The sequence below is a fragment of the Trifolium pratense genome, linkage group LG4 (assembly GCF_020283565.1).
Source record: "Trifolium pratense cultivar HEN17-A07 linkage group LG4, ARS_RC_1.1, whole genome shotgun sequence".
Lineage (NCBI taxonomy): Eukaryota > Viridiplantae > Streptophyta > Magnoliopsida > Fabales > Fabaceae > Trifolium > Trifolium pratense.
In genome coordinates this window covers 29711908-29828824 of record NC_060062.1, presented here as the reverse complement: position 1 = coordinate 29828824, position 116917 = coordinate 29711908, and the positions used below count along the sequence as shown (strand labels likewise).

General features: G+C 34.5%; 8 protein-coding genes, 2 long non-coding RNA genes and 1 pseudogene across 11 annotated transcripts; 5 read left to right on the top strand and 6 right to left on the bottom strand.

The window, feature by feature from the left end:
• The first annotated feature begins 25040 nt into the window (after nt 1-25040).
• On the top strand, nt 25041-26000 carry LOC123922443 (annotated as a pseudogene).
• Nucleotides 26001-28082: 2082 nt separating this feature from the next.
• On the top strand, nt 28083-28740 carry LOC123881809. The gene is made up of 2 exons (XR_006799611.1): nt 28083-28242; nt 28348-28740. It is a non-coding gene; the product is annotated as an uncharacterized LOC123881809 (long non-coding RNA).
• Nucleotides 28741-29695: 955 nt separating this feature from the next.
• On the bottom strand, nt 29696-33728 carry LOC123881808. Its single transcript, XM_045930550.1, has 3 exons — nt 33513-33728; nt 33262-33335; nt 29696-30062 (listed from the first exon to the last, which is right to left on the bottom strand). Exons 1-3 carry the CDS (start codon nt 33726-33728, stop codon nt 29972-29974), a joined length of 381 nt encoding a protein of 126 aa, XP_045786506.1. The 3' UTR covers nt 29696-29971.
• A 9264-nt stretch (nt 33729-42992) lies between these two features.
• On the top strand, nt 42993-45254 carry LOC123881807 (non-specific lipid transfer protein GPI-anchored 11-like). The gene is made up of 3 exons (XM_045930549.1): nt 42993-43421; nt 44444-44479; nt 44844-45254. The coding sequence occupies exons 1-3, from the start codon at nt 43076-43078 to the stop codon at nt 45035-45037; spliced, it is 576 nt and encodes a 191-aa protein (XP_045786505.1). The 5' UTR covers nt 42993-43075; the 3' UTR covers nt 45038-45254.
• A 1093-nt stretch (nt 45255-46347) lies between these two features.
• On the bottom strand, nt 46348-50331 carry LOC123881805 (inositol 3-kinase). The gene is made up of 2 exons (XM_045930548.1): nt 49302-50331; nt 46348-46874 (listed from the first exon to the last, which is right to left on the bottom strand). Exons 1-2 carry the CDS (start codon nt 50148-50150, stop codon nt 46611-46613), a joined length of 1113 nt encoding a protein of 370 aa, XP_045786504.1. The 5' UTR covers nt 50151-50331; the 3' UTR covers nt 46348-46610.
• An 8856-nt stretch (nt 50332-59187) lies between these two features.
• Nucleotides 59188-65355, top strand: LOC123881804 (vacuolar cation/proton exchanger 3-like). The gene is made up of 11 exons (XM_045930547.1): nt 59188-59617; nt 61499-61566; nt 61691-61719; nt 62566-62762; nt 62876-63091; nt 63706-63822; nt 63970-64086; nt 64214-64267; nt 64465-64581; nt 64683-64776; nt 65026-65355. The coding sequence occupies exons 1-11, from the start codon at nt 59342-59344 to the stop codon at nt 65049-65051; spliced, it is 1311 nt and encodes a 436-aa protein (XP_045786503.1). The 5' UTR covers nt 59188-59341; the 3' UTR covers nt 65052-65355.
• Nucleotides 65356-65430: 75 nt separating this feature from the next.
• LOC123881803 (ABC transporter G family member 31-like) lies at nt 65431-79093 on the bottom strand. 2 transcript variants are annotated; one of them, XM_045930546.1, is made up of 24 exons: nt 78448-79093; nt 78229-78349; nt 78007-78095; nt 76231-76315; nt 73312-73474; nt 73120-73196; nt 72883-73027; nt 72125-72426; nt 71765-72046; nt 71277-71593; nt 71039-71199; nt 70857-70960; nt 70356-70512; nt 70115-70180; nt 69849-69985; nt 69394-69726; nt 69019-69309; nt 68839-68922; nt 67831-67964; nt 67384-67611; nt 67058-67229; nt 66883-66970; nt 66617-66783; nt 65431-66137 (listed from the first exon to the last, which is right to left on the bottom strand). In XM_045930546.1, exons 1-24 carry the CDS (start codon nt 78783-78785, stop codon nt 65856-65858), a joined length of 4323 nt encoding a protein of 1440 aa, XP_045786502.1. In that variant the 5' UTR covers nt 78786-79093; the 3' UTR covers nt 65431-65855. The 2 variants fall into 2 exon arrangements, with proteins under 2 accessions (XP_045786502.1, XP_045786501.1); XM_045930545.1 differs by lacking the exons at nt 76231-76315; nt 78007-78095; nt 78229-78349; nt 78448-79093 and adding an exon at nt 73595-73830.
• Nucleotides 79094-84500: 5407 nt separating this feature from the next.
• LOC123881802 (protein DAMAGED DNA-BINDING 2) lies at nt 84501-89864 on the bottom strand. Its single transcript, XM_045930543.1, has 11 exons — nt 89179-89864; nt 88966-89056; nt 87406-87533; nt 86851-86973; nt 86666-86754; nt 86441-86561; nt 86243-86334; nt 85848-85977; nt 85494-85742; nt 85209-85405; nt 84501-84867 (listed from the first exon to the last, which is right to left on the bottom strand). Exons 1-11 carry the CDS (start codon nt 89416-89418, stop codon nt 84645-84647), a joined length of 1683 nt encoding a protein of 560 aa, XP_045786499.1. The 5' UTR covers nt 89419-89864; the 3' UTR covers nt 84501-84644.
• A 6929-nt stretch (nt 89865-96793) lies between these two features.
• Nucleotides 96794-97398, bottom strand: LOC123922442. The gene is made up of 2 exons (XM_045975157.1): nt 97139-97398; nt 96794-97054 (listed from the first exon to the last, which is right to left on the bottom strand). The coding sequence occupies exons 1-2, from the start codon at nt 97396-97398 to the stop codon at nt 96805-96807; spliced, it is 510 nt and encodes a 169-aa protein (XP_045831113.1). The 3' UTR covers nt 96794-96804.
• Nucleotides 97399-101321: 3923 nt separating this feature from the next.
• On the top strand, nt 101322-103496 carry LOC123881801. The gene is made up of 2 exons (XR_006799610.1): nt 101322-101457; nt 103312-103496. It is a non-coding gene; the product is annotated as an uncharacterized LOC123881801 (long non-coding RNA).
• A 7497-nt stretch (nt 103497-110993) lies between these two features.
• Nucleotides 110994-114355, bottom strand: LOC123881800 (dehydrodolichyl diphosphate synthase 2-like). Its single transcript, XM_045930542.1, has 3 exons — nt 113841-114355; nt 113484-113551; nt 110994-111699 (listed from the first exon to the last, which is right to left on the bottom strand). Exons 1-3 carry the CDS (start codon nt 114300-114302, stop codon nt 111237-111239), a joined length of 993 nt encoding a protein of 330 aa, XP_045786498.1. The 5' UTR covers nt 114303-114355; the 3' UTR covers nt 110994-111236.
• Between the last annotated feature and the right edge of the window lie 2562 nt (nt 114356-116917).

The window sequence follows — 116917 nt, the reverse complement described above, 5'->3', positions numbered from 1 at the left end:
AAATAATTACTTTTTTGATGACATATAATTTCTGATTAATAATTACTTAATTATATATATATATATATATACAGTGGCGGAACCAGGAAAAATATTGTGGGTGGGCCGTAAAATAGCCAATTTATTTTTAAATTGAATATTTTTGTCCCTCTATTTTCATATGTTACAATTTTGGTACCAACAATTGATATTTTTACTCTAAAAATTGTGATTTTGGGCCATAAAGGTGATTTATTGTCTCCAACATTGAATCTAAAGATGAAATATCAAATTTGAGACCAAAATTCACTTTTTTTTTCATTAAAATTTGCTATTTTTACGGCAAAAAAGAAGAAAAAAACATTGAGATAGGACTATAATTGCAACAAATGTGAAAATATGGGACTTAAAAAATTAAATATTAATTAAACATATTTTTTTATTTTATTTCATATTTATATATGCTAGTTCAATTGCTAATTTTATCTAATACTATAAATTCAATTAATTATGAACTAATATTTACACTAATACTTGAACTAATATGTGTACCGAATTACTTATAATCATCAATAATAATCTCTAAATTAATATTTACATTAATATTTGTACAAATATGTATACTGAGTGACTTAAAATCATTAATAATACATTTAAATTAATACTCTATATATAAAAAAAATTATTTTTTTGGGGTGGGGGTGGGCCGTGGCCCACCTCAGCCCACCCCTAGGTCCGTTGCTGTATATATATATATATATAGGAGAATGTTAACTTGTGCCCTTAAGGCACATGTTAAGGAAGCAAAAATAGATATTATTAAATGCTAATTTGTGCATTTTGACTTTTGAAGCATTAAATTTCTTGTATCATTAAATGATGAATTTCTATTTTGGTATATCTTAACATGTGCCCTAAGGGCACATGTTAACAAGACCCATATATATATATATATATATATATTATACCTTATTAACATTAGATCCTTCATCTACATCAATAATATCATAATCAACAGCCACCTGCAACCACATTGCTTAATATTTAACTCAAGAAATGATGATATTTTATGGGATACCAATAGCACAAAAAGTAATTATCGGATAATTATGTGGACCTAAAGATTATGTTTAGATATAAATTGTTTAATGGTATCAACATCATCTGAAGCCCTCTTGACGGTGTAATTCCGCCATTTATTATGAGCATTGCCGTCCGAAACTTCGACCTTAAAAAGCATTTGCTTATCAACAAACATGTCCAAATCTTTTGGATATTCGCCAACATTCTCTGACTAAATATATTGAAGAAAAAAAGTGTCTAGGTTATAATCTAAATATATAATCATCAATGGATAAAAATTAGTTAATGAATTTAAAAAATTAAATAAATTAACAATACTATGTTCCTTAAAAATTACCTCATTATTTCCATCAAGATAATCTTTAACATTCCTTCCTACAAATTGAGAAACAATACGATCGAACAACACAAACAAATTATACAAAATAATGTAAGACAAATCATTTAAATATTTATAATTGGTTATGATCTTAACTGTTGATCAGAACAGGTAGGAGGCCAGCTGGAAGTCCGTTGAGCAGGTGGTAGGTAGCAATCCGAGCAGATGATCCACGGAGGGGGGGGTTGTACCTGCAGGTGCTCCGATGCCAAAGTCAGACAAGGAATATAGAGAGCAAAGAGGTACTTAGAGAGAGGTTAGAGAGAGAGAGTAATTGCAATAATGAATAGTGTCTACCTTGCTCTCCCAAGAGGGAGAGTATTTATAGCCCCCAGCTCTGGGCCAAAGGTCCTCTTAGTGGGTTGGACTGGCCAAGGCCCATTAAGAGGGACTGCCAAGATATCACCCTTAGATGGTGGGTAGAGTAGTAATTTTACCCTATCTTGGTGGAGAGGTTGTGCCATGCTGACATGGAGATGATTGGGCAAGCCATGTGGACTTTGTGAGGGTCTAGGTGGACTAGCATTAGTCTAGTCCAGAACAGGAGCCCCCCAAGTCGTTGCTCCTAGGCATAGGAGTGATGACTTTAGATGTGTGCCCAAGTGTAGAAGGAAATCTCCTTGCAACCTCTCTTGAACAAAAGTGGACGAGGAAGTTGCTCGTCAAAGCCTTGCTCGTAGCAAGTATCTGCAATGTTTTGCTCGAATCGATTTTTCGAGGGTGTTTAATACCCTGCTCGTGATTATGGTTACGAGGAAGTATGTGTTGCTCGTATCTCCTGCGAGGAGATATTGCACAAGATGGAACAGTTGCTCGTTGCTATCGCGAAGAGATACCAACGAGAAGTTTTGTTGCTCGCAATGATGACGAGGAGATGATTTTTCAAGAAAGCATTGTTGCTCGTTGCTATGACGAGGAAGCATTGTTGCTCGTTGCTATGACGAGGAAGTTATCAACGAGGGGTTTTATTGCTCGTTACTATGACGAGGAGGTTAGTAACGAGGAGGTTTTGTTACTGGGAATGCGAAAGGGCGCATTTACTGCTTTGATTTTTACGAGGGAGTGTAAGGACCATTGGATCAAAGCGTCTCTTCACTCCCCTGGCTTGATCTATATAACAGAGGAGAGTGAACTTCATTTTTACTTTTCACTCTCTCTCTTCAATTGTGAATCTCTCTGAAGTTTCAACCTACTAGTCAAATCGTTCTTCAGATCTTCTTCATATTCAAGGTAATTCTTTCAAATTTTGCTCTTTAGATCCATTTCTTGTTGTTCCTGCCCAGTTTTGGGCGTTTTTACATGAAGATTCCATGAATTTATGAACATTAGGATGAATGTGCCGGGCACCATATGAATTTAGTGCCGGGGAGCCTATCTCCCCGTTTCAAACTTTAGGTTAGATGACTAGCGACGGGGAGCCTATCTCCCCGTTTAAACTTTAGATAGTTTATTTGAGTGACGGGGAGCCTATCTCCCCGTTTAAACTTTAGATAGTTTATTTGAGTGACGGGGAGCCTAGCTCCCCCCTTTTTAACTTAGAAAATTTTGCATGAAATTTGTTGTTTAAATTTCATGCCGGGGAGCTTATCTCCCCGTCTTTCACCTGGGCTACCCTCCTCGGTTTGATTTTAATTGCCATTTGAAAAGGGCTTTGGTCGGGGACAGCGTCCTCGTCCTATCCTGCGCCCTTTCACTTGAATTGCGGTGAAAGGGTGGATTTGATCATCGAATTCACTTTGTTTTTGCTGCATTTCAGGTTGTAAAATGTCAGAGTCCGAGGAGGTTGTGGAAAGCCAGGGTGTGGAGAAGTATACATTGGTCGACTGCATAACCGACCCTGCGCTGGACTGGGTTGCTCCAGAACCCCGGGGAATAGCCTCGGCGCTTAGTTTCCAGGATCCAAGATTACATATGATCGTCGAGCAGCAGAGAGCAGACGGGCTTCAGAATTGGTCGACCCGTATACCCGGGGAGGGTGAACGGGTGTGCTCGTCCTTTGCCGGGCACGACTTTGCTATGTACGAGTTTGTTTTTAAGGAGATGGGGCTCAGGCTGCCGTTCAGCCCCTTTGCGGCCAGCGTGCTTAAAGCCTTGCAGGTGGCTCCGTCGCAGCTGCATCCGAACTCATGGTCTTTTATCATGGGGTTCGAGCACCTCTGCACGTATAGGAATGTTCGTCCCACTCTTCCTCTTTTCTTTAGAATTTTCAAGATTCAACGTAAGCCGACGAGGGAAGGTGGGCGAGCACCTCGTCAGAATTGGGTCTCATTGAAGCATCACGAGGATGTTAAGCTCTTCAAGATGTTCGTAGATTCCGTTAAGGATTTCAAGGAGAGGTACTTCATCGTCCGGCCAGAGTCTCCATCTGCCCGGGAGAGTTTACTCGAGCTGGAGGAAGATAGGGACGAGCAAGGTGTTGCTCGTAAGGATGCCAGCGGGCAAGTTATATTCCGGGCAGTCCCTAAGTTCCCGTTAAGCTGGTCGTACACCCATTTCCAGAAGGAGCCCAAGGAATATACAACCGGGGACGCAGACTTGTCTCCCGAGGAGATGGCTGCCTTTGAAAATTTGAAGGCCTTTGTGGCCGGTTTTACTCCGGGCATCTGGACGACTCGTAAGGGAGTCACACTAAGGGACGAGCATGGGAAGGCGAAGGTCTCTCCCCGCTTTATAAATACTAGGAACCTCCTCAAGTGTAAGAATGCCGGGGAGGTTAGGCTGTGCTTGGGTATTGCTTCTTTTCTATTTTTAACTTAGAAAAATTTCTGCTATTGTTGTGTGTATTCCTCGTGCTTTACTAACGTGTTCGTCATTTATTTGCAGACGAAATGGAAACCATTGCCGAGCGCATGCTGAAGGCCAAGCAGGATGAGAAGGCGAGCAGGTCTGGCCGAGGAAAAAAGAAGATTGTTACCAGAGCTTCCCAAGAAGTGAGGCCGGGGACCCCTTCCGTGCAGGTGATTGGGACCTCGGGTGTTGGTTCGGGCACCCCTACCTCAGCTCCCCGGCCTCCTCCAGCGAAGAGGACAAGAGAAGAAGATTCCCCGGTTGAAGATGCAGGCATGGGAGGATGCAGAAATTTTCCAGTTCCCCGGTGCTTTACCGTGGATAGATTTTTTGAGAAGTATCCTCCGGAGGTCTTTGAAACTGAACGGGCTGCTATTCTTGACCAGGAACCAGAGGTTCGCCGGCAGCAGCATGCTCGTGATATGGCTGCTATGGTGCGAATGGTCTCGAGCAGCCTTGTCCTTGGTGACGAGCGGGAAACGTTAGTCAAGCAGCTGGACACTGCTCGGACTAAGCACGAGCGAGCCAAAGGTCGTATCAATCAGCTCGAACTTGTTGTGGATGACCTCAGGGAGAAGCAAAAACATTGGGGTGACCAGCTGGACGAGCACCGTAAAAGGGGAGAGGATTTGGATGCTGCTCGGGCTGAAATTGAAAGGCTTAATGCTGTCATGGCTCCGGGCGAGAACGAGCATAAGGCTGCCGAGGGGTTGACCACCCGAGCAGACTTGGTCAAGGCGATTGCTCAGCTGTCCCATGACTTTGTAGAGGGTACTGAGTACGCCTTCGAGAATGCCGTGCAGCAAATCAAGTGTCTCAATCCTGATGTGGAGCTGGTGACCCGAGGAATGCATGTGAACGGGCAGGTCCAGGATGGCCAGATTGTTATCCCTGCTGGCCTGGCCGACTCTGACGAAGAGGAGGATGATGCTGAAGCGGTGTTCGAGGAGGGTCATGAAGACGGGCAGGATGACGTGAATGAGCAGGAAGATAGGTGCGAGGAGTAGATGTCCCCGGCCTTTGTAATTTATTTTTGTCTCTTTGATTTTTGGGGCCTTTGAGCCATGGTTTGTAATTCTTGAACAAGTGGGCTTTTGTCCCCGTATGATTTTTATGACAATTCCGGGCAGGTGCCCGTTTATCTATTTATGCTTGTTTATAACTGCTCGTCTATATCTGCTCGCATGTATGTTTATATTTTTCTGCTCGCATGTATGTTTCCTCCTTTTTTAACTTAGAAAATTTTTCATGAAATTTTGTTGTTAAAAATTTCAACCGGGGAGCCTCCCCGTCTCATAACTTAGAAAATTTTTCGTGAAATTTGTTGTTAAAAATTTCAACCGGGGAGCCTCCCCATCTTTTTAACTTAGAAATTTTTTGGAGAAATTTCGTTGTTTAATCTTGAGCCGGGGAGGTTCTCCTCCCCGTTTCTAACTTGGATACAATTTCGCCTGAGATTTGAGCCGGGCAGTTTTATTCCCCATTTTTAACTTAGCGAAATTTTATGCTAATTTGTCTGCCAACGTTGGGCCGGGGAGGTTTTCTTCCCCGTTATTGGCATGATTGAAATTTCGTTGTTCGAACTGGAACCGGGGAGTATCCCCTCCCTGTTTTGATCGTTCGAGCACGTCATGTGTTCGTTTGAGCTGGTTGATGTGTTCGTACGAGCACGTCGGTGTGCTCGTCCGAGCAAGTTAGTGTGTTCGTCCGGGCACGTTAGTGTCCCCGTCCGAGCAAGTTGGTGTGCTAAGTTTTGCCTGTTTATTTTTATGCCAATTTTGTATACTTGTCATATTTTTGCATGTATGAATGCTGCGCTCGTTGTTATTTCGCCGGGGAGGTCTCCCCTGCTTGATACTGAGCATGTTTTATTGAGGGTAGTCTCCTCTGTTTTGACTTAAACAGTTTAGGGAACTGTATAAGCACTTAGAGTTGTTTCTAAGTTACGCGAATACAAGCACGCTAGTGTACCCTTCTTCGCAACCTGAACCTCCCATCGCGAGCTGGGTGCTAGGTCGTGGCACGGGGACGATGGGCTCGTTTCAAGAGTTATCCTCGTCTAGCAAGAGTTCCATTTCCCTTATGGTGAATTAGTTCCCCTGCTATGGTTTTAGATGAGCACGTGTGCCATGGTGCCCTCCGTTGTTTAAGGTGCTCGATTCGTTGTGTTCTGAAGTGCGAGCAGCCTTTTTTGGTGTGGCAATAACTTAGCTGTAATATTGTTTCAATTTCTGGGCATTCCAAGGTCGAGGAAGTTTCTTTCCTCGAAGGTCCTCGAGATAGTATGCACCATTTTCTGTTTTGTCAATGACGCGGTATGGTCCTTCCCAATTGGGTGCAAGTTTGCCCTCCTGGGAGTCTGCATTGCGTCTTAGGACGAGGCTGCCCACCTCGAACTCTCTTTTGATGACTTTGGTGTCATGACGGGCAGCTATTTTCTGTTTCAAGGTGGCTTCTTTTAAAGAAGCACCTGTTCGAATTTCTTCGACGAGGTCGAGCTCCTCTCGAAGTGCTTCGTCATTTTGCTCCTCGTCAAGAGGTTGCTCAGTCCGACGAGATGGTTCCCCAATCTCTACGGGGATAACTGCCTCCGTTCCGTATACCATTCGGAAGGGGGTCTCTCCAGTTGTGGAGTGTGGGGTTGTTCGATAGGCCCAGAGTACATTGTCAAGCTCTTCGACCCATTTCTTTTTGTTTTGGTCAAGCCTTCTGCGTAACCCTCTCAGGATTACTCTGTTGGCTGCTTCAGCTTGCCCGTTGGTTTGGGGGTGCTCGACAGATGTGAAGTGCTGCTTGGTGCCCAGGGCAACAAGGAATGCTTGAAAATCTTTGTCTGTAAATTGTGTTCCGTTGTCTGTGACTACCACCTGTGGTATTCCGAATCTAGCTAGCACGTTTCTTTTGAAGAAGCGCAGGACTCTGAGTGATGTGATGTCGGAGAGGGGTTCGGCTTCCACCCACTTTGTGAAGTAGTCCACTGCTACTAATAGGTAGCGATTTTGATAAAGTCCTTTGGTAAAAGGCCCAAGTAAGTCCATGCCCCACCAGGCGAAGGGCCAGGGGGAAGACAAAGATTTTAGTTCTCGAGGGGGAGCTAAGTGCATGTCCCCATGCCTTTGGCATTTGTCACATTTTTTTACGTGGTCTTTGGCGTCCTGTTGCATAGTAGGCCAATAGTACCCTGCTCGTAGAGCTTTCCTGGCAAGTGACCTTCCTCCCAGGTGTTGGGCGTTAATGCCCTCATGGACTTCGCGCAGGATGTAATCTGCTGTGTCCTCGTCCACACATTTTAGGAGAGGAATGGAAAATCCTCTCCTGTATAATTTTCCATCAAGGATAACATAGGAGCAGGCTCTTCGTCTGACTATAGCTGCTTGTTTCTGGTCGCCAGGGAGAATTCCGTGCTCGAGGAAGTTGTATACTGGAGTCATCCAGCAGTCTTTGTCGCCAATGACGTTTATGTCCACAACCTTGCTTGGTTTTTCTATGCTTGGACGAGGGAGTATCTCTTGGATGACAGATTTGTTTCCGCCTTTCCTTTTTGTGCTTGCCAGCTTGGACAGGATATCTGCCCTTTTGTTGTGTTCGCGGGGAACATGTAATATTTCAACAGAGTTGAACTTTGTGATCTTTTCCTTTACTAGCACCAGGTATTCAGAGAGGTTATCATTCTTGGTCTGATACTCTCCTAGCACCTGTGAGGCGACCAGTTGCGAATCTGTGTATATTTTTATCTCCTTGGCTTGCAAGTCCTCGGCCAAACGTAGTCCAGCGAGGAATGCTTCATACTCTGCTTGGTTGTTTGAAGTCGGGAAGGATAATGTTAGGGAGACCTCGATTAGTAAGCCATTCTCATTTTCAAGAATGATGCCTGCACCTGCTCCTGTAGCGCTTGATGCTCCGTCTACAAAGATTGTCCATTTATCTGCTCCGTCCACTGTAGGGGAGGAGCTCGTCATCTCTGCAACGAAGTCAGCTAGGACTTGGGCTTTTAGAGCTTTTCTGCTCTCGTAACGAATGTCGAATTCTGAGAGTTCGAGGGACCATTTGAGCATCCTGCCCGCCATATCTGGTCGGCCAAGCAAAGATTTGACTGGCTGGTCTGTTCGGACCACAATTGTATGGGCCAAGAAATAATGTCTTAGTCTCCTCGCAGCATAAACTAGTGCCAGGGCTATTTTTTCAATTTGTTGGTATCTTAGTTCAGGACCCTGCAAGGCTTTGCTTGTAAAGTATACTGGTTTCTGCCCTTCGTTTGTCTCACGAATAAGAGCTGCACTTACGGCCTCTGAGGCGACTGAAAGGTACAGGTATAATACCTCCTCGTCACTTGGTCGTGAGAGGACAGGTGGCTCTGATAAGGCCTTTTTCAGATGTTGGAGAGCTTGCTCGCATTCATCTGTCCATTCGAAGACTGCTTCTTTCTTTAGTAGTTTGAAAAAGGGGAGTGCGTGTTGTGCTGATTTGGATACAAATCTGGAAAGCGATGTTAGCATTCCATTAAGAGTTTGTATGGACTTCTTATCGCTCGGAGTGGGGAGCTCGGCAAAAGCTCTGCACTTGTCAGGGTTGGCTTCAATTCCTCGCTCGGTTAAGTAAAATCCCAGGAATTTTCCTGCTCGGACCCCGAAGGTGCACTTCTCTGGATTGAATCTCATGTTGTATTTCCTGGCCTGCTCGAACACCTTTCGAAGGTGCACGACATGGTCGAGTTCCTCGGGGGATTTTACGATCATGTCGTCCATGTATACCTCGAGCATGTCTCCTATTTGTCCTCGGAAGACTTTGTTCATCATTCGCTGGTATGTAGCTCCTGCATTTTTGAGACCGAAGGGCATTACGTTGTAGTAATAGTTGCCCGACTCGGTCATGAAGGCTGTTTTTTCTCTATCTGCTACTGCCATTGGAATTTGGTTATAACCTGAATAAGCATCCATAAAAGACAATAATTTAAAGCCAGAAGAATTATCAACAAGTCTATCAATGCAAGGTAAGGGATAAGAGTCTTTAGGGCAAGCCCTGTTAAGATCGGTATAGTCGCAACACATCCTCCACTTTCCATTAGATTTTTTGACGAGTACAACGTTGGACAGCCAGGTTGTATACCTGGCCTCCGAAATAAAATTTGCCTCTAGGAGGTCTTTTACACATTTTTCTGCAGCCTCCGATTTCTCAGGAGACTGCCTACGCCTACGTTGTACAACGGGAAGTGCAGTGGGATCAATAGTCAGCTGGTGACATGCTATGTTGGGGTCCAAGCCGGGCATCTCGGAGGCGTGCCAGGCGAACAGATCAGCATTTTCCTTCAAGCAGGCTTCAAGTTGCTTCCTAGCAAGCTCGGGGAGCCCGGTCCCAATCTTCACTGCCCTGCTCGGGTCTTCTCCGAAGGGCATCAGCTCGAACTCGCCGTCTGGCACTGGACGACGGTGCTCTTGGCTTGCCTCGTCGTCTTCCTTCTTCTCCTTGCGGAGCTTCTTCTCATCTTTGTTTTCCTGCTTGGAAAAACGGCTGTCGAGGTCAATGGAGCTGATTTCTGGCAAGGGCAGGGAAGTTGTTGCCTTGGACTTCTTTGGTTCGGGGAGCTTCCCGATGTACTCGTTTCCCTTGGAGGAGGCATTGAAGACTCTCCTTGCTGCTTCAATGTCTCCATGTAAGGTTGCAACTTGGCCTTTATGCGTGTAGTACTTCATTTTGAGATGGGCGGTTGATGGGACAGCCATTAAGTCAGCAATGGCTGTCCGGCCCAGGATGCACTGGTAGAGAGATGGGCAGTCCACTACCAGGAATTTCACCTTGATTGTTTTTGCAGTTTCTTCGGAGCCAACGGTGACTAGCAAGTCTACGTAGCCCCATGGCTTGGTTGTTGCCCCATTGAATCCAGAAAGATCGGATCCAAAATAGGGAGTGAGGTAGGTTTCATCCAATTGCAGAGTTTTAAAGAGTTGGGAATACATGATGTCGCAGGAGCTTCCCTGGTCGACCAGTACCCTGCGGACGTCCATGTTTGCCATGTCCGCTCTGATGAGCAGGGGTATCTGGGAGTTTGCAGCTCCTCCGGGCAGCTCTTCCATATAGAAAGATATGGGCCTTGACTGCCCTTTTGGTTTGTCTAAGGTTGCACTCATGTTAGAGGAGCCATCCAGTAATTCTTCAAATTTCCTTTTGATTGATCCCACAGTCTGTTTGTCAAAACCTCCACAAGAGATAACCATAGCTTGGGCAAGTGCGTCCCATTTGTTCAGAGTAGGAGCAATATAGGTGTCGTCCAAGTAGTCAGGGACAAAGAAGTCTTCAGCTCTGGAGATGGCAAGGGCAACTGGCTTGTGCCCGGATCGTTCTGGTGCAGCTTCTTCAGTGTTGCTGGTCTCAGCAGCTTCTGCCCGGGGAGCATTGCTCCTCTTCACGTATAGTTTCATTTGCCCATTTCTAATCAGAATTTCAATGGCGTCTTTAAGTTGTATGCAATCGTCAGTCAGATGGCCGTAACCTTTGTGATACTTGCAGTACCTGCTCTTGTCTTGGCCAGGTTTTGTGGGTTGTTGTCTTGGAAATTTAATTCCTGCTTTGGTGAACTCAGCTGAGTTGCACTCCTTCCAAATTTCTTCCTGGGTTCTTGTTGGATATTTGAATTGGCTTAATTTTGCTAAAACAAATATACTAACAAGATGTTGGATAACATGTTACAACATCATATTTATTCAAGGAAATCTCGCGCATTTATGAGAGCATCTGCTATTTATGGAAATCCACTTAAAGAGCACGCTCAATGGAGATTTGATCTGATCAGGTATTTTAAGGGTAAGATAAGACTTAATGGTACAACGGTATGATCACAATTATCCTATAAAGTCCTTAAACACTTTTGGAAAGTTTCTATACACTCTTGATGAAGATCAAATGAGAATCAGATCACCTTTTATGAGCTACAAGGAGCGTCCTATCAGTAATGAAGAAAGTGGAGCGTGCTAGATCATTATATATACGAAGACCAAGCTCAAGACTAGGCATCTCATTGAAAAATATTAGTTACACATATTGAGTCTTTAGTGAGTCTTTGTTGAGTGTTTTATTGTTTGATTGTAATTCTTGCTTGTGGATTCTATAACACGAGTTAAGAAGTAAGTTTGTTATTTTAAGGTTACTCCTAAGCTTTGAAGTACGGAGTTTACCATGTGTGATTCACTTGAAGCTTTTAAGCAAAAGTGAAGTGTTGTCTTGACAAGTTGTCACCACATCTTTCCAAACATTGTATAATCAACACAGGTTGTGTTGTGTGAGTGGAAGTGAGATGGGATCTCATGTCTAGGAGTTCCTAGGCAGAAGTTGCATGAGTAGTGTCGAGGTTATAAGGCGTAAACCAGGGTTTGCTGGAGGTCTTAGTGTAAGGCGTAAATCCTAGGGTTTGCTGGAGGTCTTAGTAACTAGAGCTATTAGTGGATTTCCTTCCTGGATTGGTATCCCCCAGAGTAGGCAGTTGGCTGAACTGGGTTAACAATTACTTGTGTCATTTATTTATTTTCTGTCAACTTTTTATATGTTATATAAGATGTGCCAACAATAGAAAACAACATTATACACAAAGTAGTTGTTGGGACATCTTAGGCAACATCATTCTAGTGATACCAGAATTTCAATTGGCATCAGAGCAGGCACCCTGTTCTGTTATTTTGGGTGAGCTCCAGGGAGAGTACTTTCTGGTACAATGGATAAAGAAGGAGGGTCAGTGTCTAAACCCCCCTTACTGACAGGTCCTGAGAACTATGATTATTGGAAAGCTAAAATGGAGGCTTTCATAAAATCAATTGACAGCAGGACATGGAAGGCTGTGTTACGCGGATGGGAACCACCAATGGTTCTTGACAAAGATGGCAATAAAACTGATGTCAAGAAGCCAAATGATGAATGGACTAAAGATGAGGATGATCTGGCACTTGGCAACTCCAAAGCCTTGTATGCAATTTTTAATGGTGTGGATGCAAATATGTTCAGGCTTGTTAAGAGATGTGTTACTGCTAAGCATGCCTGGGAAATTCTGAGAAAAGCTCATGAAGGAACATCAAAAGTTAAGCTATCTAAACTTCAGATGCTCAAAACAAATTTTGAAAATCTCAGAATGAAGGAGGAAGAAACCATTCATGACTTTCAGATGAATGTGCTTGACTTTGCAAATTCGTTTGATGCACTTGGAAAACCTATCTCAGATGAGGAGCTAGTTGGAAAAATACTCAGATCTTTGCCTAAAAGATTTGATATGAAAGTAACAGCTATTGAGGAGGCTCATGACCTTTCAAGTCTAAATTTAGATGAACTCATAGGATCACTTCAGACCTATGAAATTGGTCTAAACAGGAGAAATGAAAAGAAAGATAAGAATCTAGCCTTTGCTTCGAAAAGTGCTGCTGATGATTTACAAATTGAATCTGAAGGTGAAGAAAGCTTAGCTGAGTCTATGGCTATGCTTGGAAGACAGTTCAACAAGTTGATGAAGAAAGTGGATCAAAGGCACAAGCCAAATGGTCGACTCAACAACAACAAACAGTCCAGCTTTCAGAAAAAGACAAATGAAGATGAAAGAGGAGTGAAATGCCACGAATGTGAAGGTTTTGGCCATATCAGACCTGAATGTCCAACCTTTCTAAAAAGGCAAAAGAAAAGTCTTGTTGTTTCATGGTCTGATACAGATTCAGAGGAGGAAGAATCTGCCAAATATGTTAATGCTTTAACAGGAGTCTGTGAATCTGATTCAGAGTCATGTGATGAGGAGGTAACCTATGAGGAACTAGCTGCTACTTATAAAGATCTTCATACTAGAAGTATAGAAGTTTGCAAAGCATTAGAGAAACAAAAGAAGATCAATGGTAAACTACAAGCTGAGAAAAATGACTTACTCATAAACATTGATAATCTCAATGCTAAGGTTGAAGATCAGAGTAGTCAAATTCAACAGCTGGAAATGGAGAAGTCTAACCTCCTGTGTAAAGTTGCTGAACAGAATGTAGAAGTAACCAAATTAAATGCTGATTTAGATCAAGTCACAAAAGTGGCTAAAATGATGACCAAAGGTACTGATGCTTTTGAGGAAATGTTACAAAGACAAAACTATGGGAAACCTAAGCCCATTGGTTTTGAACATGAAAGAGTAAAGCAGCAGATGAAGTTCAACAATGCTACTATACATACTCCAATCAGTAGCACGTTTGTGTCAGGAGGATTGTCGCAACATCTGATGGGACATTCTATGCCCAGGTTCTACAACTGGACATGTCATCATTGTGGCAGGAAAGGACACATTAGGCCTTTCTGCTATAGGCTGCACGGATATCCAAGGAGAGTTCATCAAGAATTCTATACTCCTGTCTTTCCTAATGTTACAACAAGACAAGAATGGAGAGAAAAGAAGAAGATCACAGGTCTAATAGCTCATACATCCTTAAGAGCTTCTTCAAGAGAAACCTGGTACTTTGATAGTGGCTGTTCTAGACACATGACAGGTGTTGAACACTATCTTGAAGACTTGAAGTCATATGCTACCAGCTTTGTGACTTTTGGAGATGGAGCCAAAGGAGAGATCAAGGGAGTTGGTAAACTTGCAAACCATGGCTTACCAAAGCTAGATAATGTGCTGCTTGTAAAAGGGCTTAAAGCAAATCTAATCAGCATAAGCCAACTTTGTGATCAAGGCATGAAAGTTAACTTCACGAAAGCTGAATGTCTAGTTACAAATGAGCAAGGAGAGCTGTTAATGAAAGGAGTAAGGTCAAGAGACAACTGCTATCTCTGGATCCCTAAAGAAGAAGATGTACCAACATGTCTTATTAGCAAAGAAGATGAGGTAAAGTTGTGGCACCAAAAACTTGGCCATCTGCACCTTAAAGGCATGAAGAAGGCAATAGCTAAAGAGGCTATCAGAGGACTTCCAAAGCTCAAAATAGAGGAAGGAAATATATGTGGAGAATGTCAAATAGGGAAGCAGACAAAGATGTCGCATCCAAAGTTGCAACATCTCACCACAACCAGGGTTCTAGAATTACTGCACATAGACTTGATGGGGCCAATGCAAGTGGAGAGCCTTGGAGGAAAAAGGTACGCGTTTGTCATGGTAGATGACTTTTCAAGGTTCACATGGATTGAATTTCTAAAAGACAAATCTGAAAGTTTTGATGCATTCAAAGAACTTTGTCTTCAACTCCAAAGAGAAAAGAACACTGCTATTGTTAGGATACGAAGTGATCATGGTAAAGAGTTTGAGAATGCAAGCTTTCTTGAATTCTGCATCTCTGAAGGAATCAAGCATGAATTCTCAGCTCCAATCACACCTCAACAAAATGGTGTTGTTGAGAGGAAGAACAGGACAATACAAGAGTCAGCCAGAGTGATGTTGCATGCAAAACATCTCCCATATCAATTCTGGGCTGAGGCTATGCATACTGCTTGTTATATTCACAATCGTGTCACACTCAGAACTGGAACTTCTACTACACTATATGAACTGTGGAAAGGCAGAAAACCAACTGTCAAACACTTTCATGTGTTTGGAAGTAAGTGCTATATCCTATCTGATAGAGAGCACAGAAGAAAAATGGATCCTAAAAGTGAAGAAGGATTGTTTCTTGGATACTCAACAAACAGCAGGGCCTACAGAGTTTACAACCAGAGAACTAAGGTAATAGTAGAATCTATCAATGTTGTGATAGATGATTTGACATCTGCTAAAACATCTGATACTGAAGATGATGTTGCAACAACTTTACCAACATCTGAAGAAGCTGTAGCAGAAAAGGAATCAGATTCAGATGATGAATCAACCATTCCTACACCTCGCCCTGTGAGCAAAGTTCCTTCAATAAGAATACAGAAGAACCATCCCAAGGATCTCATCATAGGAAATCCTAACCAGGGAATTGCTACAAGAAGGACAAATGAAGTGGTTACTAATTCATGTTTTGTCTCAAAGGTTGAGCCTAAAAATGTAAAAGAGGCTCTCACTGATGAGTTCTGGATAGAAGCCATGCAAGATGAATTAACTCAGTTTAGGAGAAGTGATGTGTGGGATCTTGTTCCTAGACCCAATGGTGTTAATGTCATAGGCACAAAATGGGTGTTCAAGAACAAGTCAGATGAAAATGGTGTTGTAACAAGAAACAAGGCAAGGTTAGTGGCTCAAGGGTACACTCAGGTTGAAGGACTTGACTTCGATGAAACATTTGCGCCAGTTGCAAGACTGGAATCTATTAGGCTACTTCTTGGTATAGCATGCATCTTCAAATTTAAGCTGTACCAAATGGATGTCAAGAGTGCCTTCCTAAATGGGTACTTACATGAAGAAGTTTATGTGGAGCAGCCAAAAGGTTTTGTAGATCCTGCTAATCCTGATCATGTGTACAAGCTAAAGAAGGCTCTTTATGGACTGAAACAGGCTCCAAGGGCCTGGTATGAAAGGCTGACAAATTTTCTTGTTAGTCAAGGATACAGAAAAGGAGGCCATGACAAAACCCTGTTTGTTAAAGAACAAGAAGAGAAGCTGATGATTGCCCAGATTTATGTTGATGATATAGTATTTGGTGGAATGTCTGAAAAGATGGTGCAACATTTTGTACAACAAATGCAATCAGAATTTGAAATGAGTTTGGTAGGTGAGCTGACATATTTCCTTGGTCTGCAAGTAAAACAAATGGAAGACACCATATTTGTCTCTCAAAGCAAATATGCGAAGAACATGATCAAAAAGTTTGGAATGGACACTGCAGCACACAAGAGAACACCAGCTGCTACTCATCTAAAGCTAACCAAAGATGAAAATGGCATTGATGTTGATCAAAGCCTATACAGGAGCATGATTGGCAGTCTATTGTATCTTACAGCTAGTAGACCAGACATCACCTTTGCTGTGGGTGTTTGTGCAAGATATCAAGCAAAGCCAAAGATGAGCCATCTTGTACAAGTCAAAAGGATTCTGAAATATATAAAGGGCACCAGTGATTATGGGATTCTGTATTCCCAGACCAAGAACTCAACTTTGATAGGGTATTGTGATGCAGATTGGGCTGGAAGTGCTGATGATAGAAAGAGCACTTCAGGAGGATGCTTCTTTTTGGGTGATAATTTGATCTCATGGTTCAGCAAGAAGCAGAATTGTGTGTCTCTGTCAACTGCAGAGGCTGAATACATAGCTGCAGGAAGCAGTTGTTCCCAGCTGATGTGGATGAAACAGATGCTGAAAGAATATAATGTCGACCAAGATGTCATGACATTATATTGTGACAACTTGAGTGCGATCAATATATCCAAGAATCCAGTTCAACACTCAAGAACCAAACACATAGACATCAGACATCATTTTATCAGAGACCTTGTTGAAGAAAATTGTGTGGAACTCAAGCACATTGGTACAAGTGAACAGCTAGCTGACATTTTTACAAAGGCGCTTGATGCTAATCAGTTTGAATTTTTAAGGGGCAAATTGGGAATTTGCCTGCATGAAGAAGCATAGCAGTTACAGCAGTTGAGGCGTGCAAAAGGAAACCGTTTTCTCTCCCATCATTCAATGCACGCTAATTTAGGGAAATCATTACAAACTTCCCTTAAATATGTCTGTACACGCAATCAATGCACTTTCATTAAAATCCTAATTTTCTACCGTGAACCCTATTCTTCCACTTCCAACCTCAACTTTCATCCATTCAACTTCCTAAACCTCAAAAATCATCATCCAAACATGTCTGAATCTTCCCAAACTACAAAGTCCGGCCGTTCTACTCGATCAAAGGCACTAATCATCAAGGATGCTGTACCTGTTACAACTGTTCGTGCTTCCAAATCTAAAGCTCAAACAAATGTCGCTGAGAAGAAAGGGAAAGGAAAAACTGCTGAAAAGAAAGAAACTCCAAAAGTAAGTGATGATATCTCTCCTTCGACGGTGAAATCTAGTAAAGGAACTTCTAAAAGGAAGAGAAGGGATTATAAATCTAAGTTTGCTCTGTCTATGTCCGATTTGGTTTTTGAATCGAATGTTAACACATCCGAGAAAGCAACCAAAGTAGAATCTCAGAACCCTAAATCTGTCTCCGAAGTTGTTGAAACACTTATTTCAATTGCTGGAAACCCTAATCAAGATAATTTGGGATCTGATGCTGAGAAGAGAGATCTGAATAATGTGCCTGTTGATACTGAGATGGAAGACACTCCTACAGAGGTTGAGCCTAATATTGCTGAGAAATCACCAACAATTGCTGAGATGGTGGCTGAAAAATCAATCCCTGTTGTTACTGAAGAAGTTGTAATGAAGGATGTTGAAACATCCTTGAATGAGAATGAAGAAGTAGAAACTGCAACTGCTGAGGAAGAACCTGTGAAGGAAACTGTTGCTGAAAAGGATGTTGAGACAACTGCCACAACATCTGAGTCTACAGATGAAGAAACTGGGACTGCTGATGAGGGTACTTCTGATCATGAAGGGGACACTCAATCTGAAGAGAGTAACCAGTCCATCCCTACAGATGAGCAAGAAGTTGAAGCTGACAAGCCTGCAGAACCTGAGAAAGAAAAAGAGAAAGATGTTGTTGATGTTGATGATTATGTCACCACCAAGACTGCTGTAAAACCAACTGGTGGTATAACAAAGAGGTTGAGAAGCTGTACAGGGAAGGCTGTGGCCACTGCAAGCAAGACTCCTGCACCAAGAGTGAAAACAAAAGGTGTTGGACCAGTCAAAGGTTGGAGCAAGGTTCTCTCCCCTCCTGCCAAGAAGAAGGAAACATTGAAGAGAAAGAAGGAGTCATCTAGTGACTCAGACTATGATGTTGCTGAAGATGCTGTTAACATCTCCTCTGCCAATCCTAAGAAGACTACTGTGAAGAAGGCTCCACAAGGTGTTGAAGAAGCCCCATGTGATAACATCTCCTTCCATCGTGCTGCCTTTGCACTGAGATGGGACTACATTTACCAAAGGAGATTGGCTGTTGAAAGGGAACTGTCCAAAGATGCTCTCAAATGTCAAGACATCTTTGAATACATCAAGGAAGCTGGCCTGATGAAGACAGTCTGTGATTTCAGTCCATGTTATGAGCTGCTTGTGAAAGAATTTCTGGTGAACATCCCTGAAGAATGTGATAACCCACTGAGCAAGGACTACCACAAAGTTTTTGTCAGAGGTAAATGTATCAATTTTTCTCCTGTTGTGATAAATAACTACCTAGGTAGATCTGTAGAACCTAAGGCTGAATTAGAAGTTGCTAATGATGTTGTGAGTGCTGAGATAACTGGTGGTAAGGTTAAGGTCTGGCCTACAAAGAAGCTGATACCCACGAGCAAATTAAATGTCAAATATGCCATCCTCAATAGGATAGGGTCAACAAATTGGGTGCCAACCAAGCATGCAACCAATGTTGCTACAAACCTGGGTAGATTTATATATGCTGTAGGAACCAAGTTTGACTATGACTATGGGTCCTTTATTTTTGATCAAACCATTAAGCATATTAGATCAACAGCTGTGAAGATGCCAATAGCTTTTCCATCTTTGCTGTGTGGAATTATCTTGGCCCAATACCCAGACATCAAGGCTGTGACTGACACACCTAAGAAGAGGGAATCAGGTTTTACTTTTCATCATAAACTTTTTGGTAATCACAATGTTACTGAACATGTTGGGACATCTGCTGGTGGAGCTGCTGTTATGACCAAAAAGGAGATTATTGCTGGTTTAAAGGCTCAATGTCAGGATATTGATAAACAACAGGCTGAGCTTGAGGAGAGGAAGAATGTGTTCTTGAAAATGATTGAAGGATTGGAAACTGATGAGATACCTGTCAAAGCTAGTGCAAATGTGGCTGCTACAGGTGATCAAAACAATGCAGATGAGGAAGAAGGTTATGCTACTGCTACAGATGAGGATGAAGCCTCTGACAGTAGTGATGATGAATGATTTTGTAATCTGTCTTAATATTTTACTGAACTTTGTTATTTGTTTTTGTGGGTGGTTTGTATTTTAGCACCTTCTGAGTGCATGGTCTGTACCTTTAATTCTGCACTTTGGATACTTAACCTTCCTGTTTTGGCACATTTTGTGGCTAAAAAGGGGGAGTAGTACTTTGCTTTGGTTTGTTTGTTTCTGCTACATGTTGTTGTGTCTTTTGTTGTGACATGTTTTTAAGTAGCAGTAAGCAAGTATTCAGGGGGAGTAAAAATTTTACCCTGAGATGATGCACAAGCTGATGAAGTCAGGGGGAGTTTGCTACTGAATAGATGCTGCCCTGATTGGACGAACATGTGCTAGAAGATGTGCTCCCATATGTCACAACAACTTTGATGACATATGACATATGATATATGTTTTGCTCTGATACCACGTTTTTATTTTGCTCGAGGCTAATTGATGATAACTCCGCTGCTGCTGCCTCTGATGCATATACTTTTCACCTATGTGAAATTTTGTTTAAATGATGCTCTAACATTCCTTCTTTTGTGTGACCATGGTGATTTGAAGGATTGCGCTTTTTATATCTCTCAAAGGTAATGGCCTGAAATTGTTTTAGCCAAAAATTGCCAAAGGGGGAGATTGTTGGATATTTGAATTGGCTTAATTTTGCTAAAACAAATATACTAACAAGATGTTGGATAACATGTTACAACATCATATTTATTCAAGGAAATCTCGCGCATTTATGAGAGCATCTGCTATTTATGGAAATCCACTTAAAGAGCACGCTCAATGGAGATTTGATCTGATCAGGTATTTTAAGGGTAAGATAAGACTTAATGGTACAACGGTATGATCACAATTATCCTATAAAGTCCTTAAACACTTTTGGAAAGTTTCTATACACTCTTGATGAAGATCAAATGAGAATCAGATCACCTTTTATGAGCTACAAGGAGCGTCCTATCAGTAATGAAGAAAGTGGAGCGTGCTAGATCATTATATATACGAAGACCAAGCTCAAGACTAGGCATCTCATTGAAAAATATTAGTTACACATATTGAGTCTTTAGTGAGTCTTTGTTGAGTGTTTTATTGTTTGATTGTAATTCTTGCTTGTGGATTCTATAACACGAGTTAAGAAGTAAGTTTGTTATTTTAAGGTTACTCCTAAGCTTTGAAGTACGGAGTTTACCATGTGTGATTCACTTGAAGCTTTTAAGCAAAAGTGAAGTGTTGTCTTGACAAGTTGTCACCACATCTTTCCAAACATTGTATAATCAACACAGGTTGTGTTGTGTGAGTGGAAGTGAGATGGGATCTCATGTCTAGGAGTTCCTAGGCAGAAGTTGCATGAGTAGTGTCGAGGTTATAAGGCGTAAACCAGGGTTTGCTGGAGGTCTTAGTGTAAGGCGTAAATCCTAGGGTTTGCTGGAGGTCTTAGTAACTAGAGCTATTAGTGGATTTCCTTCCTGGATTGGTATCCCCCAGAGTAGGCAGTTGGCTGAACTGGGTTAACAATTACTTGTGTCATTTATTTATTTTCTGTCAACTTTTTATATGTTATATAAGATGTGCCAACAATAGAAAACAACATTATACACAAAGTAGTTGTTGGGACATCTTAGGCAACATCATTCTAGTGATACCAGAATTTCAGTTCTGTTAAGGGGAGTATAGTTGCTGAACGTGCTAGGAGGTCCACGGGGTTCCCTAGGCCTTTCGCCTCTTCGTCTTCCTCCTCCCCGGCTGGGCTGTTCAGCATTTGAGCGAGGAGCAGGTTGACTGTTTCCTGCTCGCCCATAGCGGGCAGCATCTGCAGCTTGTTGCTCTTCATATTGGATGTATGGTTGAGATTTGAGGAGGAGGTCGCTAAAGGTGCGTGGTTTTTCGATTCCAACGGCTTTTGCAAAGTCAGTATTCGGTCTGAGGCCCCTTTGGAGCAGGTATTTCTTCATATCATCAGTTGTTTCTACCTGGACGGCCTCTTTGTTGAACCTCTCTATAAAACTACGGAGAGATTCATTATCACCTTGGAAGATGGCGTCCAGGACTGCCTCGGTCTTTGGCTGCTTGCGGGAAGCAGTGAAGTGTCTGCGGAACTGGTCGGAGAGGTCCATCCATGAGACAATGGAACGAGGAGGTAGGCTGTGATACCAGGCCATAGCTCCCTTCCTGAGGGTAGTTGGGAAAATTCTGCATCTTATAGCTCCGCTGACCCTTAAGAAGTTCAGGGTAGCGTTGATTGAAGCAATGTGTTCATCTGGGTCTGTGAGTCCATCGTAGGCTGGGAGAGCAGGTGGTCGCTCGAATCCCTTTGGCACAGGTGCTTGGAGAATGTCATGAGATAAGGGGCAGCGAGGATCCTCTTCGTCACTCTCATGTGAGTTCAGGGGAGGTGAGTCCTCACGATCAGGAGTTGGGCTCCTGGAGAATTGGCTGCGAGGAGGTGTTCGGTCCACCGTTTTTCCTTTCTTCACAATAGGAGAAGATATACCCTCGCGGGGAGGGGAGACATGGTCTCTTTTCTTGCTAGGCTGCTCAATCCTCTCAAGTGCAGGTCGTCGTTGTCTGACAACCTCTTGACGAGGAGGGGATTGAGAAGCAGGAGTTCTCCTCGGAGGAGAGTTGTTCCTTGAAAATCGCTGCTTCCTTTCCAAGCGATCAAGTCTTGCGTTCTGCTCGTCCATGCGGCGATTCTGGCCTTGGAGAGCTTCAGTGGTTTGCTTCAGGGCAGCTATGAGCGAAGCAAGCTCAGCGTTGGTAACTGAGGCAGCGGACAAGTCGGTCTCTGCCGATTTGCCCTGCTCGGACTGGGGGCGCTTCCCAGCCTGTTTCTCAGTCAGGACGACCAGGTCGCCGTCCTCAGAAGTCCAGGAAATTTCCTGCCCGTCTCTTGGGTCAGACTCGGGGAGGGCCTGGTGGTCAGGGATGAGAGCAGGAGATAGGCGGGGAGAAGCGGGAGGAGCAGCGTCCTCAATGTCATTGTTGAAATGAGATGAACTGGCCATGATAGAAATGTGAATGATTGGTTTTGTTCTTTGGTTTACTTGCTCGAAACAAAGAAGGGGAGAACTCAGATCCCCACAGTCGGCGCCACTGATCTTAACTGTTGATCAGAACAGGTAGGAGGCCAGCTGGAAGTCCGTTGAGCAGGTGGTAGGTAGCAATCCGAGCAGATGATCCACGGAGGGGGGGGTTGTACCTGCAGGTGCTCCGATGCCAAAGTCAGACAAGGAATATAGAGAGCAAAGAGGTACTTAGAGAGAGGTTAGAGAGAGAGAGTAATTGCAATAATGAATAGTGTCTACCTTGCTCTCCCAAGAGGGAGAGTATTTATAGCCCCCAGCTCTGGGCCAAAGGTCCTCTTAGTGGGTTGGACTGGCCAAGGCCCATTAAGAGGGACTGCCAAGATATCACCCTTAGATGGTGGGTAGAGTAGTAATTTTACCCTATCTTGGTGGAGAGGTTGTGCCATGCTGACATGGAGATGATTGGGCAAGCCATGTGGACTTTGTGAGGGTCTAGGTGGACTAGCATTAGTCTAGTCCAGAACAGGTTAGCTAATAAATTATTTCATGTAAGTACTTTGGAACAGCGCTTTTAGCCTTGCTGCATTTCTTCCGACATGTCAGAATCCCCTTCTCAATCGTCACCGTCGAAGCACACTGAGTACATGATCGAAAATACCAACCATCTCCTGCATCTATTTCACAAATTCTAGCGATCACTGTGCCATGACACGGCTACACATATCGAAACCAATGATAAGAAAAAATTGGTAAGTTAGAGTTAAAAGAATTATCTATATATTAAAAAATGTTACGGAATATGTAAACAATTAGGTTAGGAATTTGAAATATAAATGTAACGCATTGGCTTCAATCAAATTCTCAATTGTCATCATATTTGTATTCAGCAGTGTGACACCAGGGCCTTCCGCACGGCAAATTGTATTTTGTCACCCTTGACAACAAAAATTAGAAAGAACAAATATGTTATTTTTAATATATGTACATATATGAAAATAAGCTAAATAAAAAAAAAAACAAATATACATAAACGAATTACCTGATCATCAACCAAAAGAAGATTCATGAAAATTACTTCATTAGGACTATACTTATTAGTAACGCTCCACATATTTGCCACACGAATTTGCACCTCCAAATCCTTTTTTCCAGGATAGAGAACAACCAATGGAGTTGGAGTTGTTGATTTTCCAGCCATGAGTGATAAAGGATTGTAGTCAACCAAAAATTAACAAAGACGAAAGCAATTAGGCTGTGCTCATTTTTTTTTAGCTAAATATGCGGTGCTCAATTTGATACATAAGAGTTGTTATTTATATTGAAAAACATAATATTGATTTTCAATTAGGGTTTCGTATATTTCATGTCTTTTTATTTATTTCTGCTTACTAATTTTACGCATAAACATTAAAAACCAAAAAAGAGACCAAAAAATACTCGATAAAATAAAATCGTATTAATTATAGGCGTATTAATTAACTTCTAAAATTAAACGACATTAAATGTATTAATTAATTGCTTGATATTTAACATCTTTACATTTTTTTTTTAACACAATTTATGTAACCATATTAAGGAAATACCGTAAAAAAATACTCGATAAATATATAGAATAAAAAAGGACAACCAATATATATATATATATATATATATATATATATATATATATATATATATATATATATATATATATATATATATATATATATATAGAATACATTTAATCACTAAACAATATTTGAATCCTAAATTGCTTCAAAAAAAAAAAATTGAATCCTAAATACTTTGCAAACACGTAAAAAAAAACAATATTTAGATCTACAAAAGGACAACCAATATATATATAGAATATATTTAATCACTAAACAATATTTGAATCCTAAATACTTGCAAACACGTAAAAAAAAAAGGAATGTTAATAAATATAAAGGAAATTATTGATGGTGTTTATCAATTATTACACATAATTTTAATCACAATTTGTATACTTGGCATAGTGGTTGAGAATATTGTCTTGCACTGAAGGGTTGTGAGTTTAAATCTTAGTCAAGACAAAATTGTCTTATTTTTTATTAAAAATTGCAAGATAAAATGGAGGGAAACGGGAAAAGCAAATTAGGGTTTAGAATTTGCTTGTGTATACAAGCTTATAATATAAAAGATTGTTTAAACAATTGTTTAGCAAAATATGATGATTTAATGACTATTTTATTTCCTTTTGATTAGATATATTCAATCATTATAGTGACTATTTGCTTCCATTAGTCCATACTTTGTTTTTATATATATAAACATATAATCGAGAACCCAAAAATCGACTATAAACCCAGTTTTCAGCCGATTTTAGGGTTTATAGTCGAATTTTGGGTTTTCGGTCAAATTTTCGTTTTTCGGTCAATTTTAGGGTTTATAGTCGTTTTTTGGGTTTTTGGCCGATTTTTTTGGGTTTAAGGTCGATTTTTGGTTTTTGGCCAATTTTTTGGGTTTTCGGCCGATTTTAGAGTTTTTGTCGATTTTTGGTTTTTCGGCCGATTTTTTGTTTATGGACAATTTTAGGTTTTGGGCCGATTTTTTTGGTTTTCGGCCGATTTTTGGGGTTTCAGGTCGATTTTCTGAATGTGAAATGCCAAAATCTATAGATGATGATACATTGTTTGCCCTGGTAAAAATGGGATCCAATGAGCAGGAGGTTTTAATAGCCATAGAAATATTAGGTCTAGACGCCTCGCTTGATGACCTGGTCGATTACAATGGTGTTGCTCAACTGGCGAAAGCCGAAGATGCCATTCTGCCTCTTGAAGATAAACCACAAAGCAGCGGACATTCAAAGTTAAAGAAGTGGAGTCTCTATTAATATGAAGTAATGGGAAAGAATAGACCAAAGGTAATTGAGAAGAGAGCCCTGTGTGAGGAGGATGATGAGGCTCATGCACTTAATCTGCCTAATCCGATGATGGGGTTTGGGATTCCCACCGAACCGAGCTCTGTAGTTACAATCGAAGATTGCTTGAAAACAGTACACTGCAGTGCAAAACTCACAGATAGGATCCGAGAACCAAGCTTAATTGTCTTTAAACAGTATACTGTAGTGTAAAACTCACAGATAGGATCAGGAAAGCGGTTGAAAAATGTGAACAGTTGGAAGAACCAACCGAGATTGTCAAAAAGTTTGTTTTGGATTAGTGTCGGAAGTGGAATTTGGTATGGGAGGGCAAGAATAAAGTTTCCCCCTCTAGAGCCCGACGAAGTGGAAATGTTGTTGGGATTACACAAGGGGGTGGTATAAGTTGGACGGACAAATTCAAATCACTTGGAAATTCTTTCCAGGTTGACACAGTGGCATATCATCTATCTGTTCTTAAGGAAATGTATCCTGATGGGGTTAATCTTCCGTCTCTCACTTTTCTGGAATTGGCGGTGCAGAGGTAGCTCTCCATCGACTTGGCATCCCTCTGAAGAATGTGGTGTCAGTTGAAAAATCATAAGTCAATAAGAACATTTGTCAAAAGTTTGTGGGAGCAGACAAATCATAAGGGGACTTTGTATGATATGGATGATGTGCAACAACTTGATTCTGATCATTTGGAGCAACTGATGAGCGCAAACGATTTTGGGTTATATATTATCAAGTTATCACTGCTGTTCAAAAAAATAAAAAATAAAAGAAATTATCAAGTTATCACTTGAGTTTGGTCTAGATTATAGAATTTAAATAAAATATGATGATTTAGTGACAATTGTTTAAACAATTGTTTAGCAAAATATGATGATTTAATGACTATTTTATTTCCTTTTGATTAGATATATTCAATCATTATATTGACTATTTGCTTCCATTAGTCCATACGTTTTTTTTCTTATATAAACATATAATCGGGCAGTTTTTTTTATAGTGACGATTTGCTTCCATTAGTCCATATTAATGTACCATTACACATATAAATGTAGGTATATGCAAAGTTGATCAATATGACAATAATGTAAGGAGAAATGATGTGACATTGTAAGTGGATGACATGGCTAAATGAAGAAATTTCATTGGTTTAAGTGGATTAGGGTTTAGAGAACTAATAGGATAACTATCTAGGATTTATATATATAGATTTATAAATCAATCGAAATACTAAAATGTAAATAAACAAATATTGTAATATCTTATTTTGTTTAGCTATTTTCTATAATTAGTTTATGTTTTACTTAATATTTTGGAGTATTTTTTTGTCACGTAGCCTAATAGCTAGAAAATTCACCTTAAAGAGGGTTCGAACGATGGCTCCTGCACATATAATGCGATATTTCTACCAACTGAGTTAAACTCACATAAACTATTTTGGACTATCTTTACTACTTTTTATTTTTTTTGAAGACTTACTACCTTTTGTTTATTTTCAAATATTGGGTGGATTATGTACATTATCCAAATCCAAAATGAATAAAATAATCATTTAAGTGAGAGCATTTTTAGAAATAAAAATTTCAAGTTGTTTGTGGGATACGCAAAGAGAAATTATGTTGTCACTTATCACTCGTTTTATTTTTGGGTATTTTCAAGTGTCGATATTTGGCTTATTTTTAATTTTTTTTATTACTACTAATGGTGCTTATAAATAAATATCATTTTCATATCTGTCTTTAGATTGAGTTGTTGAATCTTCAATTATTTTTGAATAAAAAAATGTGTCATAAGATACGCATTCATTTTTTTATTAAAAATAAACAACATTCATTTATTCAAATTGACAGATCATCGATGCAATAAAAATTCAAAATCATTAAAAATAGGAGGCATAAATTTGCGAACAAACTCAAAGCATCTATGTTAATTAACATAAAAACGACAAATTACATAAGCCTACAAATATAACTATATTAAAATGTCCGGAATATCTCTGCCTCTGAATTTATAGCTTTGATGACATCAAAGTCGACATTGATTGGATTTGCACTAGATCAGAATTAATCCTTCAACCTGAAACAAATGAACACAACACAAAGACAAAAAACAAAATACACCGCACAAACACGATACAACAAAATACATTGGACGAATACGAGAAAACAAACAAATATGTGAAAATCGCACTTATTTATTATAAGAAGAAAGGGAAAAAAATTACGAGTGTTGATTCCAAGATAAAATTGACCTTAAATCACCCTTCTTTAACAGACTAAGAGGAGAAAAAAAAATTGTGACGCATAGAGTTACACATTTTGTTTTTTTGAAAACAACATCCATTGTTTTTTTTTTTTTTTTCTCATATCCATTGTTTTAAAATAATAGAAAATGTGTATATTTCAAGAGAAAACACTGGTTTACATTTAATAACAAATTATTGTGTAAATCAATATGAATTATATAATTGATTTGAATGGTAATGCAGAACAAATCATGAAATTACAAAATTAAATTAAAAATCAACGTGGCACAAGTGGTAAATACAGTTCCTTAACCATTTGGTCCTGAGGTCGATTCCTGATCGTTGCGTATGAAGAAACATTTGTTGGGAGAGATCAATTCCTTAAATGAATCTCAATTACCTCGAGGGTGTTAGTCTCTGCAGTTGCGTGCGGCGGATATCTTTAATTTATAAAAAATTACAAAATTAAATACGCATTATTTTTTATTAAATGATTTTATCAATTAGAATTAACCTTATAATAATACATTTTACTTGTGCATAAACATGTTCGCATCCTAATTGTGCATTACTCCAACGAATAACTTTACCATGGTTCAGATAGAAAACAACTGTCGTGAAACATTAAAAAAGTAATGAAAAACTAGGAGTGATGAAAAGATAAAAAAGAAAATAAATCTTTTACCATCACGAAAGGTTAATAATTGTTATAGTTTTATAAAGGGTTTTATAATTTCACGAATTCGAAAAAATATTATATTATTTTTAGGAGAGCACGAACTCTCTACCCTATAAAAAAGATTAATTCATATTCTATTTCTTACATGCAAAGAGAAAAAGATATGGCTGAAACTCTCAAATTTGTTTATAGTTATACTATGATTCTATTTCTTTTCTTATTTTTTGTCGCAACGGAATCCGGTACAGGTAAGCCATTTGTTCATCTTTTCAATTTTCCTTCTTTATTTTGTACTTCTTACATAATCTCTTATCATTTTAATAACATTATTTTATTTTATTTTTTTATTACAGAACTTATAGAATGTGAAAAAGATAGTGATTGTCCAATATCTTGGCACGAGTTTTTTTGGTTTAGGTGCTATCGTAATAAATGTAAATGGGTTCATAGGTTTCCCTGATTCTGAATTTCATATCCAGGAGAATAAGACTGTGTGCTATCAAAATAAATGTGTAGTATATGTTATGATAGAATATTTCATTAGTTGTCATTTATTTATTGTAATGCCATCCAATAAAGTTTTTCTTTCCCTAATTTCATGTACCATGTATGTATATTGTGTGTAAAAAAATAAATAAAGAACCTTGTGTATAATTTTGTATTCTAAGATGATGGTATGGTTGCATAAAAATACAAGTGATGGTAAGGCAACAAAGAGTGTTATTTAAATTATATTCTTCTCTTTTGATTTTGGTGTAACTAGAATTAGGGCATACTATTCTTTTTCATTTGTTTACCATTTGTATGCCCTAATTCTAGTTACACCAAAAGAGTGTTCTTTTTCATTTGTTTACCATTTTAATTGTATGTTTAATTCTTTTGTTAAAAAAAAATTGTATGTTTAATTCTCAAAGTTGTGGTAAACATGACTCGTTATGCAATATATTTATGTTACATAAATATTTTTCTAAGGTGTTGATTTATCTTATGTTACATAAATGTCTTTTAAAAATGGAAAAATGATTTTATCCTCTTTTTTTTTGACGAATAAAATGACTTTATCCTTGTTTTAGTGAAATCGTGTATAGTGTATCTTAGTGTTTAAATTATCGACACACTATAATTGCCACAAAAATTGAAACAGAAGATTTATATATGTCAATTTAAACGAGAATTTGGACTCGTTATATTTTTCTAAGTTGAGGAATGAAAAATTTGTTGGAAAATAATTAATTCAAGAGTCGGAGAAAAATCGTTGTTGAAAAAACTATTTTAGGCACTAGGTTTACAGTAAAATTCATCCGCGAAACAAATGCGTCATCAAGAGGAAGCTTGGGGTGAAAGTCATGAGCTCATGACATTTTGTGATGTGCAGTGATGTGTTTAAGAGAGATGATTTGATGGGCAATGATGAATTTAAAAGATATTAGTAAAGATTTAGTTGAACTTCGGTGTAAGTTAGCATGTTATACAGATGAAATTAGCAAATTCCTCATTGAAAAACTTTTGTACCAAATAGTATTATCATCCCAAAAAGACTACTTTTATGTAACTAAACAATAATGGTTAGTAAAAGTACAGCAAACACTGGTTAAGTGAACTCGGATCACAACCCTATATGGCCTAAAATTAACAAGCTTCGGCACGAAGTTTAGCAGTCAGAAGCTAGTTAACAGGAAAAACTAATGACCTCTGTGTATCTTCAAAAGAACAAATTTGTGAGCTTTTTTATAAAGTTGGTAACGCGTTAAAAGCTGCTACTATTCAATGGAAGCAAAATACCATCTCCAAAAATTCTGATACATTTATCTTTTAATGCTAAAAACTTACAAACCAACAATCGGATAGCTTAAGGAAGTAGAACATTACTACCAAACAACCTATCCCATCAAATGGCTAACAATCAAAAGCAAGATCTAAATTATGGGTGGCTCTACCCGCCAGCTAACATCTAGCGCTTCATCACAAACAGATTAATCAGTTTATGCCATTCTGTCCACCATTATTTTCCTGGTTTGGTTTCCCACTGCAACAGTAGAAATGTGGAAGCCTGACGCGACCACAACCCCTGCAGAAGAAGTGAAGTTATTAATCACATATGAAGTTATGAACCAGAAAAATACATGAATTTTATTTGTCAATCTTATAGCAACAGCATATAATAGACTCACAGTCTCATACAATACTTAGTAAACTAATAAATGTATGTCATGTAAACAATGGACGTGCTTTTGAATTTGTCTGTGCAACCAAGTAATAAACCATTCCCAGGAAGGTGGTTGAACCCATGATACTCTACAGTTTTAACCGTCTAACGAGCTAGGAAGAAAAAGAAAGATTGAATTTTAACCCATATCCCGTTGTCTTCCTAGAATTATGTACATACACGTCGCTCATAGAATCTAATAGATAAACCATTTTCAGTCCCAACACAATATGACTATGAATAGATGTACAGTTAAGCTTTCACAATTTCAGAACAAGGCCCAGTTAAGACAAAAGACACAAATAGGACAACAAAATTTGTTAAAGAGAAAGGGAAAACAATAAAAAAAATGTGTTATGTTGTGAAGAAAACCAAAACTGACTTATGCATAAGCTACGATGAATATGTGCTAATGGACCGAGTCCAACAAATGTGCATTTTTTATAATAAAAATGAGCAAAACCATTAAAATGTCATAAATCCTACACACACATATATAACGTTTTTCTTTTGATGGCCCGTCAAACACATGTAGAAACATGAACTGATTTGCATTGTTCTCTTATGGCATCTATTTTGCTTAAAATCAACTTTAAAGCTATTTTGATCCAACAAAAAAACTTTCAAAATTCTACATCATATAATATTTTGAACAAGTTTTTTATTATAGTGCTTACTGTCCTACACGGGCTACAACAACTGAAAAATTAATTATAGCTAAATATTAACACAGGTATTGACTGTTTTGTAATTGGGATTTTGTCTTTGCTTAGTCAAGGGTTTACTCTTATTTTTGTATCAAATAGGCATATGTTATGCCATTCATTTATAATAATAATTCTTTCGGCTTTTGCAGAAAACAATCAACACATAGGTATGTAACTGCTTTAAGACCACTTATTATGTCTAATTATTCAACTACTTGTTAAACAAATGTTGCCCACTTTAATCTATGCATCAATACGAAGATGACTTCCCTACATACAGCAAGTGATAAACTAAATGTAGTAAAATATTAACACTTAGGGTTTTTTTTTTAATCAATAAAAGATTTTATTAAGAAAAGCAAGTGGAAACTAGCACAAGAAGTGCACGGCGACTAAAAATGTGACCAAAAAATAAAAACCAGGATAATCAACAACAGAATAGCATAGAACAAACAAGAACAGAACAACACCTAACTAAAAGGCCAAAGCTTCACCTCTCCAAACAAACTAAAGGTTCCATTCTCCACTCATACAAAAGACACAGAGCTCCCGTCCCTTGCCCCAACCACCACTTCCAAGACAGAACCTTTATCTCGTCTACCGCAGATGATACGTTAACGATGCCGTTGTCAAAAATCACCGCGTTCCGCATACGCCATAACACCCAGACCACTGCCGTCCAAATTTCGCAAGAATTTTTCTTCTTCGACTGACCCCCCAGAAAATTCAGAACAGAAAAGAGATTATGCTTGAAAGAAAAGTCAAAACCCAGCCAACCAAAAATCTCCCACCAAACCTGCGAAGCCACCTCACAATATAAGAAGGAATGCACAGAAGCTTCTGCCTCAATACCACAGTAAACACAATTCTGCTCTCCCTCTGCTAGAGGAATTTGTCTTCTCGGAAGATTTTGATGTGTCGGAATACGAACATGCAGCAGTTTCCATCCAAAAGCAATAGCTTTTGAAGGATTCTGACACTTCCAAAGAGAAACGGAAGCTTCTGATTCAGCCTCGGATATAGTCAAGAATGGCAACAGCCACTTAACCACAATCATATAATTAGACTTGACCGTAAAAACTCCTCCCTCATCCGGTATCCACCTCCACTTATCAGTCACGGCCGAAAAAACAACTGGTCCGATAGACTCCAGCAACTGCTCCACCAGATTTTCTTCCCACGCGAATAACCTTCAACCCCACCTGAAATCCCAACGCACCTCACCCCCGGCTATGGAACACATCGCTGCCACAGAACTCTCCTTCTGAATCGAGATAGCAAAAAGTCTTGGGAACCTAGGTACCTAACACACAAAGGAACATAGTCCAGCTAAGGATCGTTCCAAAAACTAGTAAGCCCGACATTACCTATGCATTTTCTCAGTCCTTGCTCGAACCAATTTGAATTAAGATTAGTTCCCACTACACAAATATCTTTCCACACACCGATGAAAACCAAGGCTTAAACTCCTCTCCCAAATCCACTCTACCAAGCATTGACTCTCCATACTTACCTTTTATTACTTCCTTCCACATCACATGTCTAATAATGTAGGTATGTAATCGGCTTTAAAACCACTTCTCATGTCTAATAATTCAACTAATTTTAGAGAAATATTGTCCCATTCAATCAATGTCTCAATACGAAGATGAAATAGAAAAATATTGTCAGAAACTTCATAACTTTTCTGAAAAGTTTGAGTACCACTAAAAACTAGAAACAGTTTATGACAAATAGCTCCATACCGTTATGAAGTGGCAACATAATGTACATGTATCCCAGATATTTGAGGATGACAGCGAATAACTAATCAAGAAACCAACAGCAATTGTTTGGGGATATGCATTGTAGGTAACTCATTTGGCCTCCTCTGAGCTTTATTCTCTGCATATTACTATACATAAAGTTTATCCTTTTCTTAACTGTTATTTGTGGGGGTTTGTTTGACTAAGTGGGATGGTAATAACAATAAGCAATGAAGCAATACTTGGTTAAATTTAATAGAGAACAATCAGTTTTAATTGCATTCCAAACTTCGGCTTAGTTTAGAGATTTAGCAGAAGCGTCGAGAGAAGCATGCGTATTTTCACCCTAGTCCCTAAGAATAAAGAAACTCCACCTGTCCCAGACGACTTGCTTTTTTATCGAAAATATCTATAACTATAATGGTTGCTTAAATAAATAATATAAAAATGATATAGAACAATGAAATTATTTTATAATGAAAGAATTTCGCTCAAATATCTTATGTTCAAGGACTCTACTACTTTATAACAAAAAGAAATCACCACATATTTGCAGAACATAGCAAAAAACTGCAACCATTAACAGTAAACAAACACACTATAGCTTACTTGCACAGGACAAGCACAGGAACAGGTTTCAGAGCTTTTGGCCCATTTCTTATTCCTCTTTTATGGGGAGAAGTCTACATGAAAAACAAAACCATCACAAAAGTTATAAAATGCAAAATTGAAAAACTAATCATTTGCATTCACATAATTTCTCCTTAAAACATCCATCAACAAAAATTCAACATTTGTCTATAGTGTCTAGCAAAAAACAGGAAATTTAAAATGACAGAGAAGTTATGAAGATACCTTACCTTACGTTTTGGGACAGCCATGAGCTCCATAGAGCCACCAAAAGAGAAACTTGGGGAACTAAATTCAGGCAAAACAGGTTGCACTGACTGAATCCCATGGTCAATGCTCCCAGCTAAAGGAGGAGATTGAGGAACAGAATGAATCAACCTATTGAACCCTAAAATGCTACCCAAGTTCCTTCTAGCATCCCTTAGAATTGCGACTCGCATTGTCATTTCTGCGGTTAAACAACAAGTTCAGGTTGCCATTGAAGATAGTGAGAGAGAGAGACAGAGAGACGAGGCAGATTTTACACAAAGAGATGCATGATAAGAATAAACAACCAATGAACCACACGTCAGCATTTTTGTTTACCAAGAATTGAAGCCCATCTTTCATTTATTGTTATAGGAAGAACATCTCAATTGAAATATGGAATTACATTCTAAAAATTCACTATATGTAATCTAATTAAATAAATAAAAGACTAAAGGCAAAGCCAAGCACACTGAATTGATTGTAAGTTCAACAATAATGAACTTTTCTACATAATTCAAATCCTGCAGTTTCTAGGGTTCAAAGACATTATGGGCCTATTATAAACAGCTTATAGCAGAAGCACTTATCATGATAAGTGCTTCACTAAGCAAATGAATGTTAGAAGACTACACATTGCTCATGTCAAGAGTCACTTCCTACTTGTTAAATGGAATGTGTCTAAGATAAAAGGTCAAAGAAATTAGCAAGACAATCAATACAATATGTTATCAATAAATAGTTGCAAACCAATAAGTGCTCATGTTCATACAAATATTTACCAAACTTCAAATGTGAAAACATAGTTATCAAGTTAGTCATTTTTCTGCATATGTTCAAAATAGAGGTAGAAATCAATAAATTTCACATTCAAATCAATAAAAACAACACATTCAACAACAATTTCAGAAATCGTCAACAACAACATATTCAACAACACGATGAGAGTGTTGACAGAGAGAAATAGAAATCAGAAGAGGGAGAGAACCTGTGTGTGAGAGAGAGAGAGAGAGGTCCGTGTCGGAGAGAAGAGGGGTTTTGGTTTTGGGCGGTGGAAAGAAGAGGGTTTTAACTTTTTATGCGTCGCGTGAGAAGAGACACGGAGAGAAGGGCGACTGCGACAGTGAGAGATCAGAAGAAGAAAGGGAATATGGGTATTTTTGTAATTACGTTTTTTTAATAAGGGTATAAACGTAAAAAAATAATTTAAAGCATTAAAATACTAGTTTTAAATTTTGAATTTTTTTATGAAGCAACATTTTATTTTATTTTAATTTTTTTGTTTTCACCACCAGTTTTAATCTGATTCGGGGGTTAGTTCTGGCATCAGCCTCCTCCCAATCGTAGTTGCGGGGGATAGAATCGCGGTCCTCCTTACCAAGTTCAGCACCAATCACCACTGGACCAAGTAACGTAACGATTGGTAGCAACATTATATATTCGAATGGACTTAAAATAAATCATATATCATATACATTATATAGATTATTTTCATCATTTTCTTGTATAATACTCCCTCCGTCCCAATTTGATTGACATAATTGACTGTATCACGCATGCCGATGCATAACTTTGACGATTAATATTTTTAATTGTGTAATAGTAAAAATTATAAAAATTGGATATTTTGACAATAATCAAACAACATCTTATATGAAAATATTTATTTTTGTTTATTAGTAGAAAAATAAGGTCAAAACAATATGTGTGAATAGTGCACAACAGTCAATTGTGTCAATCAAATTGGGACGGAGGGAGTAAGAAAATAAAATAAAAAGTAAAAAAAGAAGTTGTTTTGTCGTATATCTTTCGTGAAGATAATACTTGTGCGGATAAGTCTGCAGGTATAGAGCACAATTTACATGGTTAATGAAAATATTCTTTCGTAAGGAACACACACAAAATCATTTGAGAAGTTCCATACGAGAAGCTCTCCCTCTCTTAGCTTTGGAACCCTAGTTTTCTCCCTCACAAAGAAGTACGTCGTCTCCTTCTCACCGAACCAACACTGTCTCTCCCTCTAAAACCCTAAGTCTTTTTCTCTTTCAGTGAAACACACATTGTTTTCCTCTCAACTGCGACGTTCTCCCATCTTTGTGACGAAATCGGTTGCGGTGTATATCGGAATTATGTCACTGGATGTATATCATAACTATGTCTCTAAATGTTGGTCACTGAATGTTATTTGTTGTCGGAACGAGTCCAATGTATATTAAAATTAAGGGCTTGTTTGAAACAATTTTGGTTTTTAATTTTTAAACTGTGTTTTATTACTTTATAAAAGTGTTTTAGAAAATTGTTTTTAAGAAGATAACATTTTTATAAAATTGAATTACCGATCAAGTTTTTAAATTTTTAAAAACTAAAAAACTGCTTCTGAGAAGGAAATTAAACAGGCCCTAAATCACTGAATGTTATTGTCATCGAAGTGTATTCTATAAATTTTAGCTATAAATTTATCTTGTATTGGAGGAAGAAGAGACAATAAGAAATTCAATTCCGGTGAGTCACCAATGTTGTTTATCATGATAGACACTGCATTTGGATCATGTATTCTAAGACACACAAAAAATTAAAACTTATTTTGGATCTTGCGTTCCGAACCTTTTAACGTTTGGATTATGCTTTTCCAAACTATCCTAGGTAGGGATGGCAACGGGCGTCCATGGGTGCGAGTTTGACACTTACCAAACTCACACCCGAAATCATCACCCAAACCCAAAGGTTGTTCGGGTGGCAAAACAACACTCACGCCCACACCCATTAGGTTCGGGTTTTTTCCACCCAAACCTGCAGCACATTTGAAAATAATTTACAAATTTAAGAAATTAAATTCCAACATAGACTTTGAATTAAATTACAACTAAAATTAATATCTTCCAAGGAAATTCAAACATAGACTTTCAAGAAATTACAACATAGACTTTCAAGAAATTAAATTACAACTAAAATTTAAGGTCTTCCAAGAAAATTGAGAGAGACTATGGGGGTAATTAGATAATTATAAAATATTTCGGGTGAGTGTATGGGTTTCGGGTGTGGGTTTGACTGATACCAAACCCACACCCATATTATCGGGTGTCACCCGAACCCAAACTCAAACCCAGTCAAATCGGGTTTCGCCCGTTGACTTGGGTTTGAATTCGGGTGAGTTTCTCGGGTTTGAGTTTTTTTGTCATCCCTAATCCTAGCCCCTAGGTAGCAAAACATAAAATAAATAAAAAATAAAAATAAAACTATTTTGGAATCTGCGTTCCAAAATAAACATTGCTTTTAGATATGGGTTCCAAAACACAAAAAAAAAATGTTGAAAATAAAAATTAAAGACCTATTTTAGATCGGCAATTCAAACTTTTGGACGTTTTGATCCTGGGTTCCAAATTAAAGCAGAGATAATTTAGTTATTAGTTTAGAAGGCCGGAAGCAATTAAGAGGGCTAGAAAAGCAATTTTCATTGTTAATTGATTGGATTCAATCCATTGATCCAATATTCCAATCCATCAAACTTTTTTTTAATCCAAGGATCTACTTATTAAATTTTGTAAAATTCAAAGGATTAAATTTATTTATTTATTTATTTTTCTTTTTTATTTTTTTGATTTTTACCACCAGTTTATTATGGTTTAGGTCAAGTGGATCTACATCAAGTGGTTTCAGTCCCCTTCCGATCGCACTTGCAGTGGATCGAACTGTTGTTCTCCCTACAAAGTTTAGCGTCAATCACCACTGAACAAACTAAAGATTGATAAATTTATTTATTTTAATTATGCAAAAAATAAATTATTTATTTTAAAATAGATACAATGATATTCTCGTAATAAAGTATGAAAGGGTCCACATACATAAACATAACTTAGTTGATAAGGATATTACATATAATATAATATGTAGAGACTATCAAGGATGGAGGCAGAAATTTTGCTTGGGGGCCGAATTTAAAAAATATCATTAGTAAAAAAAAGTTAAATTTTAAAAGTATAACATATATAAGAAAAATGATAAGATAATTAATCTCAAATTAATAGTATGAATCTCAAATTCATGCACTTTGCCCTATAACAATTGCGATGTTTTGCAAAAACAATGTGATTTCTAGTCTCAAAAGAGATATTTTGTCATTAAATTCAATGTTGGGCCAATAAATTATCTTTTTTGGTACAAAGAAATACCATTTTTAGTTGAAAAAACTTATGTTGAGATTAAATTTACACCAAATGTGAAAATAGAGCCAAGATGTTGAATTAAAAAATGGGACATTTTGATTAGTGGATCTTAAGGCCGGATACCAAATTTTTTTTTTAAGAAAAAGGGACAGTTTTCACGGGTTTAATAAAAATAGGGGGATTAAAAGTGAAATTAAGTCAATAATAAAACACATCATACTAATTAAAAAAAATTGAAAAATATTTTGCGAGGGACCGTGGCCTCTGCTGGTCCCCCTACTAGATATAGCTCAAATTAGATATACTCATTTCTTCATTTAATTAAAAGTGAAATTTAGTCGCTCAGAACAAGAGAAATTTTTTTAAAAAAAGTCTAGACCAAAAAAAAGTTTTAAAAAAGTATGTAAGGGCCTCTTTACCAAAAAAATTTAAAAAGCTATGAAAGGACTATATCAATCACCTAACAAATACATCATGATCGTCATCATCCTATGTCAAACATGGAATGTTTTGAAAATAATAAAGAACTTAGCCATATAATTTGAACACTAAAATAAAGAGGAAATTATAAAGAGCTGAGGTTCCCTTTGATGATTGTGGGAAAGTTGCATGCTGGCACGCTGCAAATACAATGGATTAAAATAACGTAATGTCCAACTATTATAAATAAATTTCTCTCTATGGTTTTCAAGTGTGGAATCCCATCAATGTCTACTAATATAATTTGCCTTTTTCTTTTTGCTTTCGAGGCACACGACACCACTAGGTATAATAAGTGTTCCTTGTTCACTTTTGGCAACAATTGTGGAATTTGATTTCATCACAATTGTCACTAATTGTGCTTGGATCCCATCTATTATCATCATTAGTTGAGCCCATAGGGCTTAATCTCATAATTATGTACATATCTGAGATATTTAAAGATTTTGATTCTAAAGTTTCCAATAAAAAATATTGTTGATTAATTGCTACTCTAAATTTGAAATTTGAACCTCTCTAAGAGGTTGGATTAAGCTCAAGACCGGTGGAGAAGCTAAGAGGTTTTGAAAAATATATTCAATACAATCGAATATATTAATCAAGATTTGGAAATCAAATTAGTTATAAATAAATATGGTCGCTCGTTAAAAGTCTCACATTGGCTATAAATATGACATAAATAGTCATTATAAGGATAATGCAAACCTCAATTCTTAAGTTACCTTTTGTGCAAACCTCATGTAAATAAATAAACATCATATGTATGTTCATATATTTTTCTACTATATTTGTCATTTAAATAGCCTAAGAAAGTTTAGAACGGCAATGCTAATTATTGACTTTTACTATTTTGTTTTTGGGTACATGACTTTTACTATTTTAAACAAAATATTTAATATTAGGGCAGTCTATTAATAAACAAATAATTTTTTTTACACAATGCAAGGTTGCCATTTTTTCACTTGATAGGTGCTATGAATTAAATTTGAAATGTAAACGAATTGGGGAAGGGTCTTCTGTGCAGCATGATATTATCAAGAACAAGAATCCATGATGGATGAATCTTATTTTTTCATGATGTCCTAAAACGGTGTGGTTTGAAATTTTGAATTATGATGTTGGACTTTTCATCCTACCAAACATTAATCTGGTTTTCTTACATCCCGAGAACCGGTCTTACATTAATCTGGAAATTTTGAATTATGATGTTGGACTTTTCATCCTACCAAACATTAATCTGGTTCACATCCCGAAAACCTAATCAAAGAGATAGGGGCGGAAATTCAAAAGTCGTAGAGGATTGTCAACCATGAAAATCAGAACAATAAAATTGTAGTAATTAGTTTCTCTTACCATCTTACTATTCGAATAAATTCTAATTGAAATCTCATAAAATCGCATTTAATTTCGACTCAAAAAATTTTTTTTAAGAAACCAAAAATTATGTTAAAAACAATTACGTTGTTTATGCAGAATATTTACCAAATACTAAATAGATATCCAAATTATGTTAAAAACAATTCTAACATCTTTTACAAACGAGAAAGCCACAAAATTGAATAGCATGAGAAAATACATCCTTAGGGAAAAAAAATTCAACCGACGAATCACACCATACCAAACTCAATCAAAAAAATCATAATCGAAGAACAAATGATTAACATATTCTACTACAATGTACCTGTTAAATATGTTTGAATCTCATCCCTAAAAGGTAGTTCATATGGTGAAACTACCCTCACATATTTATACACCTCACATCTCGGGAACCTAAACAATATGAAATTTCAAACAAACCAACAACACAACTACATATTACCATCTTACCATCCTCCAAAGAGATAGGGGCGGAAATTCAAAAGTCGTAGAGGATTGTCAACCATCAAAATCAGAGCAATAAAAGTGTAGTAACTAGTTTCTCTTACCATCTTACCATTCGAATAAATTCTAATAGAAATCTCATAAAATCGCATTTAATTTTTTCAACTCAAAAATCTTTTAAGAAACCAAAAATTACATCATCCAACCCAAAACTTTTAAAATTGTCACAATCTCACCGTTTGCTTCACCTAAAGCATGCCACATTCCACGAATTGGCAATTCACTTCACATAGACACCATCATAGCACTATCATGATACATTGCATTTCATTGACACTTGGATTAAACTTGGAAGAATATGAACTATGCGACACGTATGCACTTGCATTTTCATCATAACATATGGTGCAACCACATGGCAAGGCTATTCCATGCTCCTTTTCCAAAAGATCCCCCACTCTCTTTCCACCATAAATCATGTAAACTAATTTGGAACATTTTCTCAAAAGAAAAAAGAAAACATTTAAGATGTATGAAAATTATCTTACAAATGCATTAATAATATGTTGTCACTTCAAGGTGGATTCTCCGTGGAATCCTCTGATGATTTTTATAAAATGTTTGCTGTCACCATTATAGGGAGTTTCATACATCTTAATTGTGTTGTTTTTTTAAAGGGAAAAATATCACATTTTATTCTCTATTAATATTTGAATTACATATGAGAAGATCCATTTTTATTCTCCCAATCAAATTTTTATCATATACAAAAGCTAGTGTCGAATTTCTCATCATTTATTTAAAAAGGTTCACATTTTTTATTATTTAAACCAATTTATTATTGGTAAAATATTTTCTTTAAATAACTCCACAATAAAGCTCACATACGTTAAATATGGAAAAATAAAAATCGCAAGTTTAAACCAACGCGTACATGGAAAAATATTTCCTCTAAGTGACCCAAAATCTTTTATATTATAAGTTTGTATACACAAGCAAACTCTAAACCCTAATTTGTTTTTCCTGTTTTTCCTCCATTTTATCTTGTAATTTTTATTAAAAAATAATACAATATTGTAAAGACTAGGATTCGAACCTGCAACCCTTCAATGCAAGGCAATATTTTCAACTACTATGGCAAGTACACCAATTGTAATTAAAATTATGTGCAATAATTGATAAGCACCATCAATTTTAAAAGTATATCCCATCAAAATTATTGTTGACTATATTATTCACCACAAATTTTTTTTATGTTTTTCCTGATCAATTATTATTGACTACATTCCATCATATTTATTGATTCCAAATTCAGGTGATCCTCTTGCTTCTATCGTTGAAAGCACATATCCCTACCTTTTACAAAACATGAACGATATAACGTATTTCCAAAATAGAGCTATACTAGCTCCTAAAAATTCAATAGTCGACACAATAAATGATTATATGTTGGATTTAATTCCTGGTGAAGAAAAAACATATTTGAATTATGATACTCCACTCACACAAAATGTAGACGGTCAAACAGTAGATGATGTTCATACTCCCGAATTTTTGAACACGATTTCTACGTCGGGACTTCCAAATCACAAGTTGAGACTTAAAATTGTAGCTTCAGTTATGCTATTAAGGAATTTGATTAAAAAATTAGGATTATGCAATGGAACAAGACTTATTATTACGAGAATGGGAAAACGTGCTCTTGAATGAAAAATTATTTCAGGAAGTAATATTGGTGATCAGGTTTTCATACCTAGATTTTCTCTGACACCATCTGACGTGAGAATTCCTTTTAAATTTCAGCGGAGACAATTTCCTATAATGATTTCTTTTGTGATGACTATTAATAAGAGTCAAGGACAATCTTTAAAGCATGTTGAGATATATATTCCGTCGCCAGTGTTTTCACATGGTCAGTTGTATGTTGCAATTTCAAGAGTTACTTCTAGAAAAAAATTAAAAATATTGATCATCGATGACGACGGTGAAGATACGACTAAAACTTCGAATGGGGTCTATAAGGAAGTCTTCCGTAATATAACATAATTTTCTTTGAATGAATATTTTTCTAAAATAATTGTTGAACTATCGTTTAATGTTACTCAACGTTTTTCATATACCTTACATTATTAGAATTATCATATCTTATTTAATCATTATATAACTTACAGTTAATCAGATCCGTGCATCGCACGGGTCGATGTTATAGTATGGAGAAATAAAAATCGCAGATTTAAACCTAGACGTACATCAAATGTACAGCAAATGCTCCCCAATTTTTTTTACTAATTGAGCCATACTTATAAAATTAAATTGTAATTTTTCATAAATAAATAGTCTAATCATCATATTTTAAATATTGAAAAGTGAAAATCCCAAATTCATAGTCATACCTCTTCATATCAAACGTTCATGCAATTATCGTAAAAGTTACACTTATGAAAAATCACTTATATATGTATGTATGAGAAAAGGTAACAAATCCTCCTGAAGCACTTATTAAAAAACTAAATATAGTAAAAAAATTAAATTTATATAGAAAACTTCTTAAAAGTGTGTAGAAAACTCAACATAAAATTTTAAATTTTTGTTTCTTTAACTAACCGGTTAACATAATTTTATATAGATATAATTAAGATGAAGAAAATAGTCATGCTAACTACTTCATCCGTTTTTTTAAGTGATATTTTTGATCACTGCAAATATGTAAATGTGCAATTTTAATCACTAATATATTTAATTATTTATTATAAAAAATTATAAATATTTTATATTTTAAAAATAAAACAAGTAAATTTTCAATAAAAATATCATTTTTATATTTTTAAAAAGTAAAATTCACAAATTTCAAATTTCTTTTATCATATTTAATTCGTTAACTAGTAACAGAGTCACAAGTTAGTTTTTTTTTTTTTCAAGAAAAAGTAGCAAAATTCACAAAATAAAAAAAGAAGCCCATCATACCCAATTTTCTACTTGTATTTAACTCCCCCACAAACAAAAACATCCTACATTTTCAGTTTTCCCCTTTCACAATCACTATTGCAAAACCCCTCATTCTCTATTACCCTCTCTCTTCAAAAATGGCATCAAAGTTCTCACTCATTCTCTGTATTCTAGCAATCTGGACCCTTGATTTAGCTCAAGGTGGTTCAACTCATCATCAAGCTCCAGCACCATCAGTTGACTGCACAAACCTTGTCTTAACCATGGCTGATTGTTTGTCTTTTGTAACAAATGGTAGCACAACAAACAAACCAGAAGGTACTTGTTGTTCTGGTTTGAAATCTGTTCTCAAAACTGCTCCTTCTTGTCTCTGTGAAGCATTCAAGAGTAGTGCTCAATTTGGTGTTGTGTTGAATGTTACTAAAGCTACTTCTCTTCCTGCTGCATGCAAAGTTTCTGCTCCTTCTGCTACTAAATGTGGATGTAAGTTGTTTCTTCTTTCTTTACCTCTTTTGGGTTTTCTCAAATTTTCAATTTTTATGTCTTTTTGAGTTCATTTTATGATAAAGTTTGTGTTTTTGGATAGTTGTGTTCAAGAAAGTTTTTATTTTTATTGATATCTGAGATATGTGAGATTTTTTTTCCTTGTTTCCCCATTTGGGTTTTCTCAAATTTTCAATTTTTATGTCTACTTCAGTCTATGAAGTCTAGACACTCCTAGAGTTAAGTGTGTTCTGGTGTCGGCGTATGTGTCGGACACCTGTCCGATACGACACGACACTTGTCACTTAAGATTACTAGATTATGTTATTTTTTTAAAATTACTATCATTCAATGTGTCTGTGTTCGTGTCTATGTCAGTGCTTCATAGATGTTGATGCATTTTATGTAAAATTATGTTTTTTATTTTATAGTTATGTTGATGGAAGTTTTCATTTTTATTGATGTATGAGATGAATCAACATATTTCATGATGTCATTGATTGTTATATTACTGAATAAAAAGCTTCTATGGTCATTTAATGTGTTAGTGTGAGGTGTTTTCATACCGCAACTTTGTCTTTAAATGTATCGAAATTATAAAAACATCTTTAATGTGTCTTTTATCAGTAATGTTATGGATCAAATTGACTAATAGAATACACATTCTAAGATCAAGTTTTTTTTTGACACACATTCTAAGATAAGTTGAACAACGAAAAACATATTTAAAGACCAAACTAAATTTTGATACATTCGAAGTTATTGTGAATTGTGATGGTGGCTTAGAAATTTAAGGACCAAAATTTTATTTTATTTTTATAAAAATTAGTATGTAACACCACTTTGTCCTAGGCTACTATATGAGATACCTTTGATTTTTTACATGTGAGATTATCTTGATTTCTACTCCCACACTTTTTCTGGTGAAAAATAATAAATTTTGGGATGGGTTTGCTTTGGATGTTCTATCCCCTTTCTTGATCATGTTAGTCAATAATCACTACTGCTTTATTATTTTGCAGTGTCTGAAGTGTCTGATGCACCTGCTGCTGCTCCTGGTATGTTTCTCATTATTACTTTACTTGTTACCTTTCCTACTCAAGCCATTTGCAAATTTTGATATGTGGATTCAACCACCATACAATCATTAATTTTGAGATCAAGTTTTACATTTTGTTCTTCAAATGACAATTTTTTAAATTAATCATCATTATATAAGGTCTGTTTGAATTGACTTATTTTAGCATATCTGCTGACATAAGCCACTTGTGAGATATAAACACTTGTGAGACTGTTTGCCCGAGTTTACGAAAACAACTTATAACATGTCTATAAGATATTTTCAGCTTATTTGCATAAGCTCTCCAGAGCACTCTGGAATAGATCATAGTATTCCTAATTGTGTTATTATTTTTTTTGTAGTTGAAGGTCTCTCTCCACAATCATCTGCAACTTCTCCAACATCTTCTGATGCATCTTCAAGTTTGAATGGTGCTGTAAATGAGCCATCTCCAGCTCCAGGACCATCTCTAGGGAGCACAGCTTCAGGACTGTTCCCAATTTCACTTGGATCCTTACTTGTTTGCCTATTGGTGGCTACAATATCACTTTTTTGAATGAGTTTCATCATTTTATTTTGAGATCAGATATTACATGAGGGTTTGTTTTCATGCTTTCTTTTGAGGTTTACCACTATGAGTACTTATTTTATGTGACTTATTAATTAGTATAAAATTCATTCTAGGAGTGACCAAACTTATTTTAAGCTTGTACCCCTTTTTAATATTATATAAGTCTATTTATTATATTAATATAACAATTTGAATTTCCATATTCTTGTTTTTTGTGTGCACCGTGCCTAAGTAGCATAGAACTATAAAGTGTGTATATTTGGATTCAACAAAATCAAAGTGCCTATAAATCTAACATATGTCTAATATGTACAAGTGAAATAAGTTTTTTTCTTATATACAAATTTATTTTTACCATTAAATTATATTATTATGTCACATTATATTTTATTTGATTTAATAGTGAAATGTACTGATTCAAAGGTTTTAAGTGTATAAATATGTGAGGGCAACCTCACCCTTTGAGCTAGTTAGTTTTTGGGTTGAGATCTAAGCATATTTAACATGGTATCAGAGTCGGGTTAAAGACTGCAATGCGATCATTTGACCCAGGATCACGCTAGGCGTGAGGGTGGGTGCTGAATGTGTTAGTTGTGATGTTGGAGTTTGTTTAAAGTCTCATATTACTTAGGTTCCCGGGATGTGAAGTGTATAAATACGTGAGAGCAATCTCACCCTTTGAGCTAGTTTTACGTATAGTAAAAAAATGGTATAAGTTGTACACCATAAATTCATTCTATTTTATTCCAAAACATAAACATGAACTAAGGTTTGAGTGTGATGTTAGGTAAGCACTAACAATTAGTGCTAGAGCTTTTTTTAACACTACATGGTTTCCATAGTCATCACAACTACCTCTCTTTGGCAAAATTATACTATTTATTTGCTAGAGAAACATAGCAAGTTGCCCATGTGATGTAATAATTGTTTATTTGGTCACCACAACCACCTCAATTCTTTAGTTAGACAACAATACACATATGATGGACATACCTTTGTGACATAGTTATAATACCAAATTGCTTTGATGAAAGGAAAAATATTACTAGTATATAATAATGTCTAAAAAGTATAAATTCAACCTGTTTTTGATGAGGTGGACATAACTTAGTAAAAGTTTTTGCAAATCATAATGCACTTTTTATGGTTAAATTATGATACTTCACAAATCACAACACAATGAATGAAAACCGTTCAATTTAGTTGCCATGCTTTGGTCTTTTTATCTATAGACAATGTGCAAATTTCAAACCATTGGTTGAATTGAAAGGCTTAACCTATATAGTTATCTTTCCTTTATGTTTAGGAGGGATTATAAATTTCTTAAAAGAAAAAAGAGGGTACAAGATGATGACAAAATACACAAAGATGAATGTAATGAATGAAATTTCAATTTCTTTATTTTTTTTTAAACATTTCATTAGTAATTCATTACTACTATAACACTACAATTAGGCTACATGTGAGACTTGGTGTACAATTAGGCTTCAAGTGAAGTGATCCTAAAGAGGGAGCTGAAGAATTGCCGCTAGATTTTGAGCTCCCATGATATTAGGATTCACTTATCAACAACACTTGAAATTGGTCCCTGTTGAACAGAATTTATTACAGGTTTTGCCTTCACATTACTTTGATCCACCAGTTTGGGAGAGCTCTTCCACCCATTTTCTTGAATGTGATACATAATTTTGTCTTTGGCAGCAACAAGAGATGCATAAAATTGATCTTGATCGTGTGGCTTCCGGAACACCGGCAACTTATCTATTTTTTCTGAGCAGGGAGTATCCTTAACCTTCCTCTTGTTCATCTCTTCCTTAACCATCTGAAATTTAGCGTTATAAAAGTGAGGGATATTGAGATTATGGGGCATATGCACTTTCAAAGTAAATCGGTATTACACTGTCATCAAACTTACTTGTTATTTTGCCACTTCATATTATTAATTTTAAGATTCAGTTACAATAGTGGGTTGAATGTCTGACTAGCGAATTCTTATGCACGTGTAAAATTTAGCTTACACTGACAGTGCATATCTTTTAAACTCCTTTAAATTTGAATTATATATAACAGCACTCTCAAGCAATTTAATCAAACTCTAGATCCTACCTAAGATATGAAAGATCATAACAGGACTTGTTGGTCCTTCATCCTACCGAATGGCAAAGAAAACTATCATACATGAATCAAATAATCTCTAAATTACAACATTAAACTAAGTTAATCAAAATTTAATACCATCAATCCATAAGTTCATAAATAACTACAACCCTAGTTCATAAGTAACTCAAAAGAATAAGGCCAGGCTGTGACCCTCTTGAAGCTATGTTACACCACACGGTTCAAATAGGGAAAAGCAGAGACAAAAAAAACAGAGGAAGACCACATGAAAGGAAACAGGAGAAGGCAGGGAAATGTGGAGAAGGATCACATGGAAGGAGACGGGACCGTGAGAAAGTGAATTAAACATAAGGTTGTTTTTTAATCTCTACTTGTCACTTTTAGTGCCCGAATTTCAACAAAGTGTTTAAAAATATCAGTTTCTTTCACAATACCAAACCCGTTTCAGCAAGTCCTGTTGCGAAACGGTTACCCCAAAGCGTATGATCCTACAATCTCATTTAAAACTTCCAAGTTCGACCACGCAGCACCTCCAGCGATCGTGACCGTGTCGCAGCACGAAATCATGGTCATAGATCTTAGAATAATACGATCCTACGCGGCAGCTCGCGATCTTGCTATATTGTTCTCAAGTCTAAACTCCTTATGATGCTGCCACTGTAACTGAACAGATACAACTGATACAGCTGATTGGAAAACAAAAATAAAATGGATACATGACCAAGTGAGTGAGAGATACAATATGTAATCTGCTAACAAAATCTACTCCAGCGCAAGCTCTGAAGCATGGATATGCCAAAACAAAAAAAACGCGTTAACGGAGTACCTGATTTATTTATTCTTAAAATAAAAACCCAAAAAATCCTGATACGCTCGTTGTCATGCTGCCGACACACCTCGGATATGCCACTGATACCACTAGTTCATCTTTTGTTCAGTTTTCCAATTCCTTAATTGCTCCTCTCTGCATTAATTACCTCTTCTCTCGCCTTTAATTGATACATTTTCCCGATAGGAGCAACTCAATTAATACATTTTCCTTTATGGTCTACCAACCATTAGATTAGGCAAAGGAGACACAGGTGAACACATGCGCAGGAGATGATTTGTTTCCTTTCAGAAAAGGCATGCTGAATGTTCCTACCGGCTACTGTTAAACATGTGGGGGACAAATTTTACAATTGTTAACATCATGCAACATGAACAAAATGAGAATCCTTATATCATTAAAGGTCTGTCTTATTACCCTTTTTTGACAAACGTCATTTCATTAATAATACAAACCGCAAAACAATTAGTATTTTCATCACAATTTTAAAGGCTAACCATATACATATCCACCCCTTCCATGATACGAACAACTACATGGACTTCCTACCTAGCAAACTCCATGAAAAAGTTGAAAAGATGTGAACATTAAAGACTCCTAGAATTTCAAATAATAACCTCATATGCAACTAGGATTTCCTGATTATCTTTTTTATGTTATCTACACCATATTTTGAATCCGACTCAAGGATCACTTTGGTTCAAACAAGCTTTCACTGCCTGAGTGCCCATTCAATTGATCATTATTCCAATTAAATAAATCAACGATAACATAGTCCCAAGTATGTAGCCATGTACGTAGCTCGGTTATTGAGCTAAGCAAGAGATACAAGGAAAGACTTGCAAACTAACCTATTCACTACCTAATATTTGCCTATTAATAAAAACTAGAGTAACCACCAAAATGGTAGGGTGCTCTCAATTTGGTCATGGAAAGATGTATATTCCAATTTGGTTTTTGACTATGTAAAATGTTTCTCAAACTCATCCTTCTATGAATGTTTGTTACTAAATGCCGCGAATGATGACGATGTATCCATAGTATACCGTTGGCAATCAAAATGGTTCCAACGACTTTCAAATTCATCTTTCAGTCTGTTACTAAATGCCGTGGATGTTAAATCTAGTATCAATATCAACAGTCCTAATTCTAATCACATAAAGAATACAATTCCCATACCCTAAACCAAAGTATTAAGTTACTCTCACAACAAGATAATCATCATTCATATACACCGGTCACCATTCATATACACCGGTCACAGACAAACATATGATAAAAAAATGGATCCAAGAAACAAACCTGAACCAAATTCATATCAAGAGAAGGTGGACCAACTTGTGCAACAGCCAAAGAACCAAAAAAGTTCCCTAACAAAGCAGCATCATAAACATCCAAACCCTGCACAATCCCAGCAGCAAAACCACCGAGAAAACAATCACCAGCACCAGTTGGATCAACCTGACAAACCTGAAACGGATCAACTTTCAAACACCCATCTTTACAAAAAACCTCACACCCATCTTTCCCATGCGTGACAACCACGCAACACCATTTTCTCACTTCTTCTAAATCAATAAACAAAGCTTCATCTTCAGAAGCTTTCAAAAACGAAATCTTTGGTAAAAGATGAAAGAACCCACTTTCCTTTAACCCCACATGATTCACTCTCCCATCTTTATCTTCAAATCTTCGAATCAAACCTTGAATATCAACAAAAACAAAATCACAAATTTCCAACATTTTTTCCAACGTTTCAGGGAGAATCTCCCCGCCAACACCAACCGCCATTCCGAATTCGAACCTCGACCCAGATGGAATCTCCGATGGGGTAATCGGGTCGCATGATCCGACCCGGTTTAAAATCCGGTCTGGATGATTTGATCCGAAGTGGGCATGGAAGATGGTGGTTTGAGAAGTGGGGATAACGAGAGGGGGATGATTTGTTGTGAGGGCGGCGTGGGTGAAATCGGGACCCACTTTGGAGACAAGATGGAAGGGAAGAGAAAGAGCGTCGAGGACGGTGGAGATGAAAGAGGCGGCGCCGCCGAGAGTTTCGGCGATAACGAGGTTGTTGTTGAGGAGGATGTCGTGGCAGTAATTGCCAACGATGATTCCACGATGTGGAATGGTTTTGGAATCTGTAACCATTATGATGATGATGATAATGAATTTGTATTGAGAGAATCCATGCAAGAATAAGAAGAAGAAGATGAAGATTTTTGTATGTATTTTGGTATGATGGTGATGTTAGAAAGGAATATGAGGACGCGCGCCAGAAACAGATTTAGGTGTCAATTTAGAATGGCTGCTTAGCAGACACCAAGCACCAAAGGTGTTTTGTTAAGTTGCTTAAATAAGCTAAAATTCAATTTATTTTAATTAAACCTATGATCCCATTAATGTACCAAAATAAAAATTCTATGATTCCATTATATTTAATTGGCCTAAATGCAGTTTTACACCTTGTTTTGAATAAATTGGAATTTTACCTTTCCTATTTTAAAATCCGGAATTCTACCCCCATATTTTATAATTTTTTGGATTTTGCCCCCACTTAAATTCTGCACAAAATCTATTTCTGAGCCTCAAGTTCAAAGCTTCGCACATAACTCAATTTAGATCAATAATTCACCAAACTGGTACTAAAATGACCGCAATCGAGTTAGTTTTCCACAGAATCAAATTTCACTAAATTTGGAGTTACATAAAGAGATTAATTACCGTTTTAGCGAAGGTCTGTCCAAATTAATTATCATATGGAACTACTACTGGAATTTTCTTCATGTCTCTCACCATGTAGCTCATTTTTTAATAGTATTTACATGTATGGAAAGCTAACGAAATTACCCTTGTTGGAATTTCAATTTCGTCGAATTTGGAGTTACGATGCGTTCGGTAGACGATGTTGAATTTGAAGGTCAGAAGTAGATTTCTGCAGAATTAGTAATTGGACAGACCTTCACTAAAACGGTAATTAATCTCTCTCTGTAACTCCAAATGTAGTGGGGTTTGATTCTGTGGAAAGTTAACTCGATTACGGTCATTTGAGTATCATTTTGGAAAGTTAACTCGATTACGGTCATTTAGGTATCATTTTGGATTCTGTGCGAAGCTTTGAACTTGAGGCTCGAAAGCAATTTTGTGCAGAATTTTGGGGGAGCAAAATCCAAAAAATTTTAAAATAAGGAGGGTAAAATTCTGATTTTTTCAAAATAGAGGGAATAAAACTGCATTTAAGCCTATTTAATTATAGTAAGATTGTGTTGACATCTTACTATAAACACATGTTAGGATTTGGCTAGATTTTGAGGCGATGTTCGCTATTTTCAGCGCTTTGTAACTTCCTTTGCCTTTATTAGCACTCTATTGAGACATCTTTGTACTTAAAAAGTAATTTGGCGAAATACATTAGTCTTTATTAATACTCTATATAGATCAAATACATTAGTTATTGAATGAATTTAAAAAATAATTTTTTGCTTATACATGAGACCGATGAGAAGGTTGGATTAGTCAACACCCATATTTTCCCTCTAAATCCAATGTTATCGGAAATTTATGAGAAGAATTTGTTGTTATCTTTTTTGAAAGGAATCAAAGGAGTTTGGAGCCAAGATTTGTATATTGGGAAGCGGGATTCAAGATCAAGGTTGTTAGACTTTTTCAAAAAAAAGATCAAGGTTGTAAGAACAATGAAACGGCGCTGGCTAGCATGCACAATGAAACGTTTCCTTCCTTTTATGAACTTTACGGAAAAACTTATGTTTGGTTTCTAAATGAAATATTTTAGGTTTCTTTTTTTAATAAGGCGAACAACATCTAGACATCAGAAGACAAAACAAACTTCGACTCTCATCCTTTGCATATATCTCTTTATTATATTAATAAAAAGGGTCATGCTAAACAGTGCTCCCGGGGCATTTGTTAAGCATACCAAAAAAAGAAATTAAAAATAAAATAAATATTGAAAAGATAACTTTTTATACTTTTGAGGTATTGAATGCACGTATTTCAAGGCAAAATTTTTATTTTTAAATGCTTAACCAGTGTCCCGGGGCACTGTTTAGCATTTTCATAATAAAAATAACAAAGAAATATATATAAAACCGGTGGACATAAATCTAACCCATCGAATAAAAAAAAGAATAAAAATAAAATAAAGGGTTACTTTCACTTTTAGCCTATCGGACGAGTCTCTCTTCAAGTGGGAGAAGAAAAATGTGTGTGTGAGAAACAACATGTTTGTGTGTCAAGTGAGATTTGCATGAATCATATTTTGTTTATTTTAATAGAAGTAAATTTTACAAATGTTTCGAATTTAGGTTTTGAATTGTTGTTTAAGACTTATTAGGTTTGTAGTTTGAAAATGATAGTACTATGGTTTATTGTAGTAATGTTTGTGTAGTTGTTGTATTGTTTATGTATGTGCATCAAATATTTGACAAAATGCATGAATGAACATAATGTTGAATTCGAATCGCCAACTTTATCAAAATTGGAGCACTACATCCATGCAATTTCCATCATTGAGCTACAAAAAAAGGAATTATATAAGTCAAGAAACGTGCATAACTACTTAAATATAAAAGATTAAAGGTATGATTTAGTGTTAACCAGGTTGTACTGTGGTCGCCACAACAACAACACTTGTTCGATTGTAACCATCTTTTCGATCGCAATATGCTCTGAACGGGTAGAACGGATAGCTCCAAATTGTAGAAATTGGTGGTTGACTCGGTGGTCCTAGCTTGCATATGAGAGGAAAGATACCTGCAAAAATATATATGCGTATGGAGAGTGGTAAATTCACTACGTGAGTGGGGTTAAGGATAATACAGTTTTGGTACTATATCAAATTCTTATTGGCCGAACCATGTGCTTGAAAGGATGTGGCTGTCCTTATGTCTCCTTGATGATATTAGACATTGAATACATTAGACTTTAATCCAGTCGGGAACACGATACACTTATCTCTAGAAAGACTTTGGATGCATTGGAACAAAGTGATTTTATTTCAATTAATTGAAAAAGTACTTTATGTAATCTTACTCTTGCCATTGAAGTCATCACCATAAAAAAATGTATGGTTAAAAAATTAAATGGTTGCATGAAGATTACGTTTCAAATGTTATCCCGTTAAGCCTTAATGATATCAATGTATGGTTATAATTATAGGCTGACTTCTTTCATAAAGATAACCCAAAGAAGGTCCTTCACTCCCATCTCCATGGTGTATTGGATTGAGATTTCAAAAGACTATTTTGACAAAAAAAATCTTGAGGATTTTAAAAGACTTTGTGAGATTGTATTGATTTTGTGAGACTTTTTTGAAAGACTTTTACAATCAAGATTTTTAACACAAGAATTCGCGAGATTTTATAACACAGACTTTTGAGATTTCGAGGTACTATATAGACTTTTAAGATTTTAATGACTCAATAAATTCGATACAAATTTCTTCTAAATAATGAATCAATCAATAATTAATAATCAATGAAAATGAATTATTCCTTAAAAAAATCAATGAATCAAACAAAACAAAAAAGGAAAAAAAAAACTATGAATCATAAAAAAAAAAAAAGCAACGATGATGAAATTGCAAAAAGAAGGTTGTATCAAATTATCAGAAATTGCAATATACCAGAATCAACGAATCAATATACAATGAAAAAAAACAACAAAGACTTTTCTTTTTTATGAGAAATTTGTATCAAATTATCTTAAGAATCGTTTATTCTTTTGGTTGCAAAAAGTTGCAAATTATGTTACAGAAATTTTCCGCAGGCATAGATTGAAATGAACCATATAGTTTGGTTGTTTATTCTTGCGTATGGATGTATACGATGAACGATTTTAAACTGGAGTGATATATAATAGCCATTCAACAAGATGATTGAAAAGTATAGGAGGTTGTAAAAGAAAGAAGGTGAACTCCAATTTTGCCCGCAGGAAAAAGTCTATGGAAGAAAAGAAAAGTCTTGAGGGTTTGAGTGGGATTGTTGGATGACAAAAGTATTTATATTCTCAACAAAAAAGTCTCTCAAAATCCATTTCACAAAAAAATCCATCAAAATCGGTAGATTTTTGAATACCTAGAGACATTTTAAAGGTCATAAAAAATCTCAATTGAATACCCACTGATTTCGTTGCCCTGAAAAAAAAATCTTAATTGTCTTAATTGAATACCACAAGATTTGTTTATATTTTATAAAAGTCTTGATTGAATACCACAAGATTCTTTTTCCACAAAAAAGTCTTTTAAAATCCTTTGAAATCTCAATCCAATACACCCTCCTTAATATATAGTTTTATGGTAGGAACCATAATTTTTGCGATCATGAAACAATTACTCCACAAATTAGAATCCAAGATAATAATATGCGTAGTAAAGTGTCTTTCCACTATTAAAGTTTGTAATTCACATGCTTATGATCATACATACTTAACGACCCGTTTGGTGCGCAAGATAGGATAAAGATAGAATATGATAAGAAGCTGAATAAGGATAATATAGGATAGTAACAGGATAAACACATATCCTGTGATGTGTTTGCTGCACATAGGATAATAAACATGATATGATTGTTTTATGCTTTCATGTGTTTGGTGCACACATAATATTAACATGATAAAATATAAATTACTATATTTAAATGATAAATCCTTTTGAAATAAATACATATAATTTTTTAAAATTAAATTTTCATATTTCTAAATCACATTAAAAATATACTAATAGGTAATGAAAAAAAATTATAAAAAATTAATTGATAATACTAAAATTGAAATGGAAAAAAAGGCTATGTAAATGACGTCTGCATTTTGAGAGCAGCTCCGGTACTATTCTAATGGAGGTTTAGATTTTTTTTTTTTTGTTTGTAAATCACTTTAACTATCAACGGTTACCAATTTTTCAAACAACATCAATTCACCCTTTTCAATCAACAATTAGAAACAGAATCACAAAATTTAGGGATTAGAAGCCATTGATTGGGAACACAAGTGTTGGGAAAAACCGGCATAGAGAAAATAAAAGAAAGCAATCAACAACACAAGCATATAACGTGGAAACTCCAAAATCGGAGAAAAAACCACGGCCGTTGTAAAAAACCGACAACCAAAGAATAAACACTATGTGAAAATTGTTACAACACATAGACTACCCTCAACCTTCCCATGACCCCCATTACACCCACACTATCCAAAGCAAATACCTAACTACATCTCACAACACTCTAGTAAAAGAGTACAAGAGAAAAACAAAAAAGTCAGATATAAGCTTAAAGTGCTACTGACTAGTGCAATTATAAACAAAGAACTTAAGTCCATTATATAGCATTGATTTCCCCATTGCTTCATCATTCTAAGCGATGTGGGACTTCTTCAATATAATTTCTTTGATCTTTTTTTTCATCTTCATTAGCAATGTGGGACTTACATTGCAATCAACCCCAACGATCTCCACCTTGATTGTAATGGTCTTCAATCTTCATTGTCTACACCAACAATCATTATCTTATGCTTCCATTGTCTATACCGACAATCATTGTCTTCACCGACAATCATAATTCTCATTGTCTATATCGACAAATTAAATTATCATACTCCACCATAAAGAGTACACTCCACTTGGAACTAAACCATTCTAAGAATTTTCTTCACTTGAAACTAAACCATCCCAAGATTTTTCTTCACTTGGAACCAAGTCATCCTAAGAATTTCATCTCGAAACCTCGCTGAAAATTTATGGTGCAACTTCCATGTTGGCTTTCTCCGGAAGTTCATCAGCCATCGAGATAACCGTGTACATTGCATCAATGCCAACCAATGCCTGCACGCTATCATCACACACCTTGCATCCATGTCAACTGATGCCAATGTGTCACTTGAACAACTTCAAACATCTATGAAACCACCTCAGGCCATTGTTAGGCTCCAACAATTCCAGTTTAGTTACATCACCTAGTAAACCTTGTTTCACTAGTCAAACTAAACTCATGTCACTAACAAGTACCCACCCGAAGATCCACAACTTAACCAAAACATGAGAATCACCACTAGTAACAGATGCATAACCAATAATAGTAGAACTATCTAACAAGTATCTACTTACTATCTATGCATCAAAGTTCAAGAAAATACCTCGCATTATGTTACAAGAAACTCACCCATACCTTGAACCTTACAAGCTTTCCGTCACCGAGATGAACAACTCCACCTTCAACTAGCTCTAGGGATTCAAAAGTATTTCTTCTTCAAACACATGTGATAGGAGCTTCAAAAGTCCATGACTCAACACTCCACCGATTCCCAACTTCCACTAACACCTCCGCATCATAATAAGTTGTTGTTTCAGACGTAACCCGTGAATTCTTATCACCGCCTCTCCAGACTGATGTTGAGTATTATTACCACCGCATCTCCAGGCTGACCTTGTGTAACCCAAATTGCATCACCATATCCTTGACTTGATTTCCCACAAGCCAAACGTGATTCTTCCATTAGTTTTCTCTAGCCTAAACTTCACAGCGGACTCCCTACTCCTGAATCAAACCAAGAGCTCTGATACCAGTTGTTGAGAAAAACCGGCATAGAGAAAATAAAAGAAAGCAATCAACAACACAAGCATATAACGTGGAAACTCCAAAACCGGAGAAAAAACCACGGCCGTTGTCAAAAACCGACAACCAAAGAATAAACACTATGTGAAAATTGTTACAACACATAGACTACCCTCAACCTTCCCATGACCCCCATTACACCCACACTCTCCAAAGCATATACCTAACTACATCTCACAACACTCTAATAACAGAGTACAAGAGAAAAACAAAAAAGTCAGATATAAGCTTAAAGTGCTACTGACTGATGCAATTATAAACAAAGAACTTAAGTCCATTGTATAGCCTTGATTTCCCCATTGCTTCATCATTCTAAGCGATGTGGGACTTCTTCAATATAATTTCTTCGACCTTTTTTTTTCCCTTCATTAGCAATGTGAGACTTACATTGCAATCAACCCCAACAACAAATACATAAATTAGGGGGAAATTGAAAGGTAGATACACAAAAATTGAAAACAGAAGTAGGGAGAGGACGAGAAGGTTGCAGAGATTGGACGGGAATGGAGTTAATAGAGAGGCAGTAGTGGTGGCAATGAGAGACGAAGAAGGGCCCCTTTGAAAAATAACACCCGTGTGATAGCTTTAGAATAATGCTAGCAACACACTCTTTAACAAACACACTCCAACACATTCTCTTTTATTGGTTGAAATTCACATGGGTCCCATAAAAAAATGTGGACCCATATAACTTTTATGGGACCCATATAAATTTTAACCAATAGAAGAGAGTGTGTTAGAGTGTGTTTGTTAAAGAGTGTGTTGCTAGCACTCCTCAATAGCTTTATGCTATCATGTTGCTAACCCACCAAAAAATAAGGATTAAAATAACAAAGGAGTAATATGATATGATTAGTAATAAGTTATATTTATCCTTTCCTCTTGGTGCACCAGACAAGGGATTTAAATCGGATAGGATAGTTTTATCATATCCTGTCGCTTTATCTTGTACACCAAATGAGCCCTTAGTGTAACAAATGTTCTAATATTATTTAAATACATTAATATTTAAATTACAAAAAGACTACTCCCTCTAGTCTTAATTCAAAGTTTGATGTATCTAGAATATAACGTTGACTAGATGCATTAAACTTTCAATGTATTTAAAAAGTGAATATTCTCTTATAATTAGGACCGGAGAGAGTACTCCCTCCGTCCCAAAATGAATGAGCCATTTTGACTATATACACTATTCACATATCTTACTTTTACCCTATTTTTCTACTAATAAATAAAAACAAATATTAGCATATAAGATGTTGTTGGATTCATCTCGATGAGTATTTTCAAAATATCATATTTTTATAACTTTTACTATTATACAATTAAAAATATTAATCGTCAAAGTTATGCATCGGCATGTGTGACGCAGTCAACTGCCTCACTTATTGTGGGAGAGGTACAACACAGAAAATGTGCAAGCTGCTACGTTTCCACCCACGAGCAAGTTGACTTACTCTAGTCGACTACCAGTAGAAGAATTGGAATTTATTAAAATGGATTTCTTTTTTGGACCTCATGTGGGAGAGGTACGATGTTACTGCTTGACCTATAACCAGCTCTTCTTGGAAAAGAAAAGAGCTTGACATACATGTTGGAAGGATGTTTCTCCGCTGCCCGTCCCACTCCCAAACTTGTTCGTCGTTCCCCGCCACGAGGGAATCTCCACCGTACTTACAGAGATCCACAAATATTGAAAATTAATAAAATTTCTACACTTTTTTTTTTATCAAAAACATCACACTTATAACTTGTTATTTCTTTCTTTTTTTTATATAAAAAAATTACATATATTTTGTATCTTTCATTTTTTAAAAATAAAAACACAGTTTGCATCAATAACAAAGAAAAAAGAGAGTAAACGGTGTGTACAATGTGCATGTACATGGTGCATATTAACTTTTTTTTTTATATAAAAAATTAAATAAAAAACATTATATAATTATATATTAAATATATAACTTAAATAATATGGTCAGGGTTGGGGAATTCGCAGTGACAGAGAATAGATACTTTCCCGATCCCGGTCCTGAAATGTCTTCGGAGGAACTTTTCTCTCTTTCCTCTCCTCGTAAAAAAATCTCCACGAAAAACTCGGTTAACAAATGAAAAGTTGACATTCCTTGAAGCATTATTGTCAACTTTACCATTTCGTAGACACGGAAATGGAAATTGACAAACTATATTTATCCACCCCAAAAGGTAAAAACTACAGTGAAATAGTGAATATATGTACAATGTATAGGAAGATTCATGTAATTTTATCATCTATGGCTTAATTAAATTTGTGAAGTACTATTAGAAATTTCAAACCATTTTTGTTTCACTTTTACGTTTTGTTAATTTGTTTTTTTACAACAAAGTTATAGTTCACCAATTCCCAATTTCCCATTAAAATATATCAACATATACTATAATCTATCAAAAACAATAAATAAAAATGTACGAAACTTATGCTAGCAAGAGTTTGGAAAATTCCACGAAACTTCACGGTACTATACATTGGAAATTGCCACCATGGCACAATGTTAATGTATACAATACAACAACCCAAAATATTTTACAACCTTATTAGTTAGTTTCAATTCAATATACTTCAATTTTTATCTTTAAGTATTTAAGCTCATTATAATTATACTATTATATATATTCTTCACCATCTTAACCCAAGAGAGAAATTTAAAATAAATTTCAAAGTCTAATAGTTTAATTTTGATCATGAGCTTTTTTTCAGATTCTACATCAAGACCATTTCGTACCATGAATGAAGATATGGAAAATAATGTAGAGACACAAGAAAACAATTCATCATCAAGTTCTTCAATGGTGAGAAAGAAATCAGATATAGTTATGGTGACAAATAATAATGTTCGGTTTCAAATGGTTAGAAATGTGATGATAAATATGAAAGAGGTGATGTTGGGTACTAAGCTTGTTGTGCTTTTTCCGGCTGTTCCTTTAGCTGTTGCTGCTGATTTTTATAGCCTTGGAAGAGTAAGTAATTTGTAGCACTAATTTAGATTTATCACTTATAATTCAGTACTTAATTACTAATTTACAATGTCATGTATGTATATGTAGATTGATGTGATACTCATATGGTGAATTTTTTTTTTTTGGTAGAATCATATGGTGAATTTTACTCAATTGTTAATATTTTCTTAAGGTTTTTTTTTTTTGGTACAGTTTCTTAAGGTTTATTAGTACAATACTTTTTTTTACAACATTATGTATAAAATAAAAATTACATAATAGGAGAAAATGGACAAAATGGTAGTTATAAAATATATTAGAGAGATAAATAAATGAGTGTAAAAATTGATTAAAAAAATTCAACGATGGAAAAAGAGTTGCCACAACGAAAAATATAAGAAAAAAAAAGTCTATAATTTTGTTGCTAAGAGTTAGAGATGATAAAATAATTCTATTCTATTTGTCTCTAATTTTTATACAGCCACAACAAATGAGTTTTGATGTGTTGAGGCATATGTGTTTTATAGAATTAAGTATACATTTTTTTTTACTAAGTTTACATTTTGTGTTTATCTTAATTGTTGAGTCAGATTATGCATGGCGCAATGAACATTAGAATAACCTTAGTGCATTTAGATGAAATAGTGTAAGTCTCTTCTAACTTAATCAAAATTTTGGGTTTGATTTCTAATTTGAGCATGCAATAATGTTAAAATTTTTAAAGTGAAAGTTTGTCGTCGATTTAGGCCCACAAGACTCAAGTAATTAATTTCTATATTTACGCGCAGATGATACATAATTTACGCCTAAAAAAATTGAGACAATTGTGAATTTCATTGAATTTTCTTTATCTTTACTTGACAAAAAAACTTAAAATTCTGTCATTTCTATCTTTTAAATTGGTCAACAATAACTTAATATTTTTCATTTTTAAAGAAAACTTTTCTTTCTTTTTATCCGTCATTTTGATAGCTCGGTCTTCCTCTTCCTTTTCTTGGTGGTTGCTCTGAATGGTCGTGGTGATTTTTAACTTCTAGAAATTCTTTTATGGTGTATCTTTTTTTCTTACTTTGTCTTTTCTTATTCTTGAATACTTCCGGTACTCCTGATTTATACTTAGATTCCTATTTATATATATAATACCTATTTCTCATAAAAAAAAGGGATTTTCATACAAACAATTTTTTTTTTTTGCCATCTTCATACAAACAATTTTAAAACATACAAATGGAAAAAGATTAGGGGAAGTTCCTTTTCAATATTTTTGGAACATTGTCTTAATATTAGCCCTTGGTAAAAAACAAATAAAAAAAGACAAAGAAGTTACTATTGGATATAGAGTCATAAGGCAAAGACTTTAATAACCTTCCCTTGACTGGACTTTAACTAAAATACATTCATTTTTGTCAAATAAAAAACTAGACTATACATTCACATTAGTTTTTTAAAGTAAGAATTTTTTTTTTTGTGACTAAAAGTAAGAAATTTATTAAAAGAGTCTTTTTTTTTGTTACACTATTAAAAGAGTCTAGTGAAAAAAAAAACTCTATCCACTATTATGTAGCGTTGCAAAGATTTTTCACTCTATTATTAACTCAAAAATCAAACTAGCAAAAGCAATACTCCTTCCGTAACAATATATAAACAAAAAATATATTTTAGATTCATTGCATATTTAATATATTTAGTTTATATTATAAACCAGATACATTAATTATGCAATGAAACTTGAAATGTGACTTTTGAGTATACATCAGTTACTTTTTATACATTCATTCATTTATTCATAAAAAGAGCATACATACATATTATTAGTCATTCATATATTCATAAAAAAGGATACATTCATTCATATTAGTTATTTGTCAAATGATATTTATTAATTTTGTGCCATGTATATAGCCTTGGATTTTTGCTTTGAGCTTGCTTGGACTTGCTCCCCTAGCTGAACGTGTCAGCTTCCTCACTGAGTAAGTTTGCAAGTCATTCTAATTTTAATTCATATTTGTTTATAAAATATTTAATTGTTTTTCTAACATTTTCTATTTCATTTTTTGTTATTGAAAAACTTCACTTGGACTCACGAACTTCAAGGCAAATTGCATATTTCACCGGCCCAACAGGTACAAATATCTTTTATACCTTGTTTGTAGCCCCCCAGCTTTATTCCTACACCCACAAATAAAAAAATAAAAAAATAACCTTTTTAACCCTAAAACACTTTTAAATATTTTAGTTATCAAATTATGTATGCAAAATAAAAATTTTGAGTATTATTTTCTTTTAAAAAAACAAATTTGGGAGTGGTTTGTGTAAAAGGTGACAAGGATAAATTTGGGAATTAGTTAAATATGGGTTATAAGGACTAAAGACAATTACACTCACTAGTACCGGACAAACTGAAAGCAAAATGACAGGACACAAATTGAAATTTTTGTCCCCTACTAAACCACGAGACAACTTTTTATCCTCTACACAAGTTGTCTAAAATATCAAAACAACATTTGTCCACCAAACATCATCATACAACACAAAATTTGTCCGGTGATTTTTTATTTTTTTTTGGTACATATGTTCGGTGATGTTCTATCTTATACCGTCATGTATTATTCTGTTCAGTATTTATATTTTGCATATCAAACTATTAATAAAAATAACACAACTTCTTGATTATTTTTTAGATGCAAGTAACTTTTAAGAGTAAATACATTATTTTTTTTGCTTGCTTATATTTAATATCCGAGGGAGTATATATGTGATGAAGAAAACATTTGGTTATGGTTTGTATGAATGTTAGGGCCAGGGGTATACGTACGATTGAACAATTTAAATACTATATATTATATTTCTTTTCAATTATTTATTGTAGAAAAAGAAATATGTAGTTCATGTATCATAATAAAAAAATGAATAAAAATAACACAACTTGTTGTGGGAATATTTGGTTATGGTTTGTGTGAATATTTCAGTTGGAGGGCTTCTAAATGCAACTTGTGGGAATGCAACTGAAATGATAATAGCAATATTAGCACTTCATCAGAACAAAATACATGTTGTGAAGTTCTCCCTGCTTGGTTCCATTCTTTCAAACCTTCTATTGGTTCTAGGCAGCTCACTCCTTTGTGGTGGCTTAGCAAACCTTAAGAGAGAGCAAAGATATGACAGAGTGAGTACATTTGTTCTTTTAATTACTTTTTCTCTAAATTTCATTTGTTCTTTTAATTATTTTTTTTATTTAACTAATCAATTTGTTATGTTATTTCACTACTAAATGAACAGAAACAAGCAGATGTGAATTCATTGCTTTTGTTGCTGGGATTGCTATGCCATTTGCTACCTTTAATGTTCAAATATGCCTTGGCTGGGGGAAATCATTCTATTGCCAGTTGTACTCTTCAATTGTCAAGAGCAAGCAGTGTTGTTATGCTTCTAGCATATGTTGCATATATCTTCTTCCAATTGAAAACTCATCGAAAAATATTTGATGCACATGAGGTGATTATTACTAATTATGTAATTTCACATTTTAGCACAATTTGACTACATTTTGGTTATAACAAGGCCTTGTTTGAATAAACATATGTTATTTTTCGCCTTATATATAAGCGATTATGAATAGGCTTTTTTTTCGATAAGTAAACTTTTATTAATAGAATCTAGCTGCATCATAATTATATGCAAACTCTACCCACATTTTAGGAAGGGTTGTAGATGGCATACAGACTACAGTCCATACACAATCATGTATTCGACAGCTAGACTGAAAAATACACATTTTGTGTGTAAGACATTATGAATATGCTATTTTTATAACATAAGATTAAAAAAAGTCAAACTATTTTTGTATAATCTAAAAGTTGTTTTATAAGCTATGTTAAAAAACATATGGAAATAAACTGAAAACAACTTCTGAACATGTCATAAACTATTTTTACAAGATCTCTCAAACAGTGTCATAAGTACTTATGTCAGTAGGTAATGTAAAACTAAGTCAATCAAAACATGTCATAACTCCATTATTATTTTTTTAAAGATGTAAATATACCAAAAAAAAAAATGGTCATAGATAAATGTAGCCACTTAAATAAGTTGTGAGGGTTCATTTTTAGGTGGAAGATGAAGATGATGAAAAAGCAGTGATAGGATTTTGGAGTGCATTTAGTTGGTTGGTGGGTATGACATTGGTCATATCTGTGCTTTCTGAATATGTTGTGGGAACCATTGAGGTAAATTTATGAACAAAATTGTATTTTATTTATATGATATGATGATGATTTTGGTCATAGTGAGTTGAATTTTCAATCAAATTGACATTTAAATTAAATAAATTAGATATACTAATGGGTTAATTATCTAAACTTTTATGCAACTAGGCTGCTTCAGAATCTTGGGGAATTTCTGTTAGCTTCATTAGCATAATTTTGCTTCCAATTGTTGGGAATGCTGCAGAACATGCTGGTTCAATCATATTTGCTTACAAGAACAAATTGGTAAGGTTTTATCAAAAATATTTATATAGCATATAAATTTCAATTTATTTACAAAGTATAAGATTTAAGTTCATTATATTTGACTTTAAAATTTCTTAATGGCACTGTATGGTATATTACAATGCAGGACATATCTTTAGGTGTTGCTATGGGATCTGCAACTCAAATTTCTATGTTTGTGGTAAGAATGACTTAATGCAATAAGTATTGTACTAATCTTTGCAGTGCATTGAAAATAATAAAGGGTCTATTGAAAATTATAGAATATATTTTGTCCTTTTTCTCCCTGTTTTGTTTGCCAAATACCAACAAATCAAGTTTTATTTTTGAATGGTGACTTAACACTAATAATTTGAATTATCCAATAATAAATTTCAGGTTCCATTAAGTGTGATTGTTGCATGGATAATGGGTATAAGAATGGATTTGGACTTCAACCTTCTTGAAACTGGATGTCTTGGTTTTGCAATTATTGTTACAGCCTTCACTTTACAGGTCTGCACAATGCCATTACATGCCAATTTCTCTTCTATTTTATTTTATTTTCTTATCTTTTATTATTTAATAATTATGTGATTTTGTTGAATCTTCTGTAGGATGGAACTTCACACTATATGAAAGGAGTGATTCTTACTCTCTGTTACATTGTCATTTCTGCATGTTTTTTCGTTCTCAAATCTCCACAAATCAGTAAGTATAGCTAGCTACTATCACAAATAGTAAAACCTCAATTTGTTCATATATTTTAATCTCTAATTTTGATGTTGTACCCCAAAACAAGTAGTAAAACTTCAATTTGTCCATGAGCTATCAATTTTTACGATGGCTTGATTTTAGTGCACAGTTAATTAATGAGTGAATTTCAACATCTTTTCCTTTTTGGTTGACAAATATTTCTTGTGTGCTTAATTAAACATTATTATTATTTATCTGTTACAGACCAATATGGTATCGCCGTGCTTTGATGCAATTGCCATTCGAATGACTGCATTTCTCTCCATGGTGAGAAAAACAATCTGACCATCCCGATGATTGAAATTCCTCACTCCAGATACGAATTTGGATTTCTGTTGGTGAAACTTTTGTGCCTTTGAAATTGAGGCTGTGAAATCAATCATAAATTCAAAGTAGATTTTTCAATTCTTGTATTCTTCTTTCTTGGTAATAAGGCTTAACAAATGACATTTTGGTTATGGCACCTATATATGTGATGAAAAACTCTAATTTTTGTTCACTTCTGCAATAAATATTGGTATAATTCTCACAAGATATATTTGTCTTTTGTTTTTTTATGCAAATATATGTTGTCTTATTAATCTAAATCTAAGTATATCATAATAACAACTTACATAATTTTTAGTTTAGATGGTATGCATATCAAGACTCTATATGAATACACTAGTGTTTTGGTAAGGTCAAACTGCTAATTTATAATAGAGAAGTACATTGAATCAGTAACAAGGTGTTTTATTAAGTTAAGTCAGTGCTCAAAGATGGATGCTAACAATCTTTCTCCAATGTTCACCTTATTATGAAACTCATTCTCAAAAATGGAATTCCTTTTGTAATCGGCAGGACCCAAAAACACGAAAACATCTGGTTCTCACACATAATACTCAATAACCAGACCTCGTGTAATGATAATTCTCTCGAGTACCTTCCTCATGAATTTCGTAGCATCTAAAACCTGATCTAATGCATAAATCATCTATCTACTACTATGATGTCAAAAAGTAGCTGCCCCTATTGCAAACCTAAATATGCATATTTTATCTCTTCTGGAAATTCAAAAATCTGACCGATGCGGCAAAACTACCAAAGAACAGGACAATAAATGCAATAAGGACTATCACAGAAACACCGACTGATGAAATTCCGTTGATTTTGTCATCGTATCCGAAACTTACAGCTAAATACTCTTTCACAGTGCCTTCAAATCCCGGTCCCACAATTTTTGTTTCCACATCGCCAAGCTGAGATGTGATAATACCACGTAACGTCCATTGAACAGGGCAGATATAATAGAACCAAAGCCACCATCCAGGAATATTCTGAAACATCGATAATCATTTCCATATTAGAATTTAGAAGCTGACAGAAAAGTAACTTTTAGCGGCTTAACAAGCCATGAAAATTAATTGGATTGTAGCTGCACAGGTTCATTTCTCAATTTCTTAAAAGCAATGGACATACAAAAAGCACTTATGTGAGACCTTACTACTATAAATTAAATTAATGACTAATTTGTTTGAGTTTATTCTGAGTTTTCAATACCTTACTACGCCAAATTGAATTAATGACTAATTTATTTGAGTTTGGAAAGCAACTCTCTAAATTTTAGGTAATCTCAGTATAACAATCAGCACTTTATTAACTCACTTTTTTGTGTCTTAACCCTCAAATTCCTATGGAAAATGATCTTGTTTATCTAGTGTTTGAGGACATGTAAATAATTAAGCTTTCAAAAGTAAGCTTAAAAGATTTAAAAAGAATGAAACTTAAGAAACTTTCAAAGTATAGCATTACTCACCGCTCTGGGGATAAGAAAACCAGAAAGAAGATTCCACAGGGAGTAAAATGCTGAAGAAATAACAGCAGCTAACTGTTGAGAAGGTGTAAGACCAACAGCCATCATTCCGTAATAGGTGAAGTAGGTAAAGGTTAGGAACAAGAACAATAGATAGAGGAAAAACTTCTCTGCAAAAATTAAGTTATGCATTAAATGTGGAGTCAAAACATACATCAAATAAAACAACCAATATATGAATAAAGAAATATGGAAAGTTGATATGTTACCGGCTGTCCTCTCAAAATTGACCATAGAATATGTTATTAAGCCAAACACTAATGTCTGAAAAGCAATGTATGGTAGTTCTACAAGCCCCTGACAGTCAGATTAAACAATCATTATAAGTAATTAATTAGCATTAAAAAAATAAGCGGATATAATTTCCAGTGTTGTGAGACCTACCTGGGCTGCTCCATATGCCAATGGAGAGTACATTCCTGCTGCTTTCTCTCTATAAAATACTGTCCTTTCTATTGAAACAATCGGCTGTACAGAAGAAGCGTTGTTTACCCCAAGAAACAAGCACGCGGAATAAAGAGCTCCCATAAGCACAAACAGCTCTTGAGTTGTTGCTCTACAGAATATTATTGGTATTTACTGTGTCAGTTGTACTGAATAAAGTTTTGTATACTCAAAATAAATTATTATTCCAATTTTGGACTTATTTGATTTAATGTTACATTCATGAAATAACTCCTTTACAATATATGAGAACACAGAATGATTACCTCTTTGAACCAATATCCCAAAATACACTACCAAATATCAAAGCACTGATTGTGGTGAAGTATAGCCTCATCGCGTTATATGATGGGCTTCTCCAGTACACAAGATTTTGTTTCCATAAGCACAGAAAAAATTGAGACAGCAGATTTTGTGAATACATTGTGTCAAACTTGAGTGGTTGGAATCCTGCAGGAGGATGCTCAAATTCCAAAATAGAAGCCTCCACTCCCCTGATCAAAAAATTGACTAAGCAGATTAGTAATTCATCTTAAAAACAATATTTCTATTCTACTAGCTTTAGCTTAATGGTTGTATCATCTTGGATTTTTAGTTTGTTTTCCATTTCTAGACCACAAGCCTTTTATTCATATCATATCTCTCAAACATTAACAAAAATATAAGTACTAAAAGACTTTGGCAATAGCAGCTAATAAATCACATTAGAAAACCTGAATTGTGCTGAATTCTTGTAAATATCTGCAAAATCTGAATTAATTCTCTCTTCAACAGCAGCTGTAGTGACCTCAAGTACCCAGGTAGCTGGATTGTAGCCAGTTGGAATAGGGGGGATACCACTGATTCCCTGAAGAGAAGATAGAAAACAACCAAAAATATAAACAACAGGAAAACACACTTTTATTCTGACATTTCTTTCAGAAAAAGAGATCCACAAAAAACAGAAAAAAAGGAAGCAGAGGCATTTCCGGGTCATACTTTTTTTTGGATAGCTTAGGTATTTAGAAAAGATAAATAGAAGATGAGAAGTTAAATCTAGAGTATAAAAGAACGTTTTCCTTGATAAATAATGCAATTCTATGTACTGTCAAAAAAAAAAATGCAATTCTATGTTTTATTTTCCACTGCCTTGATTCTCTCTCAATTTTTGTTTTTTTGAAAGCATTTTTTTCTCTTCTCTGCTACACAACTCCCTAATCACATCCATCTAAGTAGGACCTAATTCCACTATGTATAGTGTTAACTTCCCTTCTTTAGTAAAAGCTAGAAGTACCAAAAAGAATCTTCAAATCTTTAAACTTAGGACTAATGTAAAAGTTGAGCTAGGCTTATAAACATCTAAAGTCTAGAAAAGCATATTAATTATTCAAGCCTAGTATTTTATAAAATAAAAATAAATCAGAATAAAATTAGTTATGAAGAAAAAATAGGATGTAATGCAGTTGTAGATGACAGACAAGTTGTGCGCACAAGACATACATTTAGGAGAAACACTAATTAAGGAGTAATTATTTGCAGAATGCAGCTCTAAATGGTAACATTATCATTGTTTGTTGTAAAAAGATGGTGTTATCTTAAGTTTCATTGGTTAAGTTTGCACTTTGGTGTACTGATAATTATGATAAATGAGTAAAACTGATGATGATGGTGGTAAAAATAATAGCAGCAGCAGTAGTAGTAGTAGTAATAACAATAATAGCAATATATTGTAATGTCATCACCTGAAAATAGTCTATCATTATCTGTGACTGCACACCAAGCTTTCCCCCATAAATAACTCGTCCCCCACGTTTCATAAGAAGTAACTGGGTAGCAAAAATGGATGTTTAGACTAGTTGATAGAAGCAAGTGCACCATTAGTTATCAAAAGAATCAACTAGCAAAGACATAATTGAACTAACTTCATCAAATGCTTCAAAAATATCAATACTTGGTTGATGTATGGTGCAAACCACAGTTCTTCCAGTATCGACAGTGTTGCGAACAGTTCGCATAACGATAGCTGCTGCACGTGCATCAAGTCCAGATGTAGGCTCGTCCATAAAAATAATGGAAGGATTTGCTACAAGCTCCACTGCAATTGTTAATCTCTTCCTCTGCTCTGTTGATAAGCCAGAACTGCCTGGCATACCAACCAAAGCATGTCTCAAAGAGTCAAGCTCAACTAGTTTCATTACTTGTTCAACAAATTCCTGTATAATATTTCAAGGAGTTAAAGTTTATAAAATTAAATAATCAATACAATCAGATATACAATGTGTTATGAAACAAATTACACGTCTTTTATCAATGCTGATATCCTTTGGAAGGCGAAGAGATGCAGAAAACCACAGTGACTCCTCAATTGTAACTTGAGGAGAATGTATATCATTTTGCTCAACATATCCCGATATTCTGGCAAATGTCCGTTGCTCTTTTGGATAACCAGATATTTTGATGTTCCCTTCGATATACCCTCCAGTTTTCCTGCCAGCAAGTACATCCATCAGTGTGGTTTTTCCTGCCCCACTAGACCCCACTAATGCTGTAAGGATACCCGGTGAAAAAACTCCGCTCACATCTGATAAGAGTTGCAACTTTGTTTCAGGTATGCCTTGCTTTCTTATTTCCTGTAAAAAAATATCCTTCTAAAATAAGTTAATGGAAAAAATATCTACTAATTTTTCTAGTGCCTATGTCATTGTATACATAGACAGTATTTTATGGAATTAGAAATTACAAATCCGCCCACCTTCGGCATATCAACATAATAATTGACATTATGGAATGTCATTGTCAATGGTTGAAATGGAAGAATCATTCCCTTCGTATTACTGTTGTCTCTTGTAGACCTGGAATTGGTATTCATTTCATAGACTTGAATACTAACTGCATAGCCAATTCATGTATTATGTGACATTTTTGGTCAATACATTATCCATCTTTAAATATGTATGGTCGAACAAAGTGAAGCAGATACTAGACATTTATTCATGCAAATTAAGGCTAGTTCATTACCATCATCTGATGAATTCTTTCCCGAGCCATCATCAAGAGGAATAACTGTGCGTGCCTTTTGAAGTGCTATATTAAAAGTAAGAAGAAAAAAACAGGATATCATAATGATATATAACATAATACAAATATATATTACTAGAAAGTAGAAAAACACTGCCAATAGGAAACAATAATTAGATATTAGGTGAGAGTGTGTGTTCTAAAATGGAAAAAACTGGGAAAACTATTATTCAAAACTTACGATTCAGATAAGCCAAGGCCAAAGTGACCATGGTATTGAATAGAACTGCATAGAGTATTAAAATTCCAGCACCAGCCCAATACCAGTAATCATCAATTGGTATGTTGTGTGAATTGAGGATGTTGTAACCAACTGTGTTGTTCCCAATTGCTGATTTCTGTAGACAATAGTTGATATTATTGTTTGTAAATATTCTATAAAGCCATTTAAAATAAAGATTACTGATGATTCATTCCTTCATAATAAGATTTTGAATAATTGATTGTTGGCATGGCAATGAAGTCTCCATACTAAGTGGTCAAAATTTTATCCATGTCGAACTCAATCTTTATCATGTATAAATCAAGTTTCAGGATAAGTTATAGTAGGCCTAAGCTTTGATCATGTGAAAAGGTTTGGAAATTACTCAAAACACTTTTCTATATATGGAGTTGAATCTTGACAGAATATATAACATGAATTCATTGACAGAAAAATAAGTTAGGTAGCCAAATATAATACCTTCATCCATCTGGTAGCAGTAAACTCATTAACTGTAATCGCACGTTGTCCATATGTAAGGGGTGACAACCAGTAGCCCCAAATCCACCATGGCTTAATCATTCCTGAAGGAATAACAACCAAATAACTAACAGCAATATGGTTAACATTTTCTCTAATGATATATGTGTTTGTGCCTATACCTTTAGGTACGATAAATCCTCCCAACAAGAATATGATCAGCAGCGCAGCTGAGCCAAATGTATTGGCAAGAACCATATCTCGTGCAATAGAAGCCATCATCCCGAAAAGACCTAATGCCATTTGGTGCACTACAAAAAGTATAAACATGTAGCGAAAAAACCTGAAACATTTAACAAAATAAAATGACTAAGGTAAAAAAGAAAATTTTGAACAGAAGATGCAATAAAATTAAGATACCTTCCCACTGCAGGGGCAAATCCAACAGTGTAATATACAACAGCTGTCCATATAAAAGCCTCAATAACAGAGTAAGGTACACGGAGAATCCAACTGGTAAAAGACCATGCCCATGCAGGATAGAATAAATTATCTCTTTGCTTGTAAAATATTGGGAGCCTGCTTATCATCAAAGGCAGCTCTGAAAACCCATTAAACATCATGTGAACAAGTCCGAAAAATAGTGCAGAAAGATAAAGGTTCCCATAAACCTCATCTGTAGGATGCAGCCTTGTTCGCAAGAATACTGTACATGTGACGAATCCAACAAAAGCAACCTAGGGGCAACATGATAAATTATATAAATAAATAAAACTAGTTACAAAATAAATTGATAATAGAGACTTCAGTATCAGTACTATAAGAATAACAGGATCTTTTCAATTTTGAAATAAATAAAAAGTAGATCAAAGAGCAAGTTTATATACCACATCTAATAAAAAATATACCTGGAAGGTTCTAAAAATATAAAGGAAACTATGCCTTTTGATCAAAAGGATTTCTCGGGTAAAGCAAGCTTTTGTGACCTCCAATTTTGACACAGCATATTTTTTTTTAGCCAAAGCTGAAGGATGGCACTTCGATTTATCATATGGTTGAGCTTGTAAGGAGTCCATATACCTTCCAAATCTAGAATTTCTAAAGGCTTCTGCAATCTCACGAACTGGGATAAATTCATATGGTTTAGAAGGATCAGACCAGTATTGTGCTTGATCCTTTTTAGAGGTGACCTGACAAAAGACAAGTTAAACAAGAATAAGACGAAGCAGTTGACCGTAAGAGTATGTTTAGAGGATGTATATATATACCTCCTGAAGGAAGTCTGCAATGCCCTTGCGCGGTGGAAGTTGAAAACCTATTGACTCAAAAAATTCAAGCACGTCTTCTCGAGGGCCTTCATATATAACATGCCCTTCTGACAGGAGCACTAAATCATCAAATAGCTCAAATGTTTCAGGAGCTGGCTGAAGTAGTGCCATGAGAACAGTAGCCTCCATCTGGTGAACAAAATTCTTTATGCATTTCACTATCTGGTATGTAGTAGAGCTATCAAGCCCAGTTGATATTTCGTCCATAAATAGTGTTTTACGAGGACCAATGATCATTTCTCCTAAAAGATACAGTATAAGATGTCATTGGTTTCTGCAATCGCATAGCATAAATTACAGTCATCACAGTATTTGAAGTAGTTCAAATGGAGTTATAAAATTTTAAATTAATCAATATTTGTCTTCTAGCTTCACCTAATCAAATCCAAAAAGTGATGTACTATCTACAAGCACCATTACCAGAAAATTTTGACAATATAAGCAACAATGCAATAACCTTTAAGTGAAATACATCTTCCACTATTTCTTTAGTTCTAGCCAATGTTGAAAGCAAAATTATAAATGATTAATTACTGAACACTTCTTTTGATTCACCTCACCCAACAATATTCATTACACATTATTTTTATTAAGAAACATTAACATTAACCAAAGGGGTAAAATACAGTATCTTGGACAGGAACAAACATTAGAAGATGAAAACAAATAAAGTTAATTCCGGAAGAAGAGCGAGAAACCTGTCGTAACTCTTTTTCTTTGGCCCCCAGAGACTCCCCTGACCATATCATTACCAACTATTGTATCCGAACATATATCGAGACCAAGAACCTTCAAAATATAATCAGTGTTCACACTGTGCTTTTTACCGCCGACAGAGGATGCCTGTTGAGTTAATAGTTTACACAAGATAATATTAGGGAAGGCATGAATACTTCTATCATACATACAATACTACACATTTAAGATGATATAACCTTCATAAATGCGTCAATTTCTGGACTAGGCCGTATGTTCTTTTCATTCTCAAGGCGAGCCAGATCTTTCGTATATGCTGTAGAAAAAAGTTGAAAGATTAAAAGAAAAGGGAATACAGCAGTAACTGAACTTTCTTAAATGCACTTTGAATTGGTAGAAAATATATATTAAATCCTTCTTTAGAAGTATACCAGCAAAACCTTCTTCTGCACCTTGACATCTAGCACCAAAGTCCAGAGTTTCTCTTACAGTCAATTCAGGAATGTGATTATCTGTTTGGCTAATATATGCAGAAGTCCTTCTAACATAAAACTCATCTATCTCATGGCCGTTGTATGTTATACTACCAGTTTTCTGTAAGGAGGAAAAACAGTAAAAATATACTAGGTAAGAGATACACACATTCTCATATCAACTTGGGTTTTAGTAGATTGTTGGCATTTCACAATGGCTTATGATTTGGAAAAGTGTTACCTGAATGGAGAACCAGAATTACAAAGAAACAACTAAAACCCGCAATGTAGACTCCTAAATCCCATCCCATAACAATACATCTCTGATTTTCTGATTAAGAAGGGCAAAACAATTTCAACTGTATGATCACACCTAGAGAATAGGGATTTGCACCTAATCACTCACACACCCCGAAAGAAATGGACCCCAAATCAATATTTTAGTGTTGGGACAGAAAATCCAAGCAACTGAGAATCATGGTTCAATTAGGCCAGTAATTGAGTTGAATTTGAATCACTAAAAAAGTACTATTTTAACTAAACTTATAGGCAAAAATTAATTTTGGCTTATAACTGTGACAGGAGAAATATAAATAAAAGAGAAATTATAATTTCATATAAAAATTTATTGTGAGTTTTGGTTTTTTAGTGTAGATATAGTCAGAATTTATCTAATATTTATCAATGTCCGTTGGATTTTGTGGTGAGAAAATTTTAGCATCGTAAAATTAATTTTGGTTAAAATTAAGTTGAAATTAATGTAATTTATGTCACAATTTTAATAATATAAAAATGAGTTGAATATTAAATTTGCATGCAAAAATGAATTCTTTAAAGCATAATTAATTCTACTCTAAAATAACCTAAAAGAACCGATCATATCAAAATTAATTCTACACGAATTATTTTTTACTCTCCAAATATTGAACAAAAAATATATACTCCCTTCTTCTTTCAATATTCTGACATGAAAAAAAAATCATAAAATCACTTCTTTTTAAGGTAAAGGGTCAAAGAGTTACAAACATAGTAGCGATGGAAGCCAAGTCAGAAAATAATAGGAAGAAAATAGATCCTCTCTATTTTTTTCCTCATGTTTTTTCAACAACTCTTAACCAACCTTTTTTATTTAGTTGTAAATTTCAATCATGTCCCTTGCCAAAAGAAATATTTGAATGGTGTTAGATACTTAATTTTTTTTGTTTTTCATAAATTCTTTGAAACCAAGTAATCTATTTGAGACATGCTACTCTTAATTTTTAACATAATATTAATTAATTTTTCAATAATTTCTAATTAATCTATGTTTTAATCTATATATTTCAGGATGATGATAAATCTACTATACTTTATAATATTTTCATAAATTGTGTGAATAAGCAAGTATGGCAATGATTGTATGAAGAAGAGATTATATAATTTTCACACTAACGATAAATTGAATTAGTCTTTTTCTAAATAAATAAAATATATATTATTGATAAATCCTTCCTAGGTACAGGAGCACCAAGGAGGAAAGAAGAGATACAATTCCTGCTGAAGCAGATTACAAAAAAGAAAAACAAAACACTGAACACCAGAAGCACCCCCTTATACTAACACCTATCCAGGATTTTTCTTAAATAGGCACGTGATCAAATAAATTATATTTGGTCAAACTCACAAAAATTATTATATCATTTAATAATTTGAAAAATAAATGTTATTTTTTTGTCAAAAAAATAAAAATAAATGTTATTTAATTATTTTTTAAAATATTTATTTTACTTTTTGTGAGTATGACCAAATGCTATTTACTTGATCACGTGACCGTCTAAAAATATCTCCACTTATCAAGGCTCACAAAAGCAACTCCAACATAGCTAATTAGAATGCTAGACCACAAAACCAGCAACCTCCAAGATGCAAGCACTAGAACAAATTTTTAGACAAACTAATGCATCATTTCTTTTGTGCTGACTCCCGGACTCATTATACGCAAAGGTACACTACACAGATGTTTTTGACACAAACTAGTTACACATAAATTAAGAATTAATACTCCACTTAATTTTTTCTATGTAATAAAAAATAATTGAATTTTATAGACTACTATTTCTTTTCATTGAATTTCTTATGATAACTTTTCATTGAGTTTTGTATGAGAAATTGTTTCAATGAATGATATTTTAACAAGAAGTTAGTAAGACTATGCTAATACTTTGATTTGTAAATAGATGTCACATAAAATATTGCATCTCACATGAATTTAACTCGATTAAAAAATGTATGTTAAATAGTATGTTTAAAGAGAGTGGTACTAATACTGGTATTCACGTCAACCGTGTCTCAATGGTCTAAATACACTTTAACTTATATTACCATCCATCATTTCTTAATGGGTAAAGAGACTACCTTCATAAATGCTTGTATACACTTGAAACTTTAGTAGTAATTTTTTTTTATAATGTGAAAATAGTAATCAAACTCTATTTCTTTCGGAAAACATGAGACAGATAAATATCGGTCTTAACTCTTATGTTTGTTAATTAAATTGTTTTTACGAAAGTCTTACAATTATCGGGGTATTTATTTATGAAAAATGCTAAATAGTGCCCCCGAGCACTCTTTAAGCATCTTAAATAGTAAGTTTTTGTTAAAATTTTATGGAAATTAGTGAAGTCAACCCATTGGGAATTGAAATGTTTAACATTTTAAATAAATTATTTTCTTATATAGAATGCTTAAAGAGTGCCTCGGGGCACTGTTTAGGGCACTGTTTAGCAAGACCATTTATTTATTTATACTATAAAAGTAAAGATAAAATTAACGGACAAATTTTATTCAATACAAAACCAAAGAACTATCATAGAAAAGACAAAGAAACAGTGACAGCACCTTCAAGTTATTATCAAGCTTTCCCGCGAGAGCCATCAGTAAAGAAGATTTTCCCGAACCTGGAGGTCCAAGTAGCAACGTCATCCTGCATAACAAAATGCAAGCTACCCAGTTATCACATGAATTGGACTTGAGGCCATGTACTACTCTCGGCCGTCTGATTTAGATCAATGACTGAAATTATTTAAGGGTCATGTTAACATGTGCATCAAGGGCACATGTTAAGGTATCTAAAAATAGAAATATGCATTTAATAACATAAAAAAATTTAATGTTTAAAAAGTATAATGCACAAGTTACAAGAGAATATTACTACATTTGTATTCTTAACATGTGCCTTGATGCACATGTTAACATTTTCCATATTATTTAATTATGTTAAAATTAATATATAATTTGAACAGTTTGATATCAAATTAACTATCATAATTAAATACTATATGAAACTGTGTGTACTGTGTATAGATATCTATTTAATTAAGTATATCTCCGTCTATTATCACATATATATTTTGGTCTTAAATATATAGATTGTATCTGCCACTTGAAATTTCTGAACTTAAAATGGAAAAAAAGTAGAGAATTTCAAGTTCAACCTCTTTAATACTCACTCTAGTCTTTAATATAAATTATTATTAAAGACACGTGGGGTTGATCTAATGGTGTTGGCTTTGGTCCCTGGAATATACGTTCCTCTCAAGGTCTCAGGTTCAATTTCTTTTTGTGCCAATTTCGGTGGGCTAAGTCTATACAGAGCAAAAAAAAAAAACTTTGGCTTTAAATGAGCCCCGCAAGTGGGCGGTGAAATTGGTCTGATACCAAGTTTTCAAAAAAATATAAATTATTATTTTTTTACATTTTAGATTCATTGAAAATTTAACTGCGTGAAGCAATTCTTGTTGTCAATCGTTCGCTTTAAATCGATGAGTGAGATTGTTTAACCGTGTTATAACTAATGTATAATCTTAACCGTCCAAATTCAAATCAACAATTGTGATTGAATAGATCGTGAAAGTGCATGTAGATAGAAATCCAAATCCGATGTAGTAGACACATGAAATTTTTGAACTTGTCAAATTAATTAACCAGTTTACCCGTGATTAGGGTTGGGAACAGGCCTGAGCCTTTTTAAAGTCTGACCTGACCTTGTAGCCTATTTAAAAGTCTGTAAGTCTCTATATAGTATTTTTAAATAGGCTAAACAGGCCTTAAAAGCCTATTTCACATTTTAATTTTTATAATTTCTTCAACATTAAGAAAAAGCTAATAAAATGATTAGCACAATAATTAAAAGTTAATAAAATAACAAATATAATTAAATAATAATATATTTTTTCTTTGGCAAAAAAAATATAAATAATAATAATTAAATATAAATAGGCCGGCCTATCAGGCTTTGTAGATTTTTTTAGAAGCATGAGTCTGACCTATTTATGTAAACAGACTTTTTTCAAAGCCTAAATCTGACATTTTTAATAAACAGGTCAAGCCAGGCTTACACAGCCAGACCGAAGGCGCCTGTAAACCGCCTGGCCTATTCCCAACCCTACCCATGATAAATATCATTATCACATTGCACCAACAACAAATATCATCAACCACATAAAAACAAAACAACTGTCAAATGGCCAAAAAGAGAAAGTAAAAGAGAATAAACAGCTGAATTAGAAACTTCCTATAAAATCATAAAATCACGAGTTTAGTTGCGTAACAATCGCAATAACAATAACTAGCCACCGATGGAATCACAAGAAGAAGGAAATCAGGAATAATTACCTTCCTGGTTTGATGACGCCACTAACATTGTCCAAAATAGTAAGTGAATGCCGTTTAGGTCGAAATAACCTCAAATTCGTTAGAATACCCTGCGTTCATTCAAAACCATAACGTAGCCACAATCACAACCACATTCACACACACACATGCATCACTCATCACAGATCACAAATTAAAAACAAAGCAAAACAAAATTGAAATTAAATAAATACAAAAATTAACCTCTAATGCATCACGAGTGTAATTGAACAAAGTTGGTAAAGCTCGTGAACCGATTAGAACATCGGCACTAACGTTCAAATTCGTATACCTAACTTCAATCTTCGGTACCTCAATTCCAGCCCTATTGTAACGAAAAGTAACAACTCAGATCTATAAATTTTAACTATGAAAAAGAAAATTAGAAAACAGAAACTATAATAGAAAGTGAAAGAACCTAACCTATTGAGACGTTCTTTAACGGCGGAAAGAAGAGCGTAATTATCTTGATCATTTGTAGCGAGTGCTTTTTTAACGACGAGTTCACGGTGGAACCGATTCAATTTTCTAACGTCGACTAATTTATCGGCGTTTTCCGGCGTCGGTTGACGATTGGTGGAAGAAGCACGGAGGACAGCGTAGTTGATTCGTTTCTGAGACGGTAAACGTGAAAGCGCCGCCCAATGAAGCTCTTGTTCATCTTCCTCCAACGTATCGGCGTTGGAAGCTCTCGTAAAAGCAAAACTCTCGCTTCCGACGGATCCTATTTCGAAATATTCACTTCCATCAGAAGCTGCCATTTCTCTCTCTGTAACTGTTTTCTCTCTCTATAACGGTTTTTGAATCTTTGATGAGAAGAATGAGAATTAGAGAGAGAGTGTGTGAGTGAACGAGTGAGTGAGTTTTGATATTTGTTTTGAGAGAAGAAACTTGAAAAGGAAGAAGTTAGTGAATCTTGAAGAGTATCTGAGAAGACGGAAATGTCCTTGCGATGGAGTTTGTTACAAGTTTGGGAAAATGAAAAGAAGAAAGGTGTCAATTGGTATTCTGATTGGTGTTTGTTAGCTGTGTCTGTGCATGGAAATTAATTGTAGTGTTGCTGTGAATGAGCAAGGTTGTTAACTATTGGATTGGATTGGGGGTGGATGCATTTGTCCTATTCTTTCGAATCACACTAGAGTTAATTCATTTTGAAGTTCCAATTTTGATTACTCATGACTCACGTGCGTTTGGATACTCAAAAGATCCTAGAATGTTAGACACTTTTACAAAGATAATTTAATGTTGTATGGAAAAAAAAGAGTGATTATGAGTTGATTTATAAAATTGTTCTTTATTTATGGTATGAAAAAATTAATATTGAAGAATTGAAAAAAGTTAGAGTAATAAATAGTTAAGGTATCTAATCTAACCTGATGATCAGAAAGGTTGAATAGGAAAAATAGCATTTAATGTTTCATACTTTCATTGGTAATATAAAGCGACATTGTGATACAATTTTTTTCCTCAAAGTGATATATATTGTGGTACGGAGGGAGTAATACTATCTTTTTGGCCAAAGATGTTTGTAATTCTTTAAAAAAAATTAAACTAATTAATCGTTTAAGTTTTTTTTTTTTGGTGGTATTGCTCAGATATTTAATATGGATTCTTGATAACAAAAAAATTCAAATAATAACATCAATAACATAAAAATAATTATTTTTAGTGCTTTTATTGTATGGAACGAACTTTATTGTTCAAAATCTGTGAAGCACCGACACCTTTATGATTAGGCGTGTCACGGTGTCCGACACGTGTCGGTATCCGACACTCGTATGACACTCGTATGACGCGTGTCGGATAACTCATATCGGTGTCGGAAAAATTCAACTGTTCCTTTACTTTAACACTCATTTGATCGGTGTCCGACACCTCTAAGACACACGTGTCGGAAAAGTGTCCCAAAAATAATAATTTTTTCTTTGCTTATATTCTCCTTAGGCACATATCAGACATATCTACAAGAGTTAAAGATGTGTCGAAACAACAATATTGATCAATGAAGGATTGAAGACATTACATTTTGATTACAATATTTTAAGTTTTTTTTATCGTAGATGGATAAATAAAGGTAAAATATTATCATATTTTGTTTTAAAACTTTTTTAAAAAAATAATTTGTTCAAATTAGATTTAGATGTATATATTTTGATTCTCAATTTATATGTTTTATAAATATGTAGCGGTGTCGGTGTCCTATTCTTTTTATTTTAGTGGTGTCGCGGTGTACGTGTCCGTGTTGTGTCGCGGTGTCCGTGTCAGAGTCCGAGCTTCATAGTTCAAAACAAATCTTTTAACAAGTAACAAATGAATTGAACTATGTAAAATATGAAACCCCAAAATTTTGGAGACTCGAACCTATAAGTTTGGTTGCACCTGCCCAAGACTGGCATTGGTTAGTTTTCAACTTCGAGGTTAATTTTGTTAGACGACGAATTAATTTGGTTGTTCACTCTCTTACAAGAACAAAAAATTATTGAGTTAGTTATCATGTGTTTGAGATTGATATTTTATTTATTAATGATATGAATTAAGTTTGTTTTCTTTAAAAAAGTCATTAAAATGCTTGCATCGTTGTCCTCTTTTCATCTAACTCTACTACAAGGTGCTAAAATGGCCATTTAATGTTGAGTTGACCGATCCAAATTCACCGTTCTCAAAATTGGAGTTCATAGGTGTGTTATCTATTTTTGGATTGAAACCAAATCAATTGATTATTTGATTCATTATCATGATACTTTCTCCGCAACATTTTTGGTCTCTGGGAAGACTTTTTTAAAGAACTCGTGTAAATTGTTGCCTAAAAATGGATCAGGCGGCGTTTTACAATTGTTTCCAAAACAATATATGCAACGCCTAACAAATTTCCCTAAAATATTTCTGTGAACGATTTTCAAGCACCTTTAACATATATCTTTGGCAATACCTGACAACCATCCCCTAAAAGACTTATGGGAACGATTTTACATCGTTGCATTATTTCAAACAAATGGCTACGTTTTTTAAATGTTGCACAAAAATTTCAACACAACAAAAAACTAGGCGGCAATGTGTGTAAGTAATTTTTTGGACCGTCACCTCAACATTAAATGACCACGTAATGCCTTCTTCTTTTTTTTGTCAAATAGGATAATAGTTAGAATTTCACCTTATAAAATGAATAAGTGGGTGTATCGGGGGGTTCAAACCCCGATCCACGCATATTGTATACAATATTCCCAACAACTAAGCTATGTTAAAAAAGGACACATTTAATGACTTGAGGAAAAGAGGGGAAAAAAAAGAAACCATTTTATGGTCAACAAATTTAATGACTTAAAAGGACAATTTTATTACAAGAAAAACTTGAAGGACTAATTAGTTATAAACATCTAGCCCGTCCATCCCAAAATATAAGAGAAAATTAGTAAATTTGGGTTAAATACATTAACGACCAATTTTCCCTTATATGTTGGAACTGAGTAACTTAAAGGATTGGAGGATGTATTTGACCTATCTTTATTTATAGTAACGCATAACTCAGACTAGTGCACATAATACACAAGTTAGTTTTCACCAATAAATCTAATTAAACAAGATGTAATTTATTAATCTGATAGTAAAAAAGACATTGTACATGGTGCAAGACCATTTTATTTGTGCACACAGTTAGACAAAATTCTTTTTATCATGTTATTGTTCTTAGCTAAGGGAGCACCCAACCAATTATCTTACCAAAAATTTATACAAAGATCAACATTCAATCTGGAATTAGCATGAATAATAAGAATGTTGTTTTTTATACCACCCCAGATGAATATGAAAAGTAAGAAACTCCCAGTAGAACTTAAGTAGAAGCAGGTTCAGATATTATCTATATCTAAAGCTTGGAGTCACACCTTTACATACATAAAAGTGTAAAATCTCACAAAACCTACAAATCTAATACCAGTAGGGGTGTGCATGGTCGGATATTTTGACAAACCAAACCATATCCAAACATAACCATAACCATATTTTTTTTATAAACCAGTTATATAACCGGTCATAAATCTGGATACGGATACATAACCGGATGATTTTATAAAACCGGTTTAAAAGCGGGTAATTTTTTAAATCCAATTTTAAATTGGTTATTTTTGAAACCGGATTAATAACCGGATATTTCTCTTTCAAAACCGGATTTTAAGACCAAATTTTGAAGAAAAAAACCAATTTTTGCAACAAAAAAAAAAACAAATTTTGCAAAAAAATATCCTTTTAATATATATAATTGAAGGATATTTAAGACCAAATTTTCAAAAAAAACCCAAATCACAACTGTAAAATCATAATCATCTTAGTGTTGAACTTTGTTCTAACTACAAGTAACAAATCCACACCCCAAGACACAAGCATAAGCCATAATCACATAAAGTCATAAACAAGCATGAAACAATGCTCCAAATCATACTGCTGTGTAATCAGTATATGTTCCAAATATGTTCTCATGACAAAATTCAACGGCCCATTGGCTCGATACGTAACTATAACCTTTAGTTCAATACATAAGCAAACCAAATTAGTCTACCATCTCTGTCTAAGAATTCTTTGTCCAAATTCCAATATACCAAACAATATGTAACCTATACCAAAGATATGTCTCATGTATTCTATAGAAAAAACAGACTTTCATAGCAGCTATTTCTATAGAAAAAAAAAGCTACTTCATAGCAGCCGGGGCTGAATAAGCATCACACTTGTCAATCTTCATCGAGAGCAACCGAGGCTGAACAAGCATCACCAACTTTCATAGCAGCTACTTCTATAGAAAAAACAAAAATAAAACTTATTAATAACCAACTTATAATCTAACAAATCATAACTTTAATGCAGCAATAAGTGATATCATCATACCTTGCTCTAATTTCTCAAGTTCCTTGTAGTCCTCGATTATAAGTGAATCGATTATTGACGATTTACGCGATCCTTTAATGCAGCTATAACTACAAATAAGAGCTTCCACCATTTTAGGTGTGAATCACCCGTCCTCCAAGACTAAAAGTAGACTCAGATGGTACCGTGGATATCAGTATGGCAAACAAGTCTTTTGCCATCTTTGCAAGGATTGGAAGACGGCTGGAGTTTTCCTTCCACCATTTTAAAATATCAAAGTCATCGGAAAACTGAGTTTCTATAGATTCCTCGAGGTACTTTTGCAAATCAGTTTGAGCAGAGGACGAACCAGTGGACTGTAAAAACCGATTGTAACTATAACGATCTTCCTTATCACCTAAACTCAATTGTGAACCACTTTGGGAACTTTGCCCCACACCACTATACTCTGCGAAGAGTTGATACAAATTGTTCAATGAACAAAAACATTACAGCAAATGAAAAACTCAATTCTGCAGCAAACAGTTACATATGATCTTATTCTCACATCACAATAGCTCTGTAATCTACATAACAATTCAGGATCTGCCACATGCATAATCACCTTAATTAGGAGTTCAATTTCTGTGAAAACTATTTAACTTTACCATCAAAGTTACATAGAGTTTGTCACCCACTCTGTCAACAAACCAATAGTAAGCATGCCTCCATTTCCTAATAAGAAACAAAGAACCAAAAATCCAACTCCCATGCCTCGATACAACGATTCTCTTATAGAGTCACCGAAGTTACAGAAGCAGCAACTTGACATTAACATCACAGAAAAATTGCTTCAGCATTGAATTAACGAATTGTGAAGAATGGAGAAAGGAAGAATACATGGTTAGAGCAATTGGAATCAATTGGAGAGTATGAGCATGGTTTGATTGGAAGAGAACATCATTGATTAGGATTTAATTGGAGAGATCATCGTGAATTTGGGATTTAGGGTTCATCGTTTAGGGCTCAATTGGAGCTTGGAGATATCAGAATCACGCACATGGTGATGATGTTGTTTGCGAATTGCGACTTTGCGTGAATGAATTTTGTGCGTGAATGAGTGAATGACCAATTAGAGTGGTTTTTGTGCGTGAATTAATTTTAAAAGGCATAACAGATTTAAACCAAATTTAAACCAAATCTGAAAATTAAATTTGGGTGCATAACCGACCAGATGAAAATGGTTTGGTTAATAACCATATACTAAAATCCAGATATTTAAAAATGGACTAGGATCTAGTTATGAGTTTGGGCCTTATATCCAGATATTTTGCACACCCCTAACCAGTATGAACATGATACACTACTAGTACCACTAAAGAGAGATATTTTCTCTTTAGGCCCCCCATGGTTCTTTTTCACCCTCTGGATTTTACTTTTTTGCCCTTCAATAAAAACTTCGGTTTCTACGAATCGAATTTTTTTTGCCTTGAAAACAAAATTCGGTTTCTGTTAACCGAAATTTCCCTGAATTTGAACTAGAAAAAACTTCGGTTTCTGCGAACCGAAGTTTTTATCAAGGGCAAAATTGGAATATTGGGGGGTATAAAAGATACATGGGGGCCCGGAGAGAAAATATCCTAAAGAGAATGTCACATATGCCTCTTATACAAAATCATTGCTCCAACCTCAAAAAAACAAAAGAAGGGAGCATGGTAACCTATACATGGTTAGCAGTTGGATTAGAAAACCTTAACATACAAAAAACTGAAAAACTGAACATTTTAGCGATTATCCTTTTTCGAGCAGCGCGACAATTTCCACTCAGTCTGCTTCAACTTGGGCTTCTTCAGCTTTGAAATGAATCCATCATCATCGGATTCATCGCTATTATCAACTTTTTTCCTACCACGTTTCTTCTCGGCTTTTCCACAAACCACAATTTTCCTTTCATCCTTCTCCTCGACTGGCTCGGATCTCTCCTTGGGCTTCCAAATGAATAGAGATCTGAAAAATTATACCAGGTAACTCAACATATATAGCTTTTGATATCCTTATTGTTAAAGGCAAAGTCCTATATCTAACTAACAAATTCATGAACTCGTCAAAACATATCTGTAATTGTTGTAACTTGACACATTTGATAATTTGTATACATTCATAATATCAAATTTTAATAGAGTGAAGAGTCTGAACTTAAGTCATAGTTGAATGTGATACATAAGTTTACTCCTCTTCAATGAAAAATGATCTTGCTAAAGAGCCCTTGTAATTTCGAAAATAAAAATAACTAGTTTAAAGGCTAAAAAATTGAATTCATTAAATAGATAATGCAAGACAAATCATACCTAGAACTCCCAGTTGCCAGGATATCATCACGTGGATGCAGCTTATTCACTGGACTGATGGTTGTGATGTTCGGGTCCATCACTTCCGCTACCAACTGCCCTGTACTTGTATCTATAAAATCAATAGGATGCAGGGCTGTGCCATTAAAATTTTCACTTATGTAACGGCCAACAACGGCAAGTGACTCTGACGGATCCTACAATTACATAAACAATACTGTTTATAAAATAAGAAAAGAAACATCGTAAATAGGTGCACGCAAAATTCGAAACAAAAAAAGCCACCTTTGGATCCCATTCAGCTTTGAAGGGGGTTAAATGGCGATTGAAATCATGACTATGCACAATTTCTCGACTAGGAGATTCCATATTACCAAAGATAGAATCCCATATACGAAGACGATTGTCCTGTGATGTAGTAAGAATTTTGTTTCCAGATATTGGAGAGAAATATGCAGAGTTAACAACACGCTTGTGCTCAAGGCTACAGAGGGATGATCCAGCTTCTAAGCGACGCATATCCCAAATACGTGCCTAAAACACAGAAACCATTTTATTTCAGAATGAAACAGATATTCGGAGAAGAAAAAATAAACTAACTTCAATACCATTATATATATATAAAGGGGAAGAACTCACGTAATGATCATTGCCACAAGTCAAAAGGATGTCCGGTTGAATTGGATTGCAATGAATTCCAGTAACTTTGCTACCCTTTTTATGGATCAAAACTGCATCGCCATTCCTGTGGTTGGACCGCATGTCGACCCTATAAATGCAACAGGAGGTTAAATATATTTGTTAAGCTAATTTGTTTCATAAATGAAAACGTGATTACAGATTTTTACAAAGAAACATGTTGGAAATATAGCTACAATTTCTATTTCCTAACTAAGAAAAATTCTGTAACATATTCAAAATGCATAGCCAACCTAACTTGATCGGAGGTAAATTTCAATCGAGGGCTATATGAATGAACATGTTGAGATAGTAACTACAAAAGCTATGCAGGTGGGTCAAATGAAGTTACTTACAAGTGAAGAAAACCAAAGCTATCGGCAACAAGCACAAGACCTTTCTCATAGTTAATATCCATGCCATACAGCATTTTCCAGGTATTTGGACCCTAATAAAAAACAACACATACAAACAAACTTTTTGTTACAAAAAGACAAGATAAAATTTTAAAGGAAACTTCAATGAATCTTATTTTATATTATGATCATTGTTACCTGCCATCCATCAGGATTCAGGTTCATCGGAGAGGATGATATTCCAGTCTCCAAGTCAGTACAACTAACAGTTCCATCTGACGACGCAGAATAGACCATACAATCATTTGTAGGATTAAACCTAATATTTGGAGGAGTTGAGGTTAAAACAAGCAAATAAACAAAATGATGAAGGAAAACAATCGAACAATTGCACAAAGGCCATGGTTTCATTAAGAAACTTACCTCATGTTATTCACTATACACGAATGTATGTTACCATAGACTACTTTCTCGTGTACTTTTTCGAAATCCCAGACTCCAAGTTGTCCTTTCTTTTATGATTGAAGAAAAAAAAAAAGAATCATTGGCTACAAGAAAGGCAACCTTAAAATTAATACCAACTAATGCAGTTTATTGTAATGAGTCACCTTATCTCCTGATAACAAGATGTTATTCTTCGTGGGGTGGAACTCCAAGGTTGTTACCCGTCTACTATGATATCTGATAACAGCGCAATTCACTTGGTCTGGGATCATATATTTGGGCTTGATCTATCGCATAAAACAGGAAAACATAAGATTAAAAAACAAGAATCTCATAACACTAGACTCTATGATAGATAGCTTGGAACAAGAGAATAATACATATGCATAATGGAGTCATATGAATGACCAAATGAATTTTAATTGTTTATGTTAAAATATTAAGAAAAATCCAATTATTTATCTCGACAACGAAACGATTCAAAGGACCCCGCATATCTTAGAATAGATGTAAAATATTATCAACTGGTGCAATTTTAAAGACATGTCATTTAGTCCATTAGTAATGCTTGAACCAAACTAAAATGATACCATACCACATTGAAACAAAGACAACAGACAATTCACAACTGCAAAATAATGACTCGGTATAAATGAGAAACCCTAAAATTCTTCAGAACTAAACTAAAGTTAATTGTTATAGAAAAATGACTGGCTTACTGTAGGAATGGCATGTCTTAGCTGGCGTTCAAACACGTACTCCAAAGGTTTAGATGTTTTTCTGCGGGGTGCTGGAACAACACCATGCTCAGTAGTGACCCGATGTGGACAATTCAAAGTGGTGTGCCCTTCAATTCAAAATGAAGAGTATTAAAACAAAAAATATATCCAAGAGCCGAACAAGTTACTACCAAACCAGAGAGAAACATACGAGACAAGGTCACAACTCGCAAAGATAACCATTCTAATTGATAAATCTGAAGAGTGTGATAGGTGAGAATTTATGATAAGATATGATTTTTACATTGGTTCAATGTTATAAATAGCAGAGCGTGTGTCTAGGTGAGAGTTTATGATAAAATATGATTTTTTCGTTAGTTCAATGATATCAAAAACAGATTAACAGAACACTAAAAATCCACTATGTGAAATAGCATATAGCATCGTGGACAAATAGCAAAAGCCACACAACGGTTGGAATAGGTCAATTACATGTATAAAAAGACATGTTGCATACAAATAAAAAAGGAAATAGATGCAAACCATAGCTTATATATTGAAATATTGAAAGGTTTACATATAAAGGTGAATATGGGAGTAATACAGACTCTTTAGATTTTCTATAATAAAAATAGGCCGTGTTTTGCCCACAAACAAATTCTTCAGTTTTATTATTTTTAAAACCCTAAAAATCTCTTTTTTTTTGTTTACTGCCATTGCTGTTACATCAGCCAGTAGAAATTTCAATAACAGCTGGCAGCCTCTACTCCCCTGATAGCAAATTTAGGGTTATGTCGCAATTTACATAACGAATTCATCAAAATTTGTTTTGATAAAGCGCTATAGTGCCGCTATTGGACAACACAATGTTGGTTGTCGACTGCCTAACAAAACCCTCTCCTTTTATCTAAATTTTAGACTGGTTATGTATAGTTTTGCAACAAAACCACGTAGCCCACTCCACTGTCGAGTTCAATGTGAAGTGAATTTATTTGTATACTTTTACCCAAAAATGAAAAAAAAAAAAATGGTATAATTTTTTAACCTTTAACAAAAGCTACTCGAGTTACTTCAATGTTGAAGCACTAATTCCACAAATTGAAAGTGTTTTCGGAATTCCATATGACACTGAAATATGTGGTTACATTCAATTACTTCCGGTTTCTTAAATTGAAAGTGTCTTCCCTGGTTAATTCTGTGTTCAAGATACTTACAGCCTAGTGCTAGAATATTGTCTATTGGAATTTTTTCTACACCTTACAAGACATAAATCAACCATAACAAACTAAAACCAAAACAAAATCTCACTTTCCATATAAAATCAAGTTACCAACACATTCACTCATAAAACGAAGAAGGGTTGTGTTAACTCGTGCCCTAAGGGCACATCTTCAGCAACTTAAAAGTAGAAATTTTCAGTTTTAAGAACCCAACACACCACTTTTAAGGTAAATATTTCTATATTATTCTATAACCGGTGCCCTTTGGGAACAAATTAGCATTTTCTAAAGAACAATAGAAACAAAAAACAAAATGAGGAAGATAAGAGTTACAACTTACCAGGTATTTTACAAAGAAAACAAGGTTTCATTGGGCAATCAATATAAGTAGCACCCTTAAATCCTGCTTCATGACCAGGCTTCTTACACACCTACAATTTCATCAATACACAAAATCAACTACTAAAACAAAACACAGTTCCAATACTCATAACAAAAACAAACAAAAAAAATCAATTTTTTTTCTTCCATTTTTCGAAAGAAAAGGAGTAACCTTGCAAACTTTTCTGAGAGTTAAAGTAATGGGTTGTTTCCCTTTTCGATTAGCATCAAAACCCACTTCAAGTTTCTCGATCTTTGCATTTTCAATAACCCCATTTTCTTCTTCTTGTTCTTGTTCTTCTTCAAGTGTTTCATCTTCTTCTTGTTCTTCATCAGAGGAACTCTGTTCTGAGTCAGAGTCTCTTTCAATGACAACTTTGGGGAATGAGGTTCTACGAGTAACCGGTGCCATGATTTTGGGGGAAAGTAACTGAACCGACCCTTTTTCGGTGATGGTGGAAAGCGGGAAAATAGAAAGGCGCACGCACGAACGAAGACAAAAAGAAAGGGTTTTGGAGAGTTTGGAAGTTGAAATGGGATTAGTGTGAAGACAAAACAGAGGAAATTGAATGAATGAATACGATTTCACCACTTGTTCTTTTATTGGTTTTGGACGATACGCGTCACATATAACTTAAATATTAAATTACATATTTACCCTTATGGCTTAGTGGTAAAGAGGTCAATCCAGTTTCCTTGATGTTAAGGTCAAGGTAAAGGGTACGTTTGTTTTTCGAATTCCAAATTCTTTTTAAGGAAATCTATTTTTAGGATTACGATGGCAGGTATTTTCTTCCCAGATATTTGTAAGAGAAATGTCTGGTTACAAAATGTCTTGAAAGAAGGATAATTTAGAATAATGTGGTATGAGAGAAATTGATTGGAGTAATTCGAATTTCTAATGATTTTACTGATAAATAGAGAGATTAACATCATCGGTGCCGGCTCTGTTAGTGTGCAAGGTGAGTAACTATTTGGAGTAACTATTAAAGTACTACTCCCTCCGGTCCTTTTTATAAGAAACACTTTGGAATTTTTATTTGGTCCTTTTTATAAGAAACACTTTGACACAATTCCATTTGTACCCTTATTAAATACAATCAAATAATTCATTATAATGCTAGTGCATTAATTAGAAAAGTCTATTTCTCATGCTAGTCAAAGGTTAGTTTTGGAATATAACATAAAATGTTAGAATCATTAATGAGAAAATTTACCTTCCTTAGTCTGTGTGATTTTGTCAAAGTGTTTCTTATAATAAGGACCGGAGGGAGTATTATAATACTTTTGTCAAAAAAAAAAAAAAAGACCGGTAATCATTATATAACCAATACTTTTGTCAATTTCTTTTTATTATAATCAATACTATATTTTGTAGGGGAGGGGATTCCCTCCGATGACATTTCTCTTATATCACATTTCATCCATTGATTTTTTATTTATTTCATTTAATTTCTATTATTAAAACATTATGGAAGATGTAGATCAACACTTGAAGTTCTCCAGTCAAAATTGCACGGGGGAAGATTCTCACCCATTTTGTAGGTATATTTCCAAATGTTTTGGAAATATCTCTCGCATTTTATGCGTTGTTTTATACTATGAGCTAACTTACCAAAAAAAATATTATGAGCTATGCTATATCTGCGAAGCTATTTGCACGAATTTTTTACGAGTACATCTTTTCATACTCATATCTCACTTCTTTGAAAGACTAGCATGTGAAGCACCGATTACTATATCAACAATTGAACCAATCTTTGATTTTATTAAAGGAATACAATTCCGTGTCCTTCTCATTGCTGATCAACCAATATATATATATATATATATATATATATATATATATATATATATATATATATATATATATATATATATAGAGGATGTATATTATGAGAATGATAAAGATATATGAGAATATGAGAATGAATTATGACCATTAGATTAACATGAAGGTGCAGGATTAAAAGACTACTATAAGTGAGTCACGTGACTCGCTTTTCTCACAAACGAGCTTCTCTCTCTCTCTTCCTTCCTTCATCAAATTTCTCTCGATCTCTCTTTCTCAACGCGACGCCGCTGCTCGCCGCCACTCGCCGCCGATGGACCTCACAACGCCACACCCATATCTCTCGTTTTGAACATCACCGCCTCCTTCTCTGTTCAATTTCATGAGTTTGGATCTATTCTTCTTTTGAACATCAACGCCACACCAGGAACAAGGTTTTTTTTTGCTTCTCTTCTTTTTGATTTATTCTTGTTTTGTATCCTTCTTATACTTTGATTTTCTGTATAATTGGGTCTTTTTAAATCTGTGTCCCTCATACCTTGATTTTATGGTATTTAACCTTACAACTAACATAGAAGCTATTTGTTTTTTTTAATGTGCTCTACATGTTTGATAAAATGCTTGTTTGAAACAATTTGTTCTTTAGGTACTGGTGTAGCAGCAGTTGAAGTGTAAATGAACTAGGCACTGCTATTGAACTAGGCACTGCTGAAATTGGCAAATGAACTAGGCACTACTGTCCAAGACCATTTAAATGAAATTGGTACTGGTGTCGAAGACTAGCGTGAAATTCTGTCGAAGACTAACTGAAATTGGCAAATGAACTAGGCACTGCTGTCCAAGACCAGTTAAATGAAATTGGTACTGGTGTCGAAGACTAGCGTGAAATTCTGTCGAAGACTAACTGAAATTGATGCTTAGTTTAATGTAGTTGTAATCTGCGACAAAGCTCACTGGTGCTTAGTTTGTATTCACTATGCTTACACATTGTAAATGAAAGAACTTGGCATTGCGTTGATTTTGTTGAAGACGTAGATTGTAAATGGGGGTTAGCTCTATTTGTAGAGTGATTCACATTGTAAATGAGAATTAGCTCTATCTTTGTACAAATTGTAATTATCATCTTATATTAAATAAAAAAGTTTGATTGAATTGCCTCAATACATCCCTATAAGATAAGAGTTTTCTTCTTTGCTCATCAAAGGCAGGATTAGAAAGAAATCTGAATCTTCCTACGGGACGTGCGTTATATGTCGTCGGGGGCGTTGGATGGATGTAAGTTGTAATCCATATCAGTGATAAACATGCAGAGCCAAAATGCTAATAAGAGATTAGTCACATTAAGCTCCTCTTAAGATAACACCCTTGCTGATAGAAATAAGCTGCGGAAGAGTTCTCAGCATATTTCCTTGAGCCTAACAATTGATATGGCCATAACAGTGTGTTTTTAAGTGTCGAACAAATTCTGTTGCTTATTTCTAACATGAATTTGAAGATATCGCGCATAATTTAACATGAATTTAAATTATTGAATATATTGTTGGGCTTAATTCTTTTCAATTGTCAACCAATTTTTGCCCAAATTAAACACCAACTCTAACCCTTAATTGAATTAAACACAAACTAATAACATTATTATTCTCAAATTGAACACAGAGACTCGACTCAAATTGTATTAAACGCAAAGGGAGATTCACAACAAGAGGGTTTGAGGGCAGAGAAATTCATGAGAGGCAGAGAGAGATGCGGTGAGAATGATGAGAGGGCTCATGAGATGAGAAGATGCGGTGAGAAAGATGAGACGAGAGGGACGCGAAGGAAGTTTATGGGTCAGCGGAGGTTTCCCGGAACAGAGACGTCGGTGGAAGGTGGAGAGGAGGAGAAGAGCGGCAGAAGCAAAGAGACAACGGGTAAGAAGAGAAAGTGTTTTTACGTGAAGGAAGAATTTTGAGGAGAGAGAAAGTGAATAGTAATAATAATGACACATCCCAGTGGCACATGACTCATTTAAGTGGTATTCTAATCCTACTCCTTCATTTAAATCTAAGGGTTGTAATTCATTCTCATATTCTCATATATCTTTATCATTCTCATAATATACATCCTCATATATATATATATATATATATATATATATATCTGTTACATTGTTGTTACCAATCAGGCTATATATTAGGTAACTGCATAATTATATATACAAAAATTAGGCTATCTATCAGGCAAACAACATATACAAAATAATTAATATTATTTCATAAGCTATCACACCCCCGCAGTCGAAACGGGAGGGTCACGTACTCTGAGACTGTTCCGAAAATCCTCAAATAAAATAAGTGGCAATCCCTTAGTGAAGATATCGACAATCTGATAACGAGAAGGAACATGATGAACACGAACCTCTCCACGCGCAACCTTCTCTCTAACAAAGTTAATATCCATTTCAATATGCTTTGTGCGCTGGTGTTGAACGGGATTCCCGGAAAGATAAATGGCACTCACATTGTCGCAATAGACCAATGTAGCCTTTTGAACCGGACAATGTAGTTCCAAGAGTAAATTACGAATCCAACAGGACTCGGAAACAACATTAGCAACCCCTCTATACTCAGCCTCTGCACTAGAACGAGATAGAGTAGGTTGACGTTTCGACGACCACGAGATTAGATTGTCACCCAAAAATACACAATACCCTGACGTGGATCGTCTAGTGTCAGGACATCCTCCCCAATCAGCATCAGTATAGGAGACAAGATCTGTAACCGAGGAAGGATAAAGATGTAAACCCAGATGAAGTGTACCCTTAACATAGCGTATGATGCGCTTTAGAGCATTCATGTGCTCATCCCGGGGGTCATGCATATGCAGGAAAATTTGTTGAACTGCATAAGAGATATCTGGCCGCGTAAATGTGAGATATTGTAGAGCTCCTGCAAGACTTCGATACTTTTTCGGATCTTCATACGGATTACCCGTTTTAGCACTAACTTTCGGCTTAGTGTCAACTGGAGTTTGAGAAGGTTTACAAGAGACCATACCAGCACGATCGATTATTTCCTCGGCGTATTTCCGTTGTGACAGAAACAAATCACCCTTATGTCGAGTCACACTTATGCCCAGAAAGTAATTCAAAGAACCTAAGTCTTTCATAGCAAACTCCGAGCTAAGGCTAGCTATTAAAGATTTGCGTAGATCATCATTAGAAGCAGTCAAGATAATATCATCCACATACAACAATAGGTAGGCCATATCAGACCCATTCTGATAAATGAACAGAGAATTATCTGATTTACTATTAGTGAAGCCAATGACCGAAACAAAATCTGCAAACCTCTTGTACCATGCACGAGGAGCCTGCTTAAGCCCATACAAAGACTTCTTCAATAAACATACATATTCGGGATGCACAGAATCCCTAAAACCCATAGGTTGATGCATATAAACTGTCTCCTTTAGCTCACCATGTAAAAAAGCATTTTTTGACATCCAACTAATGAATGTGCCAATTTTTCGATAAAGAAAGACTGAGTACTGTCCGAATTGTTGCTGGTTTCACTACCGGACTGAAAGTTTCTCCACAATCAATACCAACCTGTTGAGTTTTACCATCACCTACAAGACGGGCTTTATGCCTCTCAAAAGAACCATCAGACTTTTCTTTATGAGTAAAAATCCACATTGACCGAATAATATTAACATCAGTTGGACGGGGCACTAAATCCCACGTCTTATTTTTAATAAGAGCATTAAATTCATCATCCATAGCCAATTTCCAATTCCGGTCACGAAGGGCAGCAAGTGGGTTACGGGGAAGTGGTGATTTCGTAATTGTGGTATGATGAGTCTGGTCTAGTGTGTATCTCAGATTGGGCTTATAAATACCATGTTGGCTGCGGGTCACCGGGTGTGGAAGGCTAGGAGATTGTGGGGTAGGTGGTGTGGGTTGATGTAGTGAAGGGTGGGTCATATGAATAGGTGTGGGTGAGAGTGGAGGATTTGGCTGGGCCGTGGGAGAGGGGAGTAAAGAAGGATGATTTTCTTGACTAGGTTATGCCATAGGTGAATTGATTATAGGTGGTGGTATTGGATTTTTGGTAGGCTTGGTCAAAGATGAGTTTGGTGAATGATCCTGAAGATGGTGGATCATTAAAGGAGAACATTCATTGTCTAAAAAATCATAAGTGGTGGGTTTTGGTTCATGCGCCTTAGTAAAGGGAAATGTGCTCTCATCAAAATAAACATGCCGACAAGTGATAATTTTATTATTCGACAAATCAAAACATTTATAACCACGATGATTCGAAGGATACCCCAAAAACACACAAGGAGTTGAACGCGCTTGGAGTTTGTTTATTGTAGTAGATGGAAAAAGAGGAAAACACAAGCATCCAAAGACTCTAATGTGAGAATAGGAAGGATGTTTTTGGTAAAGCAATTTGAGTGGGGACTCATTGGCTAATAATTTACTCGGAAGTATATTAAGTAAGTAAGTAAGTTGTCATTTGCAATGCATGATGTCAAAATGAAGGTGGCACAGACACATGCAAAAGAAGAGTTCTCATGATATTATTAATTGATCGAATTTTTCTTTCGGCCTTTCCATTTTGTGACGAAGTATGTGGACATGAAAAACGGAATGTAATGCCATTCGACTCAAAGAACTTCGAAAAATCATTATTATCAAACTCTCTTCCATTATCACATTGTATATTTTTAATGTCACGTTCAAACTGGTTACGAATATGAGCGTGTAATGTTGCAAAAATTGAAAATACTTGTGATTTTTTAGCAATTGGAAAAGTCCACAAATATTTAGAATAATCATCCAAAAAAAGCACATAATAACGATGTCCCAAAGAACTCAATACGGGAGATGTCCAAAGATCAGTATGAATAATATCAAAAGGCATAAATGTCATGGATGAAGAAGCAACAAAAGGCAACTTAATTTGTTTTCCGAGTACACAGGATTGACAAACATTGGACCTGGAGGTACTATTACAATCAATCAATTTATTATGCCGAAGCGAATCTAAAACTGAAGCTCCTAGGTGACCCAAATGATCATGCCAAAGAGTTGATGCTAAAAACACAGACGGAGGAGAAATTTGATTGTGGCTGGCGGAGAGGATGGGATAAAGGTCACTCGTGCTATCACATCTCATTAGTTGTGTCCCCGTCTGTAAATCATTCACAGAGAAACCAAATGGATCAAAAACCACACAAACATTATTATCAGTAGTAAACTTTCTTACCGACACTAAATTTTTAATGAGTTTAGGTGCATGAAGGACATTTTTTAATGATAATGGTGGGTTGGGGGGAGGTAAAGATGTATGACCATAACCGTGAATTGGAATTGATTGACCACTACCAACAGTAATTCCATTGATAAGACGAGAGATTACCTTGTGTCGATGACATGTGAGACGTTGCACCGGTGTCCATATACCAATTTGGATCAGGCTGAGAAATGGACATCGTGTGCATTGCTGATTCGATGTCAGTTGGAGCCCATTGTGGAGCGGTTGAGTCCATTGGGCAGCTGCTGCATAGGCCTGCTGTTGCTGTTGCTGGTGTGGTCTTGCGCCTAATACATCAGGCTGCCTTGGCTTTGTCTCCCTGACCCATGGTTGAGTTGGGTAAGGACATGGGGGTATGGCCCAAGGAGCCTTCATAGATGCCCACCATGGCGGTTGACTCCACTGTTGATACATCGGCCTACCATCACCGCTGGCCTGACTACCCCTGTGGTTGCTGCCGCGTCCACCACCAGCCTGACTGCCGCCGCCACCACCGCTATTTTTGTTGCGGTTTTTATTATTATTGCGGTTTTTGTTTGTTTTCACACGGCCATTAGAATTATTGCTGTGATGTGGTGTTTGGAAAGAAGAACCAGCATCAGTAGAATAATTATTAGCGATCAAAACGGTGGAACTAGACTCTTGTTTTGAGCGCTCCGAAAGAGTGGTCTCTTCCAAAGCGAGTTTGGACCGTGCTGTAGCAAAATTAGGTAGGGTCTTCTTGTTTTGAATCACAGTGACAAAATTGGAATTGTTCGGTCAAACCTTGAAGCATTTTTAGAACCATACCATGTTCATTGACGAGAGCCCCGACATTGGCTAGTTGATCGGCAAGACTTTTAAGACGATTGCAATAAGCAGTTGTCGTCGAAAAATCAGCCAAGCTTGTGTTGGTGAATTCCTTATTAAGGTACATAGCTCTTGAATTTTTATTGTCCTGAAAGAGATCAGCAACACTTTTCCACGCATGTTCAACCGAGTCATCGTCAATGAGAATAGAGGTGAGGATGTCGGTTGAGACTGTGGCATAAATCCACTGCAAGACCACTGCATCAAGCCGCTTCCAGAGAGGGAGATCATCGGCTTTGGCCTTTTCATACGCTGCAATTGCCTTTTCCTCCGTAGGTGGGATAATATGCTCAAGCACATCATGAACCCTAGCTTGAACCTTGAACAACGCTGCCCATGAATGGTGTTGTCCTGATTCCAAATCCAACATAATGGGGATAAGAGTCTTCACGTTGGTGACAGACAAGGCAGGATGAAATTTGGAAGTTTTGGAATTTGAAGGTTCAGACATGGTTGACAGAAGAAAAAAAAAATAAAGCAGGGAGAAAGAAGAAGAAAATTGACGGGATCGTTTAGTCAATAGGGGCTGCGGAAGCAAGAAAGAAAACCCTAGACTCGTGATACCATAAAGGAATACAATTTCGTGTCCTTCTCATTGCTGATCAACCAATATATATATCTGTTACATTGTTGTTACCAATCAGGCTATATATTAGGTAACTGCATAATTATATATACAAAAATTAGGCTATCTATCAGGCAAACAACATATACAAAATAATTAATATTATTTCATAAGCTATCATTTATGTCAAAAAAAATTGAACCAATCTTTGATGACATTTCAAAACATGTTGCCCAAAAAATGACACTTGGTTGGTATGTAGAGCATCATAAGCATGGAAACATTATAGAATGTCTAAAAAGTTATACACAAACCAAACTCACACAATTTTGAATACTGAAGATGAATTTTCCAAAATAAAAATAAAAATATGAGCAGTTGGATTACGGAAATAATGTGTTCAGAATCATTGAATAATAGGGATGAAGATCATACTCATAAACAAGATAGAGAGTATAAGAGTATTCATGAGAAATATACTCATAAAAATTCATATCGAATGAATATAGATTGATAAAAAATGAGTAAAATGTACAATGGAGTAACTTGTTTATAGTACTATTTGGAGTAACTAACTCCCTAATTAATTTTCTAACCTTCTAACCAACTTAATAACCTATCAACTAAGTCTAATTGATTAATTAAAAATCTATATATTCTTAACATAATGCAAGGTAGGTTGGTTGTGTTTGTTCCTTGATACCATGCTTATGAAACATTCGTTATATTTATTTTCGCTATATTAAGCATTTCACTTATACTATATTGTCAAACAATTATTTGTATAGGTAGTAATTTTTATTTTATTTTTTACGAAAGTATATGGGGTAAATTTAAAATTAAAACAATGAGTATTATCAAAAGTTATCTAAATATGATATAGATTCAAATATGTGTTTATACATTTCGAAAAAGTTACACCACATTTGAAGTTACTATTAGTATATTGTTCTTTGTCAAAAAAAAATAGTATATTGTTCTCTTTTTTTTTTTTTTTTCAGTTGTAATTTTTTTCTAAGCAAAAGAAAAAATTGATTAAAGGCTTAATTAGTTAATTGGTCCCTTAAAGACATTTTAGGTTTCACAATGGTCCCTTAAAGAAAAAAAGGTCTGGATTGGTCCCTTAAAGAAAAAAGACACAGATTGGTCCCTTAAAGACATATATGTTTGCCATATTGGTCCTTTCCGTTAAATTTTAACTCCAAATATAACAAAAAATTCAAATGGTTAAAATTTTAAAAATTAATAAGGTTTTTGGTGAACCACTTACACTTAATGACATCCACAATTCAGTCAACTAAACTAACGTTTTTTTGTAAAAAATTGACGAAAATGACCAATTGAGAAACAAATGTGTCTTTAAGGGACCAATCCGAACCTTTTTTTCTTTAAGGGACTATTGTGAAACCTAAAATATCTTTAAGGGACCAAAAGACTAATTAAGCCTTGATTAAATAAAACAAAGAAATACAAAGTTTGGGGGACATCAGACCTAACCCAGGTAAAAAAATACATCGTGATAAATCAAAACAATCCTAATAAATCTTAACAAACAATACTAATCTCGAGCACAACCCAGCGAACCTGCGCAAGGGTGCGAAACCAAGTTACAAAAAAAGGAGAAGAGTGAAAATTTGCAGAGAACAATTAGGCTTCAAACTGGCGAATGCAACGACCGCCAACACGGAATCCAGAACCACGCACCAACAACTCCCTTAACAAGTCAGCAAGCATCAAAGCTCTTTCGAGCAAAACAGTCCGAGAACAGTCACAGGTAGGGTTGGGAATAGGTCAGGGCAGGCCAGGCTTTGACAGGCCTGACCTACGATTTTTCTCCAAGCCTAAGTGTGGCCTACGGCCTATCAAATGCAATTTTTTTTGGTCTGGCCTGAGCCTTTTTAAAGCTTGGTCTGGCCTTGTAGCCTGTTTAAAAGTGTGTTACATAAACATCTCTATATAGTCTTTTTAAATAGGTTAAACAGGCTTTAAAGCCTATTTCACATTTAAATTTTTATAATTTCTACAACATTAAGAAAAAGCTAATAAAATAATTAGCACAAGAATTAAAAGCTAATAAAATAACAAATACGATTACGACAAAGTTAAGTATTCCATAAAAAAATTATTATATAAATAATAATATTACATAAATACTAATAATTATTAAATATAAACAGACCGGCCTATCAGACTTTGTAGGCTTTTTTAAAAGTCTGAGCCTGACCTATTTATGTAAATATGCTTTTTTCAAAGCCCGAGCCTAACATTTTTAATAAACAAGCCAGACCGAAGGCGCCCGTAGGCCGCCTGGCCTATTCCCAACCCTAGTCACAGGAACTGAGACGGATAAGCACCTTGTACCAAAGTGGAGGCAAACCTAACGCCTTGAGACCTGCAGATCTCAACAGATCTGGAGCATCAGAGAATCAAAAGAGAACAGGAACCCAACACAAGTAGTAACACAAGAAAAAAGATGTATGAACCCAGATCGAGGGATGAGTCCAACACGTTAATCACCAACCAGAGCCTTTCTGGTTAAAAGAACCAACAGACCCTTTCGTGTCTAAGAAACCAGCCACAGTAAACAGATCTAAATCTCCCCAATCTCATAACAACCAAAAACACGAAAATGTAAAAACAAACACAAGAACAAAAGCCAGAGACTTACAAAACGAACAGCCAACGACCAACTGACGAACAAAAACAAATAAACCGCCGGCGAATAGAAGCTGTAAACAGACAAACAAGAGACTCTGGTGAGCCTAAAACATAAACCCAACCCTTCCAACTCGGTGGAGACAAGCATCGACTAGCCACGCGACCCACCAACCCAGAAAAGGAACCACAACCACTCATACAACACACCGGCGAAAAAACGACGGCGGATGGAGAAGAAATGGCCGCCGGAAAGGAAGGATCGAAAGGAGGTGAGGAGAACATAAGTCACTCATCGCACCACCGAGATCAAAGCTACATCTTGCCTTGAATGTTTGGATTGAAGAGGGAAGAGGAAAAAGTTGGGGCGGTTCACTATTAGTATATTGTTTATTATCATTTGTAATAATATTTTTAACCCATTCCTTGAAGCTTGAATTAACTCTTAAAAAGACAACATATATTTTTTTTTGTTCAAGTTGAAATGCCAACATATAATTGGCTATGAGAGAGAAATGAATTATCAAAAAAGAAAAAGAAAAAAATGATGTTGAAATATAAATTTTTTGTATTATAAATCTCATCATTGGAAAATTATGAGTTAGATAAACTACTTTATTATTGAATATGTCATTCAAAACATATTATCGCAAAAATAAACTAACTTAACTCATGCTCAAAATTGAATATGATAAAAAATATGCAGAATGTAAATTTTGTTTGACCTCTTTTTTTGTTAGCAACACTTTAAATCGTGTTTTATTTAGATCAACCAAAAGAATGAGATGATGAATTTGTAACGCCCTAACTTTTAGAATTAGTTTATTAATATTTTTTTATTATTAAAAGGTGCTTGTGTTGATTGTTGTTTAATTATTTTGATGTGTTAAATAATTAATCATGGGAAAATAAATGAGCAGAATGATGTTGGTGAACTAAAATCAAATTAAAAAGAAAAAGAAGTAGAAAAATTAGATAATGAGGTGTTGAGAGCAAAGAGGGGGGGGGGGTGTGAATAAGATTGTAGTAAAAATAAAAATAAAAGAAAACCATGACTTTAATTTTAATAAATTCACTTTAATTATATTGAAAATCTTGTTCTTTGAAATAAAGTGGTTTAAAGATGAGTAAAGTTAGGAAATAGGAATAGTCAACATTTTGATAGAAACAAAAATAAAAATAAAATCAAGAGTGCAAGTGTGAGAAAGAGAGAAGGCACGTGGGAGAGAAGAGAATGAAGGGGAGGAAGGAACTCGATCTCAAACCTTAGGGAAATCACCGCAAAAACAAGTAAGGGAGCTTTATACTCTTGAAATTCTGAATTCAATAAGAATACTATGATGTATTTATTATATGTGTTTAAGTTGTTGCTCTTATGCATGTGATGTTGTAGTTGTTGTTGTTGTTGTTGAATTACTTGAATGTGAAATTTGAACTTTACTATGATGATGTTCTTGTGTTATTGTGATTTTTATCCTTATGACCAATGATGTTGTATTGTCTGTGATGTTGCTGAATTAATTCGTAATTGGGGTCGGCTTTAGATGAACTTATGCGTTCAATGATGGGGTGGGTTCAAGAGTTTGAGAAAAACTAAGATTTATTAAAAATGATGTTTTTTAGTCTAACTAATCACAAGTTGAGTTTTTATGATCCTTTAAGAGTCCTAAACAATTTAGGAACGTTTATGAGATTTTCTTGAGTAGAAGAACAATAACGATCAAAGCTTTTGAACAATGTTTTTTTTTTTTTAAAAAAGAAACATATAAACCTTGTTGGATTTAAGCGATTAAGTTGCCGATTTTAAGAACTATGATCGGGTATCTTTCATAAATTCAATGACGATCAACACGGTATAAAGAACGTCAATTTTCGTTGAGAAATGAGAGAGAACGAGTCGGGTCGAGGAACCGGGTCGAGCAACCCGTTTTGCAGCCAAACGGGTGAAGAAGATGAATAGTGACGCGCCGGCTATGCCCACTCGCAGCAGTGGCGCGTGGGGGCGCGTGAGAGGGAAGGGAGGATCCGTTTTTAAAAATTGTTATATGAAAAAATAGTAAATAATTTTCTTGAAATTTTGGTACCTCTTTGGTAATTTTTGGACACACGTAGCTATTTTTAATTAATTATTTGGAGTAAAAAGGTGATTAAAAATATTATAATTTCGTGAAAATTTCCCAAAATTTTATGTACGGTATTTTGAATATTTTGGAACCCCCTGGTGTATCTCACTCTCCCTGTTTTTATATAATATTAAGGATTTGAATTTATTTCACAATTGTTATTAATTAAATTGATTTAAAATTCATACTTTTCGTCGTAAACTAAATCAAGATGATTTGGGTTATGAGTACTGTTAAAAAGGAGTAATAGGTTGTTGTTTTGGAGAGGAGTGAATGATTAATTGAGTTATGGAGTTTTAGTTGGTGTTGTAATCGAAGTTGCTAATAATTGTTGTGTATCGGTGTTGTTTTAAGTCGCTCGTTGATAGTAATTGTGTTGTTTGAATTGTTGTTTCGTTGAATAATGATGTTGAGCTACGTGGTTATAACGATGTTGAATTATCTATTTTAATGATGTTGGAGTTGTGCCGAAATTATGATGTTGTAATTGTTATTGTTGTAGTTGCTTATGGACGTTGTTTATTGATGTTGTTATAATGATGATGAAGTTGTCTATCGAAGTTGTTAAATGATGTTGCCTATTGACGTTGTTTATTATAACATGACATGCATTCATTCATATGTCTAATGACGTTGCTTATTGAAGTTGTATAAATGATGTTGAAAATGAAGTTGCCTAATGAAGTTGAAAATGACGTTGCTTATAATGATGTTGATCCTCTATGATGTAAAACTAGAAATGACGTTGCTATTGGTACCACATGCATGTAGCGAGTCTAGGCGCATTGCATGCATTTTAATTATATTTCTTTATTTAAATGTTGTTGTTATTTCTCTTTATTTAATTGTTGATTGATGATTGTGGTTGACTGATGAATGCGCGTGACCATCCGCTTAGGTGGTCTTGTTGTTGTTTATGATGTTGCTAGTTATTACGTTTTAATTCAGTTACTTTCTTGATGTATTGTCGCTCACATTTACATTCCCCCTTCTGGCTTGGCCCTACGGTGTGCAACCGTAGATTTTCAGGTAGGTGATGAGTCATAGCTGATGCGTTCAGATAGCTGTTGTTTTGCTATTTAATTGGAGTCGCTCTGTTAGAATGTTGTTGGGGAAAACTTTTATTTAATTATGCTACTAATTCTTTATTAACAATTGGACTATGTCGTTTTGATTCAATCATTTCAATTTGAACTTTGAAACTTATATTATTGGTTTAATTTTTATTCTCCGCTGCATAATTTCTAATCATTTGAGGACATAGTTACGTTGAGTATGTGTGACATTCTTATTAAATAAATAAAATTAACTTTTTCACAAATAAAATAAAGGGGTAAATTAAGGGTGTTACAGAATTTGCATACAAAAATCATCAGTAAATTGCTTCGGAAATCAGCCAACACGCTATATACACAAAGATTTGACGAAAGATTATTAGTAAATACTAACTATTTTGAACCCAAAATAATAAAATATACAAAATAATAAAATGCACATTTATTTTTTAAAAAATGAACAGTAACCCCAAAGCAATAATAAAATAACAATGGCTAAATGAAAGATTTTCATTGGTTTAAGTGGATTAGAGTTTAGATAGGCAATATGATAACGATTTATGAATTATATACATAGATAAAAAGTTCCCGGTAATAATGATTTCTCAGGAATAGTTATTTATTACTATAGCAAACACAAAATTCTAGAAAAATGCTAAAACCACCTCTCTCCAATGAACAAAGAAGAAAGAGAACTTAAAAAAAAAAAAAGAGTTTTTCTCTCACAGAAAAACTAGGGTCGGCTGGTTTTAATTAGGGTTCGTGTTTGGTTGAATCTAGAGTTGTGAGAAGAACTCAAACTACCATAATTGGTGGTTTAGTATTTTACTTTGTTTGGGCCTTGTATGTTGTTTTTATTTTTTTGACTCTTTGTAAACTTTGGTAGTTTTTCTTGACACCTCTTGTGCTGATGAGACTTTTGTTAATATATATCATTTTAGCTTGTTCAAAAAAAGAGTTGTGAGAAGAATGATTAAGCCAATTCGAACAAAATTTAAGATTCATTTTTATAATTAATTTATTAAATTTGATTTATGAATCAAATGAGATGAATTTGAATTAAAATTTAAGTTCTTTAATTAAGTGAGCTATATATATACTTCAAGTATATATTTTTGGTCTCAATAACCTTGTAAGTTTTTTCCTTACTTAATTTTTATTAAATTTTGAGTCTAAGAAAATTATTCTCAATTTTGGTCCCTAGATTGATAACTTGCATTTTTGAATGATTTTTTCGTAAGTATATTTAGTTAATTTTACTGAACATCCCTATTGGCACTTTACATCGTCACTGTGTATAAGCACTAAAACATCATCACTGAACTAACATAAATGAATGCATGAGACACGCAAATACAACAGTTCAAGACGGAAAATATTATGTAAACACATTTATTTGATAAAAATACAACAAATATACTCTTTTGATTTTTTTAATATTTTTTGCATACCTCGTTTTGCGTGCTTGTGAGTGGAAAGAGAGTTGTGTTAATTTTGTGTCTCAAAATTTGTGTTTGAATAACACACCTCGTTTAAGACATCGACACAACCACAATTAATCACATGACAACGGCAAATAAATCAACCATCACTTTTAAAACATCGTCACTTATCAACGTCGAATAAACCTTGTTGGAACAAAGTTCACATTGGTGTGTGAATTGAAAATAAAATCGAGTCCCATATCGGGTACTGGAGCATACTAGTATGTTGTAGCATACTAGTATGTTGTAGCATACTAGTGTGTATTTTGACGAAATAAATAAAATTAAGTTTCACATTTATTTATTTTATTATGATTTATTTTCCATCAATTTGTAACTGACAAGTTTATGGGAGAATAATTCTACTTGAAGGCTAGACTTACAAAACCGATTGCTCAATTCACAAAAGAAGAAGCTTTTCATTTTTTGTGAAAATAGTGAAAACAAATATTAACCTCTAGCTGTCGCTAGAAATGATGATAAAAACAAAAGCTCTCAATTGTAATGGCAATTTGTTTTTGTTTTGTTTGAATCGGAACTCTTCAAAGATAGCTCTCATCTTTAATCAAGGTATTTGCAAGCTTTATGATATTCATACTGTCAGGAAAGAGGTACATGATTACCTATAATTTTCATTATCAATTATGAACTATATCATTCTTTTGTTGTCGATGGAATTTGCCAAGTGTTTATAATAAATGTGTTACAACTCTTTTTCATGAGAAAGGTTCTTAATGTGATTAATTACCTTCTACCTATATGTATAACATATGGATAAAGATGTTTTATAATAGTTAAAGGATATCTTACCTACACTTGTTTTTCGTCTGCAAAGATTTTTTAGGAATTTTCCAATATAAGACTATTTATGGTGATGTTGTTTTTTAACTAGCAAGAACTAGTTCCACTATTTATTTGGTCATGCTAATAGGAAATATTGGTCTTAATTTTTATTCTGAATGAATTGTTTAGAGAAGAACAAATTCTTTATCTTGTTAATCACATGGTTGTTGTTAATTTACAATAGTAAGTATCAGACCATTTTTATACTAGTACTTGTATTAGTATTAACTTGGTTTTGGTTATGACTGATCAAATATCACTAGTTCCTTAAAATAAAGAATGGTCTTAGTACCATTATCCCTTTGATTTAAGAATGGTTTTAGTACCATATTGGAATGGCCTTAGTGTCATTATATTGATTGATATTGTAATATCATCAATACATGTGGTATTGTAGTACCACATGTGGTATCGTAGTACCGTTGATTCATAGATTGACGTTGTAGCATCAATTTGAGTGGTATTGTAGTACCACTGAATCACCGATGAAACATAGAATGATGTCGTAGCATCAATTCGAGTGGTATTGTAGTACCATTCATGAAGGTGCATTCTTTGACCGATTTCTACCGTGCAGTAGCATATCGGTATACAGTTGAAACTGGGCTGTTTTATCCTGGGGACGGCGTGGTTGATAGTCTGCTTGCACAATTTTGGGCAGTGCCACGAAACGTCTTAAAGAGAGCGACCTAGTCCGCGACTCAACCCAGTAATCTCTTCGGTGGCTGTAAAAATTATTTTTTAACGGTTTTTTAAATCCAAAAACAACAATTTTAAGACGTTTCTTTCTGCCATGGCTACCGAAGAAATTACTGGTTCATATAATTATGTCGCTGACTATGGCAAACCATTTTGGTTTAAAGGGAATCACTTCAAACATTAGCAACAAAATAAATCATATTTTTAGAACAATAAAAGAGTTGCTAACGTGTTGAAGGATTATATTTCAATTGTATTTGAAACAATTGAACAAGTTTAAAAATGATAAAAAGTCTAAAGAAGATGCACTTGAAAGTCTGATAACTTGTCTTCTTTTGAAAGAAAAAGTTGTAAAGCAAGATCAGAAAAATAACGAAGTGTTTGTTGTCTCGAACAACAACACTAGAAACAGAAAAAGATACTCATCACTTTTGTTGATGAATGTTGAGATTATTTTTCATAAATCTTATGGAAAATAAAAGTGATAAATGATGTTCTTGACATGTTTCAATTCTTTGGAATTGAAATTGAAAATTAGTTCAATAAGAAAGTCAAGTAACTTCATTTTGTTATAAGGCACAAAATTTGATTCCCACATTTTTTAATGAGAATGAAATTATACATGAAACAACTACAACTTACTCCTTTGAGTTGAACGGTAAAGAAAAATAAAATAAAAATAAAGAACCTTTTACCGAGCTAGTTGTTACAGTCATGTTTAATTTCGGCATTGCGTCTCATTAGTGGGGGAATTCAATTAATTGATTGTTTTGTGCTAAATAGAGTGCCTAAGTGCAAGAACAAAATTTACTTGTGAAATTTTGTAGAAAAGACAATTTAACTTGTCTTATTTTTTGAACTTGGAGTAATTTGACGTAGGTTCAAATTCTCAACTCCAAGAGAGTTTAACTCACTAGTAGAGCCTATGAATGTGTATTTGTTGATACACAATTAACATCAAAGCTTATAGGTTGTTGCCTAAATGCTAAAATGGTCATAGAATCAAAAAATGATTTCTATGAAAATGAATTTCTCTTTAAAATTGAGAAATAGTGGGGGCTCTAGTGGGGGCATTGTACCTGGTCACATTCCAGTGATCAGAAGTTGTAATGAGAACATCAAACAAGATGTAATAGAACCTCGAAGAGGTAAGATAGCAAAAGTTGCTAAAAAGTATGAACCTGATTACATGGTTTATAGATTAAAAGGATCCAACGAACCTCCAAGAAACTGTCTTTCTTGGATGCTGATTTATGGTTGTAGCCGTAAATGATGAGATAGATTCTCTATGTTGATTTATGGTGGTAGCCGTAAATAATGAGATGAATTATCTATTGTCTAACAAGACTTGACATTTAGTAGACTTGCCTCATGAGTAAAAATTGAATGATTATAAATAAATTTTAGAAAGGAAAACAAATATATATCTTTTCAACATGTTTTCTCCAATTACAAGAATAATATCCGTAGGGCCAAATGGATGTTATAATTACTTTTTTAAATAGTGAATTGGAAGAAGAATTTTTTATGGAACAACCTAAATATTTTTTTTAACTCATGGGCATGAAAACTAAAGTCGATAACTTGGATAAGACTTTGTAGAGTCTTAAACAAGCCATATGAAATGACATGAAAAGTTTGACAATTTGATGATTGTCAAATGAATTTCGAAGTAAATGTAATCTTGGATATTGAGATTATTGATCCATCCTTAAATCAATCTCACTATGATGAGAAAGTTTTAAAGAAATATATTTACGGAAGCAAATTTGTTTGTGCATACTATACGATCATAGTGTAAAAACTATGGAAGAACACTGGTGAAAGTGTAAGACAATCAGAATATGAAAGCCTATATATGTTGCCGCATTTGATATGTCACTGATTGTACTTGACCCGACGTTGCATATGTCGTAGCATTACATATGTTGTGGTACTGTTGTGCCGGTTTGTTAGTAAACCGAAGAACTAGCATTGGTATGCTATTGAGAGATTCATGAGATAAAAATGACCATGAATCTCATATCATATTATTATTAGAGATTTTCTGATATTCTTGAAGGATACAATGATGTAGATTGGAATACATTATTATATGATTCCAAAACAATTAGTGACTATATATTTGGAATATATAGTAGAGAAATTGTATCTTGGAAATCAGAGAAACATACTATATTGGCTTAATCCAATATGAAGTCTGAAATGATACCATTAGCCTCAGCTAGTGAAGAAGCAAGTTGGTTGCTTGCAATTTGACATTCCTTTATGGAATAATCTATGCCAGATGTGTTGATCCATTGCGATAGTACCGCGGCTATTGCATAAATTGAGAACCGTTATTATAATGGTAAAAGACGTCGATTAAATGGAAGCACAACACAGTGAGATAGTTAGTCTCTAAAGGTGTTGTAAGAATGGGTCATGAGCACGCTGATGAAAAATTTAGCAGATCCTTTGACGAAAGGAATAGCTAAAGAGGAAGTCCATAATACATCTGGAAAGATGGGACTAATTAATGCCTAAATGAATTTCTCATGATGGAAACCCAACCTAAATGACTGGAGATCCCAAGAAATAGGTTCAATGGGTAATAACAAGTTGTGAGGAGTTAAAGATGATCATGCAAGTAAAAATAAGAAAAGCATGATTCCTGAAAGCGAAAGGATGAGATAATAAAACTCTTAATGAGATCTATACTCTGTATGAGTGGAGTACCAAGCTTCAGGAGTACTCTTGATAGACTCACCTATATGAATGTGGAACTGAGGCCGGTTCCTATGGAATTTAGAGGCGAATTCCTAGAGCGTTCATGAAACTGGGATACACGTGCAGGGCCATTAAAGCACGGGCTATAAAGATACACCTTAAGAAAAGGTTGTGTGCGGGTTTGAGAAAAATCCGAGTTAGAGTTCAAGACAAGTGTCACTCTTACTAAATCGGGCTCTTACTTGCTATGTAAAGGTTCAAGTCATAGACACCTTTGCTTATGCACAATCTTTTAGAAGCGTCCTACGATATTTTGGAATTTTCTTTTAAATTCAAGTGGGGGATTGTTGGAACAAAGTTCACATTGGTGTGTGAATTGAAAATAAAATCGAGTCCCATATCGGGTACTGGAGCATACTAGTATGTTGTAGCATACTAGTATGTTGTATCATACTAGTGTGTATTTTGACGAAATAAATAAAATTAAGTCTCACATTTATTTATTTTATTATGATTTATTTTCCATCAATTTGTAACTGACAAGTTTATGGGAGAATAATTCTACTTGAAGGCTAGACTTACAAAACCGATTGCTCAATTCACAAAAGAAGAAGCTTTTCATTTTTTGTGAAAATAGTGAAAACAAATATTAACCTCTAGCTGTCGCTAGAAATGATGATAAAAACAAAAGCTCTCAATTGTAATGGCAATTTGTTTTTGTTTTGTTTGAATCGGAACTCTTCAAAGATAGCTCTCATCTTTAATCAAGGTATTTGCAAGCTTTATGATATTCATACTGTCAAGAAAGAGGTACATGATTACCTATAATTTTCATTATCAATTATGAACTATATCATTCTTTTGTTGTCGATGGAATTTGCCAAGTGTTTATAATAAATGTGTTACAACTCTTTTTCATGAGAAAGGTTCTTAATGTGATTAATTACCTTCTACCTATATGTATAACATATGGATAAAGATGTTTTATAATAGTTAAAGGATATCTTACCTACACTTGTTTTTCGTCTGCAAAGATTTTTTAGGAATTTTCCAATATAAGACTATTTATGGTGATGTTGTTTTTTAACTAGCAAGAACTAGTTCCACTATTTATTTGGTCATGCTAATAGGAAATATTGGTCTTAATTTTTATTCTGAATGAATTGTTTAGAGAAGAACAAATTCTTTATCTTGTTAATCACATGGTTGTTGTTAATTTACAATAGTAAGTATCAGACCATTTTTATACTAGTACTTGTATTAGTATTAACTTGGTTTTGGTTATGACTGATCAAATATCACTAGTTCCTTAAAATAAAGAATGGTCTTAGTACCATTATCCCTTTGATTTAAGAATGGTTTTAGTACCATATTGGAATGGCCTTAGTGTCATTATATTGATTGATATTGTAATATCATCAATACATGTGGTATTGTAGTACCACATGTGGTATCGTAGTACCGTTGATTCATAGATTGACGTTGTAGCATCAATTTGAGTGGTATTGTAGTACCACTGAATCACCGATGAAACATAGAATGATGTCGTAGCATCAATTCGAGTGGTATTGTAGTACCATTCATGAAGGTGCATTCTTTGACCGATTTCTACCGTGCAGTAGCATATCGGTATACAGTTGAAACTGGGCTGTTTTATCCTGGGGACGGCGTGGTTGATAGTCTGCTTGCACAATTTTGGGCAGTGCCACGAAACGTCTTAAAGAGAGCGACCTAGTCCGCGACTCAACCCAGTAATCTCTTCGGTGGCTGTAAAAATTATTTTTTAACGGTTTTTTAAATCCAAAAACAACAAACCTCGTCATTTAAAACAACGTCATTAGACACAAAAACCTACGGACAGTACTATTCACGGGGGAAGTGACGATGGAAAGTACTCTACTTAAGACGAATCATCGACAAACTATAGTCCATATATATTCAAGCTAATATTCAATTACAACATATATATCACCACCACATCCGAACTTCATATTATAAAAACTTCTTCTCATGAAAATCAAATGATTAATATAAAAACATATTCCTAGAGAGATGGAGAGATAAACTAATCTTATCATCACCACCACAACCAAACTTCATATTATGAGAACATATCTTCTCTTGAAAACAAGGTGATTTAGATAAAAACAAACATATTACTGGATAGATGGAGATGAATGTCGTCCACCATAACGTCTTTGTCTCTTTTGAAATGAACTCAAGGCCTCTACAAATTCAGACTTTCCAAAATCTGGCCAAAGTTGTCGATTAAAGTAAAGCTCTGTATATGCCAATTGCCATAACAAGAAATTACTAACTCTAAGTTCTCCACTTGTCCGAATTAGTAGATCCGGATAAGGAAACTCGGTACAATTTGTTTCCAATTCTTTTTCAACTATGTTTTCATTAATGTCTTCCAAATGAATAATGCCATCTTGCACTTTCTTGGTCACACTTTTACATGCTTGGACTACATCATGTTTCCCACCATAGTTAATTGCTGCAATAATTTGGAGTTTTGAATGATTCTTAGTACTCTCCTCAACATTAGTTATCATTGTTTGTAGAGGCTTGGGGAACTTTGAAGAATCTCCAATCATAGATAGTTTAATTCTTTCTCTATTATATGAAAGGAATTAAAAAAATTAATTACAAAGTGAAAAAAAATTAGTCTAATTAAGATTATTGTATAATGTAGAAAGAAATAAAATAGGAAAGAAGAAATATTTGGTTATGAGATGTGTATGTATGTATTTAAGGTAATGCTAAATAGTGCTTTTGGGACACTTGTTAAGTATGAAAAAGAAAAAATTAATGTTAGTAAGATAACTTACTTTCTTTTTTTGGTACAATTAGTAAGATAACTTACTTTTAGGGTCCGTTTGGTGCACAGGATAAGAGACAGGATATGATAACTGTATCATATCCTGTTTCAGTCCAGTGTTTGGTGACACAGCAGGATATGATAAGTTAATCATGCAGCTTATCCTATCATGTCTCTCTAGTTAAAATTCTTATCCTGAATTTGAGCTTGGTTACCAGCAAGGATAGGATAATATTTGTTTTTACTGATTTATTCTATAAAATATATTTCAAAATAAAAAAAAATTAGTAAAATTTAAATAATAAAATAATTTGATAGTAAATTAATAATAAAATAATAAATTTTTAAATATATATGTGATTTTCTCACAAGGGTAATTTTGTAATTTACATAATCTAAAAAACTCAAAATTATACTAAAATTACAATATTTTAAAGTAAACTAATTATTAAAAAATTGTAAAATATGGATATTAATTTAAATTATATAAGAAATTAAATATATTTATTTTCGATGGTATTTTTATTATTTACATATGAGATATATCATATATTTATTTAGCTCATCTAACATGTATATATCATTGAGTTATTTATTTGATCATGATTCATATAAAAAATTAAAATTTATTATTTTCTCATGTTTTTTATTTAAAACTATATAAAGTTATTTGATTACTTATTTATATTTTTTATTTAAAAAATTCAAAGTATTACAAAATAATTTTATAAAAATAACAATTGATTTACAAGGGTAATTTTGTCATTTAAATATTTTATATATCTTATTATATTATTATGAGTAAGTATGTATTAAAAACATGATATAATAGTTATCATATTTGTTATCCTATGTGCACCAAATACAAGATAGGATAACTGAGGATAACTGTTATATCCTGCTGATATCATATCATATCTTTATCCTGTTTTATATCTTATCCTATCACTATCTTATTCTGCGCACCAAACGGACTCTTAGGATATTAAATACACAAAACTAAAGATAAAATTTCTTTATTAATATATGTTTAACTAATTTCCCTAAAACACTAATATTTTCCATATATATATTATTCAAAATTGTATCCATGGTTTGAAATGTTGCATTATTTTTATGCATTGTTTTTTTTTTAAGCATTTTATGCATTGTTAATTAGTATAAATATTAATAACTTGATTTATTTTTTTCAGTTAATCTTTATGTGTCTCGATAACATATAAAATGATTTTGGATTTGTCAGAAATTTTACGCAATTGATCTATATGATATAAACTTTCAATCTAACGGTGGATTTTATAAAATTTATATCGGTTAAAACGTTATTGAGAGGTGTAACATTTTGTGTTAAACTAATCGGTGTTAAACAGTAAAATTGAATTTGGATCCTCTCATGTTAAAAGTAAATATGATAAAATAAAATTTTTTTTTGACATGTGATGAGAAAATAATGTTAAGATCTGAAACATTGAACTATAAAAATGCATGGTATGGTTTTGGAATTTTTAAAAAGAAAAAAAAGGTTGATTTAAGAGTTGGAAAACGAGAGAAAAATAAATTGAAATGTTCACTTTGGTACCTCATGATTGCTTCAATTTCAGAATTTACTAATCTTTCTAAAAGGCTGAAAAAGAATTCAACCACCACCTGCACCACCATCAATCAAAATTCAGCAAAACAAACATTATAACAACATGCCATATTCCAAACTAAATACGCAGATTTAAATGGTCCATATATTTTATTATGATCTTATATATAAACAAACTTTGTCATATAATAAATAAATAAATATAAACAAATTAAAATTACGAATGATGATGAACATGTTATAAAATTATTTCATAATTTAAAATTATTAACAGTGTTGGCGTGTAGTGTCCATAGTGTATCTGGTAGTATCTGTGTTTGTGTACGTGCTTTAGTAGTTTAATACCTTTGAGCGGGCCCAATTATCGGTGGAAAACATGAAAATAGTGAGAACTTTGATCTCCCAGCTTAAACATAGTTTCACCATCCTTTTCAATGACTTAATGCCGGCTATGTATCCTTCCGACAATGGCAACCCTCTCATTTCTGCCCATCGTCTGTTGCCGTCCATTATCACCGCCACATGCTTCGGCATCAGCTCCATCTTCAGCTCTGCCGGCATCGTCAAGTCTTCATCTAGGGAAGTTCCTCCTTCCACCTCGTCCCCAAGTGCCACTTTTGGAATATTATTTGCAACAGCAGCCCTAGTGTCACATTTGGTAACGATCATGGGTTGTGAGGGGAATAGGTGTGATTGAGAATTTTTGGAATAAAGGTAATGAGAAGAAGGAGCAGGCTTAGTTGTTTTCTTTGGTGGATAAGTTATTAGATTGTTTTTTAGTGCAATAGGGAACCTCAACGAGAACATGATTTTCTAATTTAATATGACAAATGTAAAAAGCAAATGAAAAATGAATTGTTATGGTCACACAGAGGTTGGGCTGCTTTTATTTATAAACTGATCACTTGGAGATAATAATAACCATCGATGATTAAAAAAAAATACAGTCAAATTTTGTTTTTAATTTCTAGGCTTAAATGTACTTTTGGTCCCCCTATTTTCAAAAAAATAAAGTTTTAGTCCCCCTATTGTCATTTTTTTTGAGTTTTGATCCCCCATCCCATTTTGGGGTTAATTTTGTTGATGTGGCCTTGTAACTAATGATGTGGCAACATTCATGTGGACAAATTTAATATCCATGTCATTACTATATATTTTTAAATTCAATAAAATTTATTTATAAAATATTTTAATTATTAGAATTATATATTCAACTGAAATAATAATTGTTAAATTTTATAAAATATGAAATTTGAAACCCTAATTATCAAACCTTCGACTACTAGAATTTTATTCACCATCAGAGAGAATTCTTCCTTATGAATTTCACAAATCCTATGGTTTCCGTTCAAACTCAACAGTTTCTGGATTTTTAAAAACGAAAAAAAATTAGAGATGATTTTGTGATTCAATAGAAATTACTCATACTCTTTAAACTATCTATGACTTTGGATGAGTTTGAATGAAAACTCATAAATTGTTTTAAGTTCGAAGTTGAATTCTAGATTAGTTTTATATAAAGTTGGATGTTGATGAAAGTTGGAGGTTCTTGAAACACAAAACTTGCTTTCAATATGCAATAGTTTGATTTGAATCAAAGAGGACCATGTCCATGTTGTGATTGTTTGTTTTTTCTTAGGTTTAATAAATTAGAGGTTGTGAATTTTTGGATTTTTTATTTTAATGAGTTTACGATGATGATGATGATGAAACGTGATTATTTTGTTTTTTGCGTTGGTAAGAGTATGATAACTGGATAAGTGGATGATGATAATGGAGGCTATGGATTGTTTGGTGTGATTTTTGATGTTTTTGAATTATTTTTTGATTGATTTCTTTTTAAAAAATACTATAATTTTAATAATTAAAATATTTTATAAAATGAGTTTTATTGAATTAAAAATAAATAATGACATGGATATTAAATTTGTCCACGTGGACGGTGATATACATTAATGACAATGCCACATTAACAAAATTAGCCCTAAAATGAGATGGGGGATCAAAACTCAAAAAAAGTTAAAATTGGGGGACTAAAAAGTTGGTTGTTAAAATAGGGGGACCAAAACTTCATTTTTTTGAAAATAGGGGGATCAAAAGTGCATTTAAGCCTAATTTCTATAACAAATTTCAGCATTCTCAAATATTTCTGATCTTCACAATTTTTTATCTTTAATTTTAAGATAACTCATGTGTACTCTCCACGTTTTTTAATGAACTTTTGTATTATATGTCTATAATCTTTCCATGAATATTTATTTTTAACAAAAGATTATGAATTTTTTTTTACACAAAAGATTATGATGTTTAAGCACACAAAATTTAAACATTCATATTTTAATTCATTCTTTGTTAAAAAATTTAAACATTTGCAAGAGAGATTTCCATAATGTATTAAACAAGATCGCAAAAAATAATTCAAAATTTTGAAAAATACAAATAAGTTGACTTAAAAGTATAAACAAAAAATTATGACGAAAAATAATTGAAAAATCAAACTTGCTAACAAATTTATAAGGACTAAAACGAAATATATTTATATGAATAATAATTTATTTAACCCATAAAAATAATTCTTGTAATTAGAAACTAGTTTTTTAAGAACTATGACCTTTGTTTACATAAGCAATTATGAGACAATAATTCTTGCAATCAGAAACTAGTTTTTTAAGAACTATAACCTTTTTTGACATATAAGCAATTATTACACGTAATCCCATTATATAGTTTTGACTCTATCGATTTATATGTATACTTATATCGAGGAGGAACTGGATTATCATAGTCAATTTTTTCTAAGAACTAGAGGGTTAACACAAAAAAACAAAAAAAAAATGTATGTTGACAATTTTGTAAAATTGTCAAACACAACATCACAGGAATACAATTTACTCACCTTCTGTGAAGGTTGCAGTGTGTTAGATCATGAAGGAGAGTCTTAATGGTTCAGATCATCAAATTGAGTTTAGCAACCACATAAATGAGTTGAACATCATATCTTCACTTAAAATTTTAAGGCAATATTGGGTTAAGAGTATTCTTCTATCCAATATGGGATTAACTCACACTTTTTTTTTGGAAAAGCAAATTTTATTTCAGAGTGAGTAATGCACAAGATGTGCAAAAATCACTACACCATGTCAAGTCAAAATACAAGGCAGCCACCAATACAATTGCTAGAAACCACCGATACAATATGGGATTTACTCACACTTGACATATATGTTTTCCCCTCAATTGCGAAACCCCACGTTTGTGATTCAACATATATGGAATCTTTCTCTATCTCTCCCATCAAGTCGAATTGGGCTACCACTATTAGACTTGGGAGTTTCACTGAATTGAATCAGCACATTGAATTAAGAGCAACCATTTGTGTGCATTTTGTAAGTTTACTAGGAATAATTTTTACGTGTGGTCTA

Coding starts and splice junctions, on each gene's coding strand:
- LOC123881805 (XM_045930548.1), bottom strand. CDS start 50,150: ATGGTTACAGATTCCAAAACCATTCCACATCGTGGAATCATCGTTGGC. Junction 46,875..49,301: donor TTGATATGAATTTGGTTCAG/GTTTGTTTCTTG, acceptor GCTAAATTTCAG/ATGGTTAAGGAAGAGATGAA.
- LOC123881808 (XM_045930550.1), bottom strand. CDS start 33,728: ATGACAATGCGAGTCGCAATTCTAAGGGATGCTAGAAGGAACTTGGGT. Junction 33,336..33,512: donor TGGCTGTCCCAAAACGTAAG/GTAAGGTATCTT, acceptor TTTTTCATGTAG/ACTTCTCCCCATAAAAGAGG. Junction 30,063..33,261: donor CCTGTGCTTGTCCTGTGCAA/GTAAGCTATAGT, acceptor CTTCTTCTGCAG/GGGTTGTGGTCGCGTCAGGC.
- LOC123881802 (XM_045930543.1), bottom strand. CDS start 89,418: ATGGCACCGGTTACTCGTAGAACCTCATTCCCCAAAGTTGTCATTGAA. Junction 87,534..88,965: donor TTTTCTTTGTAAAATACCTG/GTAAGTTGTAAC, acceptor TTTGAATTGAAG/GGCACACCACTTTGAATTGT. Junction 85,978..86,242: donor AGCTTTGGTTTTCTTCACTT/GTAAGTAACTTC, acceptor TTGCATTTATAG/GGTCGACATGCGGTCCAACC.
- LOC123881804 (XM_045930547.1), top strand. CDS start 59,342: ATGAGCTTTTTTTCAGATTCTACATCAAGACCATTTCGTACCATGAAT. Junction 63,823..63,969: donor ATGTTGTGGGAACCATTGAG/GTAAATTTATGA, acceptor TTATGCAACTAG/GCTGCTTCAGAATCTTGGGG. Junction 64,268..64,464: donor CTCAAATTTCTATGTTTGTG/GTAAGAATGACT, acceptor AATAAATTTCAG/GTTCCATTAAGTGTGATTGT.
- LOC123881800 (XM_045930542.1), bottom strand. CDS start 114,302: ATGTTCTCGTTGAGGTTCCCTATTGCACTAAAAAACAATCTAATAACT. Junction 113,552..113,840: donor ATAATTGGGCCCGCTCAAAG/GTATTAAACTAC, acceptor ATGGTGGTGCAG/GTGGTGGTTGAATTCTTTTT. Junction 111,700..113,483: donor GAAATTGAAGCAATCATGAG/GTACCAAAGTGA, acceptor TTCATATAATAG/AGAAAGAATTAAACTATCTA.
- LOC123922442 (XM_045975157.1), bottom strand. CDS start 97,398: ATGTCTGAACCTTCAAATTCCAAAACTTCCAAATTTCATCCTGCCTTG. Junction 97,055..97,138: donor CGGCTTGATGCAGTGGTCTT/GCAGTGGATTTA, acceptor TGCGTGGAAAAG/TGTTGCTGATCTCTTTCAGG.
- LOC123881807 (XM_045930549.1), top strand. CDS start 43,076: ATGGCATCAAAGTTCTCACTCATTCTCTGTATTCTAGCAATCTGGACC. Junction 43,422..44,443: donor TTCTGCTACTAAATGTGGAT/GTAAGTTGTTTC, acceptor ATTATTTTGCAG/TGTCTGAAGTGTCTGATGCA. Junction 44,480..44,843: donor TGCACCTGCTGCTGCTCCTG/GTATGTTTCTCA, acceptor TTTTTTTTGTAG/TTGAAGGTCTCTCTCCACAA.
- LOC123881803 (XM_045930546.1), bottom strand. CDS start 78,785: ATGGCAGCTTCTGATGGAAGTGAATATTTCGAAATAGGATCCGTCGGA. Junction 73,028..73,119: donor AAATTGACGCATTTATGAAG/GTTATATCATCT, acceptor TTAACTCAACAG/GCATCCTCTGTCGGCGGTAA. Junction 69,727..69,848: donor ATTATGTTGATATGCCGAAG/GTGGGCGGATTT, acceptor ATTTTTTTACAG/GAAATAAGAAAGCAAGGCAT.